Source organism: Echinops telfairi, unplaced genomic scaffold (assembly GCF_000313985.2).
Source record: "Echinops telfairi isolate 266 unplaced genomic scaffold, ASM31398v2 ScPeMD7_7400;HRSCAF=8409, whole genome shotgun sequence".
Taxonomy (NCBI): Eukaryota; Metazoa; Chordata; class Mammalia; order Afrosoricida; family Tenrecidae; genus Echinops; species Echinops telfairi.
This window is the reverse complement of record NW_022111300.1, coordinates 51,854,255-51,985,783: the sequence shown is the minus strand read 5'-3', so window position 1 is coordinate 51,985,783 and position 131,529 is coordinate 51,854,255. Positions and strand designations below refer to the sequence as shown.

The 131,529-nt window shown below is 37.3% G+C and overlaps 1 protein-coding gene and 1 pseudogene across 1 annotated transcript; one reads left to right on the top strand and one right to left on the bottom strand.

Annotated features, from left to right (window-relative positions):
• Positions 1-10,784: 10,784 nt before the first annotated feature.
• On the top strand, positions 10,785-91,801 carry CDH19 (cadherin 19). Its single transcript, XM_004703040.2, has 12 exons — positions 10,785-10,901; positions 34,755-35,069; positions 43,486-43,780; positions 55,183-55,302; positions 55,783-55,947; positions 57,781-57,965; positions 58,502-58,755; positions 62,016-62,137; positions 71,025-71,146; positions 84,756-84,873; positions 86,877-87,128; positions 90,102-91,801. Exons 2-12 carry the CDS (start codon positions 34,875-34,877, stop codon positions 90,590-90,592), a joined length of 2,319 nt encoding a protein of 772 aa, XP_004703097.1. The 5' UTR covers positions 10,785-10,901; positions 34,755-34,874; the 3' UTR covers positions 90,593-91,801.
• A 14,168-nt stretch (positions 91,802-105,969) lies between these two features.
• On the bottom strand, positions 105,970-106,595 carry LOC101664433 (annotated as a pseudogene).
• Positions 106,596-131,529: the final 24,934 nt, after the last annotated feature.

The following is a 131,529-nucleotide window of genomic DNA, read 5'->3' as shown; positions in this document are numbered from 1 at the left end:
ATATGGATTGTGATAAGAGATGTAAGAGCCCCTGATACAATTATTTAATAAAAAATGAAAGAAACAAACAAAAAAATGTACAGATGTCACAATCAGACATAAATGTACTTATAAATAAGCAGAGGTAATGATGGGAAATTTTCACAATTCACTAGTGCTCCTCTAGCAAAAATAAACAAACAGATTGATTTTCTCATTGTTTAGGTCACCTCTTGTTAGTCAATCCTTCATACTGGCATGTATGTTGCTGCGATGCTGTCAGCTATGCACAATGAGTGACGGCAGTGACACTAGGGAACTGAGTCACTTCTGGATTCTGAGAGTGAAAACTATGACCTTCTAGATTCCTTGGTCTGCCTGGATCCTGGCATGCCTTCCCTTCTTGCATTTCCACGAAACTCTGATTGAACATAACTGAAATTAGTGTCTTCTCCTTGGAGACAAAATTGCCTCACCAGCAGTTACCACTTCATAAGGTCATTACCACGCAAAAAAATTTGCTGAATTTCTCTGTAGCTCTGAACATACCGTGTATCTATCCCCTTTCCCATCCTGCACCACCTGCTATCTCCCTTCATCCATGTTATTGTTATTTGTCCCCCTGTGGAGGGTGGGGGGTTGTTACACATCATTACAGTCGGCTCCCAGTTTCTCCCCCTTTCCCCTACCTTCATAGTATCGCTATTCCCATTGCTTTTCCTGAGGGGCTCATCTGTCCTGGATTCCATGTTTTGAGAGCTCTTATCTATACCGATGTACATGCTCAGGTCTTGCCAGATTTTTAAGGTAGAACTAGGGACATGATCTTGGGAAGAAGGTAGCATTAAAGAACTAGAGGAATATTGTGTGTTCCATTGGTGCTGTGCTGCTCCCTAGCTAACTCTTTCTTTCCTTGTGACCCTCCCATGAGGGAATGTCCAATTATCTACAGATGGACTTTGGGTCTCCACCCAGACTGCCATCATTTGAATTGACATATTTGTGTTGGGTCTTCTGATGCCTAATGCCTTACCCCGTCAACACCTCATGATCGCACAGGCTGGAGTGCTTCCTCCATGTGGGCTTTGTTGCTTCCCTGCTAGATAGCTGCTTGTTTAGCCTCAAGCCTTTAAAATCCCAGATGCTATATCTTTTAGTAGCCAGGCACCATCAGCTTACTTCACCACATTTGCTTATACACCCATATTGACTTCAGTGATCGTGTTGAGAAGGTCAGGATCACAGAATGCCAGGTTATTAGAACAAAGTGTTCTTGCATTGAGGGAGTACTTGAGTAGAGACCCAATGCTGGTCTGCTACCTTGATGCTTAATATTTAAACATGTGTACATAGACCTATATCCCTATCATTATATATGCGATATGTAAGTTAGACCCATCAAACTTTTAGTCTCCCATGACTTCCCTTCACAGTCCTTATAAAATCCAGTAACTGAAATTGGCAAAGAAAATCATATACAATCTACCTCCTTTCTCTGGTCTTGTCCCCACACTTCTCTCTATTTTAAACATCAAGGACACCTTAGTGTTTATTCTTGAAAATAGTATATTTCCTTCTCACTTTAAAGGGTTGAATTGTATAGTATATAGATTAAATCTCACTAAAAGTGTCATATTTCAAAATATATATTGATATATTTATAGCAGCATTACTTGCAATTATTCTGAAATGATTGAAAACTGGAAAACAAATATTGAGCCACAAACAAATGAATAAATCGTCATATAGGTACAAGAATAATAATGAGCAAAAGAATGCAGTCACATTGAAGTTTATAATATTTCATCCTGTTCTAAATTTTGAAGTTTTCTACAACTGCATTGTAAAGGTAAGAATAGTACTTATTCTGGAGGAATGGAGGGATAGTGATCAAGGGGGAGCATGAAAATGTTCTTGAGTTGCTAAAAATATTTCTATTTTGTTTAGAGAGTGTGGAATTATGCATGCATTCCTTCAACGTAAATTTATAGATCTCTAAAGTAATTCTTTGCACACTTTTCTCTACAGATACTGTGCTTCAATGTAAAATTATGTAAAGCTGACTAAATAATAGAGAAATTGAATGTTCCTAAAGGACCTGGGTGATCTTTTGTTTTGTATCAATCCAAGCTAAATAATAACTCTTCTTATTATCTATATTTCTGTTAACATGATATACATTAAAAACACTTTATAATAAATGTAAAGAAATAAAAACTGTGACCACACAAGGTGTGTTACAGTGAAAAACGCAAGGGAAAAAATGGCCACCTAATTTATTACATGGCAATGATAAAGCAAGTAAGGTGTGAGACTCACTCAATGAAATCATCTACAGCATTTAAGACATGGAGAAAAATTATTTTCTTTTTATTGATGCAGAAAATTGTCCTTGACCTAAACTGAGCAAATATGATTTGTAACAAAATATATCAATGAAATGTTTCATTTATGTCCCTAATCTATAAAAATGAAGATCTGAACATATTGTGCATTATCTAGAGCACTGTTTGCAGATGTTGTTAAGAGGATCTCTAATTTCTCTGACTGAAACATGATGTAACTGTTTAAAATAATCCTTATGATTGTTTCCATCAGAGGACTATCCCTCAATGTTTTATGCTTGCTGTCTCTGGTCTTTAAAATTGATATTTTGGATTATATTTGTGATTCACAGAAAACTATATGCAATATAGATGTTAGGATATAATTTTGCTTTCTGTCAAAATTGAGATTCTAGAGTTAAGACAAAAATAATAATGTTTAAAACTTGGTGTTGAGCGTTCCAGATTAATTGCTCAGTACACAAATTGATTAAGCCTTAAAGGCTACAACAAAGATGCATATTTTTCCCAATTTTCTGGATTTATTTCTTTTTCTTTTTTTCCCAAACTATTTTATTGGGAATGAATCCAGACACCATACCATCCCATATTTCAATCACATCAAGTATTGTTGTACAATTGCTATCAAAATCATTTCCAAAACATATTCTCCCCTCTTGAACTCCTTGATAGCAGCTTCCCCTTACCCTGCCCATTCCCCTCCTCAACTTTAACCCCCCGGAACTCATATTCTAGTTGTTGTTTCTGTAGGTTCATGTAGCCTGGATTTCATATACAGAAAAACATATAGGAAAAAACGCATAACAAGGATTCATGAAGGCTACTCACAATGACAAAATAAAACATGAAAAAAAAATCACAAGAAATATTAAAAAGCAGATCAAGCCCAACATGGATCAGAGGGGAGATCAAACATGGTTTTGACCATTCAAGTCAGATTTATCATTTTCATGTATTATAACAGTGTCTCCAATAGTCTCTGTCTGATCACCAGTTTGTTCCCATCCCTCATTTATGGTGAGAGAGAATCACCGGAGGATTGCTTCCTGTAGATTCTGCAGATATTTTATGGGCTTCCAATGCCAACCAGAATCGCACATTTTAAGCTCTGATGCTATTGGCTCGTTTGAATTTGGATTGTATAATTTACAATTCTTGGGTCACAGGTGTTGGTGTGCTCTTTCCTGACTTTAAGTCTTCCTGTATGCCCTTGTTCTGTTTCAAGGACTTTCTCTCGGTCTTTGGCTAGGTTGTGCAACAGCACAATGAATTCTTTTGGAATTACTATGCATTGCAATCTTATCCATAGCTTGCTGTGCTTCATAGAGCTGAACGTGTTTGCTTAGTTCATGAAGCACATGTAGACATCTTTCTAGTAATCTGTGTTTTCAACCGAAATCCATCAGATGTCAGCTAAGATATGCTTGAGTTGATATCCGCTGTTCAACGGGGCACTTCAGTTGTTGGAGCTGTGACTCAAGAGTGTCTCCTACCATTACTTTATTACTTTCTTTAAAATAGATGTTTCTCTAGCTTGTGGTTTTCCATTTTAAAACTTTGTCCTAAAAGCTGTGTGATTGGAAAATATGTACTCAAAACCTAGATTTGACTTAAAAAGTATTGCTAAATGAATTATGGCAATCATTCATTTGATTTCAATCAAATGACTGGGAGGTTAAGTCCTAAACCCATCTTAATCTCCTAAGCCCATCTCCAACAACTTACGTAGTAACTCAAGTGGGACAAAAGAAAAAGAAATAGGCGTTTTTTTAGAATCTCCAAACCAGTATTGTTTTGTTTCTCATCCTAATTTATGTTCATCAATGTTTTCCAAAAGTATCCAAAATAGAATTAAGGATATTTAGTAAAGGTATTCATGACCTTACATTTCCTATGTGTCTTGAGAAATAGCACCTACTTCCAAGTTAAAAATGTTTAGAGGGTTACAGTAATTCACTGTTAACCACAAGGTCAGCAGTTCAAACCCATCAGCTTCTACAAGGGAGAAAGATGAGATTTTCTGCTCTTGTAAAGATTAACAGCCTTGGGAACCCAAAGGGGGAAATTCTACTCTGTCTTATAGGGTTGCTATGAGTCCAATTGATATTTGGTCTTGTGGCCTCATTTCTCACTGTTTTGCCAATAAACCCATGGGTAGAAATCAATCATATTCAGAATGGGTTTCTTTCCCTATTTGAAAAGTTATAAGCAGTTCCTAGATATTATTAGAACACTTATTCAGAATGGAAATCATATAAACCAGCTGTAAGAGCAAACATTAAGAGAACTGTACTGGTCTCCTCTTATGGTTTTCCTTAAAGAATGCTCTTTCAGTTCAGCCACTCCTTCAGCCAGGCTCTCACAAATACAAGCCAACATTTTGTGCTTCGTGTTTTTTGCCTCTCAAAAGTTTTCTTTATGGATCTCCTTGCCTGGATTGATCATAGATGAAAGCCACTCAGCCTTAGGCAGGAAAGTCCAGAATACGTGGGAGTTGACAAACACAACAAGGTACATCTTCGACCCATGGGATATGAGAGTCCATAGAAAAATGCTCCTTTCTTTATATCCTCAGCCATTTGAAGGTCTTCATATAACTTCTCAGATGGTCCCAATGGCCCAGAACCATTTGCACATGCTGTTGCAATTGGAAGGTATTCTGTCAATTATGACCCATGATGACCTCACATGACAGTGTGGAGCCGCCCCATAATGTTTACAGGAGCATATCACCAGCACTCTTCTCCCAGTGAGTGGCTTGGTTCACTCAAACCATTAACATTTTGGTTAGTGGCTGTGCATTCAGTCACAGTGTCACCAGGGTTCCTTATCAGTAGGTCCCAAACCAACCAAACTCACTGCTGTGGATTCCTGCTGAGTCATAGCAGCCCCCAGGTGGGATTCCAAGACTGCAATTGTTTATGGGAGCAGAAAGCAGAAAGCCCAGTCTTTCTACCTTGATGGATAATTCCATAAGGTTCGAGTACCTTTGCCTGTTTTGCTACCTGATCCACCCCCCCTCCTGCCCCACTTAGTGTCACGCTCCTCAATAATGCATTTACACAGAAAATAATGCAAGCTTCTGTTGTCTCCCTGCTAGAAGAAAGCCGTCCAATTAGGAGCAAGTGGTTTGTGATTCAAATCCACCAAATGTCTTCCAGACAGAAAGGCCTGACAATGTGCTCCTTCAAAGGTTGCCGTGGCTGTGGGTGCGTCCCATTGTTTCTGATTTATAGCCACCTGTGTGCCACAGATTGAACCCTCCTCAGTCTTGCATCCTACCGGCAACCTTTGTTTGTTTGAGTCCAGTTGATCTTGTTGAGGTTTTTTTGTTTTTTTATCTGCTCCTCTATTTTACCCAACATGAAGTTTTGTCCAGAGACGGGCCCTTCTCAATGTGTCTAAAGCACATGAGGTATATCATGTAATGCTCTCTTCAAAGGAGCATTATGAGTGAACAACTAAGAAATGTGTTCATTCTTCTGGCCATTCACAGTACATTAAACATTCTTCACCAACACCATAATCAATATATAATCATTCTTCTCTCTATCTTATTCATGAGCCACCATGCATATGAGGTGAATGAAAAAGCCATGGCTTGGGGCAGGTGCACTTAATTTTCACAGTGATACTTCATATTTTTTTACATTTTAAAGAGGTCATTTGCCACAGCTTTGTCTGATTCAATAAACATGTCATTTGATTTCATGATTTCTCTTTCCATGCATGTTTATTTTAATGGAAGAATATTAATAGTCTTTATCATTGATAATGGACATTAGGAAAATAAAATCCCAGATAACTTCAAGTATTTGTTACGATGGTTGTCCAGTTGTGAGGACTTTTGTTTGCTTCATGTTGAAGTGTGATCTGCACTGAAGGTTGTGATCTTTGAACTTCATCAATAAGTGTTTCAGGCTCTTTTCACATTCAGCAAGCAAGATTGTGTCATTTGCATATCACAGGTGGATACGTGTCTTCCTCCAATCCTGATGCTATGTTCTTCTTTGTATAGTTCAGTCTTAGATTATTTGTTCAGTTCACAGATTGAATAAATATGGTTATATCCTACAACCCTGACTCATATATTTCCTAATTTTAAATTTTGCAGTATCCTCTATTTTGACTGCTTCCTGTTCTATGGACAGGTTCAACTGCAAAGATTACAGAGAAGAAACCTGATAGAACGGTTCTAATCAATAACATGAAGTTCAAGTTGACTCCATGGCAGTGGATTTAGCTTCTCTGTTTTTTTCTACTCGGCAAGTAAGGGTGAGAAATCTCAGTTAAATGAATTCACACATGTGGCAGTCATGTAATCTAATGTCAATTTAAGGATTAGGAGTGTAGAGGTGGAGTCTAGGCTGTCAATCTGGATATAGCCAATGAGACTTCTGTGTGGGCATGACCTTCTCTTGAGAATTCTGGGAAATCTGGTACTTTCTCCTTGGAGGCAGAAGACACTTCTCTCTCTGACACTCCCTGGGAGACATTGCAGAAGACAAGCCACATAACTGCAATCAGACCTCTGAAACTGGAGAAGCCACAGAGAGACCCCTGCCAGTGCTGAGATGCTTACAACGCCACTGGACCCAGAGCCTTTCTGTCCACTGGTTTGTGATCGTCCTGCATTTGGCTTCATTGCATGTGTTTCGTGAGTCTGAAGAGGACTTTATAGACATGTGGGCTGATGTCGGACTCATGGCCTTGGATTGGACTGGGTTGGGATGTTTTCTCAATGTTCAATTCCTCTCGTATATAAAACTCTCTCTTAAACACATTTGTGTGTCCATAGACTTGTTTCTCTAGTTTACCCAGACTAATCTAAAAGCCTTGCATTTCTCTCTTTTTGTTCATGTCAATGAGAGAGTAGAAGATTTAGAAAGGAACCTTTTGGTTTCTTCCTCTTAGATAATTAACTAGAAAAATAAAATGAAAGATGCAGTCGTTTAAGATTACTTTTCTTTGGTCTTGTTATTGTAAAATATCAACTTTTTTTGTTTGTTTGTTTGTTTGATTGAAATAAATTTGTTTGTTTGATTGAAAGAAATGTAATCAAAGATTACATCTAAAATTTAATTTCTTTTGTTTTGTTGTTGTTACTCTTGGTATTTGTCATGTAAGAGCAGATCATGAGAACATGTCCGTTTATATAGACCATTATCAATGATAAAAACTATTAATATTCTTTCATTAAAAATGAATGTGATATGAATCCACCAAATGTTAGAATTATTGTCTTAAATAAATCAATGTAAATGTGATTAATATCCTCTTGACTGTATTTTTGCCTCTACCAAAGCTCATGAAGGAAATAGAATTATGGCTTTCCAGGTAATGTGCTGTATTTTAGAACTGTAAGTTGTTACCAATATATATACTCCATCCAAGGAAAACAAAGGATTGTGTCTCAAGTCACACTTTCTACTAAGGTAGATACTTAAAGATGACTCCAAGGAAAAATGATGTGGCTTGGTTCACACCTTGTACTAAGATAGGAACTCAAAGATGCTCCCAAAGAAACAAAGGGTGTGGTTTGGTTCATACTTTCTACTAAGGTAAGGATTTAAAGATACTCCCAAGGAAAAGGGTGTGATTTGGTTCACACTCTCTATGAAAGCCAGGATTTAAACCCACCCAAATCTTGGCAATTAGTATAGTAAATTAGTATAGTAAAAAAAACCCTCCAAAGTGGGATTATCATAACAGGAGTACAGAGTTCAGAATTATAATCACATAAGGAATTATGGTGAGAAGGGTCATGTTAATTTATTACAACTCATTCACTCTGCATATCACATTTAATTAATCACACCTGACCATAGTCCAGCTAAAAATATGATCCTTTCCACAATAGCACTCAATAACGACTTGTTTGTTTGCTGCTTATACAAAGCCACCTATGCTGATTAGGCAAGCAACTAATATTAAATTGGACTCTTATGAATTGAGAAGAAGGGAATCATGAATCTAACTTCACATACTCTTTCTACTCCCCCTCACCTGGTTCTAATCCCTTACCAACTGTGTTAGTTGAAGTTTATTGTGCCAACCTGGCTGATAAACACATAGGGGGTTAATTGAAGGGAGGAGAGAGAAATGGCTCGGTGAGCCTCGCCTTTCTTGTTATTGGGTCTCTTGCTTTCTGATGATCAGACAAGGGTGCAGCTGCCTTAGCCAGTTCCTGCTTTAGCTGCAAGACATCCCCGAGGAGAAGCTGCATGGACCTACTGCGATGCAGCACTGGGTCCTGGAGCAGCCGTGTGTAGTCCTTGCCAGCGCTGATATGCTTACACATTCACTGATTCAGCTTTCCTATGACAGTCTGTGTCATGGTGTGTGTTTTGTGAGATGGAGGAGGAATTTGTGGATTGGTATCGGACAGATGGGTTAATCTTGGCCATGTGGGCTTAGGGAGCACAGGGTTGGGATGTTTTTTTGATGTGCACTTAACCTTTATATAAAACTCTCTCCTATACATGAGTTTTTGTAGATTTGTTTCTCTAAAGTATCCAGACTAACATACCAACCATCCTTCTGCAATTATGATAAGAAGCAATCAACCTGAAAGCCTGAGTATATTACCAATTGTATTGGACTGGACAATCAATGCTCATGAAAGAAGCAGAGAATGAAGCAAACTGTGTATTATATTGGACAAATCTGTTGCATAAGACTTCTTCACCAAAAGTGATAAAGAACAAAGATATCAGTTTGAAGGTAAAGGGGAGGCTGACCCAAATCATGGTATTATCAATGACCTCATATGTGTATGCATGTGAAAGTTTCACAATGATAAAAGGAGACTGGGGAAGTTTTACTACATTTGAATTATGGTGTTAGGGTAATATATTGAAAGTCATGGGCACTGAGGGCAATGAATATACTAATGCGCTTTACACAATTGGTGTATGTATGGATTGTGATAAGAGTTGTGTGAGCCCCTAATAAAATGATTTTTAAAAAAGAATCAACAGACAATATAGCAGGCCACTGGCTGAAGTCCAAAGAACCAAAAGTTAGAGTAAGATGAAGGATCTAGACCCAGCAAAAAGCAAGCAAGCTTTTCCACAGTGTCTATTGCTGTTGGAAGAAGGCCACAGCCTCAAGGACATCTCATTATGAATGATTTACAAGATCTTAACTGCCAGAGCTTTGAGAATACTGAGACAGCCAAGTTGACACAAAACTTGTACTACCACAAACGGACTAATCAATAGATGGTTCCCCAGTTTATGAAGCACAGAAGGAGTGATGCATTGAGACAATAACTGTTGCAATGGTTTATCAGTGATGAAGTTGGGGAATTGGACAGCAGATAATAAAATTGGAATCAGGTGGGGGGAAAAAAAAAGAAAGTCATGGGCACTTCCAGAAGAACAAACATGCCTGTCATGGAAAAAATACAGCCAAAATGCTCCTTAAAAGCAAGGAGGGAATAACTTCATCTTATGTACGTTGGACACATTATCAAGAGAGAAAAAACCTCAGTGGAAAAAAAATGTTCAGCTAAAAAAAAAAAAAAAGATCCTGTAAAATAGAGACAGACACCGTGGCCACAACAATGAACTCAGACCAAACAACATGTGAGAAGGTGCAGGCCGGGCAGTGCTAGATTCTCCTGCACACATAGGAGCTCTGCATTTCCTGAGATTAGCAGTTTTCTGTTGTCAATAATTGCATAGTTGACCTGAAAAATATCTTTAGGCATCAATAATCATTTGAAAGACAGGTCATATTATTTTTCATCCAAGTCTGATTGGTTCAAGCATGATTTTTAACTAAAAACATCTTGAGTAAACTACCTAGAACATCATGAAGAGGCAATTTGTATTACACAATAACTATTTCATAACATAATCCAAGCAGATATGTAAATAACAGGTATTTTTAGCTAGTAAATAAAGCATGCTGCAAAAGCAGCCTTCAAACGTAAATGAGACATTACTCTCTCCTCCTGCATTTTCCTTGATTCCTGAATAGAAATGACTGAATTAAGAAACAGCCAGCAGGCAGAGCGACACAGGGGAAATGCTCTTTCCCTCTTGGGGAACTTTGGGGGCTTGTTTTGAATGGACCATTTGTTTCATCAGCTAATCCCTGAGCAGAGGGCATGTCCTTTCCACTTCCAGAATTCTCTTACATAATTTGAATCCCCTCCTTATCGGTTCAAGCCAATAAGTACTTTATTTTCCTGCTGCTTGTGGTCAAGAAAAAGGCGAAAACAACAATCAGCTCAGACTACTTGCTGGAGCTGTCTGTATTTTCAGCCCAGACTAAGCTCCACCACCAGCATGCTCTTCCGATATTTTGCACAAAAGGCTCAGTGTTCATGGCTCTAGTCAGCGGACCCAAAATAGCCTTCAGTGAGCTATGACATAGTGGGAATCTTGTGGTACCAGAAGCACAAGAATCTGTAGCAGGAACAGTGGCGTAGCTAACGTTTGTCAAGGAGCCTGTGAAGCACTACAACAGAATAAATAAAGAGCATTTCCTAGTCTACTCTCCTGTGTTTGGACATGCATGTTGAGTGTCCACTTACGCAGACCTCCTCTAGATCCTCAATCTACTCAGGTAAGAGAGAGGAAAGGGGCCCCATATTTGGAATTATAGCAACGATCTCTTAATGACTTTGTTGGGGGTGGGAAAGTATTTAGGAAACTGTTGCTGGTTTACACTTCAAACGTGATGATGTGTCTAAAACTTTTAAAGCTTGATATTTATACAGAAAATTTTGTAAGATGAGCCCAAATGAAAACTTCCATTCCATCTAAAGAACGCAGATTGAGAAACATGTGCTGCTTCATCCCTGGGAAGATTTTCAACTCACTTCCCTGGAAGGAAAGCCCCATGGCCACACTTTGTTTACTTTTCAAGATTTAATGTTTCAGTTTGTCTTGTATTCACTTCTGTACCATGAGGTTCTATAAACTGTGAAGTCTCGATATTACTTATGTGAGAAAGATATTTATGTTTGTCATTATACAATGGCATCAATTATTCATTTCTTAGTTACTGTTATCCAGTATGGAGCATTCTGCCTATCTGGACAATGAAAAATCCTTCTTTAGGGGGCAATTTATTTTCTGGGTGTCATGAAATTATTGCTTTCTTTCCCTTGGGCAGGTTCTGTTCTATGAAACTTTCTACTGTTATCCGAGAAATCTTAGGAAAAGTTTAAGTAGTTAATACCTCTGTACTAAATCTAATAAAAATACCTGCTATTTATATTTTTGAGCGTATCCATTATGTGTAACAAAAGGATATTTTATCATAAAATAAGTACATGAAAGTATACATCAAGAAAAATAGATATTGCTCAAGATATTTGATATTATTTTAACTGGTACTCAGGCATATTGAATTACTTAGTAATATAAAAAATTAAAAATAATTTATCCAAAGTAATTCAATATGTCCATATTTTGAATATTAAACAACAACAGCAAAATTAAGGATTTAGAAACAGGAAGTATTCTAAATATAATCACAGTGTAGTGTTCTAAGAGTAAGTTAGTACTCTGATTCTATCATTTCAAACTTGAATTTACATATCTATTGAGTAGACATTGTTTAGAAAAGTTTTTCAAATTTGGTAATATATTTATGTTTTAGATGTATTTACAATATCCAGTAACATGAAAATGGTATGAATATTTAAGATGATAAATTCTAAATATTTTGAGTGGAGTATTAATTATCATAAGGAGACTACTCATGTCCAGCATAGAGTGAAACTTTCTCGTAACCAATAAAAATCCTCGTAAAATGAATATACATTTTTAAGTCTCAAATTACTCATTTTTTTTTAAACTAGTTTGTGTTATCTAGCAAGTATTTGATTTCGTTCTTTACATATATTTGTAGTAGTGTTAGTGTAGTTAAAATATATGTAAGGAACAAGATTAAATACTAGCTAGATTAAACAAATTGGATATTTTTTAAAAACTCGAGTAATTTGAGACTTAAAAATGCGTGTTCATTTTAGGAGGACTTTTATTGGATATGAGAATGATCCCAAATGCTTGAGAGCATTGGGAAAGCTTTGTCTGAAGTTTGGAGTCTCATAGTCCAGTAAAAATATTTACTTTTCCCTGAAGGATGTATGTATACCTTGTTGTTTAAACAGACACACACATACTCACACTGTCTTTAAACTATATTGTATATACTTACTGATTTGGTTTTTGTTTGTCTTTTCCCCCTTTGGGGGATCTACCCAAAGTACTTACTGACAGGAAATGACTTCAATAATTCCGTTGGGTTATCAAAACTGAACATGCTTTCCAATTAAATGCATTAGTCTCCATGCAATTCTCAAAAGCAGACCCAATCTTTAGGAAAATTATCTCAATATAGTCATATATTACTTGATAAATAATTATTCACAGCTGAATAATTATAAATATTTTATCATATGAGCTTAACACACATATATGTGTATGTATGTGATTATATATATACATATACAAATTATGTTATACTCGAAGTGATACAGAGTATCATTTAGAATGTTATCCAGTAGTAATGAGCTAGCAATAAATCTTTAACACTGTTTAAAAGAAGGACCCAGTGAACTTTTACATCTTTCTTTAGATAGGAATCTATTGCCCCAAACTAGAATTTGACAACTATGCTGATGAATGAGAGGGATGGAATTTTTGTTTATTGTTGCTCTGATGATTTTCTATATCGCCTGTATTTTCACTTTGGAGTAATAGTGAAGGCTGAATTTTATTATAAAGATGGAACTTAATAACCTTGCACTACCCCCAAATTTTCCTCTGTTAATTATGCTGATGATAGCTCACAGTTTTAAAACATGAGCTTCTTTTGCCAAAGTAATCATAAACATAATTGAGCCTTTTGATAAATATACCTTTGTAGAGTTTGCTATCTACTCCCTCTACCATTGAATAACCAGAATCAAAATGTCAAACGTCAAAATGTCAGATAATCAAAATGTCAAAACCAAACCAAACAAAAACTTCCAGAATGCGTAAAAGCAAACCAAATACACTATCAAATGATGCATCACCTCCTGAAGGATGACATGGCCCCTTAATTGAAATTCGTGCTTCACTAATTAAAGCACTACATTTAGAAAGGGAAAACTGGTTTGGTTAGAATTTCATTTCATTGATTAAATTGAAAAACAAACAAACAAACCCAGAACACTTAAAGTACTCTGTAATATTAAAGAAAAAATATATAATATAGAGAAACCCTGCTTTGACATGTCGAGTCAAATTTGAAATGTTTTCATAGAATAGCAGCACATTAACATACAGGTACCTTCCCGCACATTTTATCTGGCACTTCATCATGAGAACTTACATGATGAATGATCTTTGTAAGTTTGCAAGATCTTCTATTAAAGTGGGTGTAATTTTTGGCACATCAGTCAAGGCTTAAAACAACCCAGGTGATTTTTTTCTATGTGCAAACTTTAGAAATGGCATTGCTGTGGAAATGAGAAAATTGGACATAAATCACAGGAAAAGGAATGCCATCATTTTTCCTGCTTTCAAGCTTGATGATAGATAAATTCCAGGGCGTTTGCTTTCTACTTCATTCTTAAAACCAGCTAGCAGGGAGCCCACCGCCTTCTCTGACAAAAAGATAATGCGACCAAATTCGGAGTGAAAGGTGAAATGTCAGTAGAATACTGAAAATCGTGAAGAGAAGGGAGGTACAGACCCACGTTGCTGTTGGACTTTTGAACACGGTGTGAAGCAAAAATGCCATGACAGTTCTAAAGTTGTTTTTCAACTGGTACAGCATAATCTAACCCTTTAACCTACACTGTCTGATGAAAAGCAAATGGGCTATAATAGCACTTCTTCATTGGCTATCGACCCCCTGTTTTAAATGATAATTTCATCTTTGGGGCTATGTGAGCCATTGTTTTCCTTTGTGTAAATAATCTAATGCTATTTCACTCAACACTTGTGTTGTGTTAACCAATGTCGCTATGCCAAAAATGTATTGACATCAGGATGCGACTTCAAGTAATTAGTTAATAATCAATAAAATATGTGTGCATATATAAATACTCATGCATCTATAAACATAAAAAGAAAGGAGTGCATATAAGCAATCTCATGCTTAAGCCATTATATCCCTAGGGCTCCTCATAACATATCAGGGAGCTAGATTTCATTATACACTTACATTAGATTTTTTGTCACTAATGATTGGAATCTACCATAAAATAACCCTTTTTTATTATTGAAATTAATTTGAACAAATGTTAGTATGGCACATGATATATTCTGTGTGATCATAATTTTGAATTTTCTGAACATACTGTGTATTTTTCAAATTTTAGGGATGTACAGAATAATAATAATAATGGTAGCAACAACAATAACAATGACTAAAATAATAAATCTTATGATGGAATGATAATGTTCAAGCATTATTATAATACATCTTACTAATCATAACTAAGTACTCAGTTACCCTCAATCCTTTGGCTTGCCAATTTTGATACACTCTACAATGCACCAGTTGTTTGTTTAATGTTCTCTCACAAGAAGTACTCAGATCTTCTCAGAAGTGAGATTAATAGACAGCAGGGTTAGACTCAAGAAACCTATTTTATTATACTCTCACCAATATTATTCAAATTTACCTTGTTTGTATGATAAAAATATGTAACTTCCCCACAGTAAACTTTGTCCTCTATAAACTGTGTTTTGTTTGATTTTTTTTTTTTTTAGTATTAGGTCAGTCAAAGCAGCATTTTATTTCAACTATATTTTTGTTATATTGTGTAGGAGGATAATGATGCCCCAGTTAAGAATGCATTTGAGATCATGCATGGGCTGTGATCCACAAGGTCAGCAGTTTCGAAAGCGCTAGCTGCTCAGAGGAAGAAGTGGGTGGGGGGTGGGGCTGGGGTTCTACTCCCATAACACATGGGTTACACCAGGGCCACCGATTCAGCTGTGGGGAAATGTGAGAGAGTCCATGTTAGTTGCCGTCAAGTCAGCTCCAGTACATAGTGACCTTGTGCACACCAGAATGAAGACTGCCCAGGCCTGCACCATCTTCACGATTGTTCCCACGATTGAGGTCATTGTTGCAGTGACAGTGTCATTCCATGCCCTTAGGGACTTCCTTTTTTTTCCCTGCCTCTCTACTTGACCAAGCATGAAGTCTTTCTCCAGGGACTGATTTCTCCTGGCAACTTTACCAAAGTCTGTAAGAGAAAGTCTCCGTCATCCTTGCCTCTAAGGAACTTTCTGGCTGTACTTCTCAGAGATCAGGTTGTCCTTGCAGTGGTCCATGGGACTTTCAATAGTCTTTTCCAGCACCACAATTCAAACACACCGATGCTCCTGTGGTCGTCCTTATTCACTGTCCAACTTTCACATGCATATGAAGCATTGGGACATGTCAAAACTTGGCTCAGGCACAGCCTAGTCCTCAGAGTAACATTCTTGCTTTTCAATACTGCAATGAAATCTTGTGAAGCAGATTGATTCAATGCAACATGTTAGGTATTCTACCTTATGCCTTTACAGTTACATTTTTTAATATGTGTTTTATAAAAAATGTATTTAATGTTAAAGTTATTGATGTGCACAATTTGTATATAATACATAAGTATTAAAGTATAAAATGTGTTCTATAGTATAAACTCACTGTTCTAGAAACAAATGCCAGCCAATCCTTGCAGGTCTCTCCTAGCCTAAAATGGCCTCCATGTTCCAGAGCCGGAGAATGATCCTCTAGCTGGGCGGAAGCTGACTCCTTGAGTTGAATCCCATTTTCTTGAGTTACTGGGTGGTCAAGGCAACTTCCTTAACTTCTACATATTCATTTTCCACATTTATAAAATAGTTACAACATATAGAACATATAACATGGGATTGTAGCAAGATCTAAATCAACTGAACCAGGTTACACTCTTTGGAGAGTAATTATCAAAGAATAAACAGTTGATATATGTTAGACAAGAAATAATGATAAGATGATGATGATAATTATGATGACCGAATCCTTAGATTGTTTGCAATAGAATGCTGGTAAATATGAATTTAAAAATTAACTGATAAGCCATCTGTGTAACTTTTTAGTATTCTTACTAGAGAAGCTCCAAACAGATATCTATCAAACATTGATCATACAGGAAGAAAAACATAACAATGCTGAATTTATTTAGTAGGCAATGAGTATGTAAATTAAAATATTTCTAAATATTAGAATAATCATAAATGCTCCTAGTGGTACAGTGGTTAAGCACTTGGCTGCTATCCTATAGGTCAGTGGTAGGAATCCACTCAATATTCTATGAGACAACGATGTGCTGGCTGATTTCATAAGATTAAAAACCAAGACCAAACCCACTTCCCTCAAGTCAATTCTGACTGACACAGACCCCAGAGGGGTCTACCATCTTTGCGGTAACTGACTGCCATATGTTTCATATGTGGAGCAGCTGATAGTTTGAACCACCAAAATTGTGGTTAGGGACCAAACACTTAACCAGGAACAATCAAGGCCCTACCCATAAAGATTACAGCTTGGAAGATGGTATAGGGGAAGATGTCCTCTGCCCTATAAGGTCATTATGGGACAGAATGTAACATCCTCAGTGCCACTTTCCGTGCTGTAAATTTTAGCCTTGGTGATGGAGTGGGTTCTCTTTTGGCTGCTAACTCCAAAGTCAGCAGGTCTAAACCACCAGCAGCTCCACAGGAGAAAGACAGGGCTTTTTATTCCAGTAAAAAACTACAGTCTCAAAACTCTGTCCTATAGGGTCACTGTAAGTTGGCATTGACTTGGTTGCAATGAGTTTGGTTTGGTTTATAAGGTCCTTATGAGTCAGAATAGACTGTACAAGAAGCCTTGCTTTAGCTTGGTTTAAAGTCTAAGTCATTACTTAAATATGTACTTTGTGGTAACCTTTGTATAACTTATCTCCTTGGCAGAATTTAAGCACCAGATTTATTTCTATATCAACGTGGCTTATATATAAATATGGCTAGGTAACAGCACCCAATTGTTTAGTAAGTCTACATGTTACTGTGAAATCATTTTTGTACAGGTGCTTAATATTTACAAGCACTTGACCTTAATTATAGGAAACTACCTAGAAAATTTAGGTCTCATGCTTTCAGTCTCTTCTCAAAAATCCACAAACCTCATCTGTCTCAATATGGGAACGGTGCTGAAAACTTTTCACTCTGAGTGACATGGCTGCTGTTTGAAATAGCAGGGGCATGCCTTCAGAAATAGCAGCAACATGCAAGCCACCGCAGATAAGCTGTGGAGGGAAGGGTTAGGGAGATGGAAACAAAAGGATCACTCTGATATTTTTATTTAATAAAGGTTTATTTGATATCACATGCAAGTAATTTTTGGCTGAAGGTCATCCAGCAACGCTTGTAGCAGTACATTGGCACGAAGCTGCAGCCAGATTAAGAAGATGTGGAATAAGGGATATTATTTCTAATGTCAATGAATCTTGGCTGAGAGCAGAGAATACCAGAAAAAGATTTACTTGTATGTTAGTGACTATGTAAATACTCCTATTGTGTTGCCCATAACAAACTCTAAATAACCTTGAGAGGAACAAGTATTTCAGAACACTCCACTTGTGCCTGAGGAACTCGTCCACTTGTAAAGAGGAAGTTATGTTAACAAAACAAGGGATTAGTCCAGGTTCAAAATCACGAAAGCTGTACATCAGGGTGGTATCATCTCACCATAATTACTCAAACTGTATGTTGAGCAAATCATCAGAGAAGCTGAATTATATGAAGAAAATAGGGCACTCAGATTGAGGGAAGGTTTATTAACCACTTGCTATATGCAAATAATGCAACCTTGCTTGCTAAAAGTGATGGACACTTAAGGCACTTGCTAGTGAAGATCAAGAATTGCAGCCTTCAGTATGGATTATAACTCAATGTAAAGAAGACCAAAATTCTCACAACCGGACCAATATGATAAATGGAGAAAAAATTGAAGTTTTCAAGTATTACATCTTGCTTGGATCTATAGTTAATGCTCATGGAAGCAGCAGGCAAGAGATCAAAATACATGTTGCTTTGGGTAAATCTGGTACAGAAGACTTCTTTAAAGTATTGAATAGTAAGGATTTTACTTTGTGAATTGAAGTACATGTGACTCAAGTCATAGTATTTTCTTTTTCTTTTCTCTTCTTTTTGTTTTTTTGAAGTTGTCAAGGATTTCATTTTACTTAAATCCAAAGGCAATGCCCATAAAGGCACAAGTTGGAACATCAAACAATATATTGCATGGGCCTAATCTGCTGTAGGAAGGTATTTATTTTTCCAACCATTTCATTGGGAAGGAATTTATATATCATATAATTCAATAGTTCAATCATTCATTCATATCAAGGAAAATTGTACAATCAGCACCACAACTATTTTAGAGCACCCTCCCCCCCATAGTTAAATTGCCTTTTAGATGGGTCATGCAATTACCTTTGTTCAAGCGCTCCCTCCCCCCTCCAGTCGTCATTATTTACTCCCCAAATCCCTTTCCTTCCCTATCAACTACCCCTTACCCCTGTATTACCTAGATCTCCTTGTAATAGTTATGATCATAGGCATCCACTTCTCCTGTGCTTCACAGCTGGGGGACCCAACAGAAAACTCTTTTAAAAAAATCTTGCTTAAATGGTAAGGATAAAAACAGTAGTATACAGACAAAAGTACAAATAATGTGTAAGAAGGAAAAGACCCCCAACAACATGCAAAAAGACAGGGAAGACATTTCTGTCTGGGAACCAGTAAGAGGTACTTGTACCCAGAAAAAATTCAAGTCATGTCTACAGTATGGTCAACTGGCCAAGTGTTGAGTTTGATCCAGCATAATCAAGATTACAACAGTCTCTGCCTGACAGTAAGGCTGTACGAGACTTTTGCCTGTGGCTAGAGCAGATCACCAGTGGTTCAGTCTGACTAGATTCTCTACAGATGGCTTTTGATCTCCCACAGTCCCCCATAGCCCTCCACAAATTGGGCCTTCATAATTTTTGCCCTTATGCTTTCCTTATCACCATATTCAAATTTCTAGTTGTCATTTTTGGATCAAGAAAACTGGTGTGCTTCCTCTGTATGGACTTCGTTGACTCCTCAGTTAGATAGCTGCTTGTTTGAATACAAGTCATTATGACCCCAGATGCTAATTCAATGCATAGCCAGGTACCATCTGCTTTTTTCACCACACTGTGCTGTAGCACACTTATCTTCAGTGGTCATTTCATGAAGGTGATTAATGAGCAGATCCATGATGTAAGAACTGGTTGTTCTTAAGTTGGATCTAGGATTTATTTTTTTTCTTTGTTATTATTTTGTATTAAATAATTTTATTGGGGGCTTTTACAGCTCATGGAGCTAGAATTTAATGCGAGCCCAAATCCCATTCCTGGATCCATTCTTTTTTTTTCTTCTTTTAATTTGCTGTAACTTGGGAGCCAATACATATGTCACAGCATTCCATAGTTCAATCACGTCAAACATAATTGTACAATTTCTTAAATAATCATATATGTTTTCCAAAACATACTTTCCTTCCTGGGCTTCTTGACATCATCTCACTCTTATCTCTCTTACTCCTCTGTATCCCCTCCCCCAAAACCCTTGCTACATTTTCTTTCCCTTCAGGCTTCACCTCCCTGGATTTCATTTACTGAAAAGTAAAGAAACAAATAACAGCTTCAGGAGGGTGAGCCCCAATGGCGATGAGCCTCTGAGGTATGGCCTAATATAAATGAGTAGAAGCAGAGTATAGCAGAATGGCCAACACAGGGTTTCCATGATAATATGTATCTTAATACAGAGTGTTGATATACCAAGACCTTGCTTGTTTGCCAAACAACAGTACACCACTGTTGGTACAGCTGTCTTCATCTACCTCAGACTCGTCGTGTGTTTTCTGTCTTAAGTCCTCAGATTGTATGTGTGTCTAGGGTAGAGTCCAGTTCACCCAGTGGAGTTTCCATTTGGGGTTTCACCAATGCAGTCTGCCTCTAGAGTATGACGAGCACCCCAAAGATCCAGGATTCAGTATCCCCATGTTCTGTGACACTTGATCTGGGTTCCTGGGATACCCCCAGATTCCCTAAGTCAGTTCTGCCCTCCAGCTGGACCGTATGCCTCTAAAGACCTTCCTTGTCTAATGATCCCAAGAACACCCTCAGTCTCTCCTCCCACCTGGCAGTCAGTCCTCCCTCTCCTCCCCCAACAGCCATTCACCTATCTTCACCCAAACTTGACCTTCCCATCAGTAAGCCTCATCCCTCTGACAGGATGGCCTCCCTCTTCTGGGACCTCACCCCAGATCCACATGGCTACCACTCAGCAGAGAGCAAACAGCAAAAGTGTCACTTCTCTACTCAATCGTACACCCTTGATATCTTGCTGTTGTCTTCTACAATGTTGAATAGAAATGGGGATAAAAGGCATCCTTGTCAGGATCCCTTGTCCAGTGGAAATGTTTGCAGCTTTCTTAATTGAGTGTAATGTTAACTATTGTTTTTTTGTTTATGGCTCTTATTGTATTAAGGATTTTCCCTTCTAATCCTATGTTCCTGAGAGTCTTTATAGGCATGGGTGTTGGATGTTACCAAATGCTTTTTCTTCATCAACTGATTGGATCATATGGCTCTTGTCCTTTTATGTGTTGATGTGGTGGATTCCATTTATTATTTTTTGCATGTTGAATCATCCATGGATCCTTGGCATGAATCCCCCTTGTACATGATGTATTATTTTTTTGCTATGTTGTTGAATTCTATTGGCCAGGATTGGTTTAACAATTTTTGCATTTATGTTCATGAGAAATATCAGGCTGTACCTGGTTTTGGTCTCGGGGTTATGCTGGTTTCATATAATGAATTTGGATATTTTCTCTCCCTTTCTATGTTCTGGAAGAGTGTGTATGGGATTGGTGTCAGCAATTCTCTGAATCTCGGTAGAATTCTCCTGTGAAGCCATCTGGATCAGGGCTCTTTTTAGTCGGGAGTTTCTTGATGATCTTTTTTATTTCTTCTTTTGCTATGGGTCTGTTCAAATTCTTAATGTCCACATTCATTAATTTGGGGAGAGCATGATTTTCCATGTATTTGTCCATGTCTTCCAAATTATTGAATTTGTTAGAATATAGTCTTTCATAGTACTGCATAATTAATCTTTTTATTTCATTGAGGTCTGTTGTGATTTCCCATTTTATCCCAAATCTACATATTGACATCTGGTCCTTCTTTTCCTTTCTAAGTTTTGCTAGTGGCCTGTCAATTTTATTAATCCTTTTAAAGAACCCACCTTTTTGCTGTGTTGATTCTTTCCATTGTTATTCTGCATTCCATTGCATTTATCTAAACTCAAATTTTATGACTTCTTTTCATTTGCTGTTAAGGATTATGCTGTTGCCACTGTTGGAGGTGCTGAATTAAGTTTCTGACCATAATTCTCTCCTCTTTTTCATGTGTGCATTTATTGCAATAAAGTGACCTCTGATAACTGCCTTTGCTGAATCCCATGTTGTATTATTGTTTTCATTGGTTTCTAGAAACTTCCTAATTTAGTCTTTAATTTGCGCTAATACCAAATTCATAGACACTCATATGTGTATAGGAAAGAGCTTTAAATAAAGTAATTGTACTTAAGCATCCAAGCCCAATCCAGATCAAGTCCATAAGTTCAATATTAGCCCGTATGTCCAATACTGGTCCATAAATTCCTCTTTAGACTTACACAGCCATGTATTAATGCCAAATTCAGGAAGATCACAGGTCAGTGGGTGGAGAGTCCTTTGGATCCAGTGGCTCTAGAAGGATCTCAGACTAACAGGAGTCTCCACGTGGCTCCTACAACTCCCAGGGCTCGGGTTGCATCAGTATAGTTCCATGTGGCTTGTCTCAGGAATGTCTGCCAGGGAGCGAGCGTGTGTCCCATCTCCAGTGAGCTACTTATCTCTTTAGCACCTCCAAATGAGATCGTCAAGCTGTGACCTGCTTGACAGGCTAAACTCCACCCCCTCACTCTTAAGTCTCAAATTGACAACAGATTATGCAACTACCACAAACTGGAAAATATTTTTCATAATGCTGGTTTAGCTTTTATGAATTCTCTAAATGTGTGCTTATCAGAGAAAACTTCAACATCCTCTTGAAACTTGATGGACAACTTTGTTCGATAAAGGATTCCTAGATTGTATTTGTTGGCTTACAACTTTTGGAACACATTGCTCTAGTTTCTTCTTTCCTGCCTAGTCTCTGTGGAGAGGCATGAGCTTATTCTTATCTCCTTACCTTTATATGTGACTGCTTTTTTTCTTTCTAACTGCTCTCATAAATCACTCTTTTTCCTTGAAATTTCATAATTTGACACCTATCTGTGGATTTGATATGATAATTTGACTCCTATATGTGTTCCTATTTTGTTTTGAGAAAGGAAACACAAAGAAGGAACCGAACCCAGCATGTCTGGGTTTCTTGGCAGCTTTCCCGGTAGCCTGTGGGATGTGTTTTGGGAGAGGTTTATTCTATTTGGTATTCTCTCTGCTTCCTGCATAGTTCTTGTCTCCTCTTTTGTGATATTTTGAAAATTTTCTTCCTTTTCCTTAGTGTTTTAATTGTAGGCTTATTTCTTTCTTCCTGGTTTGGGACCCCAAAAATTCAAATATTGTTTCACTTCATGGAATCCCACATCCTCTTCAGGCTTTCTTCAGATTTTTGGTTTGTCTGTTTGACTGTTTCTCTTGTTTGCTGAATTCTGCAGGGTTATCTCTGAGATCACTGGTTTGATTCCCCATTCTGCCATTCTAGTGCTGGAATCATTCACCTCTTTATCTATCACTGCTATGTCAGTCCTTAAGTCCTGGACTTCCCTTCACTGTGTGGGTTCTAGTATCTCTATTTTTCCATTTGTTTTCAGGATTGATCCCCCAATTTCCTGGATAGCACTAAGCAATATTCTCAAGCATTCTTTTACTGGAAGTTCAAGGGATGCTTCTTCTGTGTAAGCCATTGGGAATGGTTCATCTTTATTAACCAACTTTTGTTTCTCTAGATTTTTGTAATGGTAGCTGCAAGTGGTGGCTGTTGCTTGCCTTGCATCTTGAGTGAGCTCATAATCTTCTGGGATGTGTAAGGTTGGAGGGGATGGCGCTTTAGGTTAGGGAGGATCAGATAGATGCTGGAAACATATTCTGCATAGATAAGGAAGGAGTACTAGTTGGGTAAGGAGGATTATTAGGGTTTAGTTACTCTGGAGTATGTTTTAAGTAGGGGTCTTAATCATAGGAAGCGCTCCCTTAGGTACAGTACATTTTAGTGAGTTGGAGAACAGGGTTATGGGAGATGTGATTTTACTTTGTAAGTTAAAGGAGGTTGGGTATTGCTGAGGTGGAAGGAATAGGTTATCATGGTTGGGCTAAAGGAGATGTAGGGTGAGTCTACTAGGGTCCCTTTTCAACCTTGTGTATTATGTATGGAAAGTATACTCTTTTCATTAGTGTTCTTATAACAATGGAATCCTGTACAGCTCAGACTTATGCACTCCTTATGTGTGGTCCTAGAGTGAAAATGGGCTATTTGACTAGATGTCCCAGGGAGAAGGGGCTTCTGACCAAAGGATGATCTGGCTAGAGTCTGTGGGCAGTGGTTCCGCAGGCTACTGGGAAAGATGCCAGGACACCAAGACACGCTGGGTTCTGTTCTTTCTGGAGGGGTGAGGAGTGCTGTGTTTCCTTTCTCAAAACCAAATAGGAACACATCTACCAACCTTCTAGAACCCACTGTGTTGTGGATTCCAACATCACTTTCTATTTCCCCCGATGCTGAAACTTTCTCCATCTGGCTGGAGTTATTGATAGACAGGAGGGAGCTGGACCTTGGTTAAGGATTATCATCAATGGGAACTCTCCTCCACTGGCCACACAGTTTCTAGCATCCAAGGCCTCGAAGTGTCCACGTGGGTGAGATGCCCCTGGCATATAGACAGCTCCGGCCACTTCCCTATGCTGGCAAGTCACCGAAAGGGGGTTGGGGAGGAATGGGAAAAGAAAAAATCCCCAGAGTAGCTACATAACGGATTAGGGATGCAAAACGTGCGTGGGCACTGTGAGAAGGGACCTTGCGTGTTACTAGCACAGCTGCACTCTCTGTGGAGAACCAACAAAAGAGAAGCCTGGGTTGCTGTGAGACCTGGGGTTCTGTGATACCTGCTTTCATTTCCGAGTCCCCCAACATGCTACCTGACCCACAAGTCTGGTGATCCCAAAGCAAACTGTGGACGGGCTGAACCTACATGTCAACACCATCTTCCCAGCACTCCTGTAGGAATTTCAATGGCCTGATATGTATGTGAAAGTTGGACAGCGAGTAAGGAAGATCGACAAAAAATGATGCATTTGAACTGGATGCTGGGGAAGAATATTCGAAGTCCAACGGACTGCCAAGAGACCAACAAATCTGTCTTGGAAGAAGGTCAGTCAGAATGCTCCTCAGAGGCAAGAATGTCACGATTCCGTCTTAGGTATTCTGGACACGTCAGGACAGATAACTCTGGAGAAGGATGTCATGCATGGTACAGTAGAGGGGCATTGACAAAGAGGAAGGCCCTCAATGAGATGGATTGAGTCTGTGGCTGCAACCATTGATTCAAGTATAGAAAAACTTATGAGGACGTCTCAGGACCAGGCAGTTTTTCTTTCTATTGTGCGTAGGGTTCTTACGGTTCAGTCCCAAATCAACGGCATCAAACAACAATAACAACAACAACACAACACGGTTTTGTTGAAATACCATTTTTGTTTACCCTCACTTTACCAGAAATGACCCAAAGGACCACATTTTACTCCTAGTGTTCACACTGTAGCTTTAAAATAGTTGCTTCCTTAATACATATAGATCCACATCTAAGACGGTAGCTGCATTTTAAGAACATTATCGACACGTGTATTTATTTAATTTTTATTACCATTTTAGAAAGCTCGATTTCAAGCCTGTTCCTGGGGGTTCGTGTGAAGAGTTAGAAATTCTTGACATGCATAGTACGTGTTATAATATATTGTTTTGGTCAAGTCTACTTCATAGCTTTCTAAAGATGAAGACATTATATTAATTGCCATCTGCTCTTCCCTGTGACTAGCTAGGTTCAGTTGAGCTGAATATTTCAATTTTCCAAGAGCCTTTGAGAATATATTATATTTTTATAAGTTTTCACAGATGGAATAATTATCTTTATGTAACCAAGAAGAGGTCATAGAAAAGACAGTTTCTAATTAGATTCTGTTTGAAACTGTATAAGTGCATAGATTATAATATTTTCATCCCTTAAGTCATAATTAGTCTTCTTTGAAAACATAATTGTTCTCAGTCACACTGGGATCATTTTCAGCCTATATATGTCCATACTGCACCATGTGTCACTTCAAGCCTGACAGAGCTTATTTGTCTCAGTCACCCATCCATGCCTGGATAAAAAAGAAAAATAATGGCATTCACAATATTTGAAAAATATATGTAGAACATGGGAAATGTGTCTCATTTTTGTGGTAGTTATTTATGAATTTTTCTATGTATGTTTTCTGTTTGTAAAAATAGCTGACTATTTCAAAGTGATAAAGTCTATCTTTGACACTCATCCAGCCCTGGTGACTTGGTGAGTTACGTATTGGGCTTCTAGCCACAAGGTCGTCTCAGTAGTTCAAAACGACCAGCTGTTCCACAGGAGAAAGATGAAGCTCTTTGCTGCTGTAAAGATGCACAGTCTCAAGAACATACAAGGGTATTTCATTCTGCCTACAGGGTAGGTATGAGTCAGACATGACTTGATGAATGTGACTTTGGCTTCCAGGGCACTGGTTATGACCACTGCCTTTCGATGTACTATGCAACTCTCAGGAAGTCCTGACTCGCTTAACCAAGAAAATAAGCCAATGGGTCGTCATTTTTGCTGTAGGAGGTCAATTTGAGCCCATTATTGCAGCCACTGCTGACCTATCCCCTTTGTGGTCCTCCACCTTTTTACTCATCCTTTATGCCACCAAGCATAATGTCCTTGCTGAAGTACTGTCCTTTTCTGATAATATGCCAAAAGTTAATAAGGTAACATCAAGCTACCTTCTCTTATAAGGTGTATCTAGTTTTCTCATGATAGATTTGCTCATTCTGTTGGCAGTCCACAGCATATTTAATATTCTTTTCCAAAATCATAATTCATGGATATCCATCTTCTTCTATCTTTCTTTTTCCATAACCAAGCTCTGAATTACATATTAGGTGACTGAAAGGATCATGGTTCAAGTCAGGCATAGCGCAGTTCTAAAAGTGACGCAACGCTTTTTGAGAACACTTTAGACATAACACTTTTTTATAACACTTCAAATAGTTTTGACCAGTACAATGTGCAATTTGATTTCTTGACTGATACTTCCAAATGTGTTAAGTGTGGCAACAGTAAAATAAAATGTTAGACAATTTCCATGTTTTCAGTTTATCATGATGTTGCTTGATGACACTATTATCTCCTATAGTTTACATAGCAGACAACCGAAGCACAAACAATAGTTTACCCAAGGTGTAAACTCAAGATCATACAGCTACTAGATGGTGGCGTTTGCATAGTTTTTCAAACATCCTTGCTACACACATTCATATGCTTTTGTGTAGACATTAAAATTCAAGAAAATAACTTTCTGCTATTTGCTGCTTTCAGTCAAGATCCATCTGACTTACGAATTGTATCACTCCTTTTGAGTCTTCTTCTGAATCCAACTTGAATTTATGACAGTTCCCTATCAATATTCTCCTGCAACAGTTTAGGAATCACCTTCAGCAAAACAGTCCTTTCATGTGATACCAATAGGATTGTTCAATGGTGCCCACATTCGGCTGGCTCCTTTTTCTTTGGAATGGGCACAAACATGCATTTCTCTCTTTTGCTTGATAAATGTTTTCCAAATTTGTTCGCATAAACTAGTGAATACCTTACTGTTGAATCACTGTGTTGAAACATTTCAATTGATATACTATGGATTCCAAAAGTCTCATTTTTGGCAGCGCATTGAATGATGTTTGGGGTTCTTGCTTCAATACTATATATTCCTGATCATATGCTACCTCTCAAAATGTATCAATTTTTTTTATATAGTGACTATGTATTTTTTTTATCTAGTGATGCTTCCTGCATCATTCAATAATTTGTCCATAAACAAAAGAAAAAAACCACCCCAAACACCAAAAGTAAACAAGAAGAACTATACCATCAGGTTAACTGTGAATCTATATTATAGGACAGAGTAGAACCGCCAACATTGGGTAAGCCTCATTTTTCTCCCAAAGATTGGCTGGTGGTTCTGAACCATTTGTGGTTACCACCCCAACACATCAACCATTATTCCACCAAGGATCCTAGTTTTGCCACCAAAATCTTTCAATATTGTAACTTGAGGCAGCATTTTTTTTCTTCCATTATTTCAACATGACATTTTATGAGACTGATTTTTAGCTCCAAGGCTTTAAATACAATGGCACTGCTTTATTTGTTCATTAAATACAATGGCACTGCTATATTTATTCATTTGAACAAAAATAGAAAAAGAATGCTCAAGAAAACAGGACCGATTTTCACAGGGTTTATGGTAGTCATAGTGGAAAATAAATGTAAGAGATAGCATATGGGCATACGGTGGCTACATTAACTCCCCATTATGAAGATGGCAGACACGATGGGGTTCTATTAGATTAATAACAGTAGATGGGTTTCTATTAGATTAATAACAGTAGTATTAATCTATTAGATTAATAACCATCAAATGAAGGATATGGTCCAAAGGGTGTGTTAGCGATTTTTCACCAGAGGCACATAAGCCTCACCTTGAGATGGTAAAGAGAAATCATATTTGGAGTGCTTGTGGAGGGAAACTTAGAGCAACGCTGGATTTAAGGCAATTAAGGTATTTTCAAGGTTTGTTTCATGGACTGATGTTGGTCTTTTTGCATCCTACAACACTCTCCACCCTCAGTAGTGGCTTTGCTTCCTTAGAATTCTGAATTCTTGTTGCACGAAGTCACAGTGCTTCGCCTACTTCTAGAGAATAGGTCTTATAATGTCCAGCCCAAGAATAAAGTAGAACTTGAAGGCCCACACCTTGTAGCAATCATTCAAATTATGAACACAGGTCAACGCCTGTAAACTGTCCACGTCTTTTTAAGCTAGCATTTTGACTCTACATTGATAAGCAGTAGAGATGTAAAAGTGTCTGTTTACCTAGAGTTCATTGCTAGGTTTAGTAATAAGTATTCCTCAAGAAACAACTGGGCATGTGATATTTTTATCCTTGTTGGAATGAAAATCGTATGTGATATATATATCTATAGTATAGATATATATATGTATATATAGTATAGATATAGATATATGCATGAAAGTTGCATCCACTCTTCTTTTTTTCACACAAGAGGCTCTGAGGAAGCCGTATAAATGCCTTAATATTCAGGGCTGTTTCCCTTGACTTTTAAGCAATTGCAAATAGGATTATGGTTCTCAGTTTATCCCCTTCATATTTCCCAATCTTCACCTTCTATTTTCTGCCACACAAACACCAAATTCATCACCCTGACTTATTCTCCCACTTCCTTCTAAGCTAGAGACATTTGAAAAATAAATATAAAGATGTCCTAAAATGTGATAATCAACTACATTCTATATTGTCTAGTTTCAAGACTGGTACAAACCTTAAAACACAGCTTATGGCATTTAATTCCATTTAAACCAAGTGACCGCTCACGGGTAGGGGTCATGCTGTCAGATATCTGTGTCTTTCCTTCTCAATAGCTGATAAACAGTCCCACACTTGGCCTTCAGATCAGATCCCTACTCCTAGCTTTACTGGTAAATAACTTAAAAAACTTTGGGAAGGTAAATTATATCTCTGACCTTAAGTTCCTGATTTTGTGAAGGTAATATATTAAATATACTTTTCAGTGCCAAACATTTAAGACTGTATTAGATACGTCATGTTGATATGACTATTGTCAATTGTTAAGCCCAATCCAACTAAAGGCAGCCCAGTATGTGCAGAGTGGAACTGTGCTTTGTATGGCTTTCAAGGTCCAAAGTACCACCAGAAGGGTTTGAAATGCTAAACTTTTGGCTAGTAATAAAGTGTTTTACCCAAGACACCATCCATGCACTCTTGCTAATGCAATCAGTTAACATAACTGTTAATATGTTTCATTTTAAACATTGTATTCATATCAATTCTATTTCATTTTGTATGTAGTATGCCATTTCAAATATAAAAGAGGGGTTTCAAATGTTATGGAAAAAATCCATTGGCTTTTAATTCCATTTTCCAAGAATTTCTGGAAGACTCCTCATATAAAATCATAGGTTTTCTTTAATAAAAGCATCTTGAAATACAGGAATTAAGAGGCTATAGGTATGCAGACTAAATGGGACATGCAGCAAGCAGCGGCATTTCTTCACAGAAGGTGATGCAGGGTTTTTGATCCATGAGTGGAAACCTTAAGGAGGAGAGTCAACACAGGGACAAAATGCCACTGCCTGTCTCTCTGGGGCCCGTGTCACACTTCACTAGCTGATCCCACTTTCCCTTGCTTAACTTGGGCTTGGTCCAGAGTCTTCCACAGGCTAACACTGCTGACAGCTGCCATGAATCCTCAATCAGAGATGGACCATTAGTTGAAATGTTTTTCCCTCTCCTGAGATGTATGAAAATGACAAAACTTTGGAAGAATAAGAGTAGAAACAAACCTACACTCTTACATTATTCATAGACACCCACTTCTTGTATTTCACTCATTTTCCTTGTTTTTATTTTAAAGTATGAAGAAATTCAGATTCAAAAGATTAATAACGAGAATCTTGGCTGTATAGTGGCTATGAGTTGCACTGGTAACCACAAGTTCAGTATTCTGAAACCACTGGCCTCTCAGTGGGATAAAGATAAGACAAGACTTTTTACCCCTGTTTACCCCTGTAAACAGTTACAGTCCTGGAGACTATCATAGTATGTGCTCATTAAAATATTGGATTGAAGTATCAATGATCATCAACCCTCTGCAAACTTTAAAAATAAGATTGACTAAGAAACTCATAATAAATATATGCAGCCTCACTCACTGTTATCAAGTCAATTGAGACTCTGATCGACCCTGTATTACAGGCGAGAACTGTCCCTGTGGTTTCTGAGACTGTAACTCTTTACAGGTGTAGAAAGCCCTGTCTTTCTCCTTCGAAGACGCTGGTGGTTTCGAACAGCTGACCTTGAGATTGCCAGGCCAAGTTGTAACCACTGCACAACCAGGGCTCATATCCCACCTAGAAAATATGAGCCCTAAGAGTGACAACAACAGTAGAAATAAAATGTAAAACAACTAAGTATTATGCTCATCTAGTTTAGATGCACAAGAATTTTAATGCATCAAGTACATGTATTCTTTCCAACAGTGTGAATTTACATTTGATAAACTTTGTAGTAGTTTACAGGAAAGACAAGGGGTAAATGAACACATCAAACTATGGGAATTTGGCAACTCTAGTGTCATCTTGAGTTACCAGTTTGGCTACTAACCCTCAAAGTCAGCAGTTCAAAGTCACCATCCACTCCAGAGAGAAAGATGAGGTTTTCTGTTCTCTAAAGATTTACAGCCTCAGAAACCCAGAGGATAGTTCTAAGCTATCCTATTGGGTTGCTCTGAGTCAGAGTTGACTCCATGGTAGTGGGTTTGAGTTTATTTGTTTGTTAAATGGTGAAGTTAGAAAAAGAAAAAATCTTTACAAATGTATACTATAAACAAGCTTGTTCTTACAACATAGATTGTAAAGAAAAATTTAAGAGGTTGAGCATTCTGGTTAGTGTAGTGGTCACGTGTTGGGCTGTGATCTGCATGGTCCGCAGTTCCAAACCACCACCAACTCCCCAGGAGGCAGACAGGGCTCTGCCTCAAAAACCATTAGAGTCTCAGAAATCCACAGGGGGTCCTGTGAATGAAGCAACAGGGACTCCAGGGCATTGAGTTTGGTTTTAGGCTTTGGACTAAAACTGACTTCAGAGCTGTTCAAAATATTTTACTTGGTGAGCGTAGTTGAATTAATGTTTAATAATTTCAGTATGAGTACTAATTTGGATACGTTAAACACTTATTCTTAATTTTAAAATTATGATTGTGATATAAATATACCAATACATACATATTTACATATGTATGTGTGCATATATTTGTATACGTAAGTATAGTATATAGGGCAGTTCTGCTTTGCCCCATCAGGTCTCTATGCATCAGAATTCACATGATAGCAATGGATTTGGTTTGATTTGGGTAGATCTCTTTAAAAATATATACCTATGAGATAGACAATGGATGTGTAGAGTTAATGGATAAAATGATGTAACAAAATACTTTAATTTATAAAATGCAATGGACAAAGTGAGATTGGTTAGGTATTGATAATTATTTAAACTAGATTACTTCTTTATGTATACATGCTTCAAAATGTCGTAACATTAAGTAGACAAAAGACCAATGCTCACCACAAAATCAGAGCCATATATCCTCATAGTGCTATCGTTTTGCAAATGTGTGCAAATTTATACGCATCATCCTTCTTAAGAAAATTGTGTTCATTCCAAATGATTTTATTATTAATCATTTATCAACAATATGTATATTTCACACATTTCTGAACAGACATTTCTTGAATGTCAAATATTTAATATAAAGTTGAAATTCATCTGTGATTTAAATGTTTTCTGAATATCCCCATGATCCTCATTAGCTAAATGTGTAACAAAACATCCCTCTGCATGAAGAGGTTGTAGAGGAGAGGGCAGAGAAACCCTGTGCAGGAGAGTGCATCCTTACCTAATTAGATATTTTTAAACAACTTTCCCAAACAAGAGGTGAAGACCTGGAAATCCCCTAGGGGTTGTTTTAAACTTTATCGGGAGGACTGAAAACTTTTTGGAAGAGGATCACATAGTAGTCTCCTAAAAGGTGTAGGGAGTTCTCTGATGATTCTGAAGATAATAAAGTACTAAACTTTATCGTAGCACCTGCAAAACTATATGTGTTTATAAGTCCCAAGAAAACTATTGCAATTGAGAAACTTGGCCCGATCATTGAGATGCCATGCTGAAGAAGACAATGCAAGAACTCTTTAACTGCAATTACTGGCAGTCTCTAATTATGTACCAAATTATTTGCTTCTAAGTGGGGCCTTATGTGAATGTTTTGTAGGTAGTGAAGGACAGGTATACATGGTTCTTATTTAACTTTAGAATCATGGTGGCACAATGAATTAAACACTGAGTTGCTAACCACAAGGTCAACAATTAAGATTCACAGCCAACTGTGCAGGAGAACAGGGCTTTCTGCTCCCCTAAAGATTACAGCCACAGAATCCCTACATGCATTCTACTCTGCCATCAAGGCTGTCTGTGATTCAGAATGGACTAGACCACAGTGGAGAGTGCCTGAAAAGGCTCAATGTCTTCTCAATAATTTAAAAGTTGTGCATGCAGCAAGGAAAGGTAATTGTGAAGAAGAGCTTAGTACTAGTAAATTTGGTTCTAACTTTTCCAGACCAGGGAAAATTTATGTAATATCAAAGGGCAAGAGTGACTTGTCTGTGATTCCAATGTTCATAACCCAGAGATTTCCTATACTTATATAGGTAAGGAATATGCATCAATTCAAAGTTGTTCAGAGCATTCTCTGGTAAAAGCAAAAGAAATAAAACAGTTGCCTTCCAGTGGATCCCAAATCATGAAGACCTCATGGGTCTCAGAGTAGGGCTGTGCTCCACAGGCAGTTCAATGACTGGTTTTCAGAAGTAAATCCACTAGTCTTTCTTCTGAGGCAGCTCTGGATTGTCTAGAACCACAAGTTTTTGGTTAGCAGATAAGGGCATTGACTCTTTGTAACATCCAGAGATACGGAACCCTGATGACACTGATGGTAAGCATTGGATTGCTTAACCATGAGGCTGCTGGTTCAAACTCACTAACATTTGAATGGGAGAAAGACAAGGCTATCTACTCCCATAGAGATCTATACATCTTACAAACTTTATAGAGCCATTATTACTTGGAATGGTAGTGACTTTTTTTGGTGTGGGATCACTCAGGGATAATTTTGAGCAAACTGAACGTTTTAATGTAAAACTAGGTATGCTGGGAATTTATAAATGTATACACGACACACACACACTAAAGCAAACCTGTTGCTACCAAGCCCATTCCAGCTACTCATGATGACCGCCTGTTGCTGAGTAGACCTTCTCCATCAGTTGTCTTGGTCGTAATTCCTCTAGAATGAATTCAGCAGGGCCTTTTCCCATGATGTTGCCAGTTTTTAGGTTAGCTATAGAATACAAACCATTGTTGCTATTCAGTATGTTATTGCTGTTGGTAAGGGCCATCCAGTAGGTTCCAACACATAAGGCAGGACCTATGGTCAATAAAAAGAAACACTGCAATTGGTCCTGCACCCCCCTCATAATTACTGCTATGTTGGAGCCCATGGTTCCAGCCATTGTGTCAGTCCATCTCATTGAGGGTATTGTCATTGTTGATCTTCTACTTTACCAAGCATAATGTTTACTAAATATACCTGAAGGTACCATTCATTTTCATCTAACATATTATAAACATTAAGTCAATTTTACTCAGGCACTATAATTTTATCCCCTATAAATCAGTTTGTTTCTTTAAGATAAAAAAGCGTAGTCCCCATATCTTCCACAATATAACAAAACAACTTTTGCATAGACTGTCTAGTCAGAATGTTTATAGCATCGCTATAACTTACTAATAAATCCAAGAAGGCATTAGGTCAAAATTTCCTTTTTTAAAATTTCATTGAGTACATAGACTATCATAATTATAAAGTTGGATAAGACAAAAGATTTCTACTGTAGACAAAAAACTGAAAACTGAGACTTTTCCTTTTGCTTGGATGCTGCTTTAACAGGAAGGATTGAATTGTATTGAAGTGGAAAGGTGGAAATAAGTAGGCTTAAACAAAAAAAGAAAGAAAAAAGAAGAAAACAACAACCAACACAAAAAGCTAACCAGAACACCCTGTCTATCTTAATGTCAGCTGTCAACCAAGGAGACTGGAAGATCAACTTGTCAACAGTCAGTCAGATTGATGACTGGGGCTCAACATGAATGGTGCCTGTATAGATCTTTATAATTATTCCACTCAATTGATATCTGAACTGCAAAATAAAATGAGCTCGCAAAATTGGATGATAAAATAAACATATGTCTTGTCCCATTTACTCACGTAAGTTTTACTCACATAAGTTTAAGGATGTGAAAATCATAACTAATCTTTAGGATTTTTGTGAGATAATTCTATTTTTACTTATGTCAAATTTTATTTTGTTTCTTGTACTTTAGGGATATGAAATCCATTTAATAACTTTTTTAAAAAGCACGCTAAGATAACACAAGAAATTTGTTTACATCGTCTACCATTTCCTCGGGAGAGTATCAGCTGGGATCAAAGGAGACATCAGAATGAATCGTTTCTTCCTGATACCTTTAATGGTTGGAATTCCTCTGCTGCAACACTGCCTTGCAGCCACAGGACACGTAGAAGCAAAGGAAGCGAAGCAGTCTGTGGGATCTCATGTTCGAGCGAAGCGCGGCTGGGTGTGGAACCAGTTTTTCGTCCCAGAGGAGATGAATACGACCAGCTATCACATTGGCCGGGTAACTATCTTCTGAGAGGGTTACAGTCCAGGCACTCCTCGCGTGATGAGTGACTTCTGTTCTAAAAAAAAGTCTCTAAATCAAATTTGCACGTCAATCAAAATGGCTAGTTAGTGTTCGTGTGTAACTTCAATGAGTCAAAGGTTTATTTTAGAATAAAGTATGTAGGATATCATTCAGTGGATTAAAATTTTAAAAACCCTGAAGAAACACTTCCAGATCCATTTGAAACACAACAATACAGTAAAAAATAATGATGGCGATGTTTAGCTTTGCACCACAGAGTGACATCCATTGCTATGATGGACGCCTGTATAAACTTTGGAGCCCCGGTGACATCGTGGATGAAGCACTGGGCTGTTCATGGCAAGGTCTGCAGTTCGAGCTCAGCACCTTCCTCTTGGGAGACAGACATGTCTGTTTGTCTCACAGTCTCAGGAGGTGTTTAGTATTAATTCATATTTTTATTATAATGGACTTTATAGGGGTTTGGGTCTTACCTCCAAGTTGTATGTCAATAGTCACTCACCACCTGGAGACTGCTTGGACACTATTTTTTATGAAAGGTGAATGAATTAATTTCCAAATGTGGGGGTATTTGATGCAACTATACATTATCTCAGTTAACCCCAAACACAATCATACAGGGGTCTCAGACTTACAAATACCTAAGCATCCCCTCAAAACTCCAAGGGGAGGTGGAGCTCAGGTTGTCCCTGAGGAAGTGCATCTCTGTCTCCAGAGGGACCGCAGCCCTCCTGTTATCATTGCGGCCCGGTTTTATCAACATCTGGACGTTTGATGACGCTATTTTTGGTAATTGATGAAAGCAGCAGGAAGAGTACAATCTCATTTACCAACAATATTTAGCCTTCCCTTCTATTACGCTAAGTAGCTGTTGATTTACCCCTCATTAGCTTTTAATGAAGCAGATTAATACCAAATCCTTTCCCTGCTAAGTAGCAACGGAAGCCCACACGTTTCATTTGAACAGTGGTGCTGGAGGACAAAGGATAATTATTTTCACTTTATGCAAAGACGATCTTTTAGGGGAAAAAGTTTCCTTAATGAGACAGAACATCTATTTGTTTTTGGTTTTTAATATTATTTGGCTTTCTTTAAACCACGGTAATTACAATAGCATGGTCCTTTCCATAAGGCACTGTCTCTAGACGGATGGACTGAAATAAGTTTAACCGCTAATTAACAGGCACTAAAATTTAATTGGGCCCAAAGGGTGAAACACTCAAAATTCATTAACTCTCTTGTTCCTGGCTCTTTTCAGGAGGACTGGGGTGTTATCCTCGCATCTGGCTTCCAAAAGAGTTCACCCATCCAATTAGCCAGCCAGGGACGCTAAAATGTGGCCTAGCCTGAGAAGACACTCTGCGTTTCCAGGCAAAGGGCTCTCAAAGCTCTGCTCACTACCCCACCCGATCCCGCCACCCCTTTTTTCGGTGATGATTCCCAGGCACATCACAGGCGCGTGTGTGCAGGTGTAAAGAGACCCCCAGTTAAGTGTCTGCTAGTTACTGAGTCCCTGCAGCCTCCTTTGCAAAGGACCCCGCAGAGCACCTCGCGCTGGCCAGTCCCTGGCTGGGTGACCGGGGCGGCCGCTGGCTGCTGCCTTTCAGTAAAGGGGCGCTACAGGGAAGCTGGCCAGCAGGGTACAAAGACAAGTTCCCTAGGCGGCTGTCATATTTTCCAGTTTACTAGTTGGCTTCCGCTCCCTGCACGAATCTCCTGCTTCATTTCACACCGTGATTGGTTTTGCCTTCTATTTTTTTTATTCCATTCTGTGAAAATCTTTATGAAAAGCCTCTAACCAAATGTCCCACAACCCCTTTATTTTTACAACTGCCTGAAAAGAACATACAGATAACGGGTTTCAAAGACCTCCGTGGTAGTGCTGCAGTGCTAGCCGTTCAGGAGCGCCCTTGAACACGCGCCCCCAAACAACCACTGCACCGCCCTCTAGACCCTGCCAACTCACAGGCAGCCCCAGCGCGGAGCAGAGCCATCAGGTGACATGTAAGACTGTCCCTCAGTTGCTGAAGCAGACAGCCGCACCTTTCACCTGCTCCAGTCAGCAGGTCAACACTTACCTGATGGCGCCACCGCCACCGTGGCTCCTTGTTCAACAGCTAGGAAAGTAAATGTGACCGCCTTTAAAAAGATGGCTCACTTTGTGAAGGATTTGATGGATGCGATTCAGTTTGCTAAGTACCAAAACAAGCAAATAAACAAATGACCTCTTTGGTCACCTAGTTGACCAGGACTCAGCACAGTTAGCTGACAATTTGAAGTGGCATTCATTTACCAAATTGATAGTAGCTCGCTAGTTGAGAAAAAAATTTGGAATGGGATTACAGGAGATTTCATAACACTACAGTGCATAAGACTGAAATGTTCTTATGTCAGTGTTACGCCATTAGGGAGTAAGGCTGTTCAAATGGTTTGGTTCGGTTTTCTCTTCACTCTTGATCCTGAAAAATCCCAGGCCCACTGGTGTATAAAAATTACACTGTGAATATACTGGAAGTAAATTTACTCATCATTAATTTCAATTCCTCTTCTAGTACTGAGTAGCATGTTCTAAATACATGTAAGAACTACATACACAGAATAAGAGGCATTAATCCTTTCATCTGATGTTCTGATAGGCATGTATATTTTTTTAAATATCTGAAAATACCAGATTGACATTATGGCATATAAATTTGCTTTTTAATTTTATGAGTGGTGAAAGATTACCTAAGTTGAAGCACTATAAGAATTCTGGGAAGATGGTGGCTATATATATATATATATATATATATATAGAGAGAGAGAGAGAGAGAGAGAGAGAGAGATTTATGTCAAGAAAATGGTCACACAGTTGTGGAAGCAGGCAAGTCCTGTCTGAGACACCACAGGTGAAGAAGCAGGTAAATTCAAGGTTAGGAGGTCAGGCGTTTGAGTGGAGAGATGAATGAATCCAGGCTGAGTAGATTAGATGGCAGGCCCCTGATGGCTCTTGGGATCAACTGTCAATATGAGTTGGCTCCAGTCCAAACAACTGGAGGTTGATGAGCCTGATGCAGGACCCAGGCCCAGCAAAGAGGAAGGAAGCTTTTGCATAGTGTCCTTAGAGTGGAAGTAGACCACACCCCGGAGGAAACATCTTTTCATTTGCTTCAGGACTGTGACCTGAGTAAGAGGGTTGCCCTGAAGACTCAGCTTACATCTGATTGGCTACTCATAATCTGGACTTGATCACATTGTATTGTGATCATCAGAGTGTCCTATCATCAGGGATTACAGCCTTTAACTGCCAAACCACAGAGAATACTGACTCAGCCAAGCTAACACAAAACATAATGATAACAGATGGTATGATCCTATATATAGAAAATCACAGATCCATAAGGAAAATACTAGAGCTAATAGAGAAATTTAACAAGATTTCAGGATAAAAAGTTAACAAACTAAAATTCAGTTGCATTTCCATGCATTATGTTAGTGAAACAATCCATATAAAGGAGCATCCATGTACATAAAGTATCTGGACATAAATCTAACAAGGGACATAAAGGAGTTATACCATGAAAAATATAGAATATTGATGAAAGACATTATGAAAACCTAAATAAATGGAGAGAGGTTGCATGTTTATGATTTGGAAGACTTAATATTATTAAGATGCCAATACTGTCAAAAGTGACCTATAGATTGAATTCAATCACAAGCAAAATTCCAACAGTCATCACTTAAAAAGGGGTGGGGGGCGGGGGAATCTCAAACAATAATTTACTTATATGGGAAGGAAGATGGATAAAGTAGAAAATGAAAAAATAGGACTCACACTTCTTGATTCTGAAACATATTGTCCAGCTGTATGGACGTCTGGCAGCTCTGTGGGTTAGATCTTACTATTTTGAACGGACAGGTTTGCCATTCAAATCCACTAACTGCTCAACTACAGAAAAATGAAGCTGTCTGCACTGGTAAAGATTTATAATCTCTGAACCAAAGATAGTGTCAAAGAAGTCATAATTAACTGTCAGTTTGTTTGATTTTTAAAATACAGCTGTAGCACTGAAAACACTGGGGTGGCCCTGGTGTTGTTCTGACAATAAATACATAGACTAATGGAATGGAATAGAAAGTCCACAAATAAACCCACACATCCATGGTGTAGTATTTATAAGGATGCCAAATCCTTATATATGGATTTATATATAAGGATGCTAGGTATATATAAAGAAGGTAAATCCATTTAATGGGAGGAAGAACAGCATTGATTAAGGCAAGGTTACAGATAATTTTTGTAACTGCTTTTCATAGGTTGTGCACCTATAAATGGTTCTGGGAAAATGATATCTCTACATATAGAAGAATGAAACAGGATCCATGCCTCACATCATAAAGAAAAACAAATAAAAAATGAATGAAGGGCCTACATGTATGAATTAAAAGCACAAAACTTTCAGAAGAATAAGCAGGGGCAACACTATTAAGCATAGCTTTCAACAACAGAGGATCTAATAAAACACCAATAGCTAAAGGAAACATAAATAGTGCGTCAAAACAATTAACTTTTTTTTTCAAACAAAACCATTATCCAATAAGTGAAACGACAAGCTACCATCTAGGGGATCATATTCAGAAACCAACCATATATCTGACCAAGATTTAGTCATCAAAACACATATCAAACATTAATAATTTAACAATAAACAGGTCAATAAACTAGTCAGAAAATGGCAAAGGACTGTAGTAACATTTAACCAAGGAGGGAATTCAAATGACCAGATGAAAAGATGCTCAGTGTCCTTAGCCATCAGACAGATGTAAACGCAAACCACAATGAGATGCCCGTGCACTCCCACTAGAATGACTCAAAACCAAAGATACCAAAGTCACCACCATGGAGTCCACACAGGACGATCTAGACCTGCGTCCCTGGGTTTCCAAAGACACTTCTGGGGAATAAAAGCTCGTCCTTCTCCTTTGGATAGGCTGCTGACCATGCAGTTAGTAGCCCAGGAAGTAAGGTTACACAGATCATTATTGCAATTGATGTTCATAAGTTGTGCACCTATAGAAAGTTGAGTTGAAATGATTCATATTGTACAATGACAGACAAACGGACACACCCATGCACACACAGTACTAAGGTTGCTTATGAATAACCCCAAATCTCCGGGCTTTGGTTCCTTGGTTTGAGGTTTAAAGTCATGGAGTTAGAGGGAATCCCAGTTAATAAAACATTTAGTGCTTCTGTTCTACCTTATAATTTGTGGCATAGTGTCCAGGTTACTAAAAGGCTGTGAGTGGTTCTAGCAATTGGTTTCTACTCACCTTGAACAACCGAGGGAGAAGGAATGCGCAGGGAGAAGAGAGGCTGCGGGAGATGCAGCTCATTGCCTCCCTGAACCATTGCTTCCTTTGCCATGAAACCAGGACGGCCTGGCAGCTCTGGACCTTCTGATCAAGTATCAATGGAGAATTCAGATCAAAAAGAAAAAAAATGGAGAAGTGAATTTAAAATTCTCACAAACTCTAGACTTTCTGGAGCCATGGGTGGGGGGTGGGAGGCGGGGAGGCACCAGTGGCATAACTCAGGAAACTACTGCCCTGTGACAATCCTTAAGCCTCAAACCAAGAAATATCTCCAGAAATCCTCATAAAACCAAATAGTGTAGCTCAAGTACTATAAGAGTCTATCTTGATTTTATATTCTTTTAAGAATCATCTCTATGGGATTATATTGACTACAGAAATTTGAAAGATGAGAATGAAGCTTTAGGGGCAACAGGATTATGTTAATGAAGGAGGAGCAATTCCAAAATAGTAGGGTAGGAAGGGTTACATAATTCAAAAGAGAATCAATACCCCTAATCTGTACATGTAGAAACTGTTCGATTACTATCTGTTGTTCTTTGGAGACTCAACAAGGACACATAAAATTTATGGAAACAAAATGGAGAACTCTGCCATCAGAAAGTCGATATGGTTGTTTGTTGTCCGGTGCCATCGAGTCCGTGCTGACCCAGATAGCAACCTTCCGGACAGCAGCGTGGTCCACTGCCATGTCCTGTGCCATCCTCACAACTGTGGTGATGTTCGAAACCATCATGGCAACCACTGTGTCAGCCCATCTCATTGAGAGACATCTGCTTTTTGCTGCCTCACATCTTTACCAAGCGTAATGTCCTTTTCCAGAGGCTGGTCTCTCCTGAGGAGTTTTAGTGGTGAAGTGGTTCTGCAGTGGGCAGGGATCTGAAAGATCAGCATTTCAAAACCATCAGGAGCTCTGCTGGAAAAAAGTCAGAGCTTTCTACTCCCATAAACACTTTCAGTCTTGGAAATTCATGGATGGTTCTGTCCTTTCCAGGTTGATAGCTGTAAGTGAACATCAACTTGATGGCAGTGGGTTTTTGTTTTTGATAAGTCCTGATAACATGTCCAAAGTATGTGCGATGAGTCTGATCATCTTTGTCTCCCTTATTCAATGCCCGACTTTCACATGCAGGTGAGGTGATTTAAAACACTGCAGCTTGGGTCTTCCGTCCTCAAAGTAGTATCCCTGCTTTCCAACATCTTAAAGAGGTCTTGTGCCACAGGTCATGTCGCTTCCATAAGTATTGACTGTGGATCAAAGCGAGATGAAATCTTTGATCACCTCAAGCTTTACCATGATGTTACGTATTTTTGATCACCTCAAGCTTTATCATGATGTTACTTATTGGTCTAGTTGTGAGGATTTGGGTTTCCTTATATTCAGTTGTAATCCACACAGAAGCCTAAAATCCTTGATCTTCATCAGCAAGTGCTTAAGTGCATCTCACAGGTTATTAGCACAGTTCTCTGAGTTTTCAGGGAAGCATTTTACTTAGAGAAAAGAATATACTTAAAGAGAGAATCAAGAAAAAATGTCATCATTATGATTAAGGAATTATAGCTTATGTTAACAATGTTAATGAAATTGTAGGAATGATTTATTTCCCCAATATGCTTCTTTCCTTGATTAACAGTGATATCTACACATTATTGAAATGCTTCATTAGTTGTATGTTTCCAGATTGTCTCTGCAATCACATTAAATTCTTATTAATTCATTGAAATTGATAAATTTTAAATAGAGTCAACAGAAAAGTCATCTTTTGCCTAGAATTGTGTGTCTTGGCTAACTTTGTGAGTTTTCAGGAAAGCTTTCTACTTAGAGAATAAGTATATTCATAAACAGAGAATCAAGAAAAAATATCAAAATAATTAGGGATCATGAAATCCCTCTTTTATTTATGTTAAAGTGAAAGCTAATGATGTTAGTGAGGTTCAATAGATGGAAAGGAGACTTTAAGTTTTCATATACAAGGGAACATTTAAAATAATGCCCTTTATGAAACTGTGAGAGATGAACACATATGCTTCTTAAAAGGGGAAGGAAGGAGGGCAGAAGAAGGACATGCATACTTGATCTTTGAGCAGAATATGTTCAGAGGCAATAGGGGTTGAAATCTGGCTGGATTAAGTGTTAAAAGTATGTCTCCCAATGGTTAATGGAGAAGTTGGGATCATCAGATAATCTGTGGTATACATTATGAATTTATAAAGCAGCTACGTAACTTTCCCAAGTCTTTTTTTTTTTAAACCAGTCTAAAACTTTTTATCTACCAAAAAACTTGAATATATCAATAATAAAGTATCTCATAATGTTATGAGAATTAATTGAGACAATTAACAGAGTGATTAGAGGATTTTATGATATGTAATTAGTAGTCAATACATGAATAAGCCTGTTATCTCTTCATCAAGTGTCCCAGTTTTATTTCCAATATTTCCATATTTTCTATCCATTTTCAGCTTGCCTGCATAACCTCATATTTAAGATTACTCAGATGATTATTCCCCTATCAGTCTCTAGTCAGAAAGATGGGGTTTTCTACTCCTGTCTATATTCTAAAGGGTCACTGTGAGTCAGCATCAATTTAACGACAGTGAGTTTGGTTGGGGTTTATTGGTCTCTGGGGCCTAACCTATGTAAATATGTGAAAAATATGGTTTCAGTGCACAAGAAGGTAAGCAATTGTGCAATTTTGAACCAAGTTCCTTGCTCATTATGTCTGAAAAATTATTTGTTCTTCAGTTATCTTAATTTCTCATTGGAACTGTTTCAATTGAGTCATAAAATCTGTGTAGTTATTCACATGAATAATTCAATGTCTCCTTCCTCTATCTGGAGACAGAGTTTAAGGTGAAACCAATACTTTACCTTTTAAAAAATTTGGAAAATACATAGGATTATTAACTTGGGAAAACAGAACTGTTCACTTGGGGAAAAACAAGGAGAAGCCCTAAAATAAAAGCATTTAAATTCACCTGTTCATTTGAACACCACAGGGAATTAAGTAGATCCTTTTTGTATTTGCAGCTCAGATCTGACATAGACAATGGAAACAAATCTTTCCAGTACCAGCTGTTTGGAGAAGGCGCTGGGACTATTTTTGAAATTGTCAGCAACACAGGTGACTTATACGCTGTGCAGAAACTGGATAGAGAGGAGCGTTCCCTCTACACGCTGAGAGCGCAGGTAACAGACACCACTACTGGACAGGCTGTGGAACCCGAGTCTGAATTTGTCATCAGAGTTTCGGATATCAATGACAATGAACCCAAATTCCTAGATGGACCTTATGAGGCCATTGTACCCGAGATGTCTCCAGAAGGTATTGCATATTAATTTGCATCAAATCTTTATTAACAATGAAAACAATTTTAAAACTTTCAGGAATTAAAAAATAAATAAACGCAATATATATGACATTCTATACTCATTCTTCCTTCTACATGTCTGGCTGAATAATATTTTCAAAAGTCTATGTATTTTTTAAAAATGTTGTAAGAAAAGTACTGCCAACTAGTTTTGCTGTCAAAAGGTTCTTCACTCTTTAGAACAATTTTTAAAATTCAGGAAAAGCAAGCAAACAAACAAAAGACAGATTAAATATGATTAATTGAGTTGCAAAGTTCTTTAGCTTGTGCATTTACCAATATCTTACACAAATTTTAGATTACAGAACAAAAGTAAATATTTTTGTATCTCAAAGAGACAAATAATGATATAAGGTATGCATGTGAAAATAGGAAAGACAATTTGTGAGTCAAAACCTATTATACACAGCACGAAGCATGAACTTAGTGGCATGAAGCCCCCAAATAAGTCGTTTATTGTCATTTTCAAGCTCTTTCTTTTAAAATACAATCGATTTCAATTAATATTTTCAACAATATTTGTAGATTACATTGCTTTCAATAACATAAGAACGGACTGCCTTTTAAACTGAAAATCGTCATCATCATCATCTATTTCTAGTTGGGATGTAGAGCAGGGAAATATGGTTCTTCTGATCAGGGTCTTTGTAACTCCCACCAAATGAATGGGTGACCCATGCAGGAAGGTGTATGGCACTCTGACAAGGGAATTTGTCAGTTTTCCCATGCCACCGAGTTCAAATGAGCGATCTCAGAAGCAGAAAAGGGAGAGCTCATTACCAACAAGAAAGAAGAGCCCGGAGGGGAGCACATCCTTTGGAGCTTGAGTTGCCTGTGGGTTGAGTTTTGTTGGACCAGGAAACCGAGCTGGAGATGGCAAGAGATGAAAGAGAGGGGGCAGCAGAAGGAAGAGCAGCACTAGGAGAACAGAAGAGTGTGGTGGACATGTAGGCCCCCGGAGTGCATATTACTGAGGGCCTACAGGCAGGTGTCTCACAGAAAGACTGGATTTCCTCCAGGTACTTAATCTGTGGAGTTCATTTGCTGACCCAGGAACTACAGCCAAGTGCCTTTTGGCTATGGTTTATCATAGTGTGGCATGCCATTTGAGTGTTTATTGGTAGTGCTAAAAGAGCTTTCTAACATTGCTCAAGAAAAGAAGAGGCCAAAAGGTCCTGTGATGGAGACGCTCTGGACCAGAGAGAAACTAAAAAAGGTTTGCCTGCAGGCATCGCTGAGAAAAGACATCTCTGGCTGGAGAACTGTTGTGTCCTGGGCATTTCTGTTCATAACTTGTAACCTATTAACTTCCTAATAAACCCCATAGTTATGAGTATTGTCTGTGACTTGTATGTCACTATTGCAATGAATCTTAGAGTCCAGCAGAGATGTAAAGTGCTTTGGGAAGGATAGTTGGTGGTATAATAAAAGGGAAGAAAGGTGGAGGCATGTCTAACCGCTGTCTCATAGGGATCAGCCTTGATTGATTCTTGTTCCTCCCTGTGACATCAAAGGAGCCCAGATATGCCTGCAGGAGAGTTTTACAAGGTGTGCATGTGGCTGGTGAAGAGGGCTGTGGCTATACATAGAGAGAGAGAGAGAGAGAGAGAGAGAGAGAGAGAGAGCAAGCTTCAGAGCCACCTGCTAAGTATTATATTTGGATCTTCACCTTGGATTTAGATTTGATTTGGATTACTATAAAAAGTATTGCCACATGAGGATGCCAACCAGATAAATCAGAAATCTATAAATTAATTGTGGCTTACGAAAGAAATACTTGTTTCCAGATACTGATGGTCTCTATGCTGCAACCTTGGTGCCTCTACTGCCTCCAACTTTTCAGACAGTGATCTCGAAGACACTCTGCTGGTGGCTCTTCTATCTTGATAATCACAGGATTCCCTCCCTTTGCTTCTGAGCTAGCATGCTTATACCCAGAGGAATGGCAAAGTTAACCAGTCCCCCTAATGATATTTCACACACCGTATCTGCAGGTTTCTGCCCAGTCATTTGGGAGTAGTGACAAAGGCATGACTAGAAGAGCCATCATTAATCAATTTCACTTCATCAAATCCTGATACTAATACATTTCATTCTCAATATGAGGGGGTGAGCAGATATACCAAGTGTACCATTCATTACATCGTGAATCTGATATTCTGAAAATAACACTTCCACATGGTCATTTGACTGTAACAATTTTGCTGTCACTGTTACAAAAATCAGTGAATCTGAGCATGGGTCAAAATAATATTATTTTATATGTGCAGCTTCAAACTTGACCACTACACAACTCACTATCTTCTCAGGAAAAAATAGATTGACATTATTCTGAGTGTAGTCACACTAAACAAGTAAGTCTCCTATCAAAGAGTTGCAAATAAGTCATATCGAACAAGGTGCACCTTCATTCAATGACATGTCGGCTGCCCTTCTTACTACGGAACTAAAAGAAAAACAATAATACTAAAAGAAAAGAGTCATTCTGAGATGCGCTGCTTAAATCTAGGCATTCGGATATTATGGGATGGCTGTGCTCGTGTTCTCTAAATGTGCAAATGAAATTACAAAATGCCCTTTGTGACAGGTTACTGGCTTTTTTATTGCCTACATGATTCCAGAATTAGCCTGCATATAAAAATTTATCACACTTATATGTTTTTACCTGTGGATGCCTCCCATGATTACTAGAAGAGATAACATTATAAGTGAGATAAAAAGACCTCATCCAATATAATTCTGTGGCTGACTTTAAAACAGCATCTGGAGGAGACACCTGTAGTTTTCTTTCCTTGTACTGAATGTCGTTGAAATCCATGTAAATCAGCACTGACAGAGTCACACCACTCTTACACCAGGTTTTCCTCTGTGTTGGGATGCTATATAATGGTAAAAATAGGCCTGATCTTTTGGAAAATCATGTAATTGACACTGTGATTGATGTTTTCAGTCTTCCAGAAATGCACGTCCTTTTAAAAGGTATAAGCATGCTACCATTGCCATGGGAAAATGTGATTTCATGCCAAATATGGATGCACATGCATGTGAGGCATTTAAGAATGGCCTGGCTTATGTCAGGCACACCTTTGTCCAGTGTGACATCTGTGCTTTTGAACTTGAAAGAGGTTTTTCTATAGCAAATTTGCCAGTGGAACACGTTATTGGATTCTTCATGGCTGCTTTCCTGAGTGTAGATTGTTGATTCAAGTAACATGAAGCCCTTGGCAACTCCGAACTTTTCTCCATTTATAATGATGGCGCTTTTTCTTGTTGTGAGCCTTTGTGGTTGTTTTTTTGTGATCTTCAGGGGTCAGTATTTCTAAAGCTCTTCACTTCCAGCAAGTAAGTTTGTTCCATTTGCATATCACAGGGTACTTGCATATCAAGTAAGTTTGTTCCATTTGCGTATCACAGGGTCCTGGGAAATTTTTCTCCAATTCTGATTCTACATTCTTCCTCTTGTGAAAACTTCTTTTCAGAAGTTTTGATTTGGTTTCTTTATTTAAAAGAATAATTTCTTTCTTGAAGAAATCTTATTGTGGCTTAAGGGGAGGGTTACAAAGCGCAGTCATTTCCCATTCATCTGTTTATATACAAATTGTTCTGTGATATCAGTAATAATTCCCACATTTTCTCCACTTGTACTTAGTAGTCTCTATTTCCATTAACTGAGTTTTTCTACCCGTCATGCTTTCTTAATTTTACTTTGGGGAAAATGTTGCCCTTTGAGTATTAGCTTATTACTCTGAGGACCATGGTCCTCCTGGACGGTGATGCTCACTGTATATGCCTGGCTTTTTGTGTCTGAATGGTGATTTATGAGGATAGCTTGAATTCAAAGTGAACAGAGGGTGCAATGACCGTAGTCTAGGGCAGTGGTTCTCAACTTTCCTAATGCCACGACCCTTTAGTACAGTTCCTCATGTTGTGGTGACCCCCCAACCATAACATTATTTGCGCTGCTACTTCATACCAGTCATGTTGCTACTGTTATGAATCGGGCGTCCCGTGTGAAAGGCTCATTCAACTCCCAATGGGGTCACAACCCAGAGGTTGCGAACCGCTAGTCTAGGTGGTTCCTAGTTGCTATCAGGCCAGTACAACTTGTAAGTTTATGAATTTGAGTTTTCTCACACATTATATTCCCACTACGTTTAGACTGTTCTATTTTTTAACCGTTTACTTACATCTTTATTCTCCTTTGCCCTGGACAGGGCGAGACCAATAGTCTCCTTTTCGACAGCCACATGCCAGTGTTTTACATTTTGCATTTCCTAATTCACAAAATACAATGTGAAAGTTTACCTTTGTAAGCAGTATTCTGCCTACGGACCAGGATTCCACTTGAAACCATGAGTCCTAGCCTTCACACTTCCCGGTACTCCCGTCCTGGGAGGTGTTTGGTGTTGTCTATGAAATTTCATGACCGTGGTACTCCACATTTTTTATTAGGTACATGAGTGTACTTGCAATATGTGAAGATATTTGAGGGTGATTCACAAAGTTCTGGGAAAATTTGATTGCATTTTGAATCTGCTCTCCAGCACCGTCATGAATGCCGGTCCATGTGCTGCCACGCTTATCGATGCACATATCGTATTCTCACATACCCTCCCATAGCTGTTCTGTTTGCATACCTGTCCACTAACATTTTATGATTTGTTGTGATCATTATTTCAGGATTCTATAAGTACTTGTATTTATTAGTGTTGCCTTAGACCCTGTGTACTTTTCATGACTTCCTTTGCCTTGATTATGCGGTGCTGACTCCCGCTTTCACCAGTCAGTACGTGTCTGCTATTGAGTTAGTGCTTTTCCCTTTGGGGGTGTTTGTCCCTCCAAAAATCTAAACCAAACTCACTGGCATTGAGTCAATGCTGATTCATAGTGACCTCCTGTGGGTTTCCAAGACTGTAACCATTTACAGGAGTGGAGAGTTGAGCCTTTCTCCTATGGGGTTGCTGATGGTTTTTAACTGTCAACCATGCAGATCAAAGCCCAATATTTAACCACCACACCACCAGATGTAGTGTTCCTGGAAACTGTCAATGACTGCCTCTTTGTTTGTGAAAACCTACTTTAAAAAATTGTAATAATTGTTTCAGATACTACTTTTCCCCTTTGTGATTGACTTCTAATACCCCTAAGCATAATGTTACTCAGGTGCATCCATGTTGTGCAAACACACCATGATGCTTTCATGATGTGCAGTATGCCATGGCCACAGTCTTCTTCATACAGTCCAGATTCTGGCCTCATATGCTCAGAATTCAGATTGAATAAGTATGGTGAGAAGATACAACTCTGAGAAAGCATCTGTCTTCATTTTAACCCGCTCAGTCAACCCCTGTCCTAATGCCTGGTTCCTTCCTAATCACAGCCTCTTGCAGTTACCCGCTCCAAAATGAGCCCAATCAAAAGTCCTGGATTTTATAATCCTTGCAATATCATCTATAACACGTGATGATCCACACTGGGGAATGCTTTCACATAGTTAATCAAATATAGTTAACCATAAACATATAAATAATGTTTTATGTATACATTTATGAGAAATTTCATAAGGTGAGCAATATAGTGCTATTAAGTTATCTATGTAATGGATATTGGAAAGCGTAAACTGACTAATTTTCTCATATAAATTAGTCATATAAAATATGATACTGAAAGAGAAATTCTCCTCTAACACCATTGTTGACTTCACAGGTAGAGACTAGTTATTTAAGAGGCTATTTTGACTAGTCAGAGCCCATTCATTTTGCTTTCTTCATTTTCAAATGACAAGGCCATCTCTGCTCAGGTGGTCGTGGACATTAGTAGTACCCTAATGTCTGAATGCTGAACCATTCAATCACCAACGGAAATGTTTTCTCCCCTGCTCTTTGGTTTATATTTCTTCCTAATTGGACGACAAGGCTCTCGTCCATTTAAACTTTTTACGACTGGCTATCACTATTCCAATCACAGGTGGAACAAACGGGAGTTAAGGATGTGATGACTCATATACTTGGATCATTCCTGGATTACTTCCATTTTGCACAAATGGGATCTTGGTTGTCCTTTGGCATTGTCAAAAGTCAACTAGAAGTTGGGTGTTCCAATCTCCAGTTCTACTCAGGCCAGTCTGGCGTTCTGAATTTCCTCTTGTTATGTATGGATTGAGTTGCTTATCCTCATGGGCCTGCAATGGCTAAATGTTTGGCCATTCACAAAAGCCCATTTGTTCAAATTTGGCAGACTCTCCATGGGAGAATGATGTATTTCTTAATAGTTGTAAAGATGACAACATCAAAAATTAAATGGGAGCTGTCCTTCTCTGTCCCATAGGGTTGCTATATATCAGAGTTGAATTTATGGAAACGAGTTAAAGATAAAGAGCTGGATGGTACAGTGGAAAAGTGCTCCCAGTGGCAAATTGTAAAAGTGGTGCCTTGAACCCACCAGCTACAGCAAGTGAGAAGTCCTGGTGCTCTGTTCTTCTGAAGATTATAGCCCAGGACATTGTAGGATGTTTTCCTATCCTGTGGTCGTTCCATGTGGCCGTTAAGAGTCATAACTGATTAGATGGTAATTTTTATGGAGGTTTTGAAAGTTATATTAGGAGCCTTGTGGCACAAGGGCAGTTTGAAATCAATAACTATAGCAGTCTTCGAAACTCAGTGAGGCAGTTCTACCCTATCCTATAGGATCATCTTGAGTCAGAACTGACTCAAAGGCATATAAAACATCAGTTGTGAAGTTTTAACCCCTTCCCTGTTACAAGATACTACCAATGATATGAACTTATCACAGAGTCTTTGAGAGAAAATAGAAATACAGATTAAAAAGAGTAAGACCTCCATGGGTAATGAGACAATATTACATAGCCTAAAGTAGATGAAATTAGTGTCCCAGAGGGAGATAACAAAAGCAAAAAACCAGGGAGGAAAAATAAAGAGATAAAAGCCCAGAATATTCCAAAACTATTTAAGCTGATTGAAGGAACTCAAACAAGCCCAAGCAATTTCTTAAAAAATAATAATCCAGACACAGTCACATGATTTTAAATTATTAAAATCCAATGACTAATAAGAATAATTATAGTATCTTACACAAAAGAGACACAATTCCTTTAGGGGAACAAATATAAGAATTACCACAGACCATCCTTCTAAAGAGAAATTGATTGATAGTATTACATACAGAGAAAAAAATATAACCAAAAGTCATAGCACTAAATCAGTATTTCAAAAATACATTTTAATTAATTACACTCAATCAAAAAAACAAAAGGTGAGAGTAATCAGGTCAAGAGTTTTGTGGCACAAGAAATTTTAAAGAGAATTCTTCAGGCAGAAGAAGAAAAATATGGTATCAAAATTTAGGTTTACAAAAATAAAATAAAATATCTAATATTTGTAAAATACAAGAGAAATATAGAAAAATGTTTCAGTTTAGGATCTACAAATGATAATAGAACATCTAAACTTTAAAGTCTAAAACAGAAAATATTAAAACACTTATTTAAATATATGAAATAGTGAAAAGTTTAACACCAAGATGATGATATTAGAGAATTGGAATACATATTGTTTATTCAGAAGCAGTATAAAAATATTTAAAGATAAACTATGTGGTGGTAAATTTCATGGTTCAATCACCACCACCACCCCACACACACTCTTACACACACACTCTTACACACACACTCACCCCCACACACACATTCCCTTTTATACATAAAAAAAACTATTGTCCTCAAGCCTATTTTGACTCACAGAGAATAAGTCAGAGTAGAACCCCTCCATAGGGTTTCCAAAGTTATAATGGTTACAAAATCAGACTGCCACTTCTCTCTTCCAGTAAGCACTTGCTGGTTTTGAACTGATTTTGACAGTAGTCGAGCACTTAAAGACTCCACTACAAGGGTTCCTAGACAGATAGACATACACGTCTGAATATATATGAAGTTATTGCAAGGGAATGGCATCCCCAATAATACAATTAGAGGTAGCTCAGTACTTCCAAGCCCTTTGAGGCAGGCATTAGACAAAAGACCTCTGTGGGTAGTCGTACCATGTCTTCTATGATCAATGGGATCACTAAGTATATGGATTTATACTGTGGTTGCAAGAATGGGCTTACCCATAACTGTGAAGATGATGAAAGACTGCACAGTGTTTGATTCTATTCTGCACAGGGTTGCTGAGATTCAGAACTGACTCTACTGCACCAACTGTAATAACAACAACAACACAGTGTCCCTGCGAGTCAGAACTGACTCTACTGCACCAACTGTAACAACAACAGCAACAACAACACAGTGTCCCTGCGAGTCAGAACTGACTCTACTGCACCAACTCTAAAAACAACAACACAGTGTCCCTGCGAGTCAGAACTGACTCTACTGCACCAATTGCAACAACAACAACAACACAGTGTCCCTGCGAGTCACCGTCGGCTGGATTGCATACCACGACAATGACAACAACACAAGAACCATCTGAAATTTAGAAAAATATTAACAAAGCTTTAATTAAATTTAAAACAAAGCTATGTGTCCTTTTGAAACACTATCATTTTTATCACTTTCATTTATTTAACATTTCTTATTTTATGATATATGTGTACAGTGTCACTGAGTTCAGCCTGATTCAAAATGACCCTATATAAGATGGAGTAGAATAGTTCCTGGGATTATACACCTTTGAAGGAGCAGAAAGCCTCATTTTCCCCCCTCAGAGGGCATGATGAGCTTGAATCACAGATTCTTTGGTTGGCAGCACCAGGGCTTCTTGCTTATGTCCACATACAGATGTATAAATAGTGAAGAAGCGGATAACCATTAATTCATGTGCAAGCACTAAGAGTCATAGACAAATTTAGAGTCAACCTAATTTTATGTGTTTGACCCTGTATTTTTAAGTGTCCTAAGAATTACTGAACACGTTTTCTTAGAAAGTTAAATTAATTTGAGTGAAGTAGTCTGAATATTTAGAATATCACACTGTTTTTACTGATGAATTTCCTGAGTTTGACTTTTTTTATTTTCCACATGCTAAGGGAAATTGTTTTATATGATCCACTAACAGATTATATTTGGGTTTTCATTTAGCAGAAAGCAAAGACTGACATATTAGAAAATGAAGTAAGTTTTTGGTTAGCAGATGTAAATAAAACATCCATAAAAGTATGTTAAAAATAAGAAGAAAGAAAACCAATTGACTGGGAACAGCAACTGGTGCCGGAATGCGTATTTGTATCCACGAAGGCTGAGGTGACCTCCTGTGCACCCTCTCCTTTTCTTGGTCTGTCTAGTTCTCATTTGTATTGTGTTATGTTAGGCAGTCTAAAGTCTTCGGTAATTCTGCGTTTGGTTTCCTCAGCGACTAACAGTCAGGTTTAGACAATGGTTGCTGAAGCTAGGGAAAGGTGTTAATTGTCCAAATCAGGAATGAAGAATCCTCAAGGATAGAATTGAAATAGAAGCATAACAATGAAACAAAGAAGGAGTGAGTAGATGCTTCCAAATTCTAAACAATGCAAACTGATTGAGTTAGAGTTTTCTATGAGATTACTTGTTTGGATGGCTCCTCACAATTACTACACAAATGTATTTTAAAATATCTAACACAAATACTGCATCTCACTGCCATAGACTCTTAGCCACCATCCTATGCGTGTGAAAATTCAACATCAAAGAAGGATGAATTATGATCCAAGTGAAGAACATGAAATGTACACTGGACTGGCAAAATAATGAACATCTTTCTCTTAAAATAAATACCGGCAGGTGCTTCTTAGAGGAGAGGATGGTGAGCCTTCTTCTCATGTGCTCTAGACATGTGCTCAGGAGAGGCCGGTCCCTTGGAAAAGTAGAAGGGCGGCCAAGGAGGAAGACCCTTGACAAGCTGGCTGACACCGTGGCTCCAATCATGGGCTCAGACTTGACCGTTGTGAAGTTGGGCTCAGACCTGGTGGGGTTTCCTAAATAGGGCTGTTGTGAATAGGGTTGCTGGCAGTGGGAACTAAAATAGCACCTGACAACAGTTGTGTTGATTTGTGAGGAGTTGGGTAAGGCGAGTAAGGTGTGAAGCTTGGAGAAGCAATGGTTAAGTGAGAGGCTACACACTGAGAGGTTAACCGCCAATCCCTCCAGTCACTTTGCCGACCAAATAGGGGACAGTTTGCTTTCATCAGGACTACAGACTTTTTAAAAAAATTATTTATTTATGAATTTTAACCATCAGTTCTTCAGAAAAGTAAATATTCCAATATATCATTGCTATCATTCACTGTCATCAAGTCAATTCCTACTCTTCACGAGCCTATAGGACAGGATAGAACTGCTCCTGTGAATTTCTGACACTATTAACGCTTACTCCTCTAAAGCCTCACCTTTGCCCCAATTCCAATGTGTATAAATATTAAACAACTAACAACAATCCAAAAATAAGCAAAGGATGCATTTGGCTGGGGGCCATGGTAAGAGTTTGAACAATTTTATTACTGAAGAACAGAATGGCTTGTTATTAGATTGTATCAGTTTATAGCATTCTATTATAATGGGAAAATACATGATGCTAATTAAAAATGAACAAAATAAACACAGGGTATTTGATTTTGCATCATTTATGATGTCATTCTGACTGACACAAAGCATTGCATTTCAACAAAAGTTAATTTTCAATAAAATTTATAGTGTTAGACTTAATGTTTGCGTTAAAATTTATATTTATTTGGAGATATTTTGCCTGAGCATTATTCTTAAATGTACAAATGTGAATCCCCTATGATTTTTACTGATTGCTAAATATTAATGAGAATAATAATTGCTGGAATTCACTTTGCCTTGGGTTTAATCTTTCAGTACAAGCACATTTTTCTAGAAAAGATTTAAGCAGTCAAACAGATATGCCCATCCTTGCCTTGAAGCTCTGTCAAGTTTATTTAAATAATACTTATAAATAACTCGTCACCATTTTGCAATTTGTTGTAGGTGCATGTCACAATGTGGCTTTTGAAGAAAAGCATTTTTGATATCTCCATTAATGACAACCCTTGTAAACATCTTTAGCTGAAAATCGTAATACATTATTTAATGTAGACATTTTATAATGTGATAAAGCTACATTTAAAAAAATCTACATTGGATGTGGGAATTGGGGTTATAAAGTTATAAGGCTCTAGGTTAGGTTACCCTATTTTTTTCTGTGCAGATATAAATTTATCTTATATTTCATAATAAAAGATGGGCAAGTCTTTTACTTGTATGATCATATATTTCTAGCAACAGAACAAATGCTTTACAGAGTTGAGGTCACTGTTGAGTATGACCAGCATCTTGTTGTCATGACACTGTGTATATTCTCTTCAGGAACCTTTGTCATCCAGGTGACAGCTAGTGATGCTGATGATACTTCCAGCGGCAATAATGCTCGTCTCCTCTACAGCCTACTCCTTGGGCAACCCTATTTCTCCATTGAGCCAACAACAGGTACTTCTGAATCAAACAAATATAACCCAATATGATTCTAAAATAGGCAAATAACAGAACTGCAAAGGGGAGCTATTTACAAACTTAAACTCTTGTTAAAAATTTAAAATGCAATGGAGAACTGCATTGTTATAGATAAACACAATTTATTTCAACATTCAACTAAAAATAAATCTGAACCCTAATCACCATTGAGATATATTAATAAAATATGATGTGCAGCATATTCTATGGTTTCATAAATAATTGGATCCTTTCCTCAGGGGAAGTGTCTGGTACATTGTAGTGGCTCAGGATATGCCAACAGGCTGATTGCATAGTTTAACTTAGCTAGGGAGGTGTCATTCAGAGATGGATGGTTATATAACAAATACCGCCCAATGACAATGGCTCTAGTTGGTGGTTCCTAAGATTTCTAAGATTAGTAAGGCATTATGATAATATTGAAATAATAATTGACATTCTATTCCATTTGTAAAGGAGTCATAAGAATATTTTCAGAAATGGATAGAGAGCTGCAAGAGGAACATCGTGTAATTATTCAAGCCAAGGACATGATCGGTCAGCCTGGAGGACTTACTGGAACAGCCAGTGTGTTAATCAAACTATCTGATATTAATGACAATAAGCCTATATTTAAAGAAAGTAAGTAGAAAACATCCTGGAAATTGTTTTATAAACTATGAGTGGGCATATTGCACATGTGCAGATATTAATATTTGTCTAAAATCGCTGGAATGTTAGAACCATATACAATTGTTTTAATAATTGTTCAAAGATGATACGAGTTCACTAGTAGGAAATACAAATGCAAGAGTGATGTGTTAGTTTTCCATCGCTGCAGTAACAAGTTACGACCCATTTTGTGGATTACAATTACACATATTGTTTTACAGATGTCTTACTGAGGCCTCATTCAGCTGAGATCAAGGAGCCAGAAAAGGTGGAAAGGGAGACTCCCTTTCTTTGTTCATTCTCATGTTGGCCAAACTCAGTTCCATGTCATTCTGGCACTAAGAGCGTGTTCTTTTGCTGACTGTTACCTGTGAAGCTACGGTCTTTTGCTGAGTTTTACACGTGGCCCTCTTATCTCAGCAGCATCAGGCGCATCAACTCCTTTTCAGAATCACACCTCTACCTCTTCCTCTACCTTTAAATACTCAGACTCAGGAATTAGACTGGTCTACTAATTAGACTGGTCTACCCTACCCTTTTCTCCTTTCAATGTGCTATTCTACACGTCCTTTCCCAAATATATTTTTGAATAAATATGGAAAATGCTAGAGATTAAATGTTGGTACAAAACATTGTTGCCCAAACCATAACAAATCTGTCTGGAAGACATATAGCCAGAATACTCCTTCAGAACAAGGATAGCAAAACTCAAAATTTTTGTACAGATTAGAAGAAGGGACCCACCCTTGAAGAAGAAAATCATGCTTTGAAAAGTAGACATTCAGTGAAGACGACAACCCTCAACCACCTTGGTTCACACAGTGACCACAGCAATGGGCCCAAGCCAAGCAATGGCTGGGAGAAGAGCGCAGGAGCAGACATTGTTTTGTTTTATAACGCAGGTGGTCAGTATGAGCTGGAAGCAGGTCCTCAGCACCACACAACAAATAATGATGTGAAGGGATGTTTTGGATGCTTTTTAAGCTGAAGGGTCAATTTTCTAGTATGAATCCAGTAACACAAAATTCTGGAGTACCTGCTTTTACGTTTATGAGTGTCACCGTTTTCTCATTTAGTTTGTGGACAATTTCTAATTTGTGCAGTCAAATAAGAAATTCTTTAATCTTTCTACAATGAAAGACTTGCAATATTTACTTCTTCCATTTGTAATGGTGATCAAATATTTCTGACTCTGGAATAATGTTCCTTCCACCTCTAAATAAATGGAAGAAGTACAATCCTACGAGGCAATCTATGAAGTGACTTATTAAATTATTATAAGGAAACCTAGAATAAGTTTAAAGGGATAAAAGGATCATACTTTCCTTTATTAAAACCCAATAGTTATACTTAGAATTCACATACTTTGTTTAGTCTCCATAATCTTTAATGCTCACTTATATTTGTTGGTAAATTGAGGCACTAGGGATAGCTTAGGTAAAATTGAAGACTCTTGTAGCCAAATCTAATTTAGGATGGTTTAAGGATAAAAAAATTAATCAATAAATAAAATGGAAATCATGAATACTGAGAAGATGTGCTTATGAATAGAAATTTGGAAATTATACATACTTGCAATAGGGTTTCATGAGATACAATTTGATAGATTAATAAAGGCTCAGGCAAGATATTAGGAAAAGGGTCACACTTAACAAGTAAAAGGAGAAAATATTGGAGAAATGTTGAACAAATAATTTGAAATGGTGGAGTGGGTTGCTTGCAGTCCGTAAATGAAGTGTGTTAATATTGTGAGTTAGTATGTCAGCGACTTACACACAATGTCTTGAATTTTGTTTTTAAAAGATTTCTACCGCATGTCTGTCTCTGAATCTGCCCCCGTTGGGACTTCTATAGGAACAATCGTTGCCTATGATAATGACCTACCCGAGAATGCAGAGATGGATTACAGCGTCGAAGAAGATGATTCACAAACATTTGAAATCATTACTAATAATGAGACCCAAGAAGGGATAGTTACATTAAAAAAGGTAGCTGTGTTTAAATCATTCACTTTCTACAAATGTGCAAACAGAAATAAGAAATGCACAAAATTACTTTTGCATCCACTCTACTTTATTAATTGATTGAAATGATACTGTTATTTATGATCTAGATAGGAGGGGCTTATAGAGTTTACAGACCTAACTATTATAGCATGACTATAGTATAGAACAGCGTATTTATGAATATTTTCAAAGAAAGGACAGAATTTACAAGAAGTTCCTGACCACAAGAGAATTAATTCATTATATTATAAAATATTTATGCGTTGAGGACCATAATTTTAATCATAAATGAAAAGTGTAATTATTGTCCCAAAGCACTTTATAACATATTTAAATGACATAATATGAGCAATGATTTGTAATAGAATTGCTTTATGATTGTATCAGAGGAGCTTATGTAAAGAGTAAACTTTAGCTGAAAAGCAATGGAAGCTAATTGCATCATGAACAATTTGAGCACAAGTATGACCTTGGTTTACTGGAGAACTGTCTTCTGTCTGCATGTTATTTCTTTGTAGAAAGTGGATTTCGAGCATCAGAATCACCACAGGATTAGAGCAAAAGTTAAAAACCGCCACGTTGCTGACCATCTCCAGAACTATCACGTGGCAGCTTCCACCACTTTCATTAAGGTCCAGGTGGAAGATGAAGATGAGCCTCCTGTTTTCCATTTCCCATATTACATATTTGAAATTTATGAAGGAAATCCACATGGATCTTCTGTAGGCACAGTATCTGCCAGAGATCCAGATTTTAAGAATTCTCCTATCAGGTATGTTGTTTAAAATGCTAACTAATTAATTGTGCATTAAACAGTGAGTGAAAAGATTAGCACAGAAATAGCGTGCCATACAAATTGAAGCCAGGCTATTTACCTTTATTTGTATGATGCTATCCATACTACTGTCTACGCAGAGCCCTAAAAGTAAGAAAAGAAGAAGCAGTGTTCATACATAGTATCCGAATTTCCAATCCAAGGTAGTGAGACAACTTGGCAACACCGGTGGTTGATTCCAGAACTGTTCTAGGGAAATGAGCCTGGTACATCTCCCAATTCTAGAAAGGACGCACACATGGAACAATGAATTGAGAGTATGTTCAAAGGGCCCAGAGACTGCGCTGGATGTCCCAGACAGGAGTTGTTTTCATACTACATAGACAGCAGTCATTTTGGATTATGGCACATTGAGAAATGTACGTGGTTTATGGTATATATAAATAAGAGGAACACCTTTTATTACAAAAGAATCATAAGGAATATCAGTATTAGAAAGAAGGGGGGAAATCATTAGGCAACCAATGTGACAATTATTGTGGGTGTGGTCCATTCGGTATGTGTGCACTAGAAATAGTGGACAAATGTTTAAGGACAAAGCCAGATAATTTTACAGCATTTTCCTTGAGCTATTTCTTAATTTCATCAAGGAGATTTGTAAATTTACTGCGGAGAAAAACTGCAGACCCCACCATAATTTAGTGACCAAGATTAACCGATAATAACATTAACCCACACCAAATCTGTTCTGCTCTCGTCCTCCAAATGCCACATCGCTTCTGTGGGACTCTAGTTCCCAAAGGCCTCGGCTCAATGCGAGTATCAGAAAACACCTGATACATCAAAAGAGATAATTTCCAAAGCAACTGCACAACACACATGCACCTCACCAAATCACCAAAGACAAGAAGACTGAAATATGTGCAAAAGACTAAAGTAGATGTGGATTCTAATTTCCATGTGAATAATATCCTATGTTGGATATTAGAAAATAAAATGACATTCTTGACAAAGGCTGTCGTGAATGCAGGAGCATTATGTCAATTACTTCCTTGTTTGATACAGTGAAAATAATACTACAGTTCTAAAATGTAGTAAAATGTCCTTAGAGGAAGCTGGATGAAGGATGTAAGGGACATCCCCGTCCTATTTTTGCAACATATATGCAATTCTATAATTATTTCAAAATGATTTTGGATGGGCGAGGGGAAGCCAGCAAGGAGCATGGCAAAGGAAATGATGTTGAACGTGAGCACAACACAGTTGTTTTTCTCATTTTCAAATCTCTTAAGTGTCAAAAACAAAGTGAACAGTCTATATATACGTGTGTGTGTGTGTGTGTGTGTGTGTGTGTGTGTGTGTGTGTGTGTGTAGAGAGAGAGAGAGCGTATGCACAATGACAGTTACCATTATTGGAATTGGAGGTCCTAGAAGGGGCCAAGGAAACTGATACATATTAAGCTGTCTAGCCTGATTTTGGGGAAGAAATTTTAAAGTATCCCAGACTACTTAAAGGACAAGCGAATACATCTTGGAAGAAGTCTGGCCAGCATGCTCCTTAAAGGTAAAGATGGCAGCATTTCATCTTATAAACTTTGGCCATATTGTGAGTAGAAACCAGACCCTGGAAAAAGACTTTATGTTTAGTTAAGTGGAGGGATAGGGAAGGAGAGACGGCTGCAAGGAGATGGAGCACCACCTTGGCTGCTGCCATGGGCTCAGGCACAGGAACAATTGTGACAATGGCACAGAACCGGGTGGCGTTTCATTCTGTGGAGCAGAAGGTCGCTGTGGGTTGGAACCTACTCCATCGCACCTAGAGACAACGACAGCTTACCCACTATTCTGAAATGTCTAAATCTGTTTTCCCCCCTTGTGGTTAAACCTAGTTACCGTGCCATCTATTCCTCTAACTTTTAAATAATTGCTTGGTCATTTGCTAAACATCAGTTTTCCATACAACTTTAGATGAAATTTTTAGAACTATGTATTTCTAGAAATGGGATATTCCCAAAAATGTTTAATATGAAATATTCATGGATACACTACTGTTTCATTTGATCAACAAGTATAAAATGCAGCCAGTTGTTAGTTAACTCAATTCTAGTAAATGGTTAGTAATGAGTTACACTGAACCATTCTAGATCCAAGTTCTCTGTGATTCTATTTTCATTCTCTCCTAAACACTAAACTATAAATTGTTGAGGTATTTTTACAAACCTGACAATTGGAGATTAAAATCATCTCATCTTTTGCCACCTAATTATGGCAAAGCTCCTTGATGTCACGTCAAAGTCTTTCAGGAAGACACATGCGTGCAGCCCTTGAGAAGCCATCCCTGCACTCCAGTTTCCACTCTGCTTCAATGTTGACTATTAATCGTTTGCAAGCAGATGTGACCCACTGAGGACTTCAGAGGCTGCTTTCCTTGTAGAGCAGGGGATCATTTTCAGGCTTTCGTATGAGGGAATTTGTAACTTGGCTTCTTTTCATGTTTGTTCTAACAGGACTGTAAATTTACCATCCTTCACTTTGTGGATAAGAGAAAGGACAGATTCATTCCACCTCATTTGTGCTATAGAGCAGGGGATACCTTGATACCATTTTTTAAAATATATTTTATCTGATAGCACAGAAATATGTACGATGTAGGGTTTTTTGTTAGTTTATTTTGTATTTTGTTTGTTTATTGGTTGCATCCTATAATACTACCAGATTTTCATTAAATAGAAAAAAAAAGAGGATGGGAAAACCCATCCCTTTTTATATAGCATGAATTAAGTTATAGTGACATTAGAATAGACTTGTCAATAAATTGTGCAGGATAGGGAGGAGTCCAGTAACAGCCTAGGCTAAGGATATATTGTATTTGCTACAAAGGGAAAAAAGAACAAAGGCTCACCACCATCACTTTTTTTTCTTACTTATTGGACTTATCTTCATTTTGAAATTAGTGTTTTTTTATTTCTCTCCAAGGAAGAGTTTCTCCTATTAAAATTCTTCCTCAGCGATGGTAGTGAGTGACATGTGTTCAGACTGAGGACACATCAATTAAAATCTGGGTAATTTTTAGACTTTTTTATCTCAGCTGAGTGGAATATTAAATGTATTAATATAGCTTTTTGAAAGCACTTCAGCATTATATTAGATGCACGGAGCATGCATATCATAATGCACGTGTAAGTGTTTACGTGTGTATGTATCTGAGTTATAAAGAGACAACAATGCCATTAAGAAATGCGTATCTTTTGTTGTAGTTATTCCATCACCAAGAGTAAAATGTTCCGCATTGACGACAATGGCACAATCACTGCAGCCACCCCTCTTGACCGGGAGATTAGTGCTTGGTACAACCTAAGTGTTACAGCCACAGAAAAAGGTAAGTACTACTAAAGGATTCACAGATTGGTCCAGCTTATTCTGTAAATCACAAACTCTTTGTAAAATTAGATGGAAAAATAGCTTAAATATTTTTGGAATAAGTTACACAATCATAAATGTGTTATTTTATTTTGTTATTGCCAAAAAATGTTGTCTGATCTCCCCTACTGCTGAGTTTTTATGTACTTGCAAATACTTTTCAGAAATTTTTTATAAAATAAATCTTTTTCAATGCAGAAAATCATGGGACATTAGAAAAATACAAGGTGGATACTCAAAGGGTCAGTTCTACTTTGTCCTAGAGGTTTCCATAAATCAGAACATCTTAAGTGGCATAGCCTTGGTTAATACACTTGAATTTTTTAATATGTATATAGCGATATCTGTTTGTATAAATGGGATATGTATTTTCAATATGCTAATCTGAGTAACATTTCATGTATATTCTCCATGATCTTTCATAAAAAGATGAGTGCAATTGTGAAGAAGGACTTGTGTGTTTATTTATTTTTTCCAAGGTGAAAAGACAATTGTTACTGGAAAGATTTCATAGGAACAGTTTGCTCAGAGTAAAACGTTTAACTTAGAGAATTATGTAATTACTGTTATACATTATTTTGCTACTTTGCAAATAGTAATAAAATTATTGGCTGAAAAGAAAATTTAATATAATTGAAAAAGATGGAAATATTATACCATTTAACCATAATCAGGTAAGATTGAATTGATAACTTCACACACACACACACACACAAAGGTTTCACATTTCAAAAGCAGAATATGAGTCTTATTCTAATTCTATGTTACAGTATTAGAGATATTCTAGTACATAAATAACAAGGTACAATTTAGGCCATGGAAGCTGTCAAAAACATAAGCATTTAGAATTAATCAAGTCTCAATAAAACTATTATGGAAAAGAACACAAATGATTCAAACAACACACATTCACTGGTTGGTTACATCCCTGTATCAAGAGATACTTTCAAGTTAACTTGATCAGTTCAGCTGTGTTGATAAAGCAATTGTCAACATTCAAGAGGAATAAGTATTCTGAGAGACAGGCAGAGTTTTCATTTTAAAGGTTGGAAAAAAATGGAGAAAATTATACAGATGTATAGCTTGGGTAGTGCTCTGAAAATTATCACTCAATTAATTCCATTATTTAGTAATTCATTATAATTCAAGGGAAACACAAAAAGATGACCCAAAGTATCCCCATTATTTAATCACAGAAGTGCATACAGTACAGTAGAGAATTAGATTTGTGAAAATGGAATGTTCTGGATCACATATTTTCATATATATATATATATATATATATATTTATATATTTAATATGACACCATTTTCTTTAAGCACTTCAACCTATATTTATTATTCCTCCTGACTGTGGTGGCCAGGTGACAGGTGATATGGTGAGTGGAAAGCCCCCCTCACATATCTTTTGCCATACATTGAATAGCTCTATGGATGCCTTGAAGGATGACTTCTGCCCTGCATTTTGAATTTTCCCTTTCACTAAACAACAAAGAGTGGGGGAGAAAATTTTACAATGGGAGAAGAAAATGCCAAGGCTTTTGGTGTCAAAAAATACAAAGAAGTTGGTCTCAAAGTCAAGAAACTTTTATTCCTTGAGTCTTTCTGAATACAAATTATTTATAATGTCACTCTTTATAAATCTATTGAGCCAAAGAATTTAAATGAGTTCAAGGGAACACCTGGCTATCTTTGCAAACTGTTCCACAATCCAAACATTTTCAGCTACAAATCAATCCTATTTTTTTAAATATGCATGAATTAATTTTCCATTTTAGTCTTGTGTATATATAGTAGTTTTTATAATAATATATCAGTCACCCTCTAAATTAGGAAAATCAGTGTGAGCTCCTAGAATGTAGAACCTTTAAAACGTGCTTTGAATGTTGCTTGACACAAGATATTTCAACATGTTATGACTGAATAGAAAAATATACCCGAGTTATTTACAAGTAGAATTTACTTGATAAATATATGCAATTTCCTCACTTAGATGATTTATTCTTAGAGGACCCATGACATTCAGCATTTCTATGAGGGAAAAAATCTCAAGATGAACTTGTTTTATTTTATTTTTTAACAATGAGTGTAAATGCAGTATTATAATTAAGATTATACAAAATAATTATGATAATTTGAGGAGGCAGTAAAGACAGTGATTGTCCATAAAAACGGTCAATTCAATCAGTGTGCCTATGTGTATTCATGAAGAAAAGGATCCCAGTGTTGCAATGGTTAACTATTTGGATACTAAATAAAAGTTGGTGATTCAAACCCACCCAATTGGCAGCTTGGAGAAAGAGCTGGCTTTTCGCTCCCATAAAGATTACAGCCTTGAAACCTTCATGGGACCATGTTACTCTGTAACACAGTATTACTGTGAGTTGGAATCAACTTGACAAGATAGACCAATGACAATATGTACATTTGCATATATAATAAAATCATAGAATCCATCAAACAGTATAATTATGCCAAATTATATTGTATTCAAGAGTGGCATTAAATAGCATAATACAAGTAATTAGCTTAAACTCAAGGGTGGATAATACAGCCTTCCACGTATTAAGGAAGATGCGTCTCCAAATGCTCTCTCTCTCTCTCTCTCTCTCTTTATATATATATTATATAATAATTTAAAAACCAACACAATTATCCTCCTTGTCATTAAGTCTATTCTGACTCATAACAACCATACATGACACGATAGAACTGCCCCTGTGGGTTTTTGTGATTATAACTCTTTTTGAGAGTAGAAAGCCTCATCTTTCTCCCAGGGTGTGGCTGGTGGTTTCAAATTATTGACCTCACAGTTAGCAGCCAAACGTACAATCACTATGCCACCAGGGCTCACACACACACACACACATATACATATACACTAAAACCTCTTAATGCCACCCTATGGATGCCAACTCATAGTGACACTATAGGGCAGGGAAGAGCTATGAGTTTCATAGACTATACCTCATTATGGGGTCAAAAGCTTGGTCTTTCTGTTGCAGAGTGAGGCTGATAATTCCGAACTGCAGTCCTAGAGGTTAGCATCCCAAAGAGTAACCACTACATGACCTGTATAAATGGTCAATTAAAAGAAACTACCTAGTCTAATGTTTCCATGAATTAATAGGTATTGGAGGGGAAAACTTTGAAGAGAAACTGCAGCACACACTGGATATTGTTTAAGACTCACCAGGAATAAAACCCTGTTGCTTCTTTAATACACTTTCTTATAGTTAATTATAAAGTGTGTATTTGCTGAGATGATCGAAAGTTCAGGCTAGATTTGAAGCATTGCATTTTGTTAAATTATGTATTTAAACTAAGGTGTTCCTTCTGTATGTACATGAAGAAATTTTAAAAGTCAGTTTCAAGATCAGCATTTAAAACCACCAGCTGCTGCTTGGGAGAAAGATGGTGTTTTCTACTGTCATAAAGAGTTACAGTCTCAGAAACTCTCAGGAGCAGTGCTACCCTATGCTATAGAGTACCTATTCGTAGGCATCAACTCGATGACAATGACTTTGGTTTGTTTTGTTGTTTTGTTTTTTTTCCACTTTCCCAAACATGAGGTCTTTCTCCAGGGACTGTCTCTTCTGACAATATGTCCAAATTAAATAAAACAAAGTCTTGCCCTTCTTGTCTCTAAGGAGCTCTCTGGCCTAAATTCTTTCAAGATCGATCAGTTTGTCTTATCAGCAGCCCTCGGTCCTTTCAGTATTCTTTACCAGCATCACAATTCAAATAGATGTATCTCTTTTCTTCCATCTTCCTTATGCAGTGTGCAAGTTCCGCATGCACATGAGACAATGAACAGTATGATGGTTAGAGTCAGGTGTGGCTTAGTCCTCACAGTAAATCAAAACCAAACTCACTGCCGTCTTGTCAATATTGACTCATAGCGACCCTAGAGGGTACGGCAGAACCGCCCATGTGAGTTTCCAAGACTCTCACTCTTGAAGGGTGTAGAAAGCCCTGGCTTTCTCCTGTGGAGCTACTGGTGGTTTCGAACTACCAATTCTTTGGATCGCAACTCAACATGTAAGCATTAAATCACTGGGCATTTTGCTCCTCAGAGTAGCATCCTTGCTCTTCAATACTCTAAAGAGGTCTCTAGTAGCATATTTACCTAATACAACACATCTTTTAATATCTTAACTCCTGTTTCCATGAGCATCCGCTGTGAATCCAAGCAAGACAAAATCCTTGACAACTCCATGCCTGTCTCCATTTATCATGCTGTTACCTATTCATCCACTTGTGAAGATTTTGGTCTTCTTTACATTGAGTCTCACTCCACACTGAAGGCTTTAATCCTTGATCTTCATCAGCAAATCACTCAAGTCCTCTTCACTTTCAGCAAGCAAGGCTCTGTCATCTGTATATCGCATCTGTTAATAAGGCTGTTCATAAGTCTTCCTCCAATCATGACACCACATTCTTCTTCATATGGCCTAGCTTCTCAGGATATAACCCTGATACACCCCTGATCTCCATAGTTATCAATTCCAACTCATAGAGAATATAGGATGGAGTAGAACGACTTCCTTGAGTTTCCAATGCTGAATCATTAGATCCTAAGGTAGAACTGCCATTTGGGTCTCTAGCCAGCTGAGGTTATAGTTCTCTGCCCCCAAGAAGGGAACGAAGGTGGATGGAAAGCTCCCGGCGTTAACATCTTAGGTTTATTTCCTTTTCAACTAAGCAGAGAAAGAATGTCCAATAGAGAGAAACAGAGTTTTATTTTGCTTCAAGTTGTCCTGAATCAATCTTTTGATCAATTTATTGAGATTGGACATCTACCATCCATCCATCTATTAGTCTACATGACACTTTGTTCATGATTTTAGAACTCATGACATGAATGTGAGGTAGCATTTATTGATAACTTTCAACTACTTGAAATTTAAATAATGGTTTCATCTTTTAAAATATGAATCAAGGAACCAACTATGCTTATCTTAACCTAATGCTTTTTCCTTAATTGAGGGTATGAAAATTGTTCCTTGTTTTATATAAATATTTCTAAATTAAATTATATGACCTGTAACTATAGATTAAAGTATCCTGGTTGGTACTGTCAGGTTAGACTGCTAACCATGAGATCATCTGAGGATCAAATCCACTCATCACTCTGAGAAAAAGATGAGGCTGATTGCTCCTATAAAATTTCCATCTTTGGAAAGCCTATATAGGGCTCCCACAAGTCAAAATGAAACTCTAGTGGTGTAGTGGTGACAAGGTCAGCAGTGTGAAATCACCAACTGCTCCCTGGGAGAAAGATGAATTTTGCTAGTTTCATAAAGAGTGACAATTTCAGAAATACACAAGAGCAATTTTACCCTCTCCTATAGGGTTGCTATGAGTGGAGATTGACTTTGGGTTTGATAAGTCAAGATTGATTTGATGGCAGTGGATTGGTTGATTAATCATAGTTGAATTTTATACTATTTTTTTACCCCCCAGAAAACAGTAAATCTTGACAAAAATTTTCCAAGAATGACCTAACCCAAGAAAGAAAAGAATGGTTTGAAACTGATTGTGGCAAATTGTACAATACTGCTCAATGTTATTGAACTATGGAATGGTATGATATCTGCATTAACTCCCAATAAAATGTTTTTTTTAAAAAGCATCTACACTGTGCCATGTTGCACCTTTTCCTCAGGGCCAAGCAATCTCTGCGGAGTCTCGGTCAATTCCACTTTGATGATTACGCGGACTCATGTCCAGTGTGTTATTTCCTCTGAAGCGATTTCTTCTTCAGTCAGGGGTCAGTCACACCATGTCTGGGTAGTAATAAAATATCGATTTGATAAGAATATCAAATGATGATTAAATCTTGCAAAGTTCACGAGATGGTAAAAACTTCAAAGAACAGGGCCCTGTCTTATTAAAACATGTTTTGCTTTCTTTTTTTCCAATGATCAATTTGCTCTTGAAGCAGTAACAATTTGCATTACAGTTATTATTTTATAAAGGTAAAGAGCAGAAAACAAAATGAAGCCAAAAGCAAAGCAAAACAAAACTAATTTGAAAATAAATCAGTTCTTTTGAGTAAAAGGAAAGAAGAAAATAAGTAACAAAAGTAGGATACAAAAAAAGGAACAAATAAGATTAATAAAAGTATGATTTGAGATACATAATTTTAGAAAATATGAATAAATTAATGTTTAAATTTATCTTTGGAAGCAAAAAGTACGAACTTATATTATTCTTGAATTTTTAAAGAAAAATAATTGTGCAGTACACTAAATTATATTGAAACAAGTGTCTTATAAATACACAAAGACAAAAAGTACAATCCAGAAAATTTAAACAAGCTTAAATATACAGAAAAGACAAAAATATCAACTAACTATATGTATGCATAATATTTGTATGTTAAATGGTAATTAGAAATATTATCAAATATAGCAATAAAGTAATGCTCATCAAACTTATGCAATATCATCAGTTTTCTCATGATTAACAAAATTAGTGATCTGTATTTCTTTTACTATTCTTATCTTAGTTATGAAGAGATTGGAGATTTGAAAAAAATTAGATAATAAGATTCTTAGAAAACAAAAATTACTGTTGATTTTTCTCAGAAGACACATTTTTGGAAAATGTTTAGTTCACCATTAAGGTGAAACTAGTTAGAAAAAGTTCAGACAAAATGGGTAAACTTTTCCACACATATATATTTTAAATTGAATCTACCCCATTAAGCTCATTTTAAGCCACATTTGAGGAAGTTATTTGTGTCAACTTCCTACTCTCATTATTTCAATATTAGAAATAATGTTTGGCCACTTAAACTTTGATTTAATGTAAACAAACTACCTGAAATGCAACACAAACAAACAGGAATCCCATAAATTGGTTTCTAAAACATTAGTTTACCTCTGGCCGCTAGCTCAAAAGCTTGCAAACATTACAATCAAAGTGGTTGGAGGAAAAGAGCTGTTTCATTTCAGCCCCTCTTCCAGCAAATGGAGTTAATTGTGCTGCATCTTTTTCCTGGAAAGCTTCCCAAATTAAACGCCCAAGCTATTTATCAATCTGCCAGCCAAGTGACTAATACCTCCTCAATTCTTTCAGATGAAACTCTGAAGATATATGGATACTTTATGTCGAGCTGTCACACAGGCTTAATCTAAATGTAATTTGAAGCAAATTTTCCAGGAAAAAAATTAAGATCAAAATTTGAAACAATTGATTAATATCCCTTAAATTCCTTTGTGCCAGAAATTTCCCTGATTTCATTACTCGGGGTTTGGGAGAGAAAAGTGTTCTATAGTTTTCTATGATTCCTAAGCCCTTAAATTAGTAAGTCTTATTTGTTGTATAATTTCATTTCTAACTCTTCAATTCCACCTAGTTAATTTTAATGGTTTTACTTCTCTATTTTAACCCCAAGTCTGATGCCACCAAAGACATGAGTTACAAAATAATCAATCCTGTATATTTTTTGTATTTTCAGAAAGTTGTGGTTTCTTGTGTTTTTATTGTGTAATACACCATCTACATTTTCATTTACAATTAATTGAAAATTACAATTTCTATCATAAGCACATCTGTAATTACAGTTACAAATGTGTGTTCCATTACTCAAATAGCATGAAGATGATGAATAAAGTTCTTTTCCATTAACATAATAGCATATAAATTATGAATAGACAGTAAGCAAATAAAAGTGACCCATCACTACCCTTAAATGCCAGCATCTTTAGTTAATATTGGTGTTTATTTCTTTTTTTAACATTTGAAAATGTGAGCTCAAAATAGTGATGAAAGTATTTTCTCATGGCTGCAGTTTTTATTACTTGGCTTTTGACATCATGTTTTAACCAGTTTTAAATGTAACTCACCTATCTTTCTAGTCAACCTTCATTGGCTCTGGATTCTTGGCTCACTTTAGAAAATATTCTCAGCTCAATCACTATATGAAGCTTAACCAAGGTTTTATTCTAGTTACTTTATTTTCAAATATAATTAGAGAGGTATTGGATATTATTGTAAAATCTTACACTCAATACAGTAATGATTCAGAATACAGACTGTAGCTTAAAAAATCATTTTATTGGGGGCCTTTTTACAAATATTATAACAGTCCATCATTCAGTAGTGTTGCAATTTCTTTCTACTTGAACCCTTGGTATCAGCTCCTCTTTCCCCACCCCCACCTGCCCACCCTGTGGCTTCTTAAAGTATCTTTTCCAACAGAGTTATGACCTTAGAAAAGATCTCAATGTGTTTATTAGTCAACTAAGCGGGAAGGAGCCCTGGCAATAAGGACTGGGTTGCTAAATGCAAGGTCAGTAGTGTGAGCCCACAAGCTACTCCAGAAGACAAAGATGTGTCAGTCTGTTTCTGGAAAGATTATAACATTGGAACCCCAATACGGTAGCCTCATTCTGTCTTATAGTATCACTATGAGTATCACAGAGCTGACTTATTGGCAATGGGTTAAAATTGGGACGTATAATAAAATACATTTATATTCATCTATTAAATGAGTTCATTTCATTTACAAATAGTTGAAACAGCGCCTGGATTTCAGCAAGCGGTCTGTATACCTGACTGTGTTTCGGCTACTTTAAGAAGCAGTCAGAGCAGGTAGAAGGCCCTCAGTAAGCATTGATGGAGTTAAATGTGTTAAGCAAAAGAAACCATTTTTCTAAGCTGTATTGTTGATAAACAGATGAACCATATAGAATTATTTTTCTCAGATAGCTTTTAAAAGAGTGAAATAAAAACATGTTATGTGCCATACAGTAGTTGATGAAATTTTTATGATTTTTCCCATAGAACATATTATCAAAACCCCATATTTTCATTAAGTTTTCTTCTATTTACAGACAACGTACAACAACTCTTTGAAGTCCCTGTGTTTGTGCACGTTCTTAACATTAATGACCATGCTCCTGAGTTCTCTCAGTACTATGAGACATACATTTGTGAAAATGTAGACGCTGGTCAGGTAAGACCCTAGAATAAATGGTAAAGTCTAAGCAATATGCATTACACATCTAATCACTACCTCTGCTGCACATTCCTTCAAATGTAGAATGTTTTTTTAAAATTTAGAATGTTTTAAAGTCCACACTTTATTTTAACTATATTTACTAGTGGTGGAAACTCTTTGTTGCATGCTTGGCTGCTAACTGAAGGGTTGGCAGTTTGGAGTCACCATGTGCTTGGTGGGACAGAGCTCTGGCAATCGGCTTCTGTGAGGATGACAACCATGAACGCGAGGAGGGGGCAGGTCTGCTATGTGACATGGGACTCCCAGGAACCAAAATGGTGTGAACACACCTAAAACTAATAATGATGACATATCTCATTACTCTGGGACCTACATAATAATTTCAATTTCTATGTTTAAAATAAATACAGATGGACTCTCTCCTCATTTATAGACATGGTCAGTTTTTAAAGACAAAGTAATTATGGTAAATGGAAATTATCTGAAAATAGAGGATAACCACACCAGGTCTGAAAATGGTGGATAATTACATTATTATGATGTGATTATTATATGATTAGGCAATTATGTCATTACACAACTATCCAATTAAATCATTATGTAACTGTAGGATGATTGAGACTCAGAGCCCAGTCCATTTGAAACATAAACTTAGCCATTACAGAAGAAAGACCCTGGCCTTGCCCCGGCAAAAGTGATTGGACAAGTAGAATGGAAAGAATGAACATTTCCCATGATTCTTTGGAAGCCCTTTCATATGTCAGTAATGTGAAAAGTAGACTTTTTGTGTGTGTTTCTATCAGACAACCATACTTTTATTAGTTTTTAATATTTTAAGGCATTAACAGTCAAATGATATGTATGGGTAAAAATAAAGAACAAAATTTTGAAATGTCCTGTAACTTTAATAAATTACATCAGCTATAGAAAGATAACTTAAACTTCACTTTATATTAATTAACTAAATATATAAAAATGTCTGAGTGTATACTGATTTTTAAATATATTTTCAGTGTTTGGTAATGCTCATAATTATTATTCAATCAAACTAAATCTAATAAATCATATTTTAATATATTAGGTGCCTTAACATTTAAACAATTTTCAAAATAGTTTACATATTACTAATGAATGCATATCTCATTTATTTATGGGTTAAAAGATATTTAACAATTACCAAAAAGACAGTTTTATTTTATAGTCATATATATATATATAATATAGTTATATATTTTAATGTATAAACCTGGAAAACCATTTCAAGCCCTTTATATAATATGATCACATTCAGATTATGCCATCAAAGAAAATAGTCAAGCTCTAGCTTCACTGCTAACCCCAAGGTCAAAGGTTCAGACTCACCATCAGCTCCAGGAGAAACAGGTGGCAGTCTGCTTCGGCAAAATTTTACCCTCTGAAACTCTGTGGGGCAATTCTATTCTGCCCTATTTATTGCTTGTGAATAAAGTTGGTTCATGCTATTATCATAAGATGTTGTGTGATGCAATCTTTCCTCTTGACTGACTAAACAGAACAACGATAGCGTATTTTCTCTTTGCCCTTGGAGTTAAGCTGTTCATTCATTGGCTCTGAATTTTCAGAATGTTCACTTGCTATAGATTCACCTAAATGTTCAAAGTCTGAGCATTTGTTTCAATGAGAAATTTCATCATCATCATTCTGAGTTTGGAATGCTGTTTCTTTTTTTTGACTTATATCTTCAGATTTATCTAATAATTCTGAAATGTCTTATTCTCCCTGTTTTCTTTATTTTTTATATGAACTGGAGATGGAAAATGTGGGATTTTCAAGTCTAATCAATGAAAACTAAAATCACACAAAAAGGAGTCTATTAATCATTTTTATACTTTCTTTAAATTAAAGTGATGTAATACTTTTTAAAATTAGAAAAAAATACCCTTTCAATTTAAAATGATGTAATGGGTAAGCTGTGCTGCATTACTGTATTTTCCTTGCAGACCAAATTTCATACAGTTTTCTTATTATTTAAGTCTTTTAAATTCATATTTGGAAAATTTTATGAGTAATGAGGAATTAATTCCTAGGATGATAAAATGGCAAAATGTTCTGGTGTTAAAACATATCTCTAAGTTTCTATTAAGGAATCTTAGATTTTTAAAATTGTGCAAAGTAGTGATTAAAAGTAGAAAATATTATTTTGTTGTAAATAATTCTGTAAGGTATTTTTGAAAACGTCTAAGAAGGCATAATAAAATACCAATCCTAAAAAATATGGATAAATACTAAGAAAGAAGTTAAGATATAAATGTTGGTACAAGGTACCCTCGTGCTATGTAAAATGGCTTCAAAAAATTCATTCAAATGTTCAATTATCTTTTAATTCCATTTTCTACAAACTTTTTGAAATGCCACCTTTATTGAGAGTTAAATTCTTCTCAGGAAGAGAACTATTTATATGAAATTTAATATGAAAATTAATTCCATAGTTAATATACAAAGATGACATACAGCTTAAGAAAACATAATTTTGTTTCAAAGCTGATCCTAGGAATTGATATCACATGACTTACCCCCAAATAATTTGGGTGAATTGGTTGATTAAGAATCAGCTAGCAACCTGGTGGTGCTATGAGTTAGGCATTGAGCTTCTCTCTGCACGTTTAACAGTTAAAACCCACCAACAAATTGATAATCACTGAAACAAAATATAGGGTCACTAAGAGTCTTGATAGCTGTGGGTTTGGTTTTGTTTTGCAGGCATGTTAGATATGATATGTATTACTTTCAATGTTGGTCTAATGGAACATTTTACACCTAATTCTTTGTAAAATGTATTCACTGAATCGCTTTTTGTTTTTAATCAAGTTCAGAATTTGTATCTAAAGGAAATTTCTATTAATCTTGTTACAAAGTGAGCACTTAATAAATGTATTAATCAATTGATTTATTAAATCATACCTGAAGAGTTACTTATGTGTATATCAATACTAGCAAAGGAGTTACATAAGGACAGAGAACAAATTGTAGTTCAAATATGATTTAAGAGTAGTACTCAATGTAAAGCGTATATTGGGATACCATTAACAAATAAATCACTTAAAACTCAATTTTAAAATAAACAAAACAAACAAACAAAAACTAAAAAAAACGCTCTTTCAAATTCACTCCTAAATTGTTAGAGCAGCCAGATTAATGAGTCTTGATGTAATATGATTTTTGGCAATTGGATTACAGAGAAATCAATAAGTCACCCTATAAAAGCAAGAGATTTATTTATTATCTTTTTTTAACATCTAGACTATCAGAATGTTTTCAAACATGTATTCACAGGCAATTAGTGGGACATTCTTTGAAAATGTTAAACATGATTATTACAGTTACAATGTGACTGTACGTGTGTGAGAGAGAGCATTTTTGAGATTGTCCGTGAGTTTGCAGGCTTCCTTGTTTGTGATGTACATTTATAAGGAGGTAGTAGGAAAAAACTATGTCCTCCTAAGAGGATTTTTAATTATACAAAATCATTTCTGTGAAACTCTGTATGCCTTAATACCATGTTTTAGTACACATACCATTTCCTTGGATTATTTTTATTTTTTAATGTTGCATGTCTCCAAAATTAGTTGTTTGTTAATGACAAATGTGATACTGAAGATTGCTTAACTAAGTTTGAATGTCAGAAAACTAAACTATTTTTTTGCTTGTTTCAAAAGTAAGCAGATGATTAAAGAAAAGTAGATATTTTAGTAGTTTATTTATTTTTTGAGTGGCCTTATCTATTACAACCCTGACTTAGAAGTCATAGATAGCACACAGCTTTCTAATAATTTTCTGGTGGCTCTAGAAGACCTTGATGGATTTATATCCTTTATCCTAGAAAAATTAGCATGGTCTAAAAATATGTTTTGTTGCCTTGATGTATCCTTTAACTATTGTCTTTTGTTTTTAGATTCTTTTATTTCGATTTGTCTTGTGTTTGTGAGAGACAATGATGTTCTTTATAGAGATTTGAAAAGAACATTTGTTTCACAGTGTTAATTTGAGGGCGTATGATTTCCCAATGGATTGTCTCCAACAATTGCAGGAGCTGATTGGTATTCCTGACGTTTGTCTGGAAATCACCTGTGTGAAAATCCATGCACTTTCATTCACATGTATTTCCCCTCACGTGGGACTGAAATATCAACAATAACGGTGCACAACAAGATAAAAAGATTGAACTAGGCAATAAGATCAAGAGACATTTTTTTGCACTCAGCCACACTTACCAAGCTAGATAAGCTCCTAAACAAATTCAATACCACTCTTTTCTGAAAACTGATATAATACCCGCCTTAGCATCTCCATGGTATGAGGGGGTTTCAAAAAGTTCATGGTAAAATGAACTTAAAAGGTAATGGACTGTTTTGGTTAGATTTTTGAAATTTTCCCATTAACAATATTGATCAGAAAATATAAACTTAGATGGGAAAATATTAGGAGTTTGATTACCTAATTTTAACATTAACAAGAATAATTTCACTCATGGCAATATCTTAGCTTTGTGGCCTCATCTAAAGGGGTTATGAATGATGCACACATTGTCTATAAACCCTTGATACTCCGTAGAATCAATGACATCAATGTGAGAGCAGGCACAGGCTAATGTCTCTCCCCAGAAACTCAAAATAATTCATAAATTTAAAGGTAGAAGTTAATAACTAAGTAACAAAATAAACAGAAAATATAGTAAAAATCAAATCGCATAATTATGCCCACATCAGTAGTCCGGGATCTCAACTAAGTGGCAGCTTGAGGTTAAGCCTGGTGGAGAGTCTGAGAAAGAAATGCTACACCACAGTAAATAAAAAAGTATTGCTACCGACCATGGGAAATATGTAAATGTCATGGTTCTTGATAAATCATCTACCAATGTCTATGCATCTCTGAAGGTGCTGTTTCCATCTCCCTAACCTTTTCCTGAAGAATTCCGCATTCTTCCATTAATACATCAAAATGTGCTGTTTTGAAATCCTTGAGGGATTCAACTTGTGTTATTTTTTAATGTTCTTGAGTTTTTTTGGGGTGTGACTTATGAAGCAGCAAGGTAAGGGCTGTGGAATGGACGGTATTGTTTCCCAATGACATTTCATAGGACAGCCTTTGCTTCGCTCAAAGAAGGAGTAGGAAGAAAATTCCTTGGCAACATTTCTCTGGCCTTTTTCTCACCAATGAAGTTTTCAAATTCTGTAAAACTTCTTCCTAAATAAGCCCCTGTAATATTTGTGTCCTTTCAAAAATATCTATCAAGATTACCCATTTGAGTCATCATAACCTTGACTTTAACTGACAAAACAGATCCATTTGTGGCCACTAATTTGATTCCATCTTTTTAATATTTTTTTTATTTTGAAGCTACTCTAATAAGTAAGACCGAGGCAAGTGTATTGCTGATAGAAACTATTAGCAGCCCTCCGTGTTGTTTGGGAAAACCCCATGAATGCATGAATTAGAACAATTGCAGCAGTACTTTTTGAGTTATCTTCATATATTCAAATTTCATACAAATATGTGAGACATGAATTAACACTGGACAACAAAGATTCAATTGAAATCTCTATTTAAATATCTTTGTATCTCACAACCCTCCCCCATTTTTAAAAATGTATCCACTTCTGTGCTTCAAATCCTGTTCATATGTGTATGACCAGTAGCTCTTGATCTCTAACATGTTCCTTTTGTGCTCTGGAGCGGTACAATAAACAGGAACTTTCTACTCAAGTGTTCTATCAAAAATGCTCTTAAATCTCCCCATTTACCAGTACTACTAGCCAAATTTCATATAATTCAATAAGTTGAGCAAGACATTTAGATGAGCATTAGCCTTGTTGCCTTTCCATCTTTTACTCCCCCATTCCGTCAACCAGGAGCCCTTGAGTACAGCAGATAACTGACTGCAAACAAAAGTAACCCATTGGAAACAACCTAGCGGCTTCTGCTGGAGGAAACCTGGCAATCTACCTCCTTCACGATGAGTCTAGAAAGCCGTATGGGGAATTCCTACTCTGGCCCAAAGAACTGCTATGAAATAAAAAAGCTCGATAGCCAATTGCTAGCTGTAGCTGATTCCTGCTCATAACCACCTCTTTCATGTGTTGAGCTCTCTTTATTCTCATTCTAGCTACTTTACCAGAGATTGAGCCTCTCTTCTGGAGTGAACTTCACACAGGTCCACTGAAGGTCCTTCCTGTAAAATCAAACAGTTTCATCCAGTCTAATAGAAAACATGCAGAGATATGCCACAGCTGCCTTTCATCGCTTCCTTCGGTACTATTAACCCCGGGGTGCTGTGGATTGTATTGTACTGTTAAGCACAAGGGCAGCAGTTCAAACTCATCAGCTGCTTCATTAGATCACTAGCAAGCATGACCTTTCTGCTCTGGTTGAGATTTACAGCCTCAGAAGCCCAAAGGGGCAACTCCACTCCCCTTATGGAATTACTAGGAGTCAGAATGGACCTTGTGGTAGTAAGTTTTTTGCTTCTTATACTCACTCCCCGCCCCCTAGGTTTCATCCACAAGAGTGTATGAGAACTTTCGAATAAAATTTGTGAATGATTTCATGATATTTATTTCTAACCAGCTCCATGTGTGTGTGTGTTAGAGGTGTGTACGCTACTTCCAGGCAAGATTTTAGTTTTGGGGTAATGGCCAAAACAAGAAAGGAGTTGGCTTCAAAAACTCCCTGAAACAAATTCCATTATCTCTTATTCCATTTTTCCGTGCATTTTTGGAACCACTCTTGTATAATCTGCCTCTTTGGAAGTAGTATATAGGGGAATCATTTACTAAGTATATTTCAGTGAATCAATCATGTATATCAATTCATACTTAGCATATGTAAGTGATATATATTTTATAGCATTATTCAACAAGTTATTCTTCATCTTATCCTGGTGGTGAGTTGGATTGCCACTTGCTTTATAAGCAAGAATATCAACCAATACTTTTTAAGTGATTGCTCCAAATCAGTATGTAGTAGTTGTTTCTGAGAACAACTGCCAAAAGTTGTTTTTTTGAACAGCATGTTACATAATGAACGCGACTCTCATTCTTGGATAGTGAGTATTAGGCTTATTTTTGTATCAGGACACAATCTGGAAATAACATTCTACTGACTTGATTTACTAATAAGCTGCGTCCCCTTAATAAGAGAAAAGCAAAAGTGCAAACTAATTGACATAGGTAAAATGAATGTCTTCATTAAAAGACAATTTACTTTCATAAAATTATTGTTTTAAAACTTATGAAAATATCATTGACTGTTGCTTTTTTAATTTTTTTACTTAAAACAAAAAATGAACCCCTAAAAGAGAGGTGATTCCCCATAGCAAATCTGTAACTTTTTCCTGGAGCAGAGAGCATCATGTTACTCCCACTGGGCAGCTGGTGAATGGGAACCTTCCACCTTGTGGTCAGAGTCCATCAGTTACTTACACAACATCACTTTCACTGACTTCAACCTCATATACACCATCGTCCAACATTTTTACATGCAAGTCTTTGTCGGGGTGGCCTGTTATCACGCCTCTTGTCATCAAAGTTGTTCCAAGTCAAAGCTGTGGCATAGGCAGGGTAGACATACCCCAGAGAGTTTGCTAGGCTATAAACATGATAGAAGAAGACACCCCATCTTTCTTCTATGGAGCAGTTCCACAGGCCTTGAACCATATTTCCCAACTATTTAGTAGCAGCTAATACAGACATCATATAATTCTATAGTTCAATCCCATTAAGCAGTACTGTACATTGGATAACAAAATCAGTTTAAAAACAGAATTATATCTTACACTTTTTTTTAAGGTAGGAGAGAAAAAAGACCAAAATGTGTATAAAAATAGGCTCTAAAACTTTGTCTTAAAGGTACAATGTTTAAATCAAATAGAAGAAATGATACCATCAAAGAGCTAAAAGGACCATCGAATGGGGGCTCAAGAACACACACAAAAAGTATGATAATTTAATGTGCAAGGACCTGAGGCAAGAAAAGCAAAAGGTCAGACTCGCAGAATTTCTGCAGGTGAGAGAACTGAAGCAAAAGCTCCAGCCTCAACTTGCCATACTGAAAGAGTCTATGAGAAAAATATTGAAAGATACAGGAAGCAACAAAAGAAAATAATTGGTCACTGTGAAGCATTTCAAGATGTAGCATAGGATCAACATGGTATTGAAGTAAAACAAATGCAAGCCACATGGAATGCACTGGCAATAGCTTGGATACAGGCATTAACAGAATAACCAGTGAAATGTTGTCTTAAAAACTGATGTAGTGCCAGAAGAACTTAATTGTCTTTGTTAAAGAAAAAAAGGAAGATAGCTACAACTGATGGGAAGCAATCCATACATACTTGTGCCCATTGCAAAGACTGGTGATACAATGTAAACAGAAACTAGCCAACAATATCCCATCATAACAAACTGTGGTTAACACAGGAAAGCATAGAAATTCCAGAACACATAACTGCGCTTATTCAGGAACTGTACATATAACATGAAGCAGTCATGCAACCAGTACAAGATACAATTATGTGTTTTAAAAACAGAAAAGAGGTATGCCAGATATCACTTTGTCCTTCATCCAAACTCAATTATTCCCTCTCAACTACAAATTCAGTTATTGTCCATCTATAGCTACTTTATCACAATTACATGATGCATTACAATAGTGTTTATCCTTCTTTTGGGGGGTATTTTTATTTTCATTTATTTTATGCATTTACCTCTGATACACAACTTTTTGTATTCATGTGTAGACTCCATCAGAAGCTAAATATGTTCCAGGGGCCATAGAGATGCATTACATGGTCTACTCAAAAGCAAACGTTTTCACAGTGGCTTTAGTGCCAGTTGCCATTCAAAATCGGAACCACCCAATGTGCTTGAAATGATGGTCAATTCATCATTTAAGGTTTAAAATAAGAATTTATAATATAGGGAAAGTAATAGAGTATTTCGCTTCAGATCAGTGTTTAGATTAGCTCAGGTAATAAACACACAGATATATTCAGGGTTTAATTAAATATTTTTGTTGATATCATTTTTTTTAAATCATTCTATTGGGGGCTTGTACAACTCTTATCACCATCCATACATCAATTGAATCAGGCATGTTTGTACACATGTTGCTTTCATTCTCTTCCAGACATTTATTTTCTATTGAGCCCTCGGTACCAGCTCTTTTTTTTCCTCCAACCTCCGCCACCCTCATAACCCCCCGATACATTGTACATTGTTATTATTTTCATCTCTCACACTGACCGCTGTCTCCCTTCCCCCATGTTTTCTGTTGTTCTTTCCCCTGCAGAGGGGTGTATGGTTTTATGTGAAGATCAATGTGATCGGTACCCCCTTTCTCCCTTCCTCTCTCCCGCTTCCCCCTGCCCTTCTGGTACCACTATTCCCACTCATGTTCCTGGATTCTGCGTGTCGTGAGCTCCCATCCCTTTCTGTACCTGTGTACATGTTCCAGTCTAGTCTGAATTGGGAAGCAGCGCTGGGGTCATGGTAATGTGGGGGTGAGGAAGCCTCAAGGAGCCAGAGGGATATGGTGTGTTTTATCAGTGCTTTACTGCGCCCTGGTGACTCATGCCCTCCCTGGGGGCCCTCTGTGGGGAGATGGGTTGTGTAAATATATATATAGTATGTTTCTTCAAAAATAAATAAATAAATGAACTCACTCCAGATTCGTTATCCTTCCAACCTAAATTGTGGTTTGAGCGGCTTAGGAAGCAAACAAAAAAAAGGAGAAAAAGCAAAATTGAAATGGACTTGGAGTCTGTAATGTCAAACCGGTTCACAACAAACACAAACAAAAGATAAGCTGAGGTACTACAGGACCTGGTCTACCAGTTTTTCTAGATTATCTGTGTGTATGCACTAAAATCTATTTTTTAAAATAGATTTGAAAGAATTATAAATTGAATCAGAAAATAAATTGGCAGCACTCAAGCCGAGGTAAAACAAATACTGAAAAATCTGAACTCTCAAAATTTGTTTTAAATATTACTTATTGTACAGCTGTCTCAATCCATTGTCTTGTGTATATATAGTTCCATTTGACTTTCCTCCTACTATAAATCTATGTGACCAGTAATAGGTTCCAAGAGCAGACCAAACCAAACCAAACCTGTTGCTGCCATGTTGATTTCAAGTCATATTGACCCCATCAGCTGGAGTATAACCTCATAAGATTTCCAAAGCTATGAGTTTTAATAAAGCAGACTGCCACTTCATTGTCCTGTGGAGCAGTTGATGGGTTGGCTTCACTGATCTTTTGGATGAATACTCAAATTGTTATATCACAAGAGCTATTTTTATTCATTGTGTGTAATTATAAGTTGAGTTAGTTAATTGTGCCAACCTGGCCGATAATCACATGTGGGCCTAATTGAAAGGCAGAGGGATAAATGGGTGGTGAGCCTCGCCTTTCGAGTTCCAGGGTCTCTTGCTTTGTGATGGTCGCACCAGGATGCAGCTGCCTTAGCAGTTCTCTGCTTCAGCTTGCAAGATTGACTTCCTACAAGACATCCCCAAGGAGAAGCCACATGGACCTATTCTGATGCAGGCCTGGGTGCTGGAGCAGCCGTGTGGAGACTCCTGCTAGGGCTGAGATGCTTATTTATTCACTGACTCAGGTTTCCTCCTGCAGTCGGCATCATTGCCTCTGTTTTGTAAGGTGGAGGACTTTGTGGACTGGTGTTGGGTTAATGGGTTAATGTTGGACTTGTGGGCTTGGGCAGCAATAGGTTGGGATGGTTTCATCATGAACTCTTTCTTTACATAAAACTCTCTTATACATGAGTTGCTGTGGATTTGTTCCTCTAAAATCCTAGAATAATACATAAGTCAATAACTTGATATATAGGTTGCATTGCTGTCTCTCTTCATTCCTTCCCCCTCTTTAATCTAAGTAACAAATAAAATTTTCTTTCCTAAAATGTTATTTGAAAATTAAAAATAAAAACCAAACTTGACAATATTTTAAATTTATCTACTTTAAAATATTTTCTGCTTTATTTTCAATTAATGTTTTGCTCTCTGGTATTTCGTCAATTTTTCCAGGTTGGTCCTCTTTTTTGTCTTTATTTTGTAAATGTTTCTGTCTAGGACAGTCAGGGTGGGTGGACCTATGAAGACAGCTACTGCATTAATGATTACCTGGGGGCACAGGAGGGGAGAATGGAAAAACTATGGAGTCAAAAGCAATGACTATAAAAAGGAAAAAAATGTTTTTAAGTTGATTGTATTGGTGATTGAACAACCCTTTTTAGTATTATTGAATGATTGAACTATATGGAATTTTAATTATATCTCAATAAAACTTTTTAAATATTTGCAATTATTATGTTAAAAACAAAAATGAACATTATCTTGTCAAGACTTATGAGATCATTAATGCTGCTTCAGCTCAGAACTTTTGAATGTTTTCATGAAAAGTATACATATTTACGGTTGGTTCAATAGCATAAATGATACCTGAAGTCTGAGTGATTTCATTATTCTAGGGGCTTTCTATTTTGATAATGCTTCAACAGACAAGAAAATATTTAATCTTATTGGAAGCCTGTGTCACAAAGGAAATCAAAATATGGGTAAGCTCATAGGAATGTGGCAGATATACTGAGACCTTGTTTATTCGGACTACCTACCCAGTGAACATACAAGAGTACTCCCAACATGCACAACATCCCCCTCTAAAAATCACCCAAGAGAATTTTCACCAAGAGAATACCTAACAACCACTGACGGAATGTGAAGCAAGCAGTTTGACAACATAAATCTAAACTTAAACATATTCTAAAATGGAATCCTAAATTTAAGTATAAGAATATCCATTTTAAGAGTAAGTTGAGAAAATTTACTCATCTTTCAAGTTTACACTATTTTTATCTATCAAAGATAAGATTCAGAACATTAGCCTGCCAATATCATGCCTGCACAAATTCTTTTGAAAATAAAAGCATGTGGTTTTAATCTCCGCATTTATCATTGTAAGCATGGGTTGCCTGAATGTATTTTCCTTCTATCATAATACTTCATTAACAACATATTATGATTTAATTAGCAATTTGTTATGAAGAAAGCATAAACCATTGTAGGACATCTGTACAAATTGCATTCGTTTCACAAGTTTCATGAGGCTGTTATTCATGTGGATAGATATCTGTATTTTTGAGGTGTAACGTGATAAACGTGGGTCTGTCATTTTTCTATTTGACACCTTGTTAATGGTTCTTTATTCTTAAAAATTTTAAACAGTAATTTCCATCATCAGTTTAATTTATAGAATTAGTCGCGACTACACTGTGTGATCTTGTCAGATTCTTTCTCCTTTTCTTTGACAGTAATGAACTACTGAAGTAGCATACCCATGTTTTGAAAGAAAATAATTAATTGAGAACTGATGTGCTCATATCAGCATTACTTTTTTTCCATGTGATCTGAAATATCAAGAGAAACTTATTTGATGTGGAATCCTCTTTTCATAAATATTATGTGTCAAAAGACATTATGTACATCACCCCTAAGCATTAATGCAGTATTCCTTCAAATCAATTAAATAAACCCATTACATTAGCACATACTTGACTAAGTCAGCAACTCTGCCACACTTATTCTATCAATATAAGTGGAAAATATGGAAACCAGCAACTCATAATGACCGCCATTCAGATCAGGAAGGACAAGCAAAGGTAAAAAAGGATGAATACAGAAGGGGGGAGCAAGAAAGGAAATGCCACACAAAGACAGTCGGGCCTTGGGAACTTTGGACAAGGGTAGCTCAGGGAACCAGTGGATCATAAACAACATTTTGGTATCATGTAATAATATCTTAATGTTCCTTTGAAAAGGGTTCATAAATGTATTTTTAACTGACAAAACTAACTTAACAGTTATTCTCTGCCAAACCACTAATGATTTTGATTAAGACATTAGAATAAAAAATATGTAGCAGCATTTTTCAGAATCAAATATATATAGCTATTTATGCTCATGAATTATATATATGCATATATATGGAATACACACACACATGAGTTGTAATGTATTCCAGATTAATAGGTTTGTTTTGTTTGTTTTGAAGGAGAAAAAATGTCCTGAAGGATTTGGGGTATAGAGGCAGAATTTGTTTACTCGCTACATGAAAATGTATAAACCCTATTTAAGTCACTGCTCAATTTTGTATGGCTTCCCCAGTAAGAAAAATTCCCTTATATGAATTTCTAGTTGAATTTGTCCTGTGAAATTAAATGATAGATAGATAGATAGATAGATAGATCGATCGATCGATAGATAGATAGATAGATAGATGATAGATAGAACACATCGCATCGTATAGTGGCCTAGTGGGTCACCCTATGGGCTGATAATCCCAAAGTATGCAGTTCTAACCCACTAACTGATCTTTGAGAGAAAGGGGAGCCTGTCAGTTTGTGTCAATAAAGATTTACACCTGCGGAAAATCCAAGAGGAATTCTATTCTGTCATATGCGCTCCTATGAGTCAAAATCAACTTAATGGCTATGGCTTGCATGTTTGAGTGAACATTATGTGTGTGTTTTCTCATCTTCATGTTTTTCTAGGTGATTCAGATCATCAGTGCAGTGGATAGAGATGAATCTGTAGAAAAGCACCAGTTTTACTTCAATCTATCTATAGAAGACACAACAAACTCAAGTTTTATGATCATAGATAGCCAAGGTACTACCATTCATTCATGATAATTTTTAAATCATGCTGAGCAAATCATGTGTGATTTTAACAGCATGTATAACACTGCTCCTACAGCTTGACATTTTTCTTGAAATAGCGCAAAGTATAATGGGAAAGGAAACCAATGCTCAAAACCAGATGTTGAACAGCCCGTCCCTTGTCACTCAAGGCCTTTCTTCCAATTAAAAGCACAGTTCTAGTCATCCAGGTGGGTTAGTCCTTGTAAAAGTCTCAATGACTGAAAATGTAATTGCAGCTCTGACACCATATTGCTTTTTATGCATTGATAAAATGCAAAACTCGCTCTATGTCTCGGGAGCAGATGATAAATACTATAATGCTAGTTTGAATGATTCCAATGTATTTGGAGCTTTTAATTATGACCTCTAACATATGAGCTTAGTTTGATTCTTTTCCCTTTTCTTTATATATTGGGAATTATTTTATCAACATAAGAAGAAACCTTGTGTGGTGTTGATGTGAAAATATTTAGAGTTGACATGTGTCAGAATTCACTCTATGGCAATATATTTGGTTTTCTTTGTTTTTAAGGGAGAAATGCCATGAAAGACTGTGTGGTGAAACCAAATCACTTTCTTTTCATAGTTCCCACTATGCATTAAATTCATATAAATTAATTATTTTAATTTTTGAGTGTTTCAAGAGAAGAGGGTTTATTTATTTTGATGTCCATTTGAGTTTCTAGTTTAATTTTTCTTTGTATCTCAAATCTATGAAAATCTACAGAAGTTCCTACTCATATGTTTATACTCAAAGTATGCTCTTGTCATTCATTACTATTGCTGTGAAGTTTAGGAGCAGGGGGATCTTTTGTGGAACAGAAAATGTAGGGTTGTTCTTCCTTTTGCCCGCCTCAAATTCCCTAGGGAGAGAAACTCAAATATACTTCAGATAAAGGGGGAAAATGCTTGCACAGAAAATAATCTCTAGCTTAGATTTGTTTCTATTAACATAAAATGCATTTCCAAGGAAAAATAAGTACATTGAAACATAAAAAGAAGAATATATTTGGTTTAGTATTTATGGTTGAAAGTCATTTAATAAAAACACACAAAAATGTAAACTTTCTCTTGCATCTTAAATATGCCTAGTAAATAAAATCACATGGTTTTAATGGTCCTTGAAAACATGACAATTGCTTTAAAATATAATTCTAGAAAAGTCATGAAGAAGCATGCATTTCTAATGATTTCCATTTCTTTGTATTTTTATTGCAATTGTCTCCTAAAGTTTATCTGACAAAAATATCAGAAAATATTTTTGTGGATGGCAATCAAAAATGAAGGGGGGGTAGGAAAAAACAAAGCAAAAGGGAAAATAGCTTTGAGACACAAGAATTTGCACTGAAAAGGCATACATAGAATATTCTGGGATGAATGTGCTCGATGTATGCAGTGTTCCTTTTGGTGTTCTTTTGTTTTATTATTTTTACAGTATTTTCCTATATAGATGAATGATGCAACAACAAATGTTTAAGGATTTCCTATATTTTATATATAAAGTTGGTTGATAATGTCAATGTAAAATCAACTATCATTTTGTTTAATTGGGAGGCTTTGCTTTTAAATCATTTTGATAAGCTAGTATATTTATAGTATTTATGATGACAATGGGTTCCAGCTATTTAAAAAAAATCACTGTGTGTCATGTGTAATTAACTCAAATGAAATTGATTCTGCCATCATACATTTAGTGTGGGTAGCCCCTATAAAATATTTATTGGTATTTAATTACAGCGGCTGTTTTCTTTTCTGCATTTCTATCTGGGGCTGATTTAAATAATTCATCTAACTACATGATTAGAGTTTAGGTAATGTCAAAAATAATAAAGCTGTTTTGACTGATTCACTATCTTTTTTATGAAAAATGCTCTCTTCCTCTTATTGAACTTCATCTGATCTTACTATGATACTATTACTCCTAATACCTATGACTTGTATCGGTTCATATATTTATTTATTTATTTTTAGACAACACAGCAAAGATTTTGACTAATAGGACTGGTTTTAGTCTTCAAGAAGAACCTGTATTCTACCTGCCCATTGTAATTTCTGACAATGGACTCCCACCCCTCACGAGCACAAACACCCTCCCCATATACGTCTGTGCCTGTGATGACCGTGGTAATGCAGAGACGTGCAGTAACCGGGATCGCATGCTAGCCAAGGGATTCAGGACAGAAGTCATTATTGCTGTGCTGATCTGCGTCGTGATAATATTTGGTAAGAAATGCCCAGTGATATATCTTTTCATCCATTTAAAATAACACGATGCATATACAAAACAACTCCTTCCAAAAGAGCTATCTTGTTTTTGTTGTGTGTGCTTAATTACTCTCTGATTTTATTACAATTATTAAAACCAGTAAACAAAATTAAAAAGCACAGTTGGTACATGCAGCTGAAATTTATTAAGCCTTGAATTGTAGGAACATGTGATTATGTATGCGCTCATCTGCTTATACATGTTTTGGACACCTTTATGTGGCTATAAATATTATATAATGACTAGAATAGTGGACTTCTCTTGAGTGTTTATCACACCCCAGGAGACATTCTTCAGTGCTTTCTATGCACCATGCAATCTAATTCTGACAATAAATGCATGACTTAGCAACTTTCGCCACCTGCACTGTGATGGGGAAAATGTGTGTCACAAACAGTTATACTTTCAACAGAGCACAGCTGCCTAGAAATACGAGAAAGTTAAGGGTGGCATGGAGGACAAAGGTAACAGCAAGAGACGTATTCAAAGGGCTAGGCAAAAACAAACCTCAGGAAAACAATTTCATGTTATTTCCTTGCTTCCAGAACCAGTAGCGTTAGTTTACTCATCTTATAATTAAGTGAACTCACTTTTATCACATCAATTCTAACTCAGAAGGCCCGAACTATCAAGACATGAAACACTTTTGCTTCAGCACACCATTATGTAGCATCTGAACTCCGTTCTTGATTCTCTGATAAATTTTCATTAAAATGCAACAGAAGCCATGATACCCGCTGCTGGTTCTGGAATGCCAACCTCAACCATCAAACACATCCACAGTTTGGTACGCTTTGCCTTCACACTCACCTTTCTCAAAGCTTCCGAAACAAGGCATTCCTAGTTTGTCACTGAATATGGCCAGATTTTCTTTATCCCTACTCCAATTTCTCAAATTGCTTTCAATGACCTTTTTATGATAAAGCTAAATGTAGAACCCTGTAAGTTAGTCTCAAAAACAAAACGCTTAAACATAGTTCATGGTTCAGGGACTTTAGTCAAAAGAAGACAGCTTCACAGTCAAAGGGTTCAGTCAGATTCACAGGGAGAGGAGTAGGTGCCGACTAGTGAAATACCCTTCGAGAGTTTCATAAGTCATCTCTCTAGTTCACGAATTGGAAGACAATTCCTTATACCATCTTCTATTTCAAGTACTGGAGGGTAAGTTAAAAAAAAAGCTACTAGAGTTAAAGTTAATACAAGCATAGATTCATGCCCTTAAAATGTCTTTAAACATGGCTCTGTGATCTGTGGGTGCCTACAGACAAGTTCTCACTGTAATGTATTTGTCCTAATCTCTTTAGGATGTCTTCAAAACAGACAAACAAAACAACAACAACAACGCTTATTAAAACAAAGGCTTCAGAGGAGGTCTTTCAGACCAATTAAATTCAAGACACAGAGTTCAGCTCAGAAGGTTATGCTGACTGACAGGATGATCATGGGGACTTACTATTAAGAATTTATAGGAAAATTGAGAATTGTATTGATTTTGAAAAGGACAGCAAAGCTGAAATAAGTAATTTTTCTTTTCCCAGCATGACGATCCACCATCTTATTCACCAGGGGTAGAAAACGTAGCCCTATGAGATTTTTCACTGAGGAGGCCAAACCTCCTCATTCTGTTGTCCTAATTTTGACCCTCCAAACTCATCCCCATTCTCCAAAACTCAAATAACAGTGAAAAGGAACATATTTCAATTCCTCCAAAAATCACATTTTGACATGGTGCCATTGATTATTGCAGAGTTCTTTGAGAAAGGGTTAGAGAGGGAAACACTGTTTCCAGAAGTGCACAGACTTATATGGGGGCTATAGTAAGAAATAACTGCTTCACATTTTGATATGTTTATTTAATAAATGTTTCTATGCTTTAGCAGCAGTACTTTTTGATTTACACCTTTATATAACAGATTAACTTACAGTTCAGTACCTGAACTATTTCAATTTTTTTAAATGTAAGTTGTATATAAGTTAGAATATTTGTAATATATATGTATAACAATATTCATAGTTCATCATTTTAAGCTCCATATATGAAATTTTGACAGCTATGTAGACCCCAATGAATATAGACTTTTTATTTAAAACAAAGCATATACTGAATTAAAAAAATACTGCTACATGGTATTAAAATTGTCTAAAATTTTAAAAATGTTGATTTTGAACAAACTAATCTTATGATTCACAACCTTTGGTAGTTTGAGATTTTTGAAACTAATGTGGTACCACACATCATAGGTTCCATTCCAATTTTGTAGTTTTAAGGTCCAGCATTTGAATTATGGGATCCTTGGTGCCAATCCCCTCATCTGTAGTAACTGACAATAATAATAATTGGCTCAGCAGTTTATTAATGGGCTGCAAACTGAAAGATCATGGTTTGAGCCCACCCAGCAGTTCCGATGGAGAACAGATCTGCTTCTGTAAAGGGTAGCCACTGCCATCAAGTTGGGTCCCCTCATGGTGAACTCTAAGACTGAATAACTGTGGAACCAAAGAGTAGAACTGTCCTTTGAGTTTCCCATATTTTAAATCTTTATGGAAGCAGGTAGCCTCATCAGTCTCCCTGGTGGGTTCCAACCAATGAACTTAGAGTTACTGCCATGTGTAACCCACTACATCATCAGGACAGAAACCCAATGGGGCAGTTTTAATCTGTCCTACAGTCTAGATATGAGTGTCCATCAATTCAACTGCATATCACCACCCCCAGTACCATTCCACCCACCACCTCCACCACCACCAACCCCCTCAAAACCACCCACCACCTCCAGAAGGGTTCAATCAGCAAATACTGTAATGCTTTTATCACCATGTCTGGTGATTCTTTGTGGCCAATCAGTATTATCCTAAAATTTGAATATTATCTTAAATGTGAAGTTAAATTAGATGCTAAGTTAAATATACTGCTGCACTTTCTTTGTCAGGGTTTATCTTTCTGATCCTGAGTCTGAAACAAAAAAGAAAACAGATTCTGTTTCCTGAGAAGAGTGAGGATTTCAGACAGAACATCTTCAGATATGATGACGAAGGGGGCGGAGAAGAGGATACAGAGGCCTTTGACATTGCGGAGCTAAGGACCAGCACCTTCATGCGTGAGCGCAGGGCTCGCAAGCACGCCCCCTCGGAGATCCCCAGCATGTACAGGCAGTCTCTGCAGGTGGGCCCAGACAGCGCCATCTTCAGGAAATTTATCCTGGAGAAGCTGGAGGAGGCCAATACGGATCCTTGTGCCCCTCCATTTGACTCCCTTCAGACCTTTGCCTTTGAGGGCACCGGGTCCTTAGCTGCATCCCTGAGCTCCTTGGGCTCTGACGTCTCCGATCCAGATGACAACTATGATTACCTGAATGACTTGGGACCTCGCTTTCAGAGATTAGCTTGCATGTTTGGTTCTGCGATGCAATCAAATAATTAAGACTTTCTATTATGACTGCAGTGTACAAGATGCTAATGTGGGTTGAGGTGGACTGGTCCTCGCTTGGTAAAGAAATCAAGGTCATGTAATGATAATACACTCATAAAGCAGCTGTTTGAAAGCAAACAAAGAAGCAGAAACAAATCAAAGCAAACCTCAAGGTATACTCTTTGTTGATTCCCTTGGATAAACACCATGTTGTCACATCAAGTTACACACAGGATGGAAGCTGACGGCAAAGTTTGGGAGAGGTGCTCTACTCAGTTCTTGGGTAGCCATACTGTAAACTGGCTTTAGCATTTCACGGAAGCAGTCTGCTGGCTTTCTTTCCATAAAACCCGATCTGTATTCTAAGTGTTTCTGAGTGCTTACTAGGAAAGGCCATGGATTAAGCCATTTTTATATGACATCATTTATATGTTCTACTTTTAAAATCTGCAAACAAGAGTCAAGTCTCAAGGTGTGTAAAGTTCCTGACACTATTTGAAAATACTTTTAGTACTAGAAGAACGTGGGTGACTGTATGCAACGTTTAAACAACTATTTCCTGTATATGAATAAGCGGATGGAGTTTATGCTTCATTCAGGTTACAATTTTAGGACTGATTTCAAATTTGGAAAAATAACACATTTGATATTAATGCAGCTGAACATTAGGGAGCTGTATTAATTTTGATATTTCTACTTTGTGTAAAAGGGGAATATGAAAATATATTTAAGAAATTTTCATAGATTATTTTCAATGCAACGAAAACAGTTTTGCATTACATCAAAACACAAGGGCAGTATGTATTTCAGGATTGGTCATTATGACCTTTAGACTTCTTAGAACTTCTGAAAAGTCTGTAAACTATTTAAATAAATTTTATTGTAAAGAAACAGGATATAGAAACAAGAAATAAGTAGTAGGTTCATGCTTGCATTAATATTCTTCTTAGAGAGTATAATGAAATGCACTGTCTTTTACTATGCATACAATAAAGCATGATACAGTTCTCACAATCACTTTTTCTTTAAGAGCATAGAATATGACTGATACTTCTGTGTCATTTTTTTTATTGTGGAATATAAAATTAGGTACATTAGCAAGTTTTATTGCAACATTTTGAAGGAACTCAATGCTAAGCTGCTGGACATAAAGCTTAATGGTAACAGTGATAATAAGGTAATAAAATGCTTTAATTTTAACCCACCTTCTGGAGAAAGATCTTTATTCAACCCAAGTCAAGACAGTATTAAAAATTCATAGTTTGATCAAAAAGAGAGTATTGCATATAATATTCATAAAATTGGCTTATATGGTCATGCTAATAAATAGTATGTGAGTCTGAACACATGCAAACTGGTGATGTATATTTAAATCAACCATTTCAAGTAATTTTGACCAATGAAGAGAAGAGTCAGCTCACCTCTATTTCCCTGAACTTGGAGTTTGAAATATCCATGTCATTTGACAGTGTAGAGGTTTTCAAGAACATGACACATATATGCTTGTGTGGTTGCTATATGTCACCACAGTCAAACACGCTGAGATAGACTGATGTGAAGAATAATGATTTCAGATTTATTTTTTAATGAGAGAACATAAATTGGAGCAAATCCTTAATGACTTATATCATTATTTACTTATGGAAGAGTTTTTTGTTTTTTTTTTGGTTAATCAACCAAAGAATTCCTTAAGAACAAAATAAAGGAAAGAAAAATCTCAAGTAAAATTGCAGTATACAAGTGGAGAAAAGTGGTTTGTTTCCATCATATTAAATTAGAACATAGCTTTGAAAGCATTTAATTACAGAGAATGTCATGAACTTTCCCATGTTTAAAAATACCACTATGATTTTGAGGGGGGAACTAGAAAATGTGGTTAACAATCCATTGATTGTTATTGATTCAAAATATTGATTCAAAAACAAAAACAAGAAATATTGCCTTTGGTGTCAGAGTCAGTTTTTCCATGAATAAAATATTGGTTAAAACAAACAAAAGAACAAACAACAAAAACCTTGCCTACTCTGATAAACAAATCATAAGGAATATATCTTGACCAATATCTGCTCCAATGTGTTTGATGTTTGTGTTCAATGGCACCATTGTTTCGTTAACATTTGGATTATTAATTATATGAGACATATAAAAGAAGCCTGAAAGGTTTTACATCCATTGGTTAGCTTAAGCAATGTTCTGTCAAACCTTATGTGTTAGTCCTGATAGATTAGAGAAACAAATTCGTGTACACTCATATGTGCATAAGAAAGAGCTATATAAGAGCAATTGAATATTGAGAAAACATCCCAGTCCAGTCCAGATCAAGTCCATAAGTCTGATATTAGCCCATATGTCTGGTACCAATCTATAATGTCCTCTTCAGACTTACGAAACACATGCAATGACGCTGAATGCAGAAAGATCACAGGCCAGTGGGTGGGAAGTCTTGTGGACACTGTGGCATTGTAAGCATCTCAGCTCTGGCAGGGGTCTTCACGTGGCTTCTCCAGGTCCTGGGATCTTGCTGGCATCAGCATAGCTCCATGTGTCTTGTCAGCAGAGAGTCTCTCAGGGTGAGCCAAGAGAGAAAGTGTCTCCAAGGAGGAATACAGGAGTTCCCGTAACCCTCAGGAGAAGGCCATGCCCACACAGAGGGCTCATTGGCTATGATCTGATTGACAGGCTAGACTCCACCCCTACACTCTTAATCCACAGATTGACACCAGGTTCTGTATCTATCACACCTTATCAAAATTCTTATCTAATTCTAGTATAAAAGTTATAATGTCTTGACAATTATATTTGGCAGTATCCTAATAACCATGTCATCTCCTTTTAGTGAGTTCAGTGTTACAGAAACAATCAGTGGTTGACTAAAGGTATTACAGTCAAGTTTTCACTTTTGCAGATTTAATAAAGCCTAAATCAGAGGAGATAGCTATGAAAATAGCACAGGTTCACAATAATACCGCCACACTTAACATCACCCTTACCTGACACATGGGTTTATATGAGCGGATACCAACAAATTCCAAAACACACTGGAATTTGTTGTCAAAGCTATGTTTGTTTCTTTGTTTTTAACAAAACAACCTTATCGCTTTCAAAGTACTTTCCATCAAGCTTAATACATTTGTCAAATCTGTGATTCCATTCTTAAAAACATTTTTCAAAATCATCTGTTTGGATGGCTGACAAAACCTCCCTTGTTTGCTTTCACCTCCTCTATGTTATCAAATTGCTGCCCTTTCATGTCCCCCTTTGTTCTCAGAAACAAAAAGAAGTCACACAGAGTGAGGTCAGGTGAGTAAGGTGCATGACACAAAAGGCATGCTGGGTTTTTTTGCCAAAAACTGGCATATGTAGATAGCTGCATGAGCAGGTGGATTGTCGTGGTGACAAAACCAGCCGCCTGGCTGCCACAAATAAGACCTTTTTTGTTGCACACTGGTAAGCTATCTTTTCAAAAACTCCAAAAAGATAGCTTCATTAAAAGTCTGACCTGGTGGAACTAACTCCAAATGTACTGCAAGTCGACATTTTCATAGTTCACTAACTCAGAGCAAGTAGCCCTATGATTGCCCACCGGGGGGAACAAATGCATACTATGAAAGCTTAGCCCAACAGAGCGTTTTTCCCCATTTTCTGGGGGTACCCCTTCATATATAAACTTTAAATTACTAATTATTGAAGCATGAAGCTATTGAGTCCTTTATGGAAATCAAGGAGTCAATGGGTAGGGCAACCAAAATATTGGCAGTGAGAATCCACCCAGAAGTGCTTGGGGAGTAAGGTCTGGGGGCCACAGCCAGAAAAATCTTATAGAAAGTTCAAATCTGCAACATCAGGGTTTGGTGGCCATGAAGCTGGAATCCCGTGGAAGGGACTGAAAGGAATCACAATCCTTCTAGATGAGTTTTATCCATTCCCTTTTACTCTTTAAGATGATTTGAATTTTAGCCAACTGATTTGTTAGAGCCTCCATTGCGGTATGTAAAATGCTGTCCGCTCTACCTAATTACCCTGGTTGCTATGTAAACAAATAGGTAGAAAGCCTCAATGAAAACTTGAAAATGGAGAGACTCCGTAGTAAACACTGCATGTTTTGCGATGATGGTGTGTTTCTGTTGGTTCGCAAGCCCTCTCTAATCTTCAGCACCGGTGGCTTTCTGGTAAATTTCCAGAAGAGGTCACCCCCTGCTCTGGTTCCTCTGTTCAAGTTTCTGCTCACTGTGCAATGCCCTGCTTCTGTCCTCTAAGATTTTTTAAAATACCTAAATTATTTCGTCATTTGTGATTTTTTTAGGATACACACAGCAAAACATACACCTACTGAAAAAGTTCTCTGAGCATTGAGTGATGTTGATCGCAGTTTCTCATTGGACAACCCTTCTCACCCTCATCTCTGAGTTGCTGCTTCTCCATGAATATAAACTCACTACCCCGTAGAGTTCCTAATTAATGTTTTTAGTGGTATTATGAATTTTATCTCATTTACACAGACTGAAAAAAGCATAATGTTCAAAGCACATATTCTTTGTTAGTTAAGCGAACCATTAGTTTTAAGAATACTCAAAGGCTTTGTGATACATGCCTAACTGGTTCCAACCTGGTTCCTACCTCATGGTCTTTAACAGGATTTGTTATAGCCTGAAGTACTCTGGCCCCAAACGTTGGTATATTCCTTGCCTCACTTCATTCAGGCCTGTTTTCAACTGCACCTGAGAATGATTCCTTCCCACTGCTCTGCCTTGTTTTCATTGAATCACCAAGCTATCCATATTATATAACATACATTTTGGTCTTTGAATTGCCTTTCACACTAATTATTTTTTAAATCATTTTATTTGGGGGCTCTTACAACTCTTGTTACAAACCATACATCTATTGTATCTGCATAAGAAGGTAAAAAACAAACAAACTTCCATTCTTCATTTTTCATTGTCTCCACTAGTTTCTAGTTCATGGTATTCACCATGTAGATACATCTTCAATGGATGTAATTATAAATCCTGATCTATTTTACTTACAGTCTTGTGCGCAAGTCATATTGAGTTTTGTGGAACAAATCCTAATGCATTTCTCAAAATCGGTTTGCACTGGTTAGTTTTTGAATAGAACCAAACTTTTGGTTCAGATTTTTTCTAGAAATTATTCAATAGCTGTTTGGTATTTTAAGGTCTTTATACTCACCATTTAACCTTGATCGAGAGAGGGAAGATATGTTTAGAAAGCTGTCCCTAAAAACAAACTCACTGCCACCGAGTCAATACTGACTCATACCAACCTCCTATGGGATTCCGAGACTTGTTGTTTATGGGAATAGAAAGCGCAGTCCTTCTCTCCTGGAGCTGCTGGTGTATTCCAACTGCTGACCATGCTGAGCACAGTGCGATGCATAACCTCTCTACCACCAGGGCTCCGAGGAAGCCATGCCGTTCAACAAAAATATTTTTGATGATTACTGCATTTTTTAGAAAATTAATACATTCATATGAAGCATATTGAATGTGAAATTATATGAATGAGCTTTCTATTTCTGATTTTAAAGTGCAATTCATACTTAGGGTGGGACAGACAATGGGGTCTGATTATCTTTGATGGCAGAGAATCTTCAGTCAGATAGCTTTCAAATAGCTGACCTTCAAGTATAGCAGCCATGTGCCTGCAAGCAGCAACTTGGCATTATTATGGGGGTGCATAATGGGAAATTACTTTTCATTGGGAAAATGTAAGTGGAATACGTCTCTAACCCAAGATTAGGAAAGTTTCCTGCATGGGAGCCTGATCTCCCAGGCTACCTAAACTTGTGAATGTTGACAGACTGTCCTCATCCACTCTCGTCCAGGTTCCATTTCCCACAACTACGCATGCAGACAGGAATACATATCCAACAAGCAAAGGGAACACAAACTTACTTATTCTTATTTACTGTAGTGAACAGTTTGTGTGTTTTCCAGCACTTCTTTTTTTAATTTGAGGGAGATCAAAGCCTTCAGTCAGAGGATATGTTACAAAGACTGATGAGCACCTGTGATCTCAAGGCTGTGTATGAGAGGATCCCATGCACCTGCTACAAGGTAGAGCTCATACCCACACACAGAGCACACTGATCCTTATGTTGTTGTAGACTTTTCCCTTATCCCTTACCTCCCCATCCAACCCAGATCTGCCATAGTCAACTACTGCAGAGTATGAGCGAGAAAGGGGTAGATGTGTGTTACATTAGATGTTTGGTTTAAATTTCTAGTAACTGAACCAGAGACATATATATTAGAAAGGAATCAGAAGTTGTCAAAACTGCCTGATCAGACAAAGGGGGAATCAAATAATCAATACAGTAAGTCTGAAACAGAAGTACATCAAATTAAAGGTCTTCCTGTTGGTGCTCTTCATGGTGCGACCTAATCAACAAACTGAGGGCATTTACATAACAAATCAACTTGGAATTTCTTATTGTTGAATAGTAATTTAGAATTCAATTTTCTAATGTAAACCTTGAGTAAGATTCAGAAAAGTAAACATATTCACATACTGTCAAAATCTTACTCACTGCCATCAAGTCAGCCCTGACTCACAGCTTTCCTATAAGACAGTAGAGAGCTGTCTTTTTGGGTTAGCAAGACTGTAACTCTTTCTGGGAGTGGAAAGAGTTTCTCTCGAAAATGGAGCTTGTGATTTCGAACTGCTGACCTGTGGATAACAGCCGGACATAACCACTACGACACAGGGGCTCCTAAATATTATTTATAGTGCATTCACATTGTCTAAAATTTATACAAAGGATTTGTACAACTTTTATTTTATTTAGGGCCATTGTGCGTATTCACTTAAAAGTAAAACTAAATTGACTTATCGCAATGAAAAATAAGTTTATACATGAAACCGACATGATTTTCATGAATGTACAGAACATAAGCACAACTCTATAGAGTGTTTTGTCTAAAAATAAGAGTAGGGTTGTATGATATTCACAATAGTGAATATTTCCATGAAAAGTTTTTAATTCACATGCTAGACAGAATACTTGGCTTATGGAGATCATTTTAAAATTATTTTCTACATGCTGACGTGTCTTCGATATATAAGCTTGGGAAAGATCTTCAAGACCTTTGTTCTTGGTGAATTCATCTATGTAATGGGGATATTAAGAATACATAACTTATAGGACTGCTGTAGGAGTAAACTGAAAAGATGCATATAAAAGTGCAAAAAATAAAAATGCAGACCAAGACTAAACAGCTAGCCCTTGACAGTTCTTGCTGATTGCATTATTGTTATACTTGTTATTACTATTATAAATATTACTTATAGGGATACTTATCAGCATATGCCCTTATTCAAGTATGAAAATTAATACAGAAAGGAAGAGAGAAGTAAATCGATTAATTCCAGATAATAATATGCTCTTTATGCCTTGACCCTCCCCTGAGTCCTGTTCTTTGATTACCCAAGGAAGAAATTAATCACGGAGGTTATTCATGATTTATGAGGTTTTCTAAACCAAAGTCACTTCTCAATGGGCATTTGTTTGGGGAAAGGAAAGAAAATCAGCTAAATTAAGTAGTGACCAACATTTTTGTGCCAACGTCTTCTAGTTACAGCTATTTTAAAAGAAAAGTTGGCAAAAAATAAGGAGCAGGGTTTGGTACTTTATGAACACGGAACAAAGGGAGGACTTCATTGGCATCCTAGAGCTACATAGAAGACAGGAAGAGAGAGATGTCAATGGCCCCAGCAGAAATCTTTCAAAATGTGTTGTTGATAAATGTCATCTGATATCAACACTTCTAATTTCATCTTCAGAAAATTATATGAAATCGCAAAACAGATTGTTCACATCACCCCTGACAAGATAAAATGAAAAGTTGCACCCTTGTTTTCTCCTATCTGGGCCCCACTATCCACTCCATAAAAATAAGGGCACTTTGCCATGTGTTCATGGATGAGGGCGCTGGTTTTTTTGTTTTGTTTTGTTTGTTTTTTTAAATCTCTGCTCCTTCTTATATCCCAGCCAAGCAGGAGGCACTTGTCCAACTAACACTGATAGCTCTGCCTTCAGAATCTTGTTTCTTATTCCAGAAGATGTCTGCATTATTCTGGAAGCTTCCTCGGTAATAATTATCCAATTTTAAATCTATTTAAAACTTACACATGCCAGCCCATCACAGGTTTAATTTATGGAGATTTCATATAGCTATTTGGAAATGTCTTACGTTGTATTAATTTGTGAAAGGAAATTTCAAAAACAGTCAGCCACCATTGATTGCAACTCGTGAAGCCCGCTATGTAGGAGAATAGAACTGAGCATCACAGCATTCCAGTGGCTCATTTCTCAGAAGTTCACCACCAGGCTCATCTCCCAAGGAGCTTTTGGTTGGGCTTTAACCATCATTGCATTGGTTAGCTGCCATGTGCATGCATCATTTGCATACCCTGGGACTCCTTGCAAAACATTAAAAACAAAACAAAAACCTAAAACCAAAGTTGCTGCCATTGAATTGATTCAACTTGTACAGAGCCTGTAGGACAGAGTTGAACTGCCCTGGGGTTTCTGAGAATGCAACACTTTAAGGGAAGGGAAACATTCCTCTGTCTGTACACAGTGACTGGTGTTGTTTTTTAAACGTTATTAAAAGATCATTTTATTGGAAGCTCTTCCAGGTCGTATATCAATCCATACATCAATTGTATCAAGCACCTTTGTACATGTGTTGCCATCATTAAACTGCTGACCTTTTGAAGAGCCGTGCAGTTCCTAAATCACTGGAATAACCGAACTCCTCGAAAGGACGTTAGAAGTTGATACATCACAGAGTGCCTATGCACATGGTAGCTTACCGTCATCACGCGCCATTAAAACCAACCCAACTCAAATTCTCAACATCTAAAACACCTATATCTAAAATATCCTTCACTCCCAAATTCCAAACAACTCCCCCCCCCAAAAAAAGACACTGATGTTCATTCATCCGCTATATTAAGTAACCAACCAGCATTACACATTTTATCCACTGGTAGTATGGATGGAACATCTATATGAGGAATGCTGTGTGATACACTTGAATAGAAATTTATCCGATGAGATATCCTAGCTTGAACTCTTCATTGACACTTGCTGTCTCTCCACTGGCATCCTCAATGTAGGTTATTAACCTAGGAATTTAATCATATTATATTGTCAAGGATTTCTTCTTTCTTTAGATGATAAGACTGTATTAAGTTGCATATAGATAGTTGCTTTGCATAATGTATATGAAAACATTGTTGTCACCACTGGGTGAATTCATCGCATTGAGGGTTTTCCTCTTTTTCACTGATTTTTCCAAGCATGATGTCTTTATTAAGCTACCTGTAATTTTCATATATAGAAAGATGGTTCAGAGGAAATAAGTTTAGCAATAATGTGTGTTTTCAGAGGTAAGGCAAGATAATGCACTCAACATATCCCCTTACATTCGCTCATCCCTATATTAAGACAGCACTGTCAGTACCATTTCAAAGAGTTTAGTGCTCCTTGCATAAAAAGCCCAGCAACTGTAGCTGGCCATGAGGAAGATGCCAATAGTCATTAGTGAGTATGTGCCAAGGCTTTGGAGGAAGATTCAGGCCACATCTCCAAACAAAGGAGAGCCGGGGTCAGGATTGATTGGAGCCAGGAATTTTTTTTTCATACCTGAGCTTTTGCGGAATGGGTTCTTTGTTATGTTATCGAGACAGAAATATAGTAGGATAGGTTTTAAGTTTATGTCCTTTGAAATAGAAGAGAGATTAAGCAAGCTAGAGAGAGAAACAGAGCCCTGGGAGAAGCGAGGCCATCCCTTATCAACATGACCACTGCCCAGAAACAGATGATCACAAGGCACAAGGCTTTTTCACCTGAGTTACCAGAGAGAAAATCTTCTCCCACAGCTGGTACCTCTAGCTTCTAGCCTCCTCCATGTAAAGAGAGTAAATAAACCAAACTCACTGTCATCCAATTGACTCTGACTCATAGCAAACCTATAGGCCAGCGTATGACCACCCCCGTGCGTTTCCAAGACGGTAACTGCATGAGGTTAAAAAGCCCTTTCTCTCGCAGAGGGTCGGTGGTTGTGGTCAGTAGTCCCAAGTGTAACCACTGAGCCACCATGGCTCCCTAGAGATGCTAAATATTTGTTTCTTAAAATTTACCTTCTCATGATATTTCTGAAGTCAGCACCAGAAAACCTAGATAGTATGTAGGGTCACTGCACAAAATTAACAAACTTATACATGGGAAGCAAATCAATCACCCATTTAGCAAGGATGGAGTCCTAACCCCTCTGATCCTTTATTGATTTTCTTGAATTTATAGTTTTCAGAAAAGATTTCTATATAAGCTACCAAGAAGTTAAAGCTGATGCTAAGAATTATTTAAAGTTGTTTTTTTTCAATATGGTTTGCTAAAGCAGTCCGTTTGAACTCTAAAGAAACCAAGTCCTCTCAGACGTAAAGTAACCTTTATTATTTCCAAAGTCCCATAATCTGTGTATATAGTTATACTGTACAAGGAATATTAATTCCCAGACATATGAGCGGTGCCCATTTTCAAACTTGGCAAGGAGCCAAAGACTGTAGTCAAGGAGTGCATGTTTTTCCTCCTCTCAACAAATCAAATCCAACTCACCGTCATTGAGTCCACGCCATCTCCTAGCGACCCTACACACAGGCCCCCTACCAGCACATTGATTCCAACTCATGGCCACGGCACGCAGGATTTCAGAGGCTGTACATCTTTATGGGAGCAGGTAGCCTCATCTTTCTACCAAGGAGTAACTGGTTGGTTTGAACCACTCACCGTATGTTTAGCATTTCAATCAGTTACACCTTTGGACTATTTTTTCCTCCCAGTAGATGAAGATGTTTAGTATCACCCCAAGATCACTATCATATGTATGCTGCTCTTTTTCAGTGATTGGAACAGAAATCTATTCAAAGCTACTTTCTGGAGCAGTATTAAAAACCTATTGAATTTTACATTTCTAATAAAATATTTTCCTTAAAAATATATATATACATATATATATATATGTATTAAAGGATATTATATGAGAAACCTAGATGGGAGCTTGAACGTTTAAAGACTTGATGAATGGGATAGGTTTAACACTCTATATTATGAGAATATAATACTTTCTTATTCAACACCAATTGAAATTTGAATACAGTGCCGATGCGTCTGTATTACAATAGGTGGCTCTGAGACTGCTTCTCCTTTAAGGATTTCGAAATGCACCTGCTGCTTTGGGAGCACCAGGGAAAGAATTGTTGTTGCTCTTGCTGTGAGCTATTTTGTTGTGTTGCAAGTCCACTTTATTCTACACATAACCTTTTGCTTTTCCACATAACAGTCTTCTTGGATATGTATTGCCTTACTGATAGTGCATTGAAAGGAAAGATAGTGCTTTTATATTCTAAACAATTGAGAAAAAATGTGTCCAATCATTTGTCTGAATACAATCATCTGAACATTAAAGACAAAACACAGCACTTCTTTCTCAGAGTCCAAGGCCATTAAACTCGGGGCAAACAACATATTTAGTCACAGCATCTTCAAATCTCACAAATGAGGATTTACAAAAGAAAGTGCTAGATTTATGCATATTTTATAGTTAACTATAACAATAGTTATAGTATCAGAAATGCTTGATGTCTGTTAAGAACGTTGACTGCTCTCTAAAATATAAAATACTTAAGAAAAGTATTTCAAATTTACTATACTTTGTGGGAAATGAATCGTTGTTCATGGTGGTGTGTGCCTTCTTTGCCTTCTATGCTACGCCTTCTGCCAGCTTCCTAACCTTACCTCGTACCAGCTTTTCACCAAGCACATCACGCCCTTAACCCCAAATGTACTGCAGTGGCTCTGATGCGCTAGGATCACAGAACTATTCAAGTGTTCTCTCACTCAGAAATACTTTATTTCCCTGATCAACATTATCATTATATATGTGTCGTCAATATTGGGGGCAGATGTCAGATCTTTGGGTTGTGTCTGAGAATGCACCCTGGCAAGTGAAGCCTCTTCCTCCATGATCCACCTGTTTGCATATGCTCAAGCCATCCAATTGATCGTTGATAGTTTGTGCTTTCTGGTTTGCTTATGTCTGTCGTCCTTAAATCCCAACTCAAACCCACTGCCATGAGGTCAGGTGAGACACATAGCTGTCCTCTAGGACAGAGTAGATTTGTCCCATGGGGCTCCCAAAGCTGTAGATGTTTATGGGAACAGACTGCCACATCTCTCTCCTGAAGAGAGGCTGGTACATTCAGACCATTGTCCAGACCTTTCAGCTACTAGGCAGGCGATTCATACATGATACCAACAGGGATCCCCTTTCAAACCCTCAAACATCTCAGTGCATGGATTGCTTCTTATTTCTTTTCTTTTTTCCTTTAACGTAAAGTCTCTGGAATCGAATGCCTCTCTGTCGCTCCACACATGCATATGCATGCATGCATAAGCACATTTTTTACAATCATGGGGAAAAACGATAACAGACGTGAAAATGTGGTAATGTGCTTTTCCTTTGACACGCTTGACTATTTCACGAGCCCATCAGATGGCCAGAGGAAACTGACTGTCACAGATGATGGCTTGATGGGAATGTGACCTGTCACGGGAGGAATGCAAATGAAGAATTGAACAATGGACAGGACCTTCTTGAGTCCTTTGAAAGATAATGGACTTAAAAGGCGTGTGTAAAAGAGGAAGCATGTAAATACCTTACATACCCAGGAGTTTCTAAAGGCTGCAAAAAGTTTAATGTCTTAGTAAATTTTGCTACTGATATTACAAGTACCAGAAAGGTCACCTTGTGATAGGTTTCAGTGGAGCTTTCAAACTTAGGGAAAAAAACAAAGCAAAACCTTTGATTCACTTCAAAACTTGAAATGAAAAGTGTAGATCCTAAAATGTTGACTCAGACATCAACTCATTTACTTTGGCTAGGCCATCAGGATCGTGCAATTCCTGGAGGAGGACTTCAGGTTAGACATCGTGGAGAACCAGTGGAGGGCCAGGGACAACCTCCCTGAGGTGGAAGGATGCAATAGCCTCAACCAGCATCATGAAGGTGGGGGAAGACTAGGCAGTGTGCCAGTCTGTGTGTGCTACGTACGTGGTGTCTCCATGACTCAGAGTTACTTGCACAGCAGCAACAAGGATGCGGGTATCCATAGGTTATCCTGGGAGAGAAGGGAGGTGAAAGAAAGGGTGTGTTCCAGGTAGCAAAGACTGCATTTCCTGAAAACCAAGATGATAGGGTAAAAACAAAACAAAATGAAGCAGCACACTTAAAGGAATGATTGTGTGTGTGTGTGTTACTATCTTGCACACCTGAATGGATGTGATTTTCAACTTTCCGGCACACATATATAAATGTGGCATTGATTTTTTTAAAGTAGTCAGCTTAGAAGGATACAACTAAATCTAACATGAGCTTTTCACATAAAGATCTTGATTGGGGAAAAAAAGGCATCTGATACACTTTAGTGCCTAAAAGCCCACACATCTTAGAAATGAATGAAAATGTGTATGAAAGAAATCTAAATCAAGTGCTGGGTTTCTGGGCACATTTTAAAAGGGCAGTGTGCTTAAGTGCCTCCTCTACATGCTCCGTTTCTGCTCGCCTTGGTGGAGAGCAGGAACTCTGTAACCATTTGGAGAAACGCTTCTGACATGAGGACAGCCATCAGCATTAAATCACTGTGGTGATTCTTGCCAGGCATGAAAAATTATGTGCTCTTATTGTTGAAGGGCTGCCTGACCCTGACATCGCAAAGTCTGGGAAGACACATCCTCACCATGATCTGCCCCAGCAGGGGATGAATTCCACCAATTTGATGATAAAATGAAGACTACGGGCTTGTCAGTATTGGTGCCAAGTTAAAGATGATCACCTCAGAGGAAAAGAATGAAATTCAATATATAGAGAGAATTAGCAACAGCCCAGACAGAATGTAATATTGTATTCAAATTCAAACTTGCTTGTGATTTTGTTTGCTTTCTCTTTTTCTGGTTTGTAATGTCAATAAAAACAGATTCATCAATTTATCAGAATAACTAGCAAGCGCTAGAGTCCAGGGAGACATAGCCTAGTGCTATCTGAGTGAACCGTCATAATGCATTTAGTTAACAGTCCAGACTACAGAAAGGCTTCTGTCCTTGAAATCATGTGCTATAATGCCCTGCCTTTTCTAATTAAATCGGTTGCACAATGCTTGTGGAAGCTTGGGATTTGAACTCAGAGTGCATTATGGGGCAGAGCTATTCATCCCAAAATGGTTCTCATTTTGCCACCGCCTCACTATTCTAAAGGCCAAATGCATCTTTCTGCAGCATGAACATAGCGCTACCCCTTGAGGCAGATTTTAGCTTGAAAATTTCCCTTCTCTAATCACTTCAATTTATTTCCATACTGTATATAACATTAAGTTCATCGGAGTACTCCATTATGACCTCTAATTGCTTCTCTGAAAGGTCAAATGTTTAAATGTATGAAATATGTTAAACATGGTAACTGGCCCACTGAGAGACATAGGAATTTCAACAACATCATCACCTTTACAAAGCAATTCAGGATGCTGCTCTTTTCTCAAGCAGTTCTTTAATTCAAATAGAAATGATCTGAGATGTGGCTTTTACAATTTGCCTTTGCCTGAAGACATTGGCCCAGATGAGAGATCAGAATAATAATGAAATATTAGATAACATACCTATACTCCTTTACGTTAATTATAAAATAGTCAAGGAATATTGATTTGGAATACCCAGCTAGTATATACCTACTCCTCAGGGCACTGCAGCGTGCGGTCAGTATTATTAACCTTTTCAAAGTTAAATAATGTATTGTTAAACTACTCTCCAACTCTTTGGACAGCAACAAGGCTCCAAAATGCCATTGAACTATGAAGATCATTGTGAAAAATTTGAAATATTTTACAAGAAATTTTTCTTTGGAGTAATTATTTGTTTCCAAAAATCCATTCGCTTAATACTTGAAAATATCTTTAAATGTGGTATCCATATGATTTCCATGACTTTCTAATTTTTATACAATTTGGTCCCGGTATACTCAATAGAATGATATGTACATTTCCAATTGCACAATTTTTTAATTGTACAATTATCAGTTGTATTATTTAATTTTCTAAGTACAAAACTCTGATACTGTTAGGGTAACTATGTATGTGTTTGAGGGTGAGAGACAGTGTGAAAGTAAGAAAGAATGAAAGAATGGGTGAAAGAAAAAAGAAAGAAAGAAAAGAGAGAAATTGCAGTAAGGAGCTGAAGTCAAACCACAAGATGATCATAATTCTTTTTTTTTTAAGAATAAACATCTTTAATACATGTGCTAAGATGGGAAAATTTATTTCCCTTTTTGAGCTTTGATTTTCCTCAGATAAAACTCCCTTCCTTCCCCTCTAGGACATAGCTGTCTGCTCGGCCACACTGTCTTGCCCTTGAAGCAAGACAGGCGAGAAGCTTGCCCTGCTGGAACTGCTCCTCCAGAAGACTGCTGATTTTTGCGTTCTTTTTCCGTTCATCATATTTCTTCTGAATTTTCTTTGATCGCTTCTTATTTAATATCGCTTCTTCTTCAGGAGTCAGCTCAGCCCTCTTCTTCCGGCCCAGGGGCAGTGCATAGTGGGACTGGTACCACTGGTGGGACGATGTGCTGTCAATGAGCATGATGCAGTTCTTCACCAGCGTCTTGGTCCGGACCAGCTCATTGTTGCATGCGTTGTAGACAACATCAATGATTCTTGTTTTCCGGGTACAACACTCGGAGCCTCAGGAGAAGTTCCCCACGTCCAGCTTCAGGGCCCTGTACTTCTTTTTGCCTCCTCTCACACGAACTGTGTGGATGCGGTAGGGGCCGATCTTAATGTTGGCAGCAGGGCACCCCACCTCATACTTCTGCTTCTTGTGGTTGGGCTTTCTCTTGCCCCTGGTCTTGCTGCGCTTGTGCCAGTTGTCCCGAGAGATGCACATCACTTGGCGCTGGCTGGAAAGAGGGATCATAATTCTTTTTGCTATAGTTTCATCCCAGATTCTCTTTAACTTACTAGTCATAAAAACACAAATCCATCTATCATTTATTCATCTAATCAGTAAATATTTACTCATCAATTCTTACATGTCATGTACTCCAGTAGATTCTGAAAACACCAAGGAGGATCACACAAGGTCCCAACACCAGAGGGCAGATGGGCAATAAGAAAAATGTCCATTAGGTGGACCAGAGGTAAATGAAAAGTATATTGGGAAAATGGAGGAGGCAAACATTCACTGAATAATTGTGCCAGATGGCAGAAAAGGTGGATGTGTGGTCAGAAAACAAGATGATACCTGAGCCAACTTTGAATACAATAAAACAGGAGATGGTCCCTCACACGATCTTGATAATGCATATTGGCCTACCCAACAGTCGTTTATTTGAAGGTTGAACAGAATCTCCTTGTGACATCTTGCTCGAGGGATTTTGCCTATCATCTAAACAAAGGCAGACACCTAGAGTAAGATGCACAACCACCTAGTACAGAGAAGACAACTTGTAACTCTCTGACTACTATTGATTTTTAAGTCAATGTTGTAAATTTTGATATATGACAACTCTGGATGCAACAAAAAAAACATTCAATTTTTACCACAATTTCATATGAAAAGAGAAGTAGAGAGAATTCCCTGATAATCTGGGTTGACTTCTCTTGAATTTAACTTGCCTAAATATTCCTTCGAATGGGGAGCCCTATGGCATAGTGAGTATCCCTTGGGCTGCTAACTGCAAGGTCAACAGTTCAAAACTGCCAGCCAATCCTTGGAAGAAAGACTTGAGTCTTTACTCATGTAAAGAGTTACAGTCTTGAAAACTCACAGGGGGGCAGTTCTCCTCCATTTTCTTGAGTTGCTCTGAGTAGACACCGACTGACTGGCAGAGAGTTTGGACCTGTTACATCTTCCTGGACGCGAATTTTGGTGGCATTTTTATTTCAAGGAACCCTAAGAAAACCAAGTCACTGCCTTGCTAAGATAATTTGTTCTATTTATTTACTTGTAACAGGAAACTATTCAAAAGTATTGTGTTATAAAGCCATGCATGTACAAACTTGACCATCATAGAAATGCTTTGGTTTTACTTCCTTTTGTATTTTGTTAAAGTTTTTGAGTCAATGTTCATGAGCTGTATTCTTCTAGAATTTTCATGTTTTAAATATCCTAATCTGATTTTAAGAGGGTAATTGTTGCCTCATGAGATGATTTTAAAAATTATTCACTTGATTCTATTTTTCTCACAGACGTTGTAGATAATGAGTGTCATTTCTAAATTAGTGGTTGATAAATTTCACTAGGAAACTAATTGAGTATTTTGCTTCATTTTGGAAGATTATTAATTATTGACTCAATTACTTGAAATATATATAAATATTCAGATCATTTCTTTTTTTTTAGATGAGCTTCAGAGCCTTTGTCTTTCACGAATTGGTCAGTAGCCATAGTCCTACTCAATACGTGCCCTCATGAAGTGATGACTGAAGATATGGGTGCTGTAGCAATGTATGGTGAAGAAATAAGATGGTAACCAGATAGCAGGAAAAATAGCATCTGGGCTCTTAAAGGCTTGTCTTAAGCAAGCAGCCAACTAAGTGGGGCATAAACTAAGTCCACAAGAATAAGCACAGCAACCTGTGTGGTCCAAGGATTTTCAGTAATATAAGTCAAATGCAAAGAAGCGAAAGGTGACAGAGTATAAATTTAGAACATCCAGCTTGTAGAAGGCTAGAGATGACAGTGGAAGCCCCAAATCCAGTTGCAGGTTCTCCACAGGGATTAAACCCTTGGTGAATCCCTCTGACCATAGTCCAGGGGTGTGAACACATTGCTACCAGACAGAACTTTGGGAAGTACATTATGGCAGAGCTAGTCAGCTTAAAAAGTAGCACCTTTATCATTTGATCTCTTTCTCAAACCATTTTAAAGTTGTTTCCATTTTTAATATTGTCTGATAATTTTATTGAGGGTTTTCTTTATGCTGTCAATTTTTGTTGCTGTTCTTTGTTTCTTGTTTCTCTGTGTGGTTTTCTATTATAAACCTATAGAGACAGTAGCTGGATTAATAATTACCTAAGGACATGGCCAGAGATTTGGGGGGAAGAAATGGGTAGCTAACAATAAGGAGCAGGAGAAAGAAGAAATGTTTTAAAATTTATTGTGGTAAAGTGGTAACAATTGCGTAACTCCTCTTAATATGATTGAACTGTTGAATTGTATGATAGGTGAATTCTACAATAACATAAAAAAAAAAAGAATTGGTCAGTATTAACTCTCGTGTATCAAATTTTTCTGCCTGGAAATGTTCATAGTGTTAATTTATTGTCCATTTGATGTCTACATGTCAATACTGATCATTCATCTTTTATTATGTTAGTTATTTGTGTATTCTCTTTTTCTCTTAGGCCACTAGGATTATGAATGTACTTATCTTTTCAAGATAAAAGCTTTTGATTTTCTTTTCTTTCTTTTGCTTAACTATTTTCATTAATTTCTTTTTTTAATGATTATTATTGTTATTATTATTTTTGTATTCAACATCTTGTGTCTTTTTAAAATAATCATTTTATTAGGGGCTCATACAACTCTTATCACAATCCATACATACATTCATTGTTTCTTTTTTTTAATCTTTTTATTAGGGGCTCATACAACTCTTATCACAATCCATACATACATCAATTGTGTAAAGCACATTTGTACATTCATTGCCCTCATCATCATTCTCAAAACATTTGCTCTCCACTTAAGCCCCCGGCATCAGGTCCTCTTTTTTCCCCTCCCTCCCCACACCCCCTCCATCATGAACCCTTGATAATTTATAAATTATTATTTTGTCATATCTTGCCCTGTCTGACGTCTCCCTGCACCCACTTTTCCATTGTCTGTCCCCAAGGGAGGAGGTCACATGTAGATCCTTGTAATCGGTTCCCCCTTTCCAACCCACTCTCCCTCTAAGCTCCCAGTATCACTACTCCCACCAGTCATCGATTTCTTATCTAATTTATTTATTTTCTTTTATTTGCTTCAAGCTCCTACTCCTCGTCCTTTAGTTTCTTATTTTTAATGATCGTGGTTTACATTCTTGATCTTATATTATCCTTCTTCTCGCTATATATATGTTACACTGTACATTGCTTTGCTGTATCTCACACATATTGATGTTATATATTACTTTTGCAATGTGGTTCAACATATTTTTTCAATCTCTTTAAAATTTCTTTGGTTTCTATGCTACTTAGGAGTACATTCATTGTTCTCTAAACATTAAAGAGATTTCCAGCCATCTTTCTGTCTTTAACCGTTTATTTAGTTCAATTTTGACATGACAGCAGACTTCATGTGCTTTCCTACTTTTGGCATTTGTTAGGGTGTTTTGGGACAAGAATATGGTATATTCGGTCAATCTGATATGGTAAACTGAGGTGAATGTGTATTCTGCTGATGTTGGAAGGAATGTCCTATAGATGTCAATTAAATCCAGTTGATTGATAGTGCTGTTTGGGTCAACTATATCGTTACTGTTTTTCTGTCTGCTTGACCTGTCAATTACTGGAGAACAGATGTTGAAATCTCAAATTAAAGAGTGGATCCATCTACCTGTCCCTTTTGTTCTATCTATTTCTCGCATGTGTGTTTTGATACTCTTTCATTAGATGTGTCTGCGACATTCATTGTTACATCTACTTGGGAAATTGTTCTGTTTATCAGTCTGGCATGCCATTTTTATCCATGGTAATGTACTTCTTTCTGAAGTGTGCTTTTTCTGAAATCAATATACCTACCTAGGCTTCTGTCACCATTCATTACCTCACAAGATTTTCAGAACTTTAATTTTTGCAGAGACACACGACCACATCTTTCTCCTGCAGAGCCACTGATGGGATCCGAACCACGGACCTTTAGATAAGCAGTCTAGCACTAACAACTACAACACTGGTGTCCTTTAAATCAATAGCCTGGTATATCTTTCCCCACAATTTTACTTAGAAATAGTTCTACGTTTGTACCCGTGTAGATCTAAATCATTCTCTCAGTTTGTCACACATCATGACTTCCTTGTTGCTGTGATTCTGGAAATTATGGCACCTGAATTTCACATAAAAGCAAAGTCACCCACGGTGGACAGATTTCAATAGAGTTTCCAGAATAAGACTCGTCAAAGAACCTAATGATCTACTTCTTAAAAGGGACAAACAAACAAACAAAAACTCGACAGTGAAAACCAGGAAATGATGGAGCGGTATAAGATTAGCCCCTTAAATTGGAACACAAAAAACTTCACTGAGGAAGAACTACCTCCTCATAGTTGGCCTTAATGATATGTATGAAGTGAACCTTTTGGACACTTTATTTGCTAATGCAGAGCAACTCAAGATAAACACTAACAGTAGCAAACACCCGTTAATACTCAAAATATGGAATGCAAGGACAATTAACTTGTAAAATTAGAACTTATTAAAAATTTAACTGAATGCAATCATATCGGGAAGGTGAGTGCACAATGATATGATTTTTGGGGTCTTTGATGCCTGATAACTGATCCCCTTGGCACCTCGTGATCACACAGGCTGGTGCACATCTTCCATGTGGGCTTTGTTGCTTCAAAGCTAGATGGCTGCTTGTTTACCTTAAAGTCTTTAAGACACTAGACACTATATATTTTGATAGCCGGGCACCATCAGCTTTCTTCAGCACATTTGCTTATGCACCTGCTTTGTCTTCAGCAATTGTGTCCGGCAGGTGAGCATCATGGAATACCAGTTTAATAGAACAAAATATTCTTGTATTGAGGGAGTACTTGAGTGAAGGCCCAATGTCCATCTGCTACCTTAATACTAAACCTATGCATGTAGATCTATTTCCCCATCCTTATATATAAATATATTTGCATATGTATATGCCTTTATTTAGACCTCTATAAATGTCCTTTGCCTCCTAGTTCTTTCCTCTATTTCCTTTTACTTTCCTCTTGTCCCACAATCATGCTAATCCTTCATTTGGGTTTCAGTAATTCCTCTTGGTTACATTACCTTTGATCACTCCCTACCAGGCCTCCTACACCCTACTCGCCACCTATTTGGATCACTTGTTTTTCCCTTGTCCCTGAGTTTGTTAACACCACTTTCTTTCCCCCCACCTCCACCTTAACCATGTCCCGCCCAGAACCATCAGTCCTGTTATTTTATCCCCCAGATTGTTCATCCAGCCTATTTTATTTAGACAGACATGTGGAGATAATAACATGCACAAACAAGTGGGTGCATAAGTAAATGAGGTGAAGATAGCTGATGGTACCTGGCTATCAAAAGATATAGATAGCATCTGGGGTCTTAAGAGATTGAAGGTAAACAAGTAGCCATCTAGCTCAGAAGCAACAAAGGCCATATGGACGAAGCACACCAGCCTGTGTGATCACAAGGTTTCAGAGGGATCTGGTATCAGGTAACAAAGAACAAAAAATGAAATCATTGTGAACGAGAGGGAGTGCAGATTGGGGACCCAAGACCCATCTGTAGGCAACTAGACATCCCCTTACAGAAGGGTCGTGGGGAGGAGAAGAGCCAGTCAGTGTGCAGTGTAGCAATGATTAAACATATACATTACAAATCTGGCTAGACCACAGGATGTACACTGGTACATCTAGGAACTGGAAACACAGGAAATCCAGGACAGATGATCATTTCAGGACCAGTGCTGAGTGGCAATACCAGGAGGGTGGAGGGAGGGTGGTGTGGAAAGGGGGAACCAATTACAAGGATCTACACATAACCTCCTTCCTGGGGGGTGGACAACAGAAAAGTGGGTGAAGGAAGCCTTTGGACAGTTTAGGATATGACAAAATAATAATTTATAAATTATCAAGGGTTCATGAGGGAGAGGTGAGCAGGAAAGGAGGGGGAAAATGAGGAACTGATACCAAGGGCTCAAGCAGAAAGCACATGGTTTGAGAATGGTGATGGCTACAAATGTACAAATGTGGTTGACACAATGGATATATGTATGGATTGTGATGAGTTGTACGAGCCACTAATAAAATGATTTAAAAAAATAACCATGAAAAATAATAAGTTGACTGCAACTTAGGCATTAGTAAACTGAAATAGATTGTCAAAGGACACTTTGAATTGGACAAATATATTGATATACTATGTTAGTAATGACAAATTGAAAAAGAACGGTTACATCTTTTGTCAAAAACAACATTTCAAGACCCATCTTGAACTATGATGTTGCCAGTGATAGTATAAATCGCATCCATCATTGAGAACAAGAATTCCTGGTTCAAATCAGGAAAGGTGTGCACCAAGATGGTCGCATGAAATATAATTTTTAAATCTGTGAGCGAGGAAATAATTAGTGAAACTGAACAAAATGGAAAAGAATACAGCATTCCTTCCTTTCTTTGGTCAAGTTCACAAGAGGTCTGTCGATTCGATTTATCCATTCAAAGAACCAACTTTTAGGAGAATTTATTTTTTCCATAGTTTTCTTATTTTCTCTCTCCTGAATCTCAGGCCTAATTCTTACCCTTTCTTTTCTTTTTCTATTAGTTGGATTTTCTTGCTGACTCCTCTCTAGTTGCTGTAAATTTTGTGTGAGTGTATCAATCATATGCCTCTCCTCCTTCTTTATGTGTGCATGTAATTCTATGAGACTACCTCTGATGACTGCCTTTCCTGGGTCCCATAAGTTCTGGTATGTCGTGTTTTCATTCTCTTTGGTTTCTAGAAATTTCCTAATCTCATGTTTTATCTGAGCCAGAGCACTCTCCTTTTGCAATAGGGAGTTATTCATTCTCCAATGGTTTGTCCTTACTTTCTTTATCTTTCTTTGGTTTATTTCCAATCTTATGGCACAGTGGTCAGAGAGAGAGGTCTGTATGACATCAATGTGCTTGAATTTATGTAGATTCGACTTATGCCCTAGCATGTGGTCTATTTTAGAAAATGTGCTATGGGGAGCAGAATAAAATGTGAATTCCGTTTTGTTTGGGTGGAGAGGGCTCTATAGATGTCTATCGGGTCACATTGTCTAATTGTAGTGTTAAGATCTCTAGTCTCCTTGTTGAGTTTCTTTCCGAGTGTTCTGTCTTTTTCCATGTGGTCTATTTCAAATATGTGCCATGTGAGTCTCTCATTTGGATAGTAAATGTTTAGAATGCTTATTGGTTCTTTCTGTAATGTTCCCTTGAGCATTATATAGTGCACATCCTTATCTCTTTTTATGGTTTGCACTTGGTCAATTTTATCTGAGATTAGGATTGCAACCCCTGCTTTTTTGAATTAGAGCTTGACTGATAGTGTTTCCATCCTTTGTTTCTCAGCCTGTTTTTATCTGTAATGTTGAGATGTGTTTCCTGTAGGCAGCAGATTGAGGGTTTGTGTTTTCCAAGCCAGTCTATCAGCTTCTGTCTCTTAAGGCCGGAGTTCAAACCATTAATATTCAGGGTTATTACATCTATCTGTGGACCCTGTGATGTCATTTTATCCCTCTTATGTTGGGTGTTTTCCTACCTCCATTTCTTTTCTGTGGATTGTGTATATGTGTGTTTGTGGTTCATTCTTGCCTTCTTTCTATCGTTGTGCCAGTTTTATCTTGGGGGCTGTTTTCCCTTTGATGGTCTCTGGGTGGAGTTGTTCTGTGTGGTGGTCTCTTGTAGGTGCTTGGTGAGTGTTGTTCTTCTGCCCATACTGGGCCAGCGAGGATCTTTTGTAGTGCTGGGTTTCTTTTAGCATATTCTTTGAGGCTTTTCTTGTCTGGGAAGACTCTCACTTGTCCATCTATTTTGATCGATATTCTGGCGGGATACAGTATTCTTGGGTTTGTGTTAATTTCCTGCAATTTTCAGAATATGCTACTCCACTGTCTCCTCTTCTTCATAGTGTCTGCTGACAGGTCTGAGCATATTTTTATCTGCTTGCCTTTATATGTGGTTGCCTTTTTTCTCTAACTGCTCTCATAATCATCTCCTTTACCTCATAGCTGGGTAGTTTAACAACTATATGTCTTGGTGACTTCTTCTGGGGATTCTGTCTAGCTGGCGTTCTTTCAGCCTCCTGGATAGTTGCCTGGTTTTCGTTCATTAAGTTAGGAAAGTTTTCTTCCAAGCATCCCATCAATATTTTGGATGTTGGTTTCCTTGATGTGGATTCTTCCTCTACGCCAATAATTCTGAGGTTGTTCCTTCTCATAGCGTCAGACATAGCTCTGAGGTTTTCTTCAGCTTCTCTGATGGACTTGATAGACTTTTTCTCAAGATTATTAATTTCTGCTTGTGAATCCTCTAGGTCACTGGTGCAGGTTTCAGCCTCCTCCATTGTCTGAGCGAAGTTCATGAGTTTGCTGTTAGTTTTTGTTATCTCGCCCTTTAACTCCTGTATTTCCTTTTGGTGCATAGCCTTTCATTCCTCTATCATTTCATCCTTTTTCTGTAATGCTTTCCAGAACATGATAGTGGGATAAGAGGAAAGTACAAAGAAACAGAGGAAAGAACTAGTAAGCAAAGGGTACTCATAGAGATGTAAATACAGGCATATAAAGATGTAAATATATTTATATATGGTGAGGGGGAAATAGATCTATGTACATATATTTATAGGTCTAGTATTAAGAAAACAGATGGACAGTGGGCCCCTACACAAGTACTCCCCCAACACAAGAACACTTTGTTCTAACAATTTGGCAGTCTGAGATGCTCACCTGCCTGGCATGATTGCTGAAGACAATGGGTGTACAACAAAATGTGGTGAAGAAAGTGGATGATGCTTGGCTACCAAAAGATATAACACCTGAAGTCACTGAAGACAATGGGTACACAAGGAAGTGTGGTGAAGAAAGCTGATGGTGCTCAGCTACCAAAAGATATAGACCTGAAGCCTAAAAGACCTGAAGATAAACACCACCTAGCTGAGAGACAACAAAACCCACACAGAAGAAGCACACCAGCCTACCCGTACTTGATTGGTGAGGACAAAGGGGGGTGCACTAGAAAAAGTCGTGAAGAAAGCAGATGATGCCCAGCTATCAAATGATACAGCATCTGGGGTCTTAAAGGCTTGAGGATAAACAGACAGCCACCTAGCTAAGAAACAACAAAACTCACAAGGAAGAAGTACACCAGCCTACCCCAACACAAATGCTGAAGACAAAGCGGGTACATAAGCAAAGGCGGTCAAGAAAGCTGATGGTGCCAAGCTGTCAATTACACAGAATCTGGGGTCCCACATGCTGAAAGATAAACAAGGGGCCATATAACTGAGAAACAACAAAGCTCACATGGAAGAAGCACACCAGCCTCTAAGATGACAAGACAGTGAAGGGATCAGGTATCAGGCATCAAAGACAAAAAAAAAAAAATCTTAACATTGTGAATGAGGGGGAGTGCAGAGTGGAGACCCAGGGCCCATCTGGGGGAAATTGGACATCTCCTTGAAGAAGGGCTGCAGGGAAGTGAGGAGCAAATCGGAGTGCAGTGTAGTAATGATGAAATAAGCAATTTTCCTCTAGTTCTTAAATGCTTCCTCCACCCCACTACCATGATCCCAATTCTACCTTGCATATCCGGCTGGACTGGAGGAGGTGCACTAGCACAGACAGGAACTGAAAGTACAGTGAACCCAGGACAGATAAACCCCCCAGGACCAGTGGAAAGATTGGCGATGGCAGGGGTGTGAAGGGAAGGAAAGGGAGAAAGGGAGAACAGAGGACAAGGTTTACACGTGGCCTCCTCCTGGGGGATGGACAGCTGAGAAGTGGGTGAGGGAGACATTGGATGGGGTAAGATATGATAAAATAATAATAAATTATAAATTATCAGGGTTCAGGGGGAGGGGTGAACGGGGAGGGAGGGGGAAAAATGAGCTGACACCAAGGGTTCAAGTGGAAAGCGGGTGTTGTAAGACTGATGAAGTCAACATATGTAGTAATGTGCTGGACACAAATGACGTATGTACAGATTGTGATGAGTTGTATGAGCCACTAATAAAATGATTATTTAATTAAAAAAAAGAATACAGCAATGAAAAATCCTCATTAAAACACGTAATATGCAGATGACATAACTTTGAAGCAGTTAGGTATGAAGATCCACCTCAACTTAAATAAAATAAAACTTCTCAGAAGTAGAATAATAAGCAAAATCATGATAAATGAAAAAAATACAGTTTTCAAAGATTTCATTTTGTCTTGTACTCACAATCACCACCCACTGAAGCATCCCATAGAAGTCAAGAAATCAAACAATATATTCTATGAGCATATCTGCTGCTAACAACCTTTAAAGTGTTGATAAAAAAAGAAAAGAAAGAAAAAATATGTCATATTAAAGACAAAGGTGTTTATAAACTTAGCCATGTTGTTTTCAATCACCTCATATTAATAAAAAATCTAGTTAATGGATAAAGAAGAATGTAGAAGAATGTAGAAGAATTGAACTTTGAATCATGGCATTTATAAGGAGTATTGAATATGCGGTGGAATCTATAACAACAAATAAATCTGTTTTGGAAGAAGTACAGTCAAATTTCTGCGTGGCAGATGGATAGCAAGACATTGTCTACTCTATATGTCATCAGGAGGGGTAGAGAAATGGTGAAAAAAGGAAGTCCCTCAATGACATGGATGGACAAAGAGAGGGCAATAATCGTGTCTAATTCGGTAGTGAGTCTGTGGATGATATAGAACTTGGCAGGGTTCTGTTGGAATTAACTTCACAGCACCTAACAATAACAGCATTATTGTAGATCATTATTTAAATGCCCTGAGTTTTAAAAAATGTGAAATTCTCCTGGGATTTTTCTGGAGGACACGCTCTAGTGCCAATTCTTCCATTTATATATGGTTTATATTATGTGTGTAAGTCTTACTCATATGCAAAATAACTTCAGTGATATCTAAGAAAGGGTTATAGAAATAAGGAAAGTAAATTAGGTTGCCATTAACATTCAAACTCATTTCAATTTCATTAGGAATTCATTAAAAATTGTCAAATGCACAAAACCTTCTGTATTTTAAACCTGGACTCCTGGACTGCATTTGCAAATCAAGTGAGAGAATGTTTGTCCAAAACTCATGCAAATGATAAATTATTCAAGAGTGAAGACTTTATTATGATGATTATAACTAGAAACATTATGTTTTAAACACTGATAAATATTGTCTAAGCTCCTGTCAAGGTATGGTCTAGTGGCTTGATGCTTTTTCAATCAATTCATCCACATTGCTATGTTTTAATTCTGATTCCCATGTACTTTTTAACATTAAATAAAATTTTCTTTTGTTCTGGTTTTGTCCATGCATTCTGCCTTAAGTTAGCTCAGTTTAAAAAAAAATAGTGTATGACTTTGAAATGACCTAGATTTTCTGAATATAACTCCATATTTCATCCATAATTTCTCCCAATACAGCTATTCCTTTGAATGGCCACTTTCAGTAGAGTGATTATCATATACAGCACTCCTTATCAGATACAGATCTTATTTAAGTACTGGCCATCCCGGCCATTTATTTAAAGCAAAAGCCTGTAGATCTTTTATTTCAACTTATATAATTTAACAGTGTAGTAGGTTTAATGCTTTACTAAAGAATTATGGAAAATTTTGTAAAACATGAAATCGTCAGGAAGTAACTCTAATATCCTTATGGGGAATTTTATCTTGAAACATAGTCCACAGTGAGTCAGTCTACTTGATTTCAAAATTATTAATACCAGCGGCACATATTCTATAATAATATTAAGCACTGCCACTATCCACATGCACTTTCTAAGAAAGTTGTAGTAAATGCAGAGAGAAGTACATTTAGACAAGGAATGAAACAGAAGTCATTCCTTTTGTCAAGTCCCCTAGCGACATTTCATGGGGTAGATGAAGATAAAATGTTTACTTATCTTTTTATCACTAGTTCGCTTTGGGTATTTTTTATTCATATTCACTCCTCTTCTAGAATGGATTTTAATGTATCATGTCAAAAAGTTATCTCCTTAACAATCATGGGCCATAGTACAGAGCAGGGTGCTTAACAGGTGATCAATGAAATCATAAATTAAGGTCTTAGAACAGGTATAAATTATCCTTACAAAAGCCACTTATCCAAAGAGAAGGCTGGTTAAAGCTGGGTGGAGAAAGACCATTGCTCTTTTTCTGGGTCATGGACTCTTCCTCACTCAAGCTAATAAGAACTCAATGAGCTGTTGCTGCAGCCTAAAGCATTCAGGCCTTTACAGCAAGCAAATTTATACCAACATTAATTTTATATAGTCTTTTTTCAAACTTGCAAAAGGGGCAAGCAAATGACAAAATCCCCATGGTTTCTTAAAAACAAGTGTCAACATCACATTTAATATTAAATTGATGCTACGTGATATTGAGTTGATTCTGGCTTATTGTGATATCATAGGAAGTAATAGAACTGCCCCCTAGGTTTTCACACAACCAGATTCTCTGCTGCGGAAATCTTTACCATGATACCAAGGGCTCAGGTAGAAAGAAAATATTTTGAAAAGGATGATTGCAGCATATGTACAAATGTGCTTGACACAATAGATGTATGGTTTGTTATAAGAGCTATAAGAACTCCCAACAAAACAATTTATCAAAGGAGACGCCGGACAGTGTAATATAGGATACAATAATAATTTATAAATTATTAAGGGTGCATGGGGGAAAGGGGAGGAGAAAGGGAAGGGGAGGGTGGAAAAAAAAAAGAAAAAGGAAAATGAGCGGATTCTGGGAACCCAAGAGGCAAGCGAATTTTGTGAATGATGAGGGCAACAAATGTATAGATGTGCTTTACACAATTGATCTATGTATTGTGATGAATTGTATGAGCCCCAATAAATTGATTTAAAAAATTTTTTTTAAAACATCAGGCACTCGAGAATAGGTCTACTCCATTCTATAGCATGGCTGTAAGTCAAAATTCACTTGATGGCAGTGGGTTTGGGTTTCTAATATTTATGGTAACAAATTGTCAGACCTTCTTTCCCTCAGAGATCCAAGATGCTAAGCAATTTTCACGAACTTATTTTAATATAAATAAATAACTATATTCTCTAAGCAAAGAAAATATTACCATTTTACAATCCAATCTTTCCCATGTCTTTATTGCATCTTGTGTTAGTCTGGGTACTTTAGAGAAACAAATCCACTGAAACTCATGTATAAGAGAGAGTTGTATATAAAGGTTAAGTGCACATCAAGAAAACATCCCAACCCGGTGCTCTCCAAGCCCACAAGTCCAACATTAACCCATTAACCCATGTGTCCAACATCAATCCACAAAGTCGTCCTCCATCTCACAAAACAGATGAAATGAAGCTGACTACAGGGTCACTGAATGTGCAAGCATCTCAGTGCTGGCAGGGGTCTCCACATGGGTGCGCCAGCACCCAGGGCTGCATTAGGCTAGGTCCACGTGGCTTCTCCTCAGGAATGTGTTGCAGGAAGTGTGCCTTGCCAGCTGAAGCAGGGAACTGGCTAAGGCAGCTGAACCCTGGTTCAACCATCAGAAAGCCAGAGACCCAAGAAGTAAAAAGGTGAGGCTTACCGAGCCATTTATCCCTCCGCCCTTTAATTAACCCCACATGTGTTTATCGAACACATTGGCACAATAAACTAACTACCTCACATCTGATAGCAACAAAGTAGATGGTGTTATGGTAACCTGATTTAGTTTCCTCAGTTCTATTATCCTTTCTCAGATAAAACTCAACACAATTGATTTTGCATAAGAATAAACTAAATCCCTAGATTTAAATTATATGATCACAAATGGTAGCATCAGAACTAGACCCTGTTCTCTAAACAAAAGTCAGGAAAATTTTAATAAAAAAATACAGAGTATTAAATGGAAACTATTATCTACAATACTTAGTTGTAGTCTTCTAGTTCTTAATCCAAGTTAAGGGTAAAAGTTTTGAAAACTTATAAATTCAGCAGTATTCTTATGTGAAAGATAACTGAATTAAGAGTTAGGGTAATAATTGGTTGAACTCCATTCCTGTGTTAATTTAACACCACACCATTCAGAAACACTGTTATAGATCCTATAATACTCTGACTTTTACACAAGATACCATAAAGAAAAACTCTCAAAGGTTTTTGTTGTTGTTGTTGTTGTTCTTTTTTTGCTAAATTCCAAATGCATTAATTTCTGGCCCATGCTCTAATATTGTTATTACTAAACATAATTTACTCTGTGGAGTGATGTACATTTTAAGTTTTATTTTTATCACACTAAAACAAAACAAAATGATTTCTCTGGACTCAGTGAATCAAACGAGATGAAAATTAGGGACATAGGTAATTAAGAATTATTAAATAAATGTACCTAGAATGGCCTAGAAACACTTTCCACCACTTACTTGTTAGATTATCATACAGTGGTAGCTTGCAGTGTGCCTGTGACACTGGAAGCTATACCACTGGTATTTCAGAGGGCTGTGCTGGAACCAGTAGAGCTTGCACACTGGTTAATATAAGGACAAAGGGCCAGGTGATCAATTTCTTAAAAAGTTGGCCAATGAAAATCTTATGAATGACAATATAAAATGAGCCTCTCCAGTTGCAAGATACCCAAAATATGAATGGAGATAGGCTGTCTACTCAAAGTAGAATTTACCTTAATGAAATGGGTGGTGTAAAGCTTTGGAGGCTTTAATTTACAGGTGTGGTATGACTCAAAAGGAGATGAAACAGTTGCACACGTGCACTAATGACAAGATCAAGTCTAGGAAAATGGAAGTTGTCAAAGATGAAATGGAACACATAAAGCTTGATGCTCTAAATATTAATGAGCTGAACTGGTTTTGCCCATTTTCAACTGAGAAAACGTATTGTCTACAAAGCTAGTAATGGAAAATTGAAGGGTTATGGTGGCATATTCATCATAAAAAAACAAAACAAAAATCCTTCAAGATAGATCTGTAGGTCATAAGATAATATCCATAAGCCTACAAGGAAGTTTATTTAATTCAACTGTTATTCACATTTATTCACTGACTATTAAGAAGAAAACTGAAAGAATTACATATCTTCAACAATTTGCGTTGTCTGAAATTGATCAAACATAGCAGGGAGATTTATTGAAAATTGTGGTAATTGGGGTGCAAATATTGCACAAAATATACACAAGCAGTTGAAAAATATGGCCTTGGTTATAGAAACTACGCTGTAAATTAGATGGTAAAATTTTGTAGGACTTATTCATTTAAAATACCTGTTTGTTCAACAAGATAAATGATGACTATACATGAGGCCTTCGACTGATGAATCACATTCACAAGACCATCAGTTATTAATATGATAGTTAAAATTGAAGTTTAATTAAATTGAAGGAAGTCCACAGGCACCAAACACTACCCGACGCACTTATCACCTATGAGACCATCTGAGGAATAGATTTGATGCGTATAGCACTAGTGACAAAAGAGCAAGTAAGTTATGGCTTGGCATCAAATATACCATACATGAAGAAGGCAAAAGAGCATTAAATAAGGAGAAAGAGGAATAGAAGAAGAAGGAAGAGAGGATAAGAAAGAAGAAAAATAATAAAGAGAAAAAGGAAGGAAAGAAAGAGGAGGGGGTAGAAAAGAAAAGGAAAACACCAAAATAAAGATCAGAAAAGGTTCTGGAACATTCTCTCGTGGCATAATGGTCTTGAGCCTTCTGCTCCAGGAAAGAGTTACAGTCTCAGAAACCCACAGGGGCAATTCTACCCTGTCCTACAGGGTGACTTTGTATCTATGTATCAACATTGACTCAGTGGTACTAAACTTGTTTTTTATTTGAAAGAAAATTGAATAAACTGAGATAAGAGAGCTGGACAAGAAGATTTCAAATAAGATCTCAAGAACAACACCCTGACATTAAGTCCATTGCATTCCTATATGTTTCTGAGACAGTAACTCTTTACGATAGTAGAAAGCCTCATCTTTCTTCTGAGAAGCAGCTGTTGTTTTCAATCTGCTCAAGCTGAAAGAACTGGAGAAAAAAAGGTCAGCCTCAAGCTGCAATATTAAAGTATTTAATGTGTTAAATATTTTTTAAAATACTGAAGCATAAATATATTTAATAGTTCATAAAGTATTTCCACATAAATAAAATATATTCAACAGGAACAATAAGCAAAAATTGTTCATCCACAATTAATGCTCATGAAAGCAGCAACCAAGAATGCAAATAATGTACTGCATTTGAGAAAATCTGCTGTAAGAAAGTTCATTTGCACTAAATAGCAAAGAAGTCACTTTGAGGTGAAGGTAGGCCAAGTCATAGTATTTTTCAATGCCTCATATCTGTGCAAAAGCATCACCATGAGTAAGAAAGTCTAAATAATTAATACATTTGTATTATGGTGTTAGTGATCAACATGACGTTGGATCCCAACAGAACATAAAAATCTGTCTTGAAAGGACAGCCAGAGTGCTCCAGTGGTAGTTACATAATCTGCTGTCAATTTTAGTCTATTAAGAGTGAAGGGGTGGAGTTTAGCCTGTCAATCATGTTGCAGCTTGATGACCTCATTTGGAGGGCAATGGAGAGAAAAAGCTCACTGGGTGTCAGACATGCTCTGTTTGTCTTCCTGCTGACAAGCCACATGGAGACCCCTGATGGAACCAGAGCCCTGGAGCTGGAGGCGCCACATAGAGGTCCTCGTCAGTGCTGAGATGCTTCCACTGCCACTGGATCCACAAGACTTGCCACCCACTGGCCTGTGATCTTTCTGCATTCGGTGTCATTGCTTGTGCTGTGTGAATCTGCATAGGAAATTATAGACTGCTATTAGACATATGGGTTAATATCAGACTATTGGACTTGATCTGGATTGGGCTGGGATGTTTTCTTAATACACAATTACTCTTTGATATAAAGTTGTCTATTACACACATTTGAGTGTCTATGAATTTGTTTCTCTAGTCAACCTGTATGAACACAGCTCCTGAGTGAAGTGAGGACAGTAAGACAAAGTCTCACCATTATTATGAGCATGTTACAAGAGGGACAAGTTCCTGGTGAAGGAGACTAGGCTTAGTAAAGGAAAGGGCAAGCAAAAAAGATGAAAGATCTCAACAAAATTGATTCACACAGTGCTTGCCACAGTGGGTTATAACAGCAAGAATTGTAAATATGGCAAAGTTCCAGGCAGGGTTTTGTTCTGTTGTATAGATGGTCATTATGAGTTGAAAGTAACAATAGAATACATTGTCTTCAGAAAATTGAAAGTCTCTAGACTTGGAGCGAATGCTCACAGTTGCCTGTCGCACTGAAAAGGAAATATGCAGAGAGAGAAATAACAAAACAAAACGTGGCAACTCTGAGTACTACTACTTCTTCAGAAGCCCATAGGTCTTCCCATCACTACTGCCTAAATTGTTTTTGTTTCTCTCTCCTTCCAGGGTTCTTGTGACTACTTCTTATCGATAGAGAGAAAAATAGAACAACAATGTGGGCTGTAGAATGGGTTAGCCATTTCGATACCAAATGCAGTTTGGTGACAGCCCGAGGGAAAACAAATGCACTCTTGGTCTTTTCCTGTAGGAAGGTGTCTAACAGAGAATAGCACAGTTAAACCGTCTTTCAAATGCTGGAGAAGTCAAACTCAGGGAAAGCATCACTAGGTGTCAACATCACTCTTAGATTTAAAGAATCGGTAACTTGCTAAAAATGCCAGAAACCTTCTCACCAGAATACCAACAGCCTATCACACCAGGCAGACAAAGTACTAGGGAACACCAGAAAAGCTGGAATTTTCCTGTTTGTCGGGGCTCATGTTGATGCTGGAGGCCACGGGAGAAGAAATATGGCTTTTGCTTCTCTTTTGCCCTTCAATCTTGCCTTTGCTTTCCTGCTTTTCATAGCTTCTCATTGGCAAAGCCTCAACCAGAAACTTGGTGGACAGTTGCCCACTCCTAAAACACCGGTAGATAGTTGAGACATATATTTTGTTCCTATTTCTTGTTTACCCTCGCCCAATCCATCACCAAGCTCTATTTAGTTGACTTAAACAGGTGTCAAATGTATTCACTTATCTCCTCATCTGCCATTACCATTCTATTACAAGGCAATATTCTTCCTCACAGGGGTGATTGCAATCATTCTTACATCCTCCTAATGACTTCTATCCTTTGAATCATCGTCCTCAAATCTCCTACAATTGTTGTCCTCCGATGTCTGTGTATCATGTCACCTCAGCTGCTTAAATGATTGCTGTTTTGGCTTGCCCGTCAAAAATCACACTCTTTCAAGAAGTCAGGTGGGCCTGACACAAAACTGAGTATCTTCAATTACCTCATATAATGTGATAGTGAACATTGAATCCGGGAGACTAAAGAAGAATAAGTGTATTTGAATTATGGTGCTGGTGAAGAATACCGAATGAAAGTGCCAAGAACTATTGAAAGAATAAATAAGTGTGTCATTAAGGAGTACAGCCAAAATGTTCCTTAGAACCAAGGATGGTGCGATGTACTTGGACATGTGATCAGGAGAGACACATGTCATCAGGAGAGACTAGCTCCTGGAAAAGGAGATCATGCTTGGTTAAAAAAAAAAGTTTTTTGGGGGGCGGAGAGTAAAATAATTAAAGAGAGGGACTGATCCAGTGGCTGTGGCAGTGAGCTCAGAGGGAAGGCTTGCGAGGATGGCCCCAGTGCAGGCAGGGTTGTGTTCTGTAGGTGCACAGGGTCACAAGGAGTCTGATCCAACTTGATGGCATCTAAGCAGAACAGCAGAAAACAGCACAACTCGTAGGAGGCCTGCACAAGCCTGCAAAGTGCTTTGTTTGGTTATACATTGGGTGGCTGTGAGAAGCTACTCACTCAGCAGCACCTACAAACCACAACACTTCTTTGATTAATGTGTCAGGAATATACTAAGAATTTTCCATTTGGTCTCATTGAGGCATTCGAAATACCACATGGACATGCTTAAATGTTCCTTTTTGTAATGCAGAAATGAAGCCGAAAGAGCTTGAAGAGCTTACTGTGGGTCTCTCAACCAAGAAATGATGGTATCTCACCACGTCCTGGTATGGGCTGCCCTGCTTTCCTGGCTAATGTTAATTTTGCCAACTCATTCTCCTTTCTCTCACTCACAACGATATAGCCCCAAGTGGTTTATTTATTTTTTTGTATGCACTTCTGTTCCTGATGACACATTTCCTTGCAGATGTTAGTCCTTCTGTATGGAGCTGTGACTATTTATATGGCTGATATCTTCTGATTTTCAAATTTTTATTTAAAGATCTCAGAATAAAAGACTTTGTTTGGCTATTCTGATTATAGACACATATCATTGTTATTGTTAGGTTACATCACGTTGGTTCTGATTCATAGGGAACTTACGCAATGCTGTTCCTATGTCTGAGCCCATTGTGGCAGCTACAGTGTCTGTCCATCACCTTGCTGGTTTTCCCATGAGGTCCTTCTACGGAGATTGGTTTCTCCTGGCATGTTCAGAATTTGTTAAGGTGAGCTTTCTCCATCCTTGTCTCTAAGGAGCAATCTGGCTATACTTCTTCCAAGACAGATAGGTTTGTCCTTGTACCAGTCTGTAGTACTTTCTATATTGTTCTCCAGCACCACAATTCAAATGTATCCATTTCTTCTCTGGTCTTTCATGTTCAGTATCCAACTATCACATGCATTTGAAGCAATGGAAAACATTTGGCTTTGGTCAGGTGTACCTTAGTAACATCCCTGTTTTTCAATAGTCTAATAGGTCTTATGCTGCAGATTTATCTGTTGCAGCTCATCTTTTGATCTTATAAATATTGCTTCCATGAGCAATGATTGTGGTTACAAGTAAGAAAGAATCCTCAACAATTTAAGGTTTTTTCCCCTGTAGCTGGGGGTTACCTGTTGCTCCAGTTGTGAAGATTTGGGTCTTTTTTACACTGAACTATAACCTACAGTGAAGGTTACAATTCTTGCTTTTCATCAGAAAGTACTTTGAGTCTTTCTCACTTTCAGCAAGCAAGGTTGTGTCATCTGCGTAGTGTAGGTTGTTAATAAGTGTTTCCTCCAATCCTGATGATGCCACATTCCTCTTCATGTGAACCAGCTTCTCTGATTATTTGCTCAGCATACAGGTTGAAGAAATAATAAATATTAATAATATTCTAAATATTAAAATTATTTTAAAATATTTAATTATTAAAATATTGACAAATAGTACATTTTCCTGATTTTAAATCAGCAAGTCTAGCCTTGTTATTTTTCCACAATGGCCTCTTGATCCATGTACAAGATCCATGTACAAGCGCAGCATGAGCACAATGAAGTGTTGTGGGATTTCCATTCTTCTTGAGGTTATTTATCCATAGTTTGTGAAGATCCACACAGTCTAATGCCTTGGTAGAGTCAATGAAACACAAGTCAACATCTTTCTGTTCTTCTCTGCTTTCAGGCAATCTCCATCTGACATCAGTAATGATTCCCCTCATTCCAGGACCTCTTCTGCTTCCTGCTGGAGCTTTTGGCAGCTCTCTGTCAATCTACTGCTGCAGCCCTTGTTGAATGACCTTCAGCATGAGATTAAGCTATTTGCTATTATATTGACACTGTAGAACATTTTCTCAGAGCACCTGTCACAAATATTAGTTATCTTTCACTGACTTATGCTGTATGATGACAAACTGGAGCCTGATTCATAACTACTAGTAAATCTCTACCTCACATGCTGTTTTTCACAATGCTTCCACAAAATTATTATGGATGAGTGAACAAATGAAGGTGTCAGAAGCTCAAATTTAGAAGTCATCTAAATGTTTTAAATAAAGAATTATATGATTATTATTATTGGTGTTAAAGTCGAACAGCCTTCTTTATTTTCCATTACCCCAATTCAAGTTATTAAAGGCTGAGTTCTTACATGCCCCAGTCTCCAATTACAGAGATCTGTGTTGGCCCTAATCAGTTGAAATCAATGGCTCCATGGTTGTGGGAAAGCTCAACCTCGCACCCTCCTACATGGTCATTATTGGGCATGTAACTGCTGAGAACTTAGAACAAGGTTAGTCTGGATTGAGAGTTGATGTGTGCGTAAAGTGCAAACATGATTTCAAAGAATGAGGATGAGGGCACTGAACATTAATGACAATAACTTTATATGTAATGGATGAGTTCAATACACTGTAGTCGTAACACTAATTTCACCAGGGTTTTTACTTCCAAAATGAGTACTAGAAAGTTTAATATTACGTGTTTGTCTCTCATGTGCTGTTTGTGTTGCATTTTTACTGGGCAGTCATAAACCCGCTTCTCATTCGATTCCATAGTCAGGTTATTTATCTGCATTTAATTTTCTGAAGTACAGATGGTTCCTGGTGCTCATTATTCCAAATAAGTCCTCCTAGCTGACTGCAATCTCAGAAAATTGGTGATTTTGAAGAATTTGAATGTATTTCTAGAACTCTCTCAGACATGCCACAGCAAGCTCGTTTATTTCCTGCTCTTACTATTTGTGTCTGGAGCGTACTCCACTTGTCTTTCCACATAGAAGGCGATTGGTTTATCTCCCAACAACTGGAACCTCAAGGTCAAAAATGATACGACAACATTGAAGCTGGAGAAATATGTTATGACTGCCTTTAGAGAAGATATTTCATATAACTCTAATTGTAATAAGCATGCATAAGGGATTTTACTGTTGAGGAATATCAAGCCCATTTTGGGTCATCATGCAAAACTGAATTCAACCAATTAATAGACGACAACTTGATTTAAACCCTTCCTAATTATTTCATCATAAAAGGACAGGGAGTTCAAAAAATTTATAGATACATGAAATGATAGTTTCATAGAGCTTTTCCATGATGGGTGGCAGCCTCCTTGCATAACCAGAATCCCATGGATAACTAGAAAACGCCCCCGAATCAGGCCTCAACCCAAAGATGTTTGCGTGTGTGTTGAAATTTACTTTTCAGCTAGGCATTTTGACTAGTATTCTACTATTTCTGGATGATTTTTCAGCATCACTAAGAGTTTTTTAGAGTAAATAATGATTTTTATAATTAAATTTTTTTAATGAACTTATGTTTTGGTTCTAGAGGAACATTTCCATGGATTTATCTGACAAAAAAAGAAAGCACACCAAGAATGGTTTTTATTTTTTTGCATCAAAATATTCTCAAGTGAATCTATATGGAACGGTTCCATACCACTGAGAAATTACACTTTCTTTCCACTTTTCAAAACACTACACATATCTATCACAAATTTGAGTAAAGAATGAATGCAGAAAAAAATGAGGACAGTGGCATGAAAACTGGCAAACAGTGACAGAGGGGGTAACAAGGAAATCAATCCCAGGACAACCTCTGGAACATCAACTAGGCATCAGGGCACTGTGAGAGGTGGTAAGTGGCGTATAGTGGAGGAGTCTTCCAGGGGAGCCTTATGTTTGGGGAAAGTCCTGACTGGTTGCTGTTCGGCGGGGGACCCAAAACCCCAGCCATGACCAGTGATCCTGTAAGACTTTCCAGGAGCAGAAAGCTTCCCCTTTCTCCTGCGGCGCAGAGGGTTGGTTTGAGTGACGAGCTTTGTGGACCCCATGCTTAGGGAAAAGTCATGTCTTGTTGCTGTTCAGGAGGGGACCCCAAAACCCACGCCATCACTACTGAGTCTGCAAAGCTTAGAGCAGCAGAGAGCGTCCCATTTCTCCTGTGGGGCAGGTGGTGGGTTTGAGTCATCGACTTTGTGTTCCTCAATCCAAGGTTGACCTGACACCACCACCAGGGCTCCTACTGAATCACTTCATCATACTTTGGTTTTTCTGTAAAGAAGAAATAGGTCAAAAGAAGGTGGTTGTGGATTCTTTAAAGATGACTCAAGTACCACACATCCTTGGTAAAGCCTACAGATGGCACGAATGTGAATTTCAGGATAGGTGAACTTCTGCTGCCACAAATGTATCCCTTTTGATGTAATAATTTTATCGAGTGACTTCAGTGAAACTTTGAAATCAACTCTGTATTTTACTAAGTAAGATTATTACATAGACAACTGAAAGGATTTTAAATGGCTTGGCATTGGAAACCCCTAAAAGATATATCCAGTGTGCACAGTTGCAATGTTAACTATTCATATTTAAATTGGCATTTAAATTTAAATTTCTAAATTTCTTGAAGACATGAAATGAACAGCAATGAAACTGTACTAACTTGTTTAGCATACTACAGAGAGCCGCCGTATTCCATGGGTACAAAGAAATAGTTTACATGAATGCATTCTTATTCATATTTGCAGTGAAATTTCAGTCTGCCTCAGTTAAAGCATGCCATTGGTCTCTTTGTACGTTGCTCACAGACAAATCCCTGGGATAGTAATTTTAATTATAGAAAAAGTATTCTTCAAACACAAAACCATCAAACCTGTCTCTTTAGCTAGCTGTTCCTGTTAGGTGCCAGAGAGCCCATTCCAATCACACTGACTCACCTGACCGAGAAGATTCGCCCCTGTAGGGTTGGTTATATTGAGTCTATTAAGGGCTGCAGCCTGCCAACCTTTCAGTTAGCTGCTGAGTGCTGAAGTGTTGTGCTACCTAACAGTCAACCAGATGCACATAGTACCCCCCCAAACACACACACACACACACACACACACACACACACACACACCTATAACACACACATGAGCATACTGTCGTCTGAGTGTGCAACCAACAGTCCCATTTCCAGCTTAGAGTTCTTGAGCAAGTCTGAGCTAGGACGGGCCACAGTTTTCTATTAGGGACAATAAAGCTAATAATAAAATTTACAATGACTTAGTGATTTCACAGATGTAAAATAAGTCAGCCAGTCCAGAGAGAGAATAGTATCACATGAATGACTTCATAGATGTAAAATAAGTCAGCCAGGCCAGAGAGAGAATAGCATCACATGAGTGATTAGGTGCCATTGGGTCCGTTACAAGCCACCGTGACCCTATGCACAGCACAACAGAATGCTGCCGAGTCCTGCGCCCTCCTCGTTTTTGTGCTCAGGCCAGGGCCCCTTGTTGCAGCCACTGTGTCATGAGGATTAGCGAGGATTAGTCGTTATTTAATGCATTTTTTTAAAAAAATTACTTAAAATGTAATAGTTTTACTATGTGTATATCATTTGATTGCTTTTACAGAGATCACATATCCCAAATTTAGTCGATAGGGAGTTTATTTACAAAACATAATCGCACTTAGTAAATTGGATCTAAGCATTCATTGGGACAAGGATGGAAAGAATACCATCCCTTTAAATCCTCCATAAAGCCTACCCAATGTGGAAGCTTATATGAAGACTAAGAAGAACTCTTCCCCCTTTTGTCCCACGGAAATGAATGTTGAAGGGTGAGAGAAGTGCAAATAAACCAGAGAAAGAGGAAATATTAAGACATAGACTAAAATATTAATATTTCATTGTAATATTCTAAGGACATATCTGCCATTTTCCCAGCTTTTATATAAAACTTTCCTTGTATTTTCACAAAACCAGCAAAATAACTTTATATATTTGCATGCTCAATGTTACATAAAAGTTTAATTGACTTATTCTTTGAAAATAATGTCTAAACAAGCACAAATACCTTTCATCTGATTATGATAAATTTTGGAAGTGTTATTCAAGTATTTCTAATAAACACTGGTAAATAATGCATGGTGTCAACACTGCCAAGTTGCAGTGATTGTCCCTTGTCTCAAACTCATTTGCCAAGATGCTAAAAAGTTTGAAGAATTTTAACTCTGCCAAGTACTTAGACATTCAAGAGCATTATTAATTATTATCTCTCTCTTAATTGTGAAAAATAGAGCCAAAAAATTGTCACCAGAACCAAGTAGTGAATCAGATTAAAATCCTGCAATAGCAAGCTGATGTCGGATCAGATGCAACTTCAAAGGTC

Coding starts and splice junctions, on each gene's coding strand:
- CDH19 (XM_004703040.2), top strand. CDS start 34,875: ATGAATCGTTTCTTCCTGATACCTTTAATGGTTGGAATTCCTCTGCTG. Junction 43,781..55,182: donor ACCCGAGATGTCTCCAGAAG/GTATTGCATATT, acceptor TATTCTCTTCAG/GAACCTTTGTCATCCAGGTG. Junction 62,138..71,024: donor TGTTACAGCCACAGAAAAAG/GTAAGTACTACT, acceptor TTCTATTTACAG/ACAACGTACAACAACTCTTT.